Source organism: Bombyx mori, chromosome 5 (assembly GCF_030269925.1).
Source record: "Bombyx mori chromosome 5, ASM3026992v2".
In the NCBI taxonomy this organism is placed as follows: domain Eukaryota; kingdom Metazoa; phylum Arthropoda; class Insecta; order Lepidoptera; family Bombycidae; genus Bombyx; species Bombyx mori.
In genome coordinates this window covers 10,190,880-10,310,262 of record NC_085111.1, presented here as the reverse complement: position 1 = coordinate 10,310,262, position 119,383 = coordinate 10,190,880, and the positions used below count along the sequence as shown (strand labels likewise).

The following is a 119,383-nucleotide window of genomic DNA, read 5'->3' as shown; positions in this document are numbered from 1 at the left end:
GTAACCACTTAACACCAGGTGGGCTCGTACACCCATTTGAGCAATAAAATAAAATAAAAAAATATGGAAAACTTTTGAGACTGCGAAGTTGTCGTGAGTACTTGGCAATATTAGCTATTGCAAGTTTTTACGTCAACTGTTATGAAAGAATTGTTTTTGATTGTTATGTAATTATTCGTTTTTGTTTGTTTCAATAAGGTTTGATAAGTATTTTGTTGTTTTATTTTAATTTAAGAAATAATTAATTCACATATCAAACCGACTTACAGTAGCCAGAAGTCATTAACTTTTAGTTTTGGTTTATAAATAATATATAATTTTATATGACTACCGACTCTCACTTGTTTTAATTAATATACATATTAAGCAAATCCAAAACATTCAATTTTTCTCACTTAATAATGTATTAAGAAAAATATGGGCTAATCAACATAACCACTAACTAATTCCAACTAAAATGCCGTTTTCCCAAAATAATGAATATGTCACATAATGACTTCTTGCAATAAGCCGACGAAATTGTAAAATTTATTTCAATATCATATTTATATAGGTCATTTCTACTTAGTTATTAGAAGTAATTACTTACTATAAAGATCGCATATATAATAAAATATCAATTTGTGTTAATGTTAGAAGCTCGTTGAAATTCGTTAACCCTAAAGCTATTGCAAATATCGACCGTCTTGGAGGATGTTATTAGCTTTGTGCGTACCTCAAAACACAGCCTCCAAGTTTCCCAATATCGTAGATATTATTCGTTTCTGCGCCTTTTATGCAAATTGACTTAAAACTTGAACTTGTCAAGTCTTCATAAACAAACAAACTTTTGGAGAACGCCTCTGATATTATATTATATTCAGAGAAAATCTTTAAGAAAATAACCTTATATTACCTGGCATGTGCCTCTACTCTAGGCTACTTGCGCGAGCTGTGAGATATTTCATTACGTTCTGGTATATTGACATCGTTTTTTTATGATACTAAATTTTTGCTTTTACAATATTTTGATGTTATGTCGTTGTTCAGGTGTATTATATAAAAGATTTAGAATAGAAAATCTTCAGATATAAACTGGAACACAACTACATGTAATGTCCATTATAAAAGATATATTGTTTAAGTACCTATTTCAGAGCCAAAGCATAACTTGAATAGGGGTATTCAATGTTTTATTTCTCCGTCTTTTATAATTCGTAGTATCATATTGCAAAACTGCTATATACTGCAAAACATCATACTAAAATTTAAATACTATACATGCATTTATGTCTAGTATCTAAATGCCATTGCACTAGAATTACACAACTCCGAGTATAATAGAAAATATTGTATTGGAGTTCTAGTTTATACGTGAATATAAAAAAAACATCAAGAACGAGAGAAATATCCTTTCTTCAAGTTAGAATTTGTTTATTTCATTATGTTTGCTTACGCTCATGATATTTGAATTATTGAGAAGGAAAGTTCAATGATCCATATGTGAGTTTCACGAAAACATACTGCCTCACTAAAACATTGTAAGGGCACATACGAAACTCTTTTAGTTGAGGTAGATTGTAATAAATATTTTCCAACCGACAAACAAGCTCTGTGGCACGCTACATTAAATAATATCGACATCTCCAAGCCAATTTCGTACTTTCCGCTAAGCTCATTTCAGACTTCCAGCACGCAAACATTCCCCCATGCGAAAATAGATTCGATTTGCATTTTAGGGTTATAGACGGGCAATAACGCATTTCCCAATTTTTCCGGTATTGCTCTTTACGCTATTACGAAACTGGTTCAAATATAAATGACATTTTCGTCGCGTTGATAAACCCATTAGAAAATTCGATTTTTATTTAATGCTCGTCGTCTACCTGTTATTATTTTATGAAAGAGTTTTACCATTTTACATGTTTCGCAATGAACTATAACAATAAATATATTGCACATCATCAACATCATCATATACTTAGTTAAAAAAATCTAATTTTCAAATAATTTAAAAACACATTTCCTCCGGTCGGAATCGATATAAACAAATACGTGACATCATTGTAACGATTTCAGCACGCGAGGGTGACGAATGCGAGACCGTGATGGATGTCGCCCCCTACCCTCATCTACAGGGTAGGTGACGCTCATAAATTATACATTGAACGTACAATAGGTGGTAATAAGCATTGTAAGCTTTCTTTATTGTCTAACTTATGCCGCTAAATTTCAGGACGTTTGCTGCCGCAGTCCTATTTCAACTAATCACGGGTTGCTAATAAAATCTTACAGAAGTCCAACCTCATTAGTAGCAGCATTCTGTTTTTTTTTTGGTTGCGACTATGCATTTGTTACTGTTGGAACGGAATGATGGTTCTTATTCCAATGCAATAAAAACTTCAATTAATTCAAATTCAATTTCAAACAATTTATATAGGTACTCGAGGTAGATCATCAAGTAGGCAATGAACTCAGCAGTCTCTCTTATTAAGATACATATTCGGCCTTATTTTTTATTGCCTTGGTAGATAGAAGAGCATAGAGCATACTCAATGATGAGTGATCAGCATCGCACATGGACGTCATCAATACTAAGTACACAACCAATCTCTTGCTTATAGTTATTAGATAATCAGTATATGAATTGCTAGCTATATATTAATAAATGCATGGGAATGTCGCAGATCGATATAAAATGTGATTATTATGATCTTAAGCATTTTCATTATTTCCTTTTCAGGCCAGTTATCCATCGTTGACCCTAATAAATAATGATAAAGTAAATTAATAGTACTATAGCAGAAACAATTTCTGAATGGCAGACTATAACTAACCAAAGTTTTAGCTTTGTACACAACAAACGAATGAACACTAGACATTCATTTTAAATTGCAAACTCTTTTCTACTTCAAAACAGAAGTAGGCATTTTATACAACCTATTTCTTATTTTATTTAAATCTTCATCTTCATGTTTGTTGGTATTTTTTTGAATTTTATCTGTAAATATGTACGTTTTCATTCAATAAATATTCATCACCTTGAGGAATACAATTTGAAGCACACCCCATGATTAAAAAGGCATATTAGGTACTTTGTAATTTTAGATCCCAAAGGACAGAACTGAAAATGTATATTAAGGCTCTTGTTATATACATTACATTAGTATAATTATAGTCATTACCTATTGCGTGTTGGAGAAGCTACGGCATATGAAACTAACGGAGACAATTTAATTAATCAAGTTGGCTTTGTAACGCGCAAGCAGATTGTTTAGATCTAATTCCTAAATTCGTTTTCAGTTGTGTTCACATAATGGAATGCTATTTGAATTAACATGTTGAATTGAAAGTAAGTATAGGACGTCTTGTGAGTCCGCATGGGTAGGAACAACCACCCTGCCTATTTTTTTCATGAAGCAGTAAGTACAGTCTAGCTTGAAAGGTGAGACAGCCGACCGACCAGGTGGTTTAAATGAAAAATTGTAGTAAGAGTAAAGTTGGCTTAATATGTATGTGAATTAAACATACGGTAACATTTCGATAGGCAGCGGCTTGGCTCTGCCCCTGGCATTGCTGAAGTCCATGGGTGACGGTAACCACTCACCATCAGGTATGCAAGGGCAATAAAAAATAATCACGTCAACTCATTACGACGTCCGTAACCACAAAAACTGTAGAGATTTTCCAACCCTTTAACTATATACCAAACCAGTAACAAAACCTTGCTCGATGCGACTATACCAGACTTATACCTGGGCTACGGACACTGTTTTTTAAAGGGTGTTAATTAAATTTCAGTTCAAAAACGAACTAAGCAGGCTAACGCTGTTGAAGCTCTCTAAAGTCCAAAGGCAACTAGGCATTTCAGGATTATCTAAAAGTTAGAAGAAGACAAAAGAGACGTAGAGCTAAAATCAATATTAACGCACAAATCTCAGAGTTATGCTTTAATTTCAATATTGATACTGGATTTTGATGTCACGTCCTGAATTTCGAAGGTTTTATCGACATCCACTTTGTGATAAAGTATTGGAATTCGTCGGAAACTCAACACGTCGATTTGAATGAAAGCAAGCGTACGTGGTTTGAATGTTGACCTGTGACGGAACGTCTAGTACCTACGTTTCGTTAAGAATATTGTTTATAGTTAACCAATTTCTTCGTTATTTTAACATAATATAAAACTATACACAGCATCAGGAAGTAACTGCTACGTAGAGTTTAACAGTTTTACAGGAATATAGAGCGATGCTTAGTTCTAGTGCAAAATAATATTTGATAAAGCGAAATAGTAGCTAGGAGGTAGCGAGCTCGATAGACAGCGACGTCAATTTTAAACTGTAAAGGTGCTCGTATTTCCTTTGAGACTCTTTCACGCCACACTCTCAACCTGAATTATTCATATTCTCAGCAAATATCTATGAAATCGAACCCCTTAGTAGAAATAGGTGTGTCTAAAAGATAAAGGCACGGATAGTACAGGATTGATTAAAAGAAAACGATTATTAAAGTTTTTTTAGTACTCCTATCATCTTGGTAACAAATGACTAAGTTACATCATTGATTATAATTGAGTCGTCTATTATCAAAGGTGGCAATCTGTGCATTTGGACAATTTTTTTTTATTGATATGTCAATTCAGATTGTGTTGAATATAATCGTCTCCTTCAAAGAATACGGTTCAAAACCTGCATTAAATAAAGGTTAATAGTTAACCTGTTATTTATCTAAGATATCGTTCCGAAGAGTTTTGTGACTGCCAATGGAATACAAAGTCAATAATTCGTTTTTCTGATTTACCAATCATTGTCCAAAAGTCAGATCGCCGGCTTTGATAATAGTCGACTCAATTATCCTTAAAAAACCTAAAAATAAAAATTGAACATATTATAAATATATTTTATTTATACCTTTGTCAGACGGGTGTCCGATCTTCGCTCACGGACCTCAGCAATTTCAGGGATAAAACCAAGCCTACCTATATACGTATTAGTAAATATAAGTTTGTCAACAGGCAAAACAAAAAACAGTTTAGTACTTTTTTTCCTCCGCTCATCAACAGATAATATTTTTTAATAGTATTTTTTCCCATCTTTAAAAGAACAAAAATGAATTTGGATTTTGAGGTGTCAGTGATAATATTAGAATTTCAAACAATCGGCATACACTAGTATAAATAAGTTTATCTACATCTAATTTGTACGAAACGATTTGTATTTTAATTACATTCCTAATAATAACGTCACCTAGTTAGTTCGTTTAAGGAAGGAAGGGCACGCATCCCGAGCGACAAAGACCTTAATGAGAATAGTAAAACTGACAACAATAATGAAAACAAAGGGCGAACGAACGAGCACCCTGAACAACCAGTTGAGTTAGAGAGACCATCAATCTTTCGTCGGGACGACACAGGGGTCCACTCCTAAAACTCTTTCTGGAACTTTTGTTGAACCGCGTGATAAATAGTCGCCACTCTTAGAGGTGTGACGGTGTTTATGCGTGTGGCTTAATTACGTTAGTAAACAACGTAACCGCACATTTAACTACTTGTGAATTACCGACCGAACCCTGTACATAAATAACTATCAAATGAAACCTATTACCTAAGCAGATTAACCTTCATAAATAAGGTTAAGTCCATACATTTTGGTTGCGATTACGTAGGTATTTATTATTCCATAAGGGTTCGTCCTCGGCACAATTTAATGATATCGGGAATAGTTACTAAGGATTATTGTTTCAGTGGTATCTATTAATAAATTCAGAAGTTTAATTTCCTCTGCGGTTGATTGGGAGCCAAGGGGCTTTGCTCTGTCTCTGTTGCTTGTCGTACGGAAAATTGAAATGAGTCAATTCTAACTTTGAAATGTTATTCAAGTGATGATTTCTACAAATAGCTGTTCAAATCACATAATTATTGTAGTGGTCATGAATATGTAGTCAACCTCGTATATTGTTTATTGAAGTAAAATATTTTTTGTTATTTTTTATTATATTAGATGTGCTTATGACTTCGCCAGCGGTAAATTTAAATCTCAAAAAGAAGAAATAGATTGTCATCGTGGAAGTCGGTCGTGTACACCTGATAAGTTCCTATTTTCTTAGAAAAATTTGTACCAACCTGCGAGAAACAACGGTATTGTCGCATGACTTGATTACATTGGCCGTTCTGAAATTAACCACGATTAGTCAAAGTAAATCAAAATAAAATAAAAAAGTTATAAATGTGGTAGGTAAAAAAAAATTTTTCTCCACTATATCCCATTAGATGGGGTCGGCACAGCAAAATTTTCTCTTCGTTGTTTTCTATCAGCCGTCATCTCAATGCTTCTCTTTCTCTCTCATAACGTCATTCACACACCCTATCTATGTCTTCTTCGGTCGATTTCTTTCCCCTCTAAAATATATATAAAAAATAAAATATTACTATATATTTTTTACTTGATTATGTAACCATACGAGCACAAGGCCCACCTGATGATGAGTGGTCACCGTCGCTAACTTCGCACATTGAACACATTTAACTTCATTCATTAATTCCACAATTTGTATTTTTTTAGTGTAACTCGGCTGTTTTTCGTCATGCATTTAAATTACTGTTAAAGGTTAAAGGGCAACATTTTAAAAGGCTACATGCCGAGAAGAATTTGAGAAAAGTTTAATTAATGCTGGGAAGAGCTCTTGATCTGAATACAAGTTATTATATTATTATATTATAGTTATTATAAATTGTTTATTTAAGAAAACATAGTTTGAGCGTTTGTTTACCATTTCAAGAGAAGAGGGAATTCACTGATCGCAATGAAAGGCTACCTCTCTTTGTGTGTATTTTTAAATTAACCAAATCGTACGACACCATAGTTTTGTAGAAATTCTCATAGATATCAATTCGTAAACTAAATGTTCGACCTTCCAATTTGTATTGCTAGTTATCCCTAATGTTTTGCATTTTAAACAAACTATAATATATAGCGAAATATGTGGCCTAATTGCTCAAAGGTGTGGCATTAATATTCTAAAGTGATTAACCTACGAAAGAAAGAGAATGCGTTAATAGTGTTTTTTTTTTTTTTGTTAAGCACTTTTCATAGTACGGAAAATTGTGCGAATTATCTTGTTAATACAATTTTTATGTGCTATGGATCTGGCGATTTAATTTCACATTTGTCTGACGTTTGTCTGAGCCTGAGATTAAACGAGTAGTCGTAAGTCTTTGTAGACACATCCAAAATACATACAGTTGATACGTTTGGAACCTCTGGGTCTGCGGAGGGACTTCGGTTCCCTCTGTATTTTGTACCGTATGTTCCATGGGGAGTGCTCTGAGGAATTGTTCGAGATGATACCGACATCTCGTTTTTACCAACGCACCGCCCGCCACCGGAGTAGGGTTCATCCATACTACGGAGCCACTGCGGTCATCCACAGTGCCTTTCCAGAGATCTTTTTTGCCACGTACCATCCGGCTATGGAATGAGCTCCCCTCCACGGTGTTTCCCGAGCGCTATGACATATCCTTCTTTAAACGAGGCTTGTGGAGAGTATTAAGCAGTACGCAGCGGCTTGGCTCTGCCCCTGGCATTGCTGAAGTCCATGGGCGACGGTAACCACTCACCATCAGGTGGGCTGTACGCTCGTCTGCCTACAAGGGCAATAAAAAAAAATTTAACTTTAATTAATGAAGTAGGCAAATTGAGTAATTCCGTAAACAGTATTTTGTTGTTTTTTATTTCAATAATATAATTTATGTACATGAAATTTCTATTGTTCGATTCCTATGTTTTCATGCGTCGCGTATCTGATTAAATTAAAACTTAGTGCCTACTGTATCCATTGGCGCTTCGGAACACATTTCAATCAACTATGTACCTACATATGTATAGGTATATAATTGTTTGAAGGTTTTGCGGTAGCCTAAATTATAAACATTATTTTGTCCCGCTTTTACAACGATTTTTTGTTTTTGACAACATATACCCACGATCTTGTTAGAACACTGACATAATATCATTAAAACAAAAAATTGTTATAAGAGTCCGTTAAATAATAGTGTTAATAAATAATTTAATTCACTTTCTATACATAGCGTACGAGACGGTTCAACATACGAATTTATTTCATTTATTCAGAAAATGCCACAGCATATCGTAGCTTGTTTAACAAAGTAAATAAATCACTGGGTACTCTATTCGTGTTTACGAAAGTCGAGCACGTTCGTTTTTCAAGATCTTCCCGGAAAAAATTTAGTGTATTTTTAAGTATTGTTTATTTCATATTGTTATTGGCAATAAATTGCTACTATCAGACTTACAAAAATTTACTTGTGTACTTTACAAAAGAGCATGGAAGCCATGATTTCCAACTAATTAAAACATTCTCGTATTTCAGAAGGAATGCATTTTCGAAGCCGAAATATTTTGTGTAAAATTTAAAATAACATTGCTAGTGTAAGCGAACTTCAGACCAAAGGGATAACCTTCGTCGACGAAGGATTTGACCAGTTCATCCGTAATTAGCGAGTTCACTAATGACCGCCACCGGGCAGCTTTGCAATGCTCTGGTAACAAAAGTTGATGCTCGAAATCTGTTCAGACACCGATTCGTCAAAGGGCATTACGTAACCGCGTCAGTGCGTTTCGTTGAATACAATTACGAAATTTATAGTTATGTGCAGTCCGTATTGTAATTGCTGCTCCACACGGATTTCCTCCCGTATTAGGAGGAGGAATCTCACACCCCCGATTACTCTCTTTAGTCAATCCATACCCTGGGCCAGGAAGGTCAAGTACCTGGGCGTTACCCTGGATGCATCGATGACATTCCGCCCGCATATAAAATCAGTCCGTGACCGTGCCGCGTTTATTCTCGGTAGACTCTACCCCATGATCTGTAAGCGGAGTAAAATGTCCCTTCGGAACAAGGTGACACTTTACAAAACTTGCATAAGGCCCGTCATGACTTACGCGAGTGTGGTGTTCGCTCACGCGGCCCGCACACACATAGACACCCTCCAATCCCTACAATCCCGCTTTTGCAGGTTAGCTGTCGGGGCTCCGTGGTTCGTGAGGAACGTTGACCTACACGACGACCTGGGCCTCGAATCAATTCGGAAATACATGAAGTCAGCGTCGGAACGATACTTCGATAAGGCTATGCGTCATGATAATCGCCTTATCGTAGCCGCCGCTGACTACTCCCCGAATCCTGATCATGCAGGAGCCAGTCACCGTCGACGCCCTAGACACGTCCTTACGGATTCATCAGATCCAATAACCTTTGCACTAGACGCCTTCAGCTCTAGGAGCAGGCTTAGGGACCTCGGTAACCGTACTCGTCGAACTCGACAAAGAGTTCGCCGTGCAACCTAACCCATGAATCAGCTCGCTGAGTTTCTCGCCGGATCTTCTCAGCGGGTCGCGATTCCGATCCGGTAGTAGATTCATTCGTGAAGCAGCTACTCTTGAGTTGTTAGGTCTCCTTCGGAGGCGCTCGGGCAGCTGTTAGCAAATCCAACCCCTCCTGGCTGAGCCTTTGCTCGCCCACCTGTCCTGGTGAAACTGGAAAGGCCTCCGGGCCACCAGTAATCCTTCAATCACAAAAAAAAAAAAAATTGTAATTGCTGCTAAAAAGGGTTCGTAATTTTGAACGCAGCCATTATTATAAAAAATCGATGAGAACCACACGATAAGCTATTACAAAATTCGGATGCGAAAAATTTAAGTGCCTATTTCTAATTACAAATACATAATTTAAAGTGTTATGACCATTTTTGTAGCTTTATTTAGTGTCCTACCTTTCAGCGCACGCATGGATATTTCAATTGATTTTTCGACCAGTCTAATATTAAAATTTCAACCGGGGTGATTGATGGCTTCAAGTGAGTGCAATCAGGCATTAAAATAATGCCTCTACTAAGTCTCCAAGTTTCCCGGAAAACCCTTTAATACGTGAGAGTGTAATATCGGGGCGAGTCTCTTGACTTTAGCGGTAATATCCAAAACGACCCAGAAACAGGATAGTAAAATTTGTCTGCGCCTTACATTCTACCCACAGTCTTTAGTCTAACGGTGATCATAAGTGTTTACAATGAAGCTATATTATAGAGATCCCAATAAAATTGAAAATCGGTTTAGGAATATATTTTTTTATAATATAGATAGCTGCAAATTCCAAGAAATTTTATTTTACCTACTGCTTCGACTAATTCCTTTTTTTTAACAACTTTGTAACAACATAAACATTTTACTGGTGGTAGTACGTCTTGTGATGCCGCACGGGTAGGTACGTAATGCGTTTCGGTTTGAAGGGTGGGGTACCCGTTGTAACTATACTGAGACCTTAGAAGCTATATCTCAAGGTGGGTGGCGCATTTACGTTGTAGATGTCTATGGGCTCCAGTAACCACTTAACACCAGGTCGGCTGTGAGCTCGTCCACCCATCTAAGCAACAAAAAAAAAGAAAAAAAACATTATCCGATGCAGGAGTCCTCTGTTACGTGTGACACAAGAAACCGTCCGTCAACCTCTTACTATTTAGATTGTGGATTCACATAAAATGAGATTATTAGAACAAGTTTATAGCGAGTGAATATCGTTAACCATTTCAGTTGGGTTTTCTCTTTTCGGCTTTTATTGCATACATTGGTTAACGATCTCACGGGCCACGCGTTATGGCTGTCCCACCCCACAAGCCCGAACGCATGACTGCTTCGCGCAAAAATAGTCAGAATGGTGGAGACTTCGAAAAGGTTTTTGCCATACGGTTATAAAATTCCTCGGATGTAAAATGTGGCTGTTTAAAACATTTTTTTTAATATTTGGAGATATATCACCTGAATGTTTGCATGTAGTTTTAATAGAAGACAGAAACACAAAATTTTCATAAACAACAACAAAACTTAGCAACATGGCTACGACACAATAAATAAAGTTTACTTTATTTCAAATTTACCAAATACGATTTAGAGTTTACTGAAAATTGCATCCATCGTAGCAACTATAGACCACGACATGGATTGTGGGTGAGTTCATAAGGACTGTTGCACAAGTGTATCAAAAATAATATTTAAAAATCGATATTTCGGATTACGGATTGTTTAGAATTTACGTTGGCTCGTGTCAATATGATTTTCAGAAACAATAGTATTCCCACTAATTCATTTAAATTTAAATAAATTTACTGTTCTTAATTTAACTTTATAAGATTATTATTATTATTTCTATAATCTAGTATTAAATTTTATATATCACAAATATACTTGCACAAAAAATTGGTTCCTTCATAGTCCTCTTGATGATAGACTGAAGTACTCTAATCTTTAGGTCAAATGATAAGTAGACATAAAAACTGGAGAGTATTTCACGCTAGTCAAAATGAAAGTACATTTTCCTCTCGAGCTAAAATAAAAGTTCAGGTACGAGAGGACCGTAAAGCTATCGAGAGGCAGCAATATCTTTTATAACATATCACGACGGACGTAAGTCGAACGTGACACACATGCGCTCAGAATTATTATTCCGCACATAAAGTACGTGTGTATTAGGCTTAAGAGCGATTGTCCCGGAGAACACAATTTGCGTGATGCAGACACGTACGTCACCGTGCGCGAACAATACAGCGCGTCCCGCCTCGGCAGCTTGTCCTCTCTAATAAACACGTTCCGCTTATAAAAATAAAATGTAAAGCCTATTGTTTTATTTACATTCAGCTTTGGGCCTACAAATATTTTTAATCTCTTTTAAAACTGTTTTGCGGTGCTATAGAAATGAATTTATGTTTTTTCACTATAACACACACACAAAGCATAGTCATGTTTGAGTTTGAGTTAAGATTTCAATACGTTTTTTTTTTGGTTGTTGATGAAATTGTAAACTTTCCCTAATGCCAATGACCAATAACTAAGTCCTTACTCCTAAGCTTCTTATAAATGGTACGAAACGTTTTAAGGGTGGACGGTAACCGCAGTCAGCTTTTAAATAACTTTCAATAACCGACGCGGTTATATTCGGACAGCCATCGGCGGTTCTCGCTTTATTGAATTTTCTTAGCTTTACTACAGATTTTCCAATAACTGAAGTGCTTTCTTACCATGGCACAGAGGACTTTACTTATTCAATGTTAGCAAATAATTCCGTACGTTAATTGGCGAGCTGATCTCATTAGTGACCAGGATATAGCAATCACGGAAATAATTATGTTTATTTTGGAACTTTGTCGATTGATGTCCACTAGAAAAGCTTTGCAAATTATTAATTATTATCGCTTTTTTAACAGAGTTTCTCGTGTTTAATTTTACTATATGGTTTTAATATAGTTAAAAGTAGTTCATAACTTTTATTTTATCTTTAATTATTTTTTTCTAATTTTGTCTTTACCTGTCGATGATCTTTATGTAAAAAAGAATAATTACCATCTGTTATTTTTTGTGACTCACTGAGAAATAAATTTTTTCCAGAATACAACAGCGCTTTATATTTGAAATAAATCATTGCATAAAAATTCTCGCTTCCGTAATGTTGATGAATAGGGAAAAAAGGAGTAATAAATTGTCAAGGAGTAAAAACAAACGGAATGGGTCTTCGATCCGCCCTCACCACCACTGCCGCCGTAAATATTTTACACATGCCTCTGTGTCACACAAATTAAGTATGTATTACTTAGCTAGTATATGAGTTAGCTATGAAATATTTATTATGACTAGTGGTCCCGTAGTAGTCGAAATTCGACTATAATTGATTGAAATTAAAAGTTTGGATTATTATGATTCTATTGTCAAAGACTATAATAATTCTATAATCACATATTTTACCAAGACTACACTATAGACAAATAATATTAAAGATAAACAATATTACCTATTATATTATAATATTACATATTACCTATTATAAGCTATTTTCAATTTGACCACAGATTGTAAGCATTAACTAAAGTTTGACAATCAACAAAGAGTATATATACATATGTATGTGTGTCAAATACATGGCAGAGTGTGTAATGTTTTCTTTATTGATTTAATGTATCTTTTATGCATTATTTAAAAAAAATAGCATTGTGCACTCCTTCTCTATATTCTCTATAAGTGTGGGAAATTTCATACTCCTCCGTCCGCGCAATTTTCGTAAAAAGGGGTACAAAGTTTTTGCTTCATATATTAATATATAGATTACTTAGCTAATATATGTGTTAGCTATGAAATATTTATTATAATTATTACTGACACATGTTAAGAATAGAACAATTTCATTTCATTTCAAATCATTTCAATTTTGTATTTGCAGTGTCTTAAAATATGAGTTTTTTTTTGTCTTTATGACATTCGTTTATTATATATTATTATAATATTACTTCCCTATTATTGAAATTATTAATTATCTTTTATTACAGATAAAATAATCGTTTCAAAGATGCTATAAGTGTTTCGGCATAATCTTATCATTTATACCTTAATATTGCCCTGTTTTGCACGGAGCCTCCCCAGTCTGATCCGGAATTGAAACGGCGCCGTTTCCACCGCACCTGTCGTCTTACAAACTTTATTGCGTACCATCTTCATTAACTCGAGTTTCTTTGAAGTTTCAACACAACGCTTTTCACTATACACTCTGTCTGTTTGCAGTTGTGCACGAGTTTAGTTCGTTTATACAATTCAATTTCTTAGCTGTTTAACACTGCCTCGAAATATTAAGGTATTTCAGTGTTTCATATTTTGTTGAGATATTAAAATATGGTATTTTTGTTTGGATGAAATATCTTTTTCATTTTAGGCATCACTGAAAATGTCAATGTAAAATTTAGGAATGATCGGTCGAGTTAAACATATTTAATATTGAAATAAGCAAAATTTAGGCAATTTATAAATAGAAGAATATAGAGAAGACATTCCCGTTGAAGTTTATCTTGACATTTGTTTCCTAGGCAGTTGTTTTTTTAGGAGCCAGTAATAGAGTTAACTAGGATATTTAATACGAAAGCAAAATAAACGATTTTTTTTATTGTCAAAATACATAGACTTATAATCGTAATTTCATTCTCTTGAATGACTATCTTTAGAGGTTCATGTTTTAAGCATTGTTTTAGAACTTCTTACGCTAGAATCAATGATAGAAAAATAACATAAGACTAACATGAAACATCTAAAGTGGTCTGTGATGGCCCACGGGAAATCATGAGAGGAAAATCTCAGTGAATTCGCGAGTGATTCTAACGTGCCTCGTACTTAACCAACCGCTCACACGATTTTTATTTAAAGAACAAAAATATGTCTGCTATTTTATATTTCTGTCTTCATGTTCATTCCTAGTTTAAGTATATTGTGTTTAAAAAATGCATATACGTGTTGGTACATGAACTCTAAATTATGTAGTAGGACAACTGTATACCGTTGCGACTTCTCTTTTACCTTAAGGTTTCAGTTACGATTTTGGGTAGGTTAGTCCTTGGGTAGGGTAGATCATGTTAGTCCAGCGTACAAAGCTTATAAAAGGTAAGAGTTAAATGAATGTTAATTTTAAAAGTTTTTAGTATCTCATGATTGAAAAATTGTTTGTACCGTAACGTTCCTTTGTTTTCATACTATTTATGTATTTATACATAGTAAAGCAATGATTCAATTGGTAAATGGTACAATTGGCCGTCTTCACTAAAGTAATCGCTAAAAGCGAATATATATATCTTAAGCATTCAATATATCTTAAACAGTAGTGTCGAGTTTGTGTATGTACGTAATGCGAGCGATAGTCTTAGTTTCTGTTGTTGTAATATTGAATAGAACAGACAACAGAACAGTATAGAACAGCGATTGGTAGTAATAGTACCTATATTCAAGAGCCAAAACATAATCTTTAATCAAAATAATTAGGTTGAATCATCATAAATTTCTTGAAATCATTGTTATTATGACTGTTTTGAACGTAAATCCGTTTCATTATTGTTTCCGGGGTTCAATTATTTTTGTTTTACTTTTTATTTATAAGCGTCCATTAAATTCGGAAGACCATTTCGACGTCTTATCCGAAGTATAAACCTATTCTCTGATCCGCTTACCGACCTCCGTCACAAGCTTAGCTAATGGACTAGGATACTCAAGAATACACACTTATAACTCAATATTATTTACAACTGAGGAAACAGTACACAGATGTTTCTTTTGAGTATTTTGTGTATTCTGATAATTTTTGTAGGAAAAAACGACTGTAAAACATTTAATATAACTAAACTAAACTTTTAAAACATTTAACACTAAATGATGACTTATGTCAGAGCATAATCGTCCAAAAGAGATATCATATAGAAGTCGGTAGTTGACTTATACTGATCGTGTTTTTAGATTTAAAAGTTTTAGAATTAAGTCTCAGTAATGTTTAATGAAATACTACAACGTCTACAACATATGTATATGTATGTATGTACAAATGGAAACCAACGAACTAATAAAGCTTTGAGGTATAGCCATTTAAAACATTTTGGTGGGGATTTATTTAGAGAAGATACGTAGTTCAGAAGATCTGAATAACAATATTCTGTCCAGTTAATTATAAGAGTCCGTTCATAGTAACCTTAACCTGTTCTGTTTTTCAATCTTCTCTAGTTATTTTTATTCTATATTGTGTACTGGCAGCAATGCATGATTTCCAATACGCAGATTGATCGTCTGTTCGATCTATTCATATGCAAGTGATTTTGATTACTGCACCACGAATTAGTTCAATTGAAAGTGTCTCTACAATTTGGGGTTAGGGTTTATTTGTTCTTATCTTGCATGTATCCAGTCTTAGGTTAGAAAATTTATTCAAATGAATTACACTGATATATTACAAACGAATGGGAAATAAAGTGTTTCAATAAAAGCACATATACATAATATATATTCACGACGGAATCAATACTCCACAGATTCGGTTCACACGACAACAGCTAAATGATTTGTGTCGGAGTAATATTTTGTTAATAAAGGACACTGATAAATGATTTGCGATTGTGCGATAACGAATTTTAATTATCAGAAAATTCGGTATCGGCCAATGCATCTGTGATGCGGCTGCCATGAAACTTGTTGAAATATGCATCAAAGGAAGGAGTAAATTGAACGCATGGCGAACAAGCCGGCTAGCCGATGGACCGTGAATTCATAGCGCCGGTTGTTTATTTTGTCATTCGAAACGAAGGAAAACGTAGAATAAAATTCGACCTCTCTGATACGTCTATTTTTCCGAGATTTGATATTTAGATTTGATAGTACGTGAAACTAAGTTTGTTTCGATTAATTCTAAAAACACTTTTACTAAACCAATTCATATTTATTTCAAGAATTGTATGAAAAAAATGAAAGATTAAATCTATAATGTACCTAAACATCGAAGAAACAAGAAAATGTTCACGCAGCCATCGGTGTTATTATGAAAACGATCACGGTAAGCATGTTGTAAAGTCTTGGAATCGAGTGGGAGATAGCGTACTTCCGGTTCCGGCAGCGGAGAGGGCAACATTTTGCCTTCCTCGCGATACAGAGCATAACCCTCCCTCATTTCATCTTTTACGTTTCATTATTTTCACACTGGGAGTCCGCAATTATGTGATAAAAGGCGTATCGTAAAATTTCTTCCATTGTCTGAGATCCGAAATAAAGTCAAAGTTGATTCTCTCAAATAGTCACTACAATTTTTTTGGACTATTTTATTTGTACTATTCAACCTCTTAAATCGAATAGGTATTATAGGTATTTTGGAATTTTTATTTTATGATTTTGTGAAGAACTTTAAACAAGGAGGGAAAATTCTCAGAACATTTTCCGTACTCATTAATGGGCGCTCTTCAATGTTGCTCGAAGATAACGCAAAATTTGTCTTGGCTTAAAAACCGCTTAGACTTTATAGTGTATTTTATTCAAACAGTAGAGTTCTAAAAATTTACATAGTTGCTGGCGTATTGTGCCCGCATGAAGTTGCATTGAAGTCATCGTGGCCGATGCATTCGTATTAAGCCATCTAACGGTTTTCTAATCCCGCAGGCAGGTGTCAATTTTTCTTATCAAATACGTACTCAACAAATGCTTACCATTGACTTCCACGGTGAAGGAATAACATTGTGTACTAAATATCAAACCCGAAAAATTATAATTTATGTATGTAATTACTGATGGTAGAGCATTTTGCGAGTCCACACGGGTAGGTACCGCCACCGCCGCCGGTTTGAAATGTAAAAAAGGCGTCATATACTACAATTTCTCAATTACTTCGAGCTCAGATCTCATAGTGCGGTATTAACGTAATATCAATGTTCGTATTTACATAGAATTTTCGTTATTGCTTTGATAAGTAAGCGAGCTAACTGCTCATTCGTATTTGTTTGTGAAACATAGTAAATACTTATTATAGATTTTTTTATAAGGAACAATGAGATTATATTAGGTTATATAGATTAAAACTACATATTGCGATATACTATAATATCTCTATCAGGTAGAGTAAAAACTATCTGCGTATGACAGAGACAACATGTTTCACTTTCCATTCTAAACAGTCAAATCAACTACATAGAACCAAACATGAATTATAGATAAACAAATTATCTGTTACAGAGGGATAAGCTCGTAACTGGGCAGCATTCAATTTGCCGGCGCTATCTCTATGAGCCACTAAAAGATCACCCTAATCCAGAGATCTTTCTACTTGCCGACCGCTGCCACAGGAAGCCGATACTTATCTAACGCACCCTTTATGTTTATAACACATGACTTTTTGTATAATATTTTTTTCCAGATATCTGCGTTTTTGTAAGTAGTTGCAATATAAGTTTATTATAAATGTTGCATTTACAAACTACAGTTACTACTATTACTAACTATAATACTATTCCACAACTTTTAGACAGTTCGATTTGTATATTTAATAGAATAGGAAAATCTACTGAAATCCCACAAAGCACATAAAGTATCATTGAACATGAATCAAAATATGAGAAGCCCGAAAGGTATATTGTACGAAAAGGAATTACGAGGGCGATGGTTTTCCATAGTTTGATATTTATAGACGAGACCGTCAGTTATAAAGGGTGTTGTAAGAGATTGTCGAAGCCAAAATGGAAAAATTTACTACATAATACATATTATAATAAGCGAAAAACCGCAATGCCTTTGTGTTTGTTCAACTAGCCATACTACTGTTATTCGAGTGAATAAAACATTGTTATGAATGTGCTTTGATTAACACGTTCAATAGCTATATCTTTTAAATCAGGTCTACATACACATGTCACTAGTCATTTTACGTCTGTCAATCCTCTAGTGGGTTTACTGGAAAATTCTTCTAGAATTTCTTCTAGAAACAAGCGGTGTTTTTTTCATCGTGTACATTTTTTATTTTATTATAAATTATATTTTTCTGTATGAACATCAATGAATAAGTTTATTTTTTGTGGATCCGCAATGTAATGTGAATGGAGCTGGCGGAAAGCTCGCCTCACATCATGACCGCCCTGTTCATTTCAGAGACCAGTTGTCACACTATCAAAGAAATTTGTAATAATGTTTGCCGCAGAATGTAATACAGAAGAGGTCTTGTTTTTTTTATATTTAATGCATGTTCTTTAGAGTTTGATAATTTCATCATTTTTGATGTAATGTCACAGGTTAATATTGAAAATCACTGCTATTTTTTCAATCTAATGGCAGTTCCATGTATTTATATATCAAGCTTTATTACCCCTAAATAATTCACTCACATTTTCCATGTTTACATAATGACTATTTAAAAAACAAATCGAGTGTAGCGCTGAGTGAAGGAAAGCGCTATAACAAAATTCAATTTCTGTTACACATTCGATAGAATCGTACGGATAAAATACGATAATGATGAAATTTCGGAAATACATATAAACAAGTTTCTTAAATCTCAGCAATCCAGTCCCGTAGCATCATAACCGAAGCGATTCTATTTGGGTAATACGTAATAGAGAGAAGTTCGCCGCCAGGCAGGCGCTCACAAAACGAGAGTGCGTGCACATTCCGGCCTATTTGCTAGAATAACGCCGATATCCTGCCTGTGAATAGAGGACTGGACGATACGCGCGTGATCTCGCATTTCATTTAGAGCTTGATACGAAATATAGTACAATCGTAAAAACATTGCAACATAGATTCTGCTTTAAGTATTCTGTTCAATACATTTTCGTAAGTTTTGGGTTTAAAATTCATATAATAATCTCAATCTCTATATATAAAAATGAATTGCTGTTCGTTAGTCTCGCTAAAACTCGAGAACGGCTGAACCGATTCGGCTAATTTTGGTCTTGAATTATTTGTGGAAGTCCAGAGAAGGTTTAAAAGGTAGATAAATATGAAAATGCTCGGAATTAAATAAAAATAACAATTTTGTTTTTCCTTTGATGTGTCCCCCGTTGGACGGATTCCTTTTGTTTGTTTGTTTTAAGTTTATTTTATACAAAGGTTTAGGTTTAGGCATTACGAAGGCTACCGGGTCAGCTAGTATAAAATAATTATAGGATTGAATTTATTTTTGCGGCAAGCAACAGTTTCATTGTGCCATTGACATGTCCGATGTCCAAAAGCGACGACGACCATGTTTGATCAAACGGGGCCACAAACTGTTGGCTTTGACGACAGTTAAAAAAACTTGAGAAATGGGTGTTGGCGTTAAATTGGAAATAACAGAAAGTTAATAAAAGTGTTTTTATCTCGGTTTAGAGAAACTAGTACGTATGGAGAATATTGTATTTATTATTCTAATCGTAACGACAAAACGGTTTTTAAAAGATATGGCTTTGCGTCATCATGAAGTAACAATGGCAAATGCCTATGGTGTGAATGATCTTTCTCTGAGAAATACGACATTATCGCTTGAAGTTCTTGAAGTGAAACTTCTTTAGGCGCGTTGAGAGTAAAATTTAACTCGCGACAGATTCGTTACGGCTCGAGAGAAAATATACAATTTAGGAAGAGCGAGAGTGATTAAAAATAGAGAATTTTGCGAACCACTCGACTGTGGAGAGAGGGAAAAGACGAAGCGAGCTAGGTCGTTTATCTTATACATACTATTACAAGAGAAATTTTATTACAAAATGAAAAATGAAGAAAACCACAATACTACACATCACAAAAGAAGTTTCACTTCTTTTTTTTTTATGATTGAAGGATTACTGGTGGCCCGGAGGCCTTTCCAGTTTCACCAGGACAGGTGGGCGAGCAAAGGCTCAGCCAGGAGGGGTGGGATTTGCTAACAGCTACCCGAGCGCCTCCGAAGGAGACCTAACAGCTCAAGAGCAGCTGCTTCGCGAATGAATCTACTACCGGATCGAGTTTCACTTCTTTCACGTGCACCAAGTTACGCGCGAACCATTTTTTTTCTGAATTGGCGTCATCTGCTGCTATGGATGTCACAAATATCCAAAGTAAATTACTACAGGAATTAATCACCTATCTTAATAATGTCAATCTTTATATCTCAAGGTTGAAGGTATTCAAGTTGTTTGTGGGGTCTGGTAACCAGTTTTCCATCTGGTGGGCTATCGGCTCGTCCTTGATATTACTATTAAATTGTATCTTACATATCGGCGCAACGCTGCTATTTAGTCAACTAAGATTGGTTAGAGTTAACTCTTTCTTCAATGTTAAAATTGCTGGTTAACTATTATAAGTCAATACATGTAAACGATTGTTTAAGACGGTACTTAGGAAAATTAATGAACGAACTACCCCCGCTGTTCTACTATAAATACTAATGACTATTGTCGCTTATGTTACAAGCCAAAATTTTTACTGGATGTTATTTATTGTGAATCTTTTCTTTTTTATCTTGTAATGTGTATTGTGCGCATAATAAATAAATAAATGAATAAAAATATTCCGATTCCACAGTCTCTTGGCTGTTATTGTTGTACACTTGAAATTCAAAAAAGAAATTGTTTAGAAAATTAAGTTTTAATTACTGTTACTATGAAAGGCAATCATAATACTGAAGAGCCTCAGAGTGGCTGACGTCATCATTTTTAAAAACACCATGGCCCCAGTCACTTCGTCATGTATGATTTTCGTCTCCGATGCATGCACCTCTTATTACTAATATTAGTTAATAACACTACGATAAGATACCAACATCAATGTATTCTAATCCATTTCGTCGTCGAAGTCGTCGTGGCCTAACGGATAAGACGTCCGGTGCATTCGTGTTGAGCGATGCACTGGCGTTCGAATCCCGCAGGCGGATACCAATTTTTCTAATGAAATACGTACTCAACAAATGTTCACGATTGACTTCCACGGTGAAGGAATAACATCGTGTAATAAAAATGAAACCCGCAAAATTATAATTTGCGTAATTACTGGTGGTAGGACCTCTTGTGAGTCCGCGCGGGTGGGTACCACCACCCTGCCTATTTCTGCCGTGAAGCAGTAATGCGTTTCGGTTTGAAGGGTGGGGCAGCCGTTGTAACTATACTTGAGACCTTAGAACTTGTATCTCAAGGTGGGTGGCGCATTTACGTTGTGGATGTCTATGGGCTCCAGTAACCACTTAACACCAGGTGGGCTGTGAGCTCGTCCACCCATCTAAGCAATATAAAAAAAAAATATATATATACCAATATACCTACAATATAAATAAATAAAAACTCCTTTTTATCTTTTCGAAAATTTGTTACAGGAAATAAATTATACATTGTAAGGCAAGCTTTTAGATCATGTTGCTCGAATAATTTTACTTAGTTGCTCTTATATAGCTACACATTAAGTTATTTTACAACACATCGTAAAAACATTAAGACAATCTGCAACGTAGCGGTTTCATTAAAACCCAGCAATTTACCAGGGGCTAAATTGTTTTACAAAACGGTATAACTTAATATTGAAACGAAACAAACATTACTTTCAAAATTAAATTTTATTAGGTAAATATGTTAGTAGCAGAGGTTTATTGCCTTGGATGTAATGGTTTAAACAGCCTTTCAGCGCACCGTCGTCGTCTCCAGGGAGAGAGGAATTATGAAGGCTACACGGCACGAAGGTCTGCCTGCTTATTTGTACAACAAGCCGACAATGCCGCCGAGATCAAAGACCGGTACCGGAATTAATTTGTGCGCGCGCTATCTCTCGCCCCTCGCAACCCGGAAACTCCAAAACATGATAAGCTTCGAAAAAATATTTTCCGGTTTCCCTATTTTTGTATTCCATACGTTGTTTTCATAATTACGCGTCATCCTCAGTTGTTTTGACTGTGGCCATATATTGATACTTCGGGCATGTTAGTGGAATTCGGTAATTAGTCCTTGATGAATGATCTTCATTAGAAACAATTAATTATACGCCAACTGAGTATTAGTACGGCCATAATGGAATCTATCAAAGGTAATAGGACGACCGCGATTCAAGGTATTGAATATCTTCATTGTAAAATTACATACACCAATATTTAGTCAGTCTAGAATGAAAGTCAATTATTAAGTTTAGTCCTTAAAATCAATACGGGTAATGTAAATAAAACAAATTTATTTCAAAACTAATTCAAATCCACGCCGTTTGATGAAAGATAAATAAAACATGCAGTGCTGTTTGCTTAATTACGTGAACGTTAAAAATGAATGTATCGAAAAAAACATTCCCAAAATAAATCAAATTTTACATTTTGCAGCTGTACCAAGTAAATAGTGATCGATTTGGGATTTCATTTAAAGAAATCCTTAAAAATAGGACAACAGTATTTCGAACTAGACCTGAATATTAGACTGAACTAATAAGAATACCCAACTCAAATATTTGTGTTGGAAAGAATTTATGCTTATAAAATTCTACTACTTCTTATCTATAGGACGTAGCTTTTTAAGAATATAATTTGAATCGTAAAACATAGACGTAATCTAGAGCATGTAAATCTTCAATTGGTAACATTAATTATTTCGTTAGTTAACTGAACCGTATTTAATTAGCGTAAAACACGGTACAACGAACATTCTCATGAAAATAGGCTTATGTCAATAATGTGATTTCAGAAAGAAAGGGAATTGTTATCTTAAAACTTTGTATGATTAAAATGAACCATTTATTAATTTGCTTAAGGCTTCGAACCGTTTATTTTTGATACGAAAAGTTGTGAACTCTAGGAATATTTATTTTCTAGTTAGTTTTTAGACAAAGTATAGCTTTACATTGAAATAACAAAAGCTTTTTGTGCAAAAACCCTTACGGGTAAAAAGCTTTTATTGTTTCAACACAACTTCACAAAGTTTCACAAAATATTATCTTTATATTGTACTTACTGTTTGTTTTCCAAATAAATATATAAATAAATAAGCAGTTGGTTTTGTGATAGGCGAACAAAGTGGAGAACATTTTTATAAAAAATAGTTAGCATGTTGATTGAAATTTTACATTTACTTATTTTATTATATTTTATTTTGTTGTGAACAGAGTAATTTTTTTTTTTTGTGGACTACCAATCTAACCTAAGTTTTAATAGTGCGTCTATGTGACAGGTTTGTGAAACACTAACATTATGTAATAATATGTAATATAATTCTGCTGTACGATGAAAGCTAGACGTAAATCTGAAATTAATGGTTAGTGGAAGAGACCGTAGTCATGTTAGAGCGAGGGAGCTTCACGGAGCGGGGGCGTCTATGGAGGCAATATGTTAAGGTAATGGATTTCCCCTCGGAGTGCACTTGATTAAGTCGATTTCTAATAGCGTAGCGATGAGCCTATCAGCCACTTACTTGACCGCCGAGATGGCCGAACTATTGAACACACATTTCTTTGCTTTCTGCAATTATTATTTCAGATCTTACATTAATTTTTAGAATTGGTTTATTCACGTCGTTTTCTGTAGACATGGGAGTGGGACGTAATTTTTAGAAATAGCGCTGTGGTTTGAAAAAATAATATTTTGTATTTTCCTTTTTTGTATATTTGAATTTTTTTAACAAAATATTCACATTGTCCAATTTAAAAACAATAAATACAAATGTAGCCGATTTTTTCGTTCATAATGTTAATGTTAAAACAAGATAAAATTGATTAGATAAAATGAATATAAGTTTTGAGGTTCCAGTGAATATGGTTGAATTTCAATCATTGAGCAAACACTAGTGATAGGTTTTTATATAAAAAAATATTAAAATAATTTCTCAGTGTTATGGGGATAAAAATAAATCAAGACTAAGTAACGACTAAGTTTACCGACGAGCTGTTCTTCCAGAGAATAAAATATTTAAAAAGCGGGTGATATCCGTTTGCAACTTAATTAATAAAGTTCCAAGACTTGATAGACTTTTTAATGAAAAATTACGTCTTCGAGCATAATCCCAGGGGTTAATCTTCGTAAATAGCCCACCATCCCGTTAAATAGTCGAGGCACATCGCGTGATGGCGCGGAGAGTTCTTCATTAAGTCGATATCCGTTGAGCACACAACCTCGGAATGGCTCTTTAAAAGATTTACTTTGTACCATATTTAGCAAGTCAAAACTTTATTTCTCTATTTTGAATCTATGTGAGCATTCGTTGCCAACTTAAAGCAAATAAAATGTTACTTTTGACATGTCCTTCTTCAAACGAGGATGGGGGAGAGTATTAAACGGTAGGCAATGGCTTGGCTCTGCCCCTGGCATTGCTGAAGTCCATGGGCGACGGTAACCACTCACCATCAGGTGGACCGTATGCTCGTCTGCCTACAAGGGCAATAAAAAAAACTTTTGATCAACATTAAAACAAATTTAAATTTAAGTTTTAAGGTTTTTAAAGAAGTGAAGGCACGGCCATTGTCGATCGAGATAATAAAAATCGTGATAAAGGTATTGCGTTCAAAGCAAATCTCAGGTTAAATCACTCAACAGCCTGACCATTGCAAATACGAATTAGGCCAGTAAGGGAGGTATCTGCCATGAGATGTGGCTGATAGGGGCGAAACGAGATCCCTCTTCCTCAATGCGATTGATTTAGGTTTATTGCTAGTAATAAATTCACCCCTCACTTATCGTTACAGTGTTTACTCTCGTATTACTGTCATTCAAAGTTCTTGTATATTATTCCTTCGCAAATTTATCAACCGTTATGAGTATACACCTTTGATATGAACTCCAATCACACTAGAATGGTCTTTGTATGAGTGTCATAAATTTGTCAGTGTATTTCCTTTAGAAAACTTATCTTGATATGTTATTATTAACTTATTTTACTGCTGGTAGGACATCTTGTGAGTCAGCATGAGTAGGTACCGCCACCCTGCCTATTTCTGCCGTGAAGCAGTAATGCGTTTCGGTTTGAAGGCTGGGGCCGTTGTAACTATACTGAACCCATATCTCAAGGTGGGTGGCGGCATTTACGTTATAGATGTCTTTAGGCTTCGGTAACCATTTAACATCAGGTGGGCTATGAGCTCGTCCACCCATTTATGCCATAAAAAAAACGATCTGAACTAATTTAAGCCGTTACTATGATTTTGATGCAAATTGAGCTTTGTTGTAACATTCGCAAACCTTACTACTTTAGTTATTATTCGAATTCTAGCTTCCAAGATTAATTAATGTAAATTGTATTTATAGGGAGTAACCGTCTACAAAGTTTCTCCCGAACAAAGGGTGGGGAAGACGGTTCGGGTAAACAAGTTGCAATAAGTTTCACGGAGAGCTGACATCCACTCGCTCCGTACCTTCTAGGTCTTCGTCGTAATACTAAATGCTGTTATTAGCGTATTCTTCTCAAAGTTTCAAACGTTGTTTTAGTTTTGGCGTCTTATTAAAAAACGACTGCTCTGTCACTTTTGACGTCTGCTTCAAAGTATTCTCTCTTTTTTCGTTTTTAACACTTTTACGAAAGAAAACTTTGCTTAACTGACAGAAGTGTACTAACCTCCTAGTTAATGTCGCTTCACGATCTTAGCATAGTATTAAACTTAGAAAATGCTACTTCCCATTATCTGGCGAATTGGAAATGGCGGCATTTACTTTGTAGATGTCTATGGGCTCCGATAACCACTTTACACCAGGTGGGCCGTGAGTTCATCCCTACCTAAGCAATAAATAAATAAAAACTTTTTGTTTTTCGCACAGTCACAGTTAGCAATAGTCAAAATAAAGTCACTTGTATAAGTTGATCAGGTTTCACCAGTATTCAATTTAAGTTTAAATTTTTCAATAACAGATCAGTGAATTTTTTTTGGAGTAGGTTTCCGTGTCAAATCTAAGGCTTTGATCTTTAATAATGAATAACAAAGAAATAAGATGCAATTTAAGGGTTTGTTGTTGAGCATTCCGTATGTGTTTACGGGAGTTGCCATGTCCAGATAAGGAACGACGGTAGAGGTAACGATTCTATTTTCCGCGCGGACCGGCCGCGGTCTTTCGGGTTTTCGCTCCATAATGTTTCCCGGATCGTAATTTTATATGTATGGCAGGGATTACTCCTTTTGTTGGACATTGAACGTACTTATCAGCTTCGAGTCATGCTCAATAGATTGGCAAAGCTTAAAGATTTTCAGTTGAATAGAATTAGAAAAAAAAGCTCCCAAGCCGACAGTAAGCTGTATTTTCAAAGTTAGCTCTGTTGTTGTCTACATAACTCTATCCACTTATTATCCAGGTAGCTAGTTCACGGACCGAACAAATGAGATTAAAGGAACTAATAGAATCTGTTTCGAAAACAAAGCCTCTTTAATTTCAAGGTACCGTAATGTGGCGGTTAATCCTTGAAATAGTTTATTAACAGACAATTTAACTCTGTTACAAACAATTTATCTCATTTCGAACGAATTTACGCTTAAACGAGCATAATAATATGATCTAACAAAAGGAATTACAAATTGCATTATTTAATACCTACTTTTGGCTTTTGCCGAAAAATCGAATGGCTGTTTAGTTATGTTGCCTTTATTACTAAAATTTTATATAGGCTTCGCTTTATTTAGAATACCTGAATTGCCTTATCCGGTACACTTCAAGGGAACGTTCTGCTTCTGCCCACGCTCAATCACTAATGCCAGTCAAGCCACGCACGCAAGGACTTGCGTTTGACAAGGATAAGAGTTTGTTGGCTTCCGGACGCCTGAATTCTTTAAGAAGGGCATTGATAAATTACCACTACGTTGGAAAATATGCATCTTTACTATCTATGGGTGTATATTATTATATTGATTGATAGAAATTAAAATATTTATAAAAAATAACTTTAACTCTCTTTATACTAAACGTCAATTTCCTAGGTAAAAACTAATACATAAAATATTAATGCATCAAATATTAATTTTCAAATATCCACTAATTTTATTCCTTGCGACGAAAGTAAATATTAGTTGACATAAAAATCATTTACTCTACTATTAAGTAATATATTATAACCCTGAAGGCATTTTTACCTCTATTTCAAGTTAATTGAGAGTAACGTGTCAGTAATAAAATAATAATACTCGTAAAAACACGAAATTAAACCACAAAAGTAGTCATAATTATATTCTGTTTAAATTATGTCTAGTGAAACAACAAATACAACAATTACCAGCAATTTTAACACGTCGAGTGCCACATGAAAAATCAAGTATTTTAATTCATGCTCACCGGTGAGCCTTATCTTACTGAACCGTTCGGGCCACGAGGCTCACCCGTGGCCCGCGTGAGGGTTTCAACATAACCGCTTCTTATAAGCAGATTGCAGATATCAAACAAAACGCATATGGAAGTAAGCCCCGTGGCCCTTTAGCCGAACTGATCGCCTTGGTTTTCAAATCCAATAAAGTTGTGGTTTTTATCAAGATTTTTAAAATATCTTAAAAACTAGACGGTATAAGTCGCTAATTTTTATCTTCCGTGCATATTATCGCAGTTTATAAATTTTAAAATGAGCATCTCAAGTTGATAAAAATTACCGATTCCCTGATTTTGGCTTGGCCCGATTGGTATATATAGTACGCTAGGCCAACCGGTGGGCTGCATGGCGTTCAAAGTGTTAAATCTCCTAAATTATTATGTTTTTAAAATAGGCTTAAATTAGAATTTATTAAAAGGAAATTTAAAACTGTTTCAATTATAAAATTCCTTTTAAAATGTCAATAAATATAACTAAGAATATGGTATATACATGGTCGTCTGTACTTTAAATTGAATTCTTGGAACTCACAATAACCAAGTTATTAAGATCGAATAATTGTCCAAAAGCGGCACATCGCCAGAACAAAGGTTTGAAATTTCAAATTTTCGTGTTTCATTAATAGGACCGTCATGTAATTTGAAGCCTTTCCCCCGCTCTCGGCATTTATAAGGTTACAAGATAAAATAAATTTTAATTGAATTGATACAACGGGGAGCCAAAATTACTAAACCTCAGGTTTAATCACAATCTGTTGTGATTTTTGAAACATTTTTCATCAAGTGCTTTGACAACAAAACTGAAATGTTATTAGTTGCCTATAAGTAACTTTAAAATATCTGATTTTTTATAGTTTTTAAGTTAGTAAGTTAGTTTTTAATCCCATTCTCACGGATCGTTTGGAACCTCTGGATCTGCGGAGGGACTTCGGTTCCCTCTGTATTTTATACCGTATGTTCCATGGAGAGTGCTCTGAGGAATTGTTCGAGATGATACCGGCATCTCGTTTTTACCATCGCACCGCCTGCCACCGGAGTAGAGTTCATCCATACTACCTGGAGCCGCTGCGGTCATCCACAGTGTGTTTCCAGAGATCTTTTTTGTCACGTACCATCCGGCTATGGAATGAGCTCCCCTCCATGGTGTTTCCGGAGTGCTATGACATGTCCTTCTTCAAACGAAGCTTGTGGAGAGTATTAAGCGGTAGGCAGCGGCTTGACTCTGCCCCTGGCATTGCTGAAGTCCATGGGCGACGGTAACCACTTACCATCAGGTGGGCCGTGTGCTCGTCTGCCTACATGAGCAATAAAAAAAATAAAAAAATAAAGTTTCACTTTACTTTCTACTTCAAACTATAAGTATATTCCAAATTTCATCACAATCGATTCTGTGAATTTTGCGAGAAAACATAATGGATTTACTTTCGAATTATTAACATAATTTGAAATGCAAATTCTAACATTTAACAGTTTAATAGTAAATTCCAACAATATTTAAATGCCAAAACTTTTTAACATTATCCGATTTTAATCAATAATTTACATTCCATTCCAAATTAATCTCTGTGTACATATGAAAATGTAGCGGTCGTAAGTTTTTATTGCTTCATGTCTTCGGTAGTAGTAATAAGGGGTAACACGTCCGAGGGTGTCAGGCAAGCTTTGTGTTCTCCCTGACGACTAACTTGGGGAGATCCGAGTCCGCGGTTTGAGTAATGCTCTTTTAGTGCACCACCGACTGAGACTTGACAATCTTAACTAGTCGCCAATATGCCAGCCCAGAGAGGACGCGAGTCAATCTAAATAAATTTTCCACATTTACATTTAAATTCCATTCCAAATTAATCTATCTCTGTGTACCTATGAAAACTGGTGAACTGGTACCTATGAAAATATTTACTGGTGGTAGGACCGCTTGTGAGTCCACGCGGGTAGGCACCACCACCCTGCCTGTGTCTGCCGTGAAGCAGTAATGCGTTTCGGTTTGAAGGGCGGGGCAGCCGTTGTAACTATACTGAGATCTTAGAACTTATATCTCAAGGTGGGTGGCGCATTTACATTGTAGATGTCCATGGGCTCCAGTAACCACTTAACATCAGGTAGGCTGTGAGCTCGTCCATCCAGATAAGCTACAAAAAAAAAAAAAAAAACTATAATGCAAGAAAATATGTTCAGTAGTTCTCGAAACGTGCGCTTACAGAATATAATTCAAAGAATCAAATGTTTTATCGTGCTTGAAAATTTAAAATCTCCTATGTGACATTTTGGGCCAAAATTATGTTTTCATATATATTTTTTTGCTTAGATGGGTGGACGAGCTCACAGCCCACCTGGTGTTAAGTGGTTATTGGAGCCTATAGACATCAACAACGTAATTGCGCGACCCACCTTTAGATATAAGTTCTAAGGTCTCAAGTATAGTTACAACGGTTGCCTCACCCTTCAAACCGAAACGCATTACTGCTTCACGGCAGAAATAGGCATGCTGGTGGTACCTATCCACGCGGACTCATAAAAGTTCCTACCACCAGTAAAATCTATTACGGAAGTTATTTTGAATACCTATACCTACTCAGCAAAAACTCCCATGTGCATATCTCAATATTTCACTTTATGACGCGTCAATCTTAAAAATCCTAAGTGTCGGTTTGCATTTTATTGTAGATCAAAGTATGTGTGTAAGTGCTATCAAAATATGTGCATTTTTTTTCAGGAGGTAGTTTTATTAGATTTTCCTGAAAATTCTATTTATACACATAGGAGATTTCAAATTTGCAACGACGTTATGTTCTCTCGTCATTAGTTACCTCCTTTCTACTTGTTTTTTAAAAATATACCGATTTATACTGTTTTGTTATATGTATTGATGATTATTAATACTATAGAGTTGTATTCCTAAGTTTTCTACACATTAATAACTTAAATATTTTTGCTACTATTTTCGTTCTCCCTCGAAGACATTGTCAGTTAATAGCCACCGAATAAAGCATTTATTATTAGTTTTATTGGATTTTTTGAGGGCAAATAGACGATGATTACCGGAACTTTATACATAGAGCGTTACATTACGGTAATTTGGTCAAATATCCACGTTTATAGAGGCTACAACTCTTCAAAATCTACCTACGAATAGCCGTCTCACATTCATGATTTTTGTGTAATTCAAATTATATACAATAATATAGATTTGTTATGAAGATTAATGCTAAAATGTGTCTTACAGATCTTATTTGAAACTGCTATAGAGTAACGGATTAACATGATTTTTTCCAAAGAGATACAACGATTATGAGTTGAAGTATCATTTTCAATTTACAACTTCAACGTACATTCTAACGATCCGATTAGCTCCCCTCATAGCGATAGGCAAATTGTACGATCGTTTGATTCGTAAGTCCCCCTGAGACTTCGTCACCTCGTAAGGCATCTTGATCGACGAAGTTTGGATGCCGCGCAAAACACTAAAGAGACCTAGAAACGTCCCCTTTGAGCCCTCTTTGATATCGCGAAAGCTTTCGACCAAGTCTGGCACCATAGTTTAATTTACAAACCGTACACTAAGGGAGTGTCAGACAGCCTCGTGCTTGTTTATGAGACTTCTTGTTGAACTGTTCGTTTCGGTATCGAGTGGAGGGCGTCCGCTCTATGCTCTCTCCACGCTACTTTTCAGCTTATACATTAACGACATACTCCAGTCATCGGCCACCCAGTGAGCCCTCCTCGTCGATGATACGGCTATCTACTACTCGAGTTGGAAGATGTCGTTGATCTCCAGTAAGTAGGTAAACTTCAGACCACGGCACAAATTTAGGATAGGTGTTCTCTTTAAAAGGGTTTCGCGATTTCGCTCCGGTGGTAGATTCAGAAAAGCACTGCTCTTGCTAGGATCAGTGTTAGCAATTCATTCAGGTTGAGCTTGTGAACTCATCTACCGGTTTGTGAGTAGTTGGAATAGCCCCTTTGGCTGCCCACGTTTAGGTAGGGGGAAAAATTGGTTTAAAGTGCCATCTTGGCCTTCGAGCCGGAATGCGTAACTGCTTTTTCGACAAAGAGACAGAAAAATAGCATCTGACTAAGAAGATGCTTCAAATATCTACCATTTTCCCTCACTTGTAACGTCAAAAGGATTTAAGCCCACCTGTGCTTGGAATTTATTAATTAAGCCGGAACAAAACAAACAAGGTGATGGTACTGCATATCTAAATATAATATATGTTTATTCTCGGTCAAAATAATTGAAACCAGCAAAGCTTTGTCGCGGGTAGCTAATATGAAATTCCGGGGCTTGGAATAGTCGAGGCTCTAGAGCCTAGAGAAGTTAGGTGTAGGCCGGGAATTACCGCAATTTGCAATTATTTACTGCGCAGCAGTGACCACCCCCGCACCAGTCACCGGTTTCGTTTGTGAGTTCAACGACGCAGCTACGGAGCTGTGAATAATTTAAATGGAAAATGATATTATATTAACAAGTTAATGTTTACAAAGGTTGGATTTTGACTTGCACTGCTTTTTATATATTAGAGAATTGTAATTTTCGAGCAATTTATTGATATTATTTAAAGATTCCATAATTCAGTGTACGTAATGTAAACGTTAATATGACCCGTTTGATATATTTTAGCTAATATCATAGTGTTATGGCCTATATCATCTTACTATGGGGCAATAACAATGCTGACGATGTTGGCTCGATATTTACGTTGAAGAAGAGGGCTATTTGTGCGATTTATAATATGTGTCTGAGGAATTGTAATTCTAACTCTAGTTTCATTAAGCAAATTTTGGGAATATAATGTGTGTGTGAAAAATATTGCAAATTCCCCAGTTTCAAATTTGTAAATTAAATACAAAGAACAAACATAGCTTGCTTTTCCAACTGCTCGAATACCTAAAATCAATAAGTCTTCTAGAGTTCTTCTTGTGTGCGCTTTTGAAACAAGGCTCCCACAAAACATTCAAGTATCGCTTTATATGTTTTAGAATATTTTCAAAGTACATTTGTGCAGTAAAGCATATTATAAAGTATTTTTTTATCTAACAGACTGAGTTTTAATGAATTATAACAGATTGAAATAAATGATTTCAGTTTGAATTTAATGAACTTCTGAATAATTAATTAACGATAACCTAAGACAATAATGTTTAGTTCTGTTAGGCATGCGCTTATAAAACATTATATTTGTGTTATGAAAACATTTTTCCTGAAGTGTCAACCATTAAGATTAAGTTTGGTAAAATAATATTTTGTTTTGATAGAACGTCTTCGAAACATATTAAAAAAAGTTTTTAATTACATTTTATTTCTGGGTTTATTTTCGTAATAACTTTTTTCTATACGTTGTTTGTTTGATAGATGACCAACATTAGAACCCGACGTCAGTCTGTGAGCGCGCGTGTTGTAGACATGACATAATATAGGGTTCGTGGTGTCAATAGATATTTAACAATTCGCGGTTTTATATCTAGTGTCTACAAAACCGGCTAACGTGGCTATCCAAGTTATTCGACCGGGAAAGTCATTAGCAATTCAAATACCTAACCATCGCATGGCCATCCCCACTGAAGAGGGGATCGTCTTTCACATGACCGCTTTTGTAAATTATTTATTACTGTTTGGCCAAAGCCCGCTTTGTTTTGTGGGCTAATACAAATTCGAAAATATAAATAACCTCTTTTAATATTTTTAATACTAATATAAATAGAAATCTCCGAAAATTTCATTAAAATTATTAATATTAAATATTGGCTTTTTGTTATCTCAAATTTCACGGGCTTAAAAATACCCATCGAGATGCAAAGAGGGGATCCTTATGAAACGTGTTCATGTGACGTAATTTCGATCTCCCCAACAAGGAATGCGGAAGGGTCCTTTTCGAGATTTAATGGTGAAATATACCTGGCTGTTATCCGTTTTCGTGCAGTCACGTCACAGCGGAGCTGAAGGAGCGGCAAGAATTTCAATCACAAACGACAGAGACTACGAACAAATTGCAGACGACTCTGTTAGAAATGCTACGAGACAGTGCTTTCTACACATATCCTGAACGTGTACGAGTGAATTCCAAATTATTCTGTGATATTGTCTGTGTTCGTGTAGTAAGTGATACATTTCGTCGGACAACAATAATCTGAAGTCAACGTGAGTTCATATAGAAGTGTTACTGTGTTGTTACTTTTGGTGAAAGTTTTTATTCACGTGTTGGTCTATTTGTTTATTGCCTTCACAAGCCGACCAGTATAGGGCCACTATTACCGACACTTTTGGACATCACTAATTGATCAATCTAAATTTAAAGAGTTTGTATCTGCCATCTACGAAATTCTAGGTTTTGAATGATTATGAAGAAATTCCGTGGTGAATCGAATTTACCAACTTTTGGCAACTTCATTATAAGTTTGAAAGTTATTGTTGCGTACGTGCTTTTTAGTAAAAGGTCGATATTTTAATTTCAATGTTGATGATGTAAGATGTAAGATTGTAATATGTATAAGAAGAGAGAATAAATTAATTAGGTAATGTTCCTTCCCCTTTTTCCTTACACAAGCTATTTGTCTTTAGTTTCAGAACATGAATTTGTTTCTAATCCAATTTTATGTTATTTTGGTAATTTAATAATTGTCGTGGTTTTGTTGTGGTGTTGTATCAATTAAGGCGAACCGCTTTCGGGCTGATAGTTATGATTTACATCCAAAATCCTCCATACAGCCTACTACACCATTGCTTAAACGAGAACAACAAGTAAGCCTAAAATAAAAAATAAAAAATAAAACTATAAATATTAATTTTATTACAAGAATACAAACATAAGAAATATATTTTGTTAATTAGTTATTTTATAAACAATGAAAACATATTTATGTCTTATTAAAACAATAATCGTAAAATATTCATCATTACAATACAACTAAAATATCATCTTCACGTTTCATGGTCCGTAAGCACTATATAGATTAATTTAAAAATAGAAATTTTAGTGTGAGTGACATTAAGTCACGCTAAAAATTATCAGAGCGAGAGGAATAGAGATACACACTAATCAATAACACAATTTACACGTTATTGTCAAACCAATTTGTATTAATTTAGTTTACGTGATTGCAAACACAGAAATGCTTGTCGCTTATCGATGAGAGGGTGAATTCCCGACGATGTCATAATTGGAGATCCGTATAAGGGCATTAATAACAAAACAGATACCTATTAGAGGCGAGGGTTTTGGAGCCCGTTCGTTGTATCCGAAACAAGGAAATTGTAATAAAGTTAGGGGATACGCCCGTTGCCCGGTAATATTGTTAAGGAAAATCGTTACAGGTCGTGATTGAAAACGACCTCGAGCCGCGCTGTCTGATTCCACACGTCACGAGCCCCGGTAAGCGGACGATTGTCATCCTCTATTGTTGTCTGAAATAAAAAGACACCTAATTAAACTAATCCATTTTGATTTTTTGCTATAGTTGAGCAGACTGCCCGATGTTAAAGTCGAAGCTCGAAGTGGCATGACTAGGCCGGTCCAGGTCAGTTATTGTAGCCTTCATATGGTCGTCTGCTCGTATGCCCGTCTACAAAGACTATTCAAAACAATAGATCCAAATTACTTAGAGGATTGTTAGATTAGGAGGAAGTCTATGCGAGAAAGAGCCGCGTGAGCGAACATCACACACTTACATAGGTCATGATCGGACGAACACACACTATCATGAACTGAGGTCAGAAGGTCAAGTAACTATAAGACGTTAGTGTTTAGATTATTTCGGTTCCGGACCAACGCATGAGACATATTTCATTATTTCACTTGTTAGAATCATAAGAACATAAAGAATCTAACTCTCAATTTCTACTACTTTTTTATGTCATAAGCCGGTGACCGGGCTCAAGGACCACCGATTCTAAAGTGCTTAGCGAAGCTATAAGATATTACAACTTGACCCATCTTGAGACGTGAGGTCGATGTGTCAGTTATTTTATATAGCGGTCGCATATATAGACAGTAACTGGCTGAGTCGTGGAACTCACACGTGCGTGCTCACAATACGCCTTACTACAAATACCTTATTACTACATTTTTCATCATTTCAGGAAACGAAAAAAAACCTATAGTCCTTTTCTGTGTGATACAATTTTCTGTTCTGATTCTGTGTGACTGCAATTTTGATGATCATCAAATTTCAAATTATTAAAGCAAAGCTCCGCAAACACGTAATTCTAATTAAAATTTTCGATTCACGAAATCCCCATTATAACCAATGTCAAAATTATTAATAGGCACATTTCAATCGGTATAAAACCCAAACTCTTCCAATCAACGTGGATGACCAATACGATCCGTTAGAATTATGTGAAACGAACGATCGTTTATCGGGAAATATTCACGATTCTATTCCACAAAAGGAACGAGGCTTTTGACGCTTGTTTCCATTAAGAAGTAAATCAAAAATCGATATCGTCAGCCACAAGGAGTGTGAAAATTTCAATCCAATTAGCGCGAGCATCTTCCCCCAAATCAGTAAACAATTTTGTAGCTAAATATAAATATTTTCATTAAATCTCATTGGAACTCAACTATACGATATTAAACAATGAATATTTTTTTATTAAATTAACATCGGTTATTGTTTAATATCGATAAAACTAAGACGAAAGTTTTTATTGTTGATTTATGTGATATTAAAATAAAATAGTTATCAAAAACAAAACAATCGTTTTTAGATTACACACATATGATGCGTAATAACATAATTAAAAATCCACCGTAAGCCAGTAGCGATTACTTTAGATCAGTCTTTCTCAAAGTGGGCGATAACGCCCCCTTGGGGGCGTTTGAAACCTCGAGGGGGGCGTTAAGGGGCCCAGGAAAAAATGGGGGGCGTTGATGTGGGTTAGGGGGGCGCTGTAAAATTTGTAATTTCATTTATAGTATTTTAAATTTCACTAAAATTAAAACTCACCTACTACACAATAACGAATAATTAGTTTATATTTGTACCCTGTATGATGTTATAAAAACTTAAAATAATTAACATAGATTTCGTAGAATAGCCCACACACCGTACGCAATCAAGTTGTAACAAGTTTCTGCGGAGTATGATCGCTGATAGTTAAAAAATTAGAGCAATTTTACCTTAATTACATTGCACCAGAAATTATTTTAAACATTAGAAAAAAAACTACCATGCAGAGTTTTAAAATATTACAATTACGTAAACAAACACAAATTGAGGTTTTCTTTACTTTCTTTCTTGTTTTTAACATAAGAGCATTTTACAGCATTTTCCTAGCATTTTGAAATTACTGATGTAAGAATCATAATTTTTATATAAAATGGAAATGCGTATATAATTATTGTTCAAAAACTTGTCTTAGATTATTATTTTTTACAATTTACCCATTACCGTCCAATGTCAAATAGTATAGTAAGCCTAAACAGCTCACTTATTGTAAACATTGTTTACTATTTTATTTCTGTATAGTAATAGATTGGGGAAAAAGTTTCTTCGCATTTTTTAAGAAAATTCACAACATTTTTTAATATAGTTTATTCACATTTAACTAAAGTATGTCGGTACCATTTTGTTCGATAACTTTTTGCCATCTTGTAGGTAGGGACATGATCCCATTGCTATAGAAATTTTGGGGCTTCTGATCAAAATTCCGCGACAATTGGTTTTGGCAGTCCTCTCGTGATGTTAACCTGACACTGCCTAAGGAATTCTGAAGAGACCGAAACAGGTAGAAATCTGAAGGTGCAAGGTCAGGACTATAAGGTGGATACATTAAAACCTCCCAGCCAAGCTCTCTTAATTTTTGCTGAGTGGCTAAAGATGTGTGAGGTCTAGCGTTATCGTGATGAAAAATCACACCCCTTCTGTTGATTAATTCCGGCCGCTTTCTCTCAACTTCTTGCTTTAATCTCATCAGTTGTTCGCAGTAGAGTTCAGAATCGATGGTCCTGCCTGGTGGTAACAGCTCATAATGTATAATGAGCTCATAATGTATAATGCCCTTCCAATCCCACCACACACACAGCATCACCTTGTTGCGAGTTAACCCGGGTTTTGCCAGAGTCTGTGAAGCCTGACCGGCCTTTGACCACAACCTTTCTCGTACGTTCTTGTCGTACGTGATCCACTTTTCATCACCAGTTATCAGCTTCTTTAAAAATGGTTCGGTTTCATTACGTCGTAATAAAGAATCACAAATGAGTACACAGTTCATTAGGTTTCTTTCAATGAGCTTTTTTGTGTACCCAGTTTTTTTCAAATGTGCCATAACTATTTTGTGGTCAATTCCCAGTTCTTCAGTTACGTCGTAATTACTGATATGCCGATCTTGCCCCACTTTTTCAAAAATGGCATCGATTTTATCCGTAATAAGGGCGACCAGAGCGACGTGCATTTTTGACATTAACATTTCCGGATTGAAAACGCTTAAACCAAATTTGTGCTACTCTCACAGACACTGCACTAGGTCCATAAACATCGCAATTTTTTTTTTACTTTTTTTGTAGTAAAATTTTAAAATGTATCGAATATCTTCATTAGATTCACTCATCTTGACAGTACGAAAAATAAATGAAAATCACACATCTTCCTAATTTTAATTTGGAATTATCTTCTTTCGAATTTAAACTTTTAATGATACCAAAACCAGCCAGATACAAATAGTATAGCCAAAGAGATTTTATTACAAGTTCATACATTTTTAAGCTATTGCATAGCTTTTATCGCGGGCCTTGTGCGCGGCGACCGAATCATGAAATTCCGTAACGAAAAAAACCTAACATCCCTCACTCCGCCTACCATGTAGCTCGCGTTCAACACATTCACATGTTGCGCTGGTGTAGTGTTTGTGAATAAGCGCGTGGCGTGACGTCACACTGCATGCGCATCATGAAAAGTCTGCCCATCTCTCTCTCGCGCGGTTTAGCTTATGAGTGTGAAGGGGACAGTTAAGGTTTTGCCTTTATTAAGTTTTAATATAGCGTGGTCTTGTTTTATTCTTGTTTTAATATTAAATCATCATTGTCTAATTATATAGTCATATGTTGATAAAAAATGCTATGCAATAGCTTTAACGCCGCAGTTCCCGAGTGCCACAGGTTTTTTTTTGTCAGGAGGACTCGCCGGACTTCCGCCCTTCACTGGGGATGGAGGGCGGGGCATGTCGGAGTCGAACCGACTAAAACCTCCTGTCGCTCAACAACCAGCATCCAAACCTCGCATGAGACAGAGCTCATGAAAAGTCAAAGGGGGGAAAGTGAAGCGTTTAGTGCGGAGCACATCTCTCCAATCACCCTCCCCCTCGGGACGCCGGACCGGCGGTCGTCGACGCCACGACCACCAGCCCTCTCGGTCGGCAGGCTGTCCGAAGCCCGCCTAGATGGCGCCGGTTAGAATGGTCTATCCTACGGAATACCCCGCTGGGTCAGAACCAGCGTGGGTTGAGGATAGCCGGCCTTCCATCACCCGGATGCTCATGCGTAAAACATGTGCAGAGCAGCTTGCACGTCGTCTTCTTAGGCCCCCTTCGACGGTCCTACGGCTAGCCGAAGGATCGGCCAGCCGCCTGGACCATGACTCCAGCACGGACCGCCGAGATTGGGCCCTCCGCGCTCTGACCACACTGGGGCTGGGACGCGCCACGCCACACGGGTACCTCGTATAAGGCCATTGACCGCATCACCCCCGTATAGAGACGGCGCGTCACCTGGTCAGGCCCCCCGATGTTGGGAAGAAGTCGGCTTAACGCGCCGGCCACCACCCACAACAAACGAGGGACCAGGTTCTGAAAGTGAACACGGAAGGTCCAACGACTGTCCAGAATGAGGCCGAGGTACTTCAACTGCACCCCGACCCGATACGGACGCCTCCAACCACGATATGGGCATCGACAGGTGGCACTCTCCGGGGCCTGTGGAACCACATGGCCTCGGATTTACTAAGTGTCACGTCGAGGCCCAATCTCCTGATTTTGCCGACGACATGCGCCACCCCAGCGGTGGCAAGACGAGCAAACTCAGCAAAACCCCCGGGACACGACCAGCATGTCGTCTGCGTCGTAGCTTAGGCCCGGGTGGAGGGCACCTCTCAGTACCCAGTCATACCCGATATTCCACAAAAGGGGGCCGAGCACCGACCCCTGTGAAATACCGCGCACGACCGGGAACCTGTGCACGATCCCACCGTGTCCAGTACACGTGACCGATCTGTCCTCCAAGTAGGAAGCCACCAGTCGGCGAAGGTAGGAGGGCACTCCGTGTCTTACCAGGGGCATTTTTTTAAATAAAAGAACACGTATTGTGGCATAACTATAATAGTTAGACATATGCTGTCGCGACACTTTTTGTAAATAATAATAATTTTTACAAAGTCGTAGGACATTATTTTATTCTATCATCAATAGTTTTCGAAGGGCACGCGACGTAAAGAATATTTTAGGTAATTTTTTTTACACCTTGGGTTAAATTATGGGAGTTTTAGTAAGGATTCCTAATTTTTTTCAAAAAAGATCCTATGTCACTCGGGTGTCTGGGGACAGGCGAAGGGGGCCTAGGAAGACGACGTGCAAGCTGCTCTGCACGCGTTTTACGCAAGAGCATCCGGGTGATGGAAGGCCGGCTATCCTCGACCCACGCTGGTTCTGACCCAGCGGGGTATTCCGTAGGATAGACCATTCTAACCGGCGCCATCTAGGCGGGCTCCGGATAGCCTGCCGACCGAGAGGGCTGGTGGTCGTGGCGCCGACGACCGCCGGTCCGGCGTCCCGAGGGGGAGGGTGATGGGAGAGATGTGCTCCGCACTAAACGCTTCACTTTCCCCCCTTTGCCTTTGCATGGGTCCTGTCCCTTGCGAGGTTCGGACGCGGGTTGTTGAGCGACAGGAGGTTTTAGTCAGTTCGACTCCGACATGCCCCGCCTTCCATCCCCAGGGGAGGGCGGAAGTCCGGCGATTTCCTCCTGACCAAAAAAAAAAAAAAAAAAAAAAAAAAAAAAAAAAAAAAAAAAAAAAAAAAAAAAAAAAAAAAAAAAAATGTCACTCGGGTATAATGTATCTTCCAAAAAGTGAAAGAATTTTTCAAATCGGTTCAGTAGTTTCGGAGCCTATTCAATACAAACAAACAAACTAATCTTTCCTCTTTATAATATTATTAAGTATAGATATTAATTATTACAAATAATAAAAACGCTGACTTAGGCGGCGGTTTTTATTTGAACCAGTTCTAAATTATAAACTAAAATTCTATGAAAAATTACCCATATTTATCTATAATACGAAATGATATTAATTTATTTTTCGTAGTTTCCTTCCTTCTTGCGTCGAAAAACCTGTGCTGAGGGTCCTGGCCTCCTCTAATAACTTTCTCCTGCACCATCTTGCGCCATTCCTGCCTGTCCTCGGCTGTGTGGGTAGCAACGTGAACTGAGGTATTGAGAGTGGAGCGTATTTGGTCCGACCAGCGCATTGGAGTTCTGCCTCTGTGCCTTCTCCAGCATACCTTGCCTGTTACCAGCAGCTTTTCCAGATACCTCTATTTCTTTCCCTTTCTTATTTCTTTACCTCTATTTCTGGCGATATGTCCAAAGATCTCGAAACTCCTCCGCGCGCATGTAGTGCTGAGGCGCATTGGAATCTTGAGCTCGGTAAGAATGGATTCGTTGGTTCTGTGTTCTGTCCAACGAATCCCGAGCATTTTCCTCCAGCACCACATCTCAAACGCGTCGATGCGTTGGCGGTCGGCTTTCTTGTGGGTCGTAGTCTCTGCGCCGTAGAGAAAAATGGAAAAGACAAGGGAGGTGACGAGCTGCTTTTTGGTATTCCTCGAAATCTTTCTGTCCTCCCAAACACGGTCCATTTGGGACATAGCTCTCTTTGCCATTCTGATTCGCCTTCTGAGGTCAACAAGAGGACAACAAGAGAACAAAAATAGTTTCGTTCTAATAAATTAGCATAGTAATAGTACAGTGAACTAGCAATTTATTTTATTAATTCTCAATTTAAGCAAACATATTGATGAGAAGAATTCATTTTTACTTTGCAAATTTGTAAATATGTACACGGTCTGCAGCAATGTACGGACATATAATAATATGAAGAAACAATAATAGCATCTACAAATACATATGTACTACGTGGTACTACATTTACTAAAATTAATACAACATTTATTAATTAAACTAATGAAATTGGGGTTTTAAAGTTTTAGGGGTGTATAAAAAATGGGGGGCGCTGAAAAATAATTGATTTTCAAAGGGGGCGGTAAAAGAAATAAGTTTGATAATCACTGCTTTAGATTGAGAGTTTAGAAAAAACTTACTGCAACGCTCTTTGTTTGTGCTATGTTTAAAAAATGTTCTGTTTGACGTTTAAGAATTATATGTTAACCGGACTTGGACTGAATATACAGCTCTTATACCCTTCAGGTACGACAAAAACAAGAAAATACCTAAATGAACAAACTAAAATGATTCTACGTCCACAACAAACTTAGTTGACATTCGAGAGGGTTCCTCTCCTAATTAACAAGGCTTGTAACCAAAGGCTAAGTTCTCAGACAGGAAGCCTCTTACGGCCCCACAAAGCCCAGGACAAGCAGGTAAATTATTTTAGATTCATGTAAATTGTATAAATTATTATATAAGTTGCATTATGCAAAGTTGGACTTTGTAAAATTATATAAACTATTAAGCTATTCCAAGATATATAAAATTATAATATTTTTTAACAATTAAACGCGAGCAATGCTACACAAAATGAATTGTTCCAGTTCATCAAAAATACAATTTTCTTCATCCAATGGATAATTATATAGTATATAATATATAATAATTATATACTATAATAATTATCCATTATTCAATAATTATCATCCATTATTTTTATTAACCAAGTCTAAATTGTTTTTGAGAAAAGTAATTCAGTTTTCCTCGATTCCTTTATGTTCCGAAATAAAGTAATAATACATACATACATTTTCGTCCTAAATATTTTGATGGAAAATAACTTAATAATTTTCTATAAAACAAAAAAGCTGTCGGCGTTTTATTTAATTAAAAATCCGAAGCTCAGCGATTGAGTTGCAAATAAATTGCTTTTCTTTTCATTTCACAAATGTTTTTGTTCATTTGCGGCCAGTTGTAAAATTAAATTTTCAGGATTTAAGCAATTCATTGTATTTATTTAGGAAAGCTTTATTTAGATGTCATTAGTTCGCGTTATGCCAGGAATGCCAAAGCCTTGTGAAGCGCACCACCACACGGACTGATAATTCTTGGCAGAGTCGTGCTACTCTGCCAAGAGAGTGTTAACGACTAAGAAGTAAGAACTTAGTAAAGATTTTTTTTAATTATCAAACTGCAGTATTAAAAACGTAAAAAAGTTCTTTTAGGTAGCTACATTAAATCCCATTATAGTATATTTGAGAAAACACGATCTATTTATTGTTGTAATTCTGGATCTCTAATCACGAATTGACCAAACATACACGCAATTTACCCTTAAAATACGTATAAACATAGGTAGTTATATTATAGGTAAAGGAATTACGTTAACCTTTACAGGCTCTGCTTATCAAAGGCTTGTTGGGTGATTAAGGGCTTCAGTGGAAATGACGTTTGATTTAGCTTTGTGTCAAATTCGTAACAGTGAAATCTGAAACTGTGCTTAGTTCTCGATTCCATTCAAACGTGGCGGCTCACTACGTTATGTTTGCGAAGTCAAAGCCCGATCCTTAAGCAGAGCATTCTTAAGTTATCCTACGTAAACTTTGGGTCTTTTTTGTTGTGATCGGAAAAAGACAAGCACTAGACCCGTATGACGTAAAGTGGGTACTGGTTCTCGTTTACACAGACATTACCAGAGGCTCAGACAAGATACCTACGGTAAAAGTACTTCAAATCTCGCTTTTTATTATAGATCCCTTCCACCTTTAGATCAATAGTATTTAGTTTGACTCAGGATCCGCCCTAACGCAAGTATTTATTTACGCAAATTTAGAAATATTGCGGGCTTCATTTTTACGGCCCATTTTTATTTTTAGCTTGAGAATCACTAGTAAACATGTGGTGGGTGTATACGTATTTCTTAAGGAAAAATGGTACTCGCCTGCAGGATTGAATATTTAGACCTTCGCATCACTCAATATGAATATACATGTTAGGGCTGTATTTACTTATTGTAGCTGATACGTATCTGCCACAGAATTTCAATATAGTCCCAATCTCATCGTTCTATACAAATACGCTTAGTATGGCACCTATTGAGCCATGAATGTTTCAAACAATTTCAGTCAATACATGACATTACAATTGTACATTACAAAAAAAATCGATCATCAATAGATTTTAATAAGATGTCTATATTTTCAAGAAGTTAGTAGTATAAGAAGGACCAGTACATTTTTAAAGTTAGTCAGCCGATTCATGAAATCCCGGTCGAGTCGCCTTTAAGGTCAGGAAATGTCTCCATTGTGGAACTTTTCCACTTAATACCACTTCTATTTCACAATTCTTTGAACTGTGACATTGTGACTTGTATTCTACGAATCAATGCCACACTTTTATTATACAGACTCACCCGCCGCGCGTGTGGGGATCCGGCGATTTTCTCCTGTGGAAAAAAAAGGTCTTCAGGGTCCGTAGTAAAAGTTATGATAGCTTTGAATAAAAATAAATAATAAATTGAAACAACTATGCCCCTAGAAACCATGCACAATATTAGTGTATACAACAAGTAGACTAAATGTATTAGATCTATTCCGCGGTGACCGATACCTATAGCTCTAAAAAATCTAATTCTTCAACTTATTTTTTCAAATTTTATCACTGCTGTAGATGAGCATACGTGTTCATGGCTCGCCTGGTTGCAAAAAGTTACTGGAGGCGGTACACATCACGACGTGAATGCCGCCATCCACTTCGAGATAGGGGATCTAAGTCTCAAATATTCGCGTTCGACAATTTTAATATTATTACCCAATCAAAAATGGATAGTTTGGTTTTAATCAAGTATAAGTAATATTGTAGCTTAAAAGGCTTTTTAAATCACAGAGAAACGCTTCAATATTATTTACTTGTGAAGATTTATCACACATAATATAGTAATTGTTTCTAATTTCTGAAAACAATTTATTAATAAAGTTTCAAACCGTGTCTAAATAAAATTATGTCATGTTATTCAATTAAATCAAGTGTTAACATCGTAAAATATGTAAAATGTCTGGAACTCTGTGGTACCGAGCGTCTGTCCTGTTTGCGCACGTTTTGAATGTCATTGTCATAGTGCTAATTGCCTACTGCAAGAGCAACTACTATGCTATTCACTTCACATGAATAGGTACGTGTTATCAATATTTGTCACTCTATTTCGAATTTGCAATTTCAATTATGTACGTGGTTTATTCTAATTTTAGTTAAGGCCAAGACTCCTTATGTGACGATTGAGAAGTCGACCTCATGTCTCAAAGCCTAAAAATTCAATTGACAATTATTAACAACAAGTAAATATATAATCTGGCACAAATTATATACGGTCTTATATGCACTAACCCTGTAGAATCGGAGCCAGATACATATTACTATATCATATGTATATAATGATCATATGTATATAATGATCATATGTATATATTTTTATATGCGTCACTATTATATAAGTATTAAACGCGAGGTGTGAGAATAAAACTGAATAGTTTTCATTTAGCGTGCATGCAACTTCTGTAAGTAGATCATAATGATAACATAGCAAAAATATTAAGTCTAGCAGCTCTCTACTCACAAAAGAATTCAAGTATGATGTTTTAAGCCTGTTTATATCGTTTATGAAGAGCAGAAGCGATCGTGAAAAGCGAAGGCGGTACGCAGTCCGCTTGGAAGCTGGTAGAGGGCGCTCTTGTCGCTACCGCAGCTTCGAATTAATATTTCCAGGCAGTTGAGTTCGAATGCGTTTCCGGCTTCAGTTGCTTCAACTCGAAAGCAAACTTTTCGTGTTTACATTCCTTTAAAGTCTTTGAATTCTTAGCTTTGCGTTGCAATACTTTGTGTTTTTTTTTTTTTTTTTTGGTCAGGAGGAAATCGCCGGACTTCCGCCCTTTTCTGGGGATACTGGGCGGGGTATGTCAGAGTCGAACTGACTAAAACCTCCTGTCGCTCAACAACCAACGTCCAAACCTCGCATGAGACAGAACTCATGACAAGGCAAAGGGGGGAAAGTGAAGCGTTTAGTGCGGAGCACATCTCTCCCATCACCCTCCCCCTCGGGACGCCGGACTGGCGGTCGTCGGCGCCACGACCACCAGCCCTCTCGGTCGGCAGACTGTCCGAAGCCCGCCTAGATGGCGCCGGTTAGAGTGGGTTACCCTACGGAATACCCCGCTGGGCCAGAACCAGCGTGGGTCGAGGATAGCCGGCCTTCCATCACCCGGATGCTCTTGCGTAAAACGCGTGCAGAGCAGCTTGCACGTCGTCTTCTTAGGCCCCCCTCGCCGGTCCCCAGACCGACATGTGAGGGGGACCCGAAACACTTAGAGGGCCAGGGCTTGGGCGACATCCGCCTCCCTGGCCCCCGCTCGACGGCGGCGGGATTGTGCGTCTCTCACGCGCCCCGCCGCCTCCTTCTGCGAGATGGTGCACTCGCAGAAGTCGAGCATCGCCTTCCACGACTCGTCGTCGCCGAGCATCGATGCCACAACACTCGGCAACGACAAGTCGGTTCCTATTTTTGCGACGAGGACACGGCGCCACCCCTCCCATGCGGGGCAGGCGACGAGCGTATGCTCTGCCGTGTCCAAGTCGCAACCACAATGGTGGCACTCTGCCGTCGGCTCGGCTGTGATCCGGTGCAGGAACTCACCGAAACAACCATGCCCAGTGAGCACCTGCGTAAGCCGGAAAGTGAGGCGTCCTCTGTCACGATTCACCCAATCCACAAGGACCGGGCGAATCGCCTCGACGGTCCTACGACCAGCCGAAGGATCAGCCAGCCGTCTGGACCATGACTCCAGCACGGACCGCCGAGATTGGGCCCTCCGTGCTCTGACCACACTGGGGCTGGGACGCGCCACGCCCCGGGCACGAAGTTCAGCCCGCCACCTATAGTCAGCGGCGAGCGCCTCCGCTTCCAGAACCCAAGGCGGCGTCCCAGCCAGTACACACGCCGCCTCAAAGGAGATGGTGCGATAACCACGGATGACCCTGACCGCGATGGTGCGTTGCGGCCGTTGCAGCAGCTTCGCCACCCCCACGGCCAGGGACTGGCCCCACACGGGCGCCCCGTATAGGGCCATTGATCGCACCACCCCCGTATAGAGACGGCGCGTCACCTGGTCAGGCCCCCCGACGTTGGGCAGAAGCCGGCTTAGCGCGCCGGCCACCCCCAACAAACGAGGGACCAGGTTCTGAAAGTGAGCACGGAAGGTCCAACGACTGTCCAGAATGAGGCCGAGGTACTTCAACTGCACCCCGACCCCGATACGGACGCCTCCAACCACGATATGGGCATCGACAGGTGGCACTCTCCGGGGCCTGTGGAACCACATGGCCTCGGATTTACTGAGCGCCACGTCGAGGCCCAATCTCCTAATTTTGCCGACGACATGCGCCACCCCAGCCGTAGCAAGACGGGCAGACTCAGCAAAACTCCCCCCCCGGGCCACGACCAACGTGTCGTCCGCGTAACATATTACGCTCAGGCCCGGGAGGAGGGCACCTCTCAGCACCCAGTCATACCCGATATTCCACAAAAGGGGGCCGAGCACCGACCCCTGTGGAACACCGCGCACGACCGGGAACCGGTGCAGGATCCCACCATGTCCGGTACACGTGACCGATCTGTCCTCTAAGTAGGAACCCACCAGCCGGCGAAGGTAGGGGGGCACTCTATGTCGTTCCAGCGCCCCCCCTATCACGGACCAGGGCAGGGTGTTAAACGCATTGGCGATATCGAGCGACACCGCCAAAGCCACCCCACCCCTGGAGACGGCCTCCTCCGAGAGGGCCCGCACGCGAAGGATCGCGTCTACCGTTGAGCGGCCCTCTCGGAAGCCATACTGCTCCGCCGACAGATCGGGTCCCACCCCGACCAGATGCTGGATGATGCGGGCTGCCAGAATGCGTTCCAGCAGCTTGCCCACCTCATCCAGCAACACGATGGGACGGTACCCGGCGGCAGTATCCGCCGGGCGCCCCTCCTTTCTCAATAGCACGAGTCTGCCCGTCCTCCACGATGAAGGAAACCGTCCCGACTCGAGGCAGGAGTTGTAAAGTCTCAAGAGTCGGTCCCCTAGGGCACCAAGAGCCAAGGCCCAAACCCGGCCATGGACGCCATCCGGGCCGGGTGCAGTGTCCTTCGCGCACATTTTGCGAACGGCCACACGGAGCTCCGCCCCCGTTATATGGGGCACCTCAGCAGGGACTTCGCCGTCGTAGTCCGGCGGCGCGTCCATAGCGGGAGCGACAAATCCCTCCCGCTCCTGCGGGAAAAGCACCGAGACGATGTCCAGCAGCTGCTGAGGCTGGAGACGCTCCGTGATCGGGGGGGCCCATGGGCGCATTTTATTGCGCACCATATGATAGGGCCGCCCCCACGGATCCTCATCCAGCGTCTCCAAGAGACCCTCCATGTGTTGGTTCTTGGCTCTTCTGATGGCCAGCTGCAATGCCCTCTGCGCGACGCGGAATGCGCCGTGCAGCCGGGCCTCTGCTGCCGCGAACGCAATCGGATCGTTGCGCCGCGGCAGGCGGCGGCGGCGATGCCTGGCGCACTCGCGCCTCGCCCGAACGCACTCCACGCGGAGTTGCGCAATTTCGGGCGACCACCAGTACGCCTGGCGATTAGGAAGTCGAGGGCCGATCCGGGGCATCGACGCATCACAGATGCGACGCATCGTGTCCCGGAACCACCCTGCCTCTCCCTCGACCTCGACCGGGTGTGGACGCATGGGCGCCCACGCCGCCACCGTAGAGGCTTCCATCAGGAGCTCCTTATTCAGGCGCTTCAGTGCCCACTTGGGGAATGACCGGGACGCACCACGGGGGTGGTCCCCGTGGACGTCCGCGACTGTGGAGCGGGCGGAGAGATCAAACCGAATATATCGGTGATCTGACAGTGTCTCCGCCCCCTCCAAAACTCTCCAGTCGCGGATACGGCGTGCGATGGCCGGGCTTGCGAACGTAACGTCCACAATAGACTCGCCCTGCCACCGCACGCACGTCGCAACCGAACCTCTATTCAACAAACAGAGGCCGGCCGCGTTCGCCCACCTCTCCAGTAGCCTACCACGAGCGTCCGAGCGGGGGGAGCCCCATGCGACAGACTTCGCATTGAGATCCCCCGCGAGAATCACTGGACGGGGAGCGAGGCGGCGAGCAATCGCCCCGATCCCGCCCAGGAAATGCCCGAACTCGACAGTAGGCCTGTTCGGAGAGAAGTACGCCCCGATCACGACGGTCCCTTCCAACTGCACCGCGACGAACCCTTGGCCCCTGGTCACCATCGCCAGGGGGGGGCAATACTTTGCCTAGTATCTTTTTCACTTTAGTTTCTGTTTTTCACTTTGTTACGGTTGCTATATTTGTAGCTTCAAAAATTTCAAACAGTTCAAGTTTATCCAAAGAATTCAAAACGAAAAATGTGTTTGAGAACTCGATATGCTTCGTAGTAGCAGGCATTATTTTCTTATTCCAAAGTAATGAGCATTCCAGGCCTGTTTTCTCGTGAACATTTATTATGTATTTTTCCTAAATATGTTAGAGCATGGTTCTACGAACGGCTGAGTATGTTCATCGATCGCTTTCTGCGATAAGCATAACTCTTTCATCCGTGAATGTTTTATTCAAATGTCCATTATTTTTGCAGCGTTTCCTTTCCCATTATATAAAACTAACATTACCGGAGAATAACTGTAAATTTCGTACCGTTTCAGTCAAAAAGTAAATTTCAAATAATTTAAATGTTCCGACCTCTGAATTCTTAATTTTATATCGTTGTTAGCTGTTAAATATAATACTCAGGCACTTAGTACTATTTGTAATTATACTTTAATTATTAATATTTAAGTTTCATTATTATATTATTAGAATGAGTCTTTGTCGAAGCCGAAATCAGTTAGGGTTGCTACCAATAGCTATAAACACGAGTGTGTCTGCTTAAAATGGGATACCTCCTTAATATAATTTTTTATTCCGAAAAAGGTTATGAAAGAATTTGATTTTGTTGCTTGTGGCTTGGGGATGAGGTCTATTTTTTTATAATTGGTTCATAAGACTTAAACCCAAAAATTATCATTGATATCGGTTCTGTATTATTAAATATATTAATATCGGGTGTCCGCCGGGAAGGTATACTACTTTTTTTGTTTATAATTTTTGTTTAAATGAAAGAGAATGGATCTGATATTGATAAATGTTGAATGAAAATACAACAAAACCAATGGTCAAAACGAATTCAAATACGGATTCTTCAAGGTCCAAATATTCAATTTACCTAAACATCATAATGTAAATTTTACTTTGTATATATCATCAACGTTCTATATATCTAGTATGTATCTGTTTAGTCCTACTAGTAATACTACCAGTACAATATAGATGAAACCTAATTTTAGGGTGAGCAGGAAGCCAAAAGCTTCAAATAATGCTGCGTAAATCTCTACTCGGAAAGTAATGTATGGCGACAGCCACTCGCCGTAATTACACAACAAAGGATGTTTTACTACATCAGTATTCCGCAGCATAGCGACTGGCAAAAGTATTTTATTACCGAAATTTGGCTTCAAGTCTAGAAATTTTCAGGGCGATATATGCAGAAGGATTTAAAACATTAATCACGACAGTTTCCAATGGAGTTCAACAAATAAGGTGACTTTGTTTCAGCGCTTTGCAACCTTTCAATTAACTAGTAATCATACACGCCCCGGGAACCCTTTCATTAAACACTGGTGCCTAATGAGTTTTCACCCTTCGCCGAATAGTGGTCATCCGAGCTTTGATGGACTGGCTTGCACCGTATTTTCTTTTTACTTTTATGCAGACAAATTGGGCTTCACTGTAGCGTCCACTCAATTAAGTTTCCGGCTAATTGTGTGGATCGTTCATGGAAAAATTACCATTTTGTAATTTTCGAAGTAGGTTTTTTTTCGAAAGTATTTCTGAAATTTGAAGTAAATAAGTATTTGAATTACTAAGAAAATATTTAGGCCTTTAAGCGTTAAATCATTGTTCGGTAAATCGAAAATTTACAAATTTCAATCAAAAAACCTAGGCGAGGCGAGATTCATCCTCATTACATTTAATGGCGGTCGGGCGCAGGCGATATTTGAGACAGAACGCCTTAATTAATACTGAAGCCAGTCTTTGTCAGACAATCGATAAGTCCTTACATCTTACTATTGTTGTAAGTTCTTGAAGCTCAGAAAATTTATGTGAATCACTGACAATTTAAATGTCAACGTTTCTTAATTAAAATTTACCGTTCATATAAAAGAGATTTATTAGGTACATTTGGAAATGTAATTTTGTTGACTCATGTTTTGTCAGATAGTCCTAAAATATCATGATTTAAAATATAATGTATACGTGAATTTAATTACGAATTCTTTTAGGTATAAGCAATAAAATACAATTTCAAAGTAGATCCTTTAATGAAAATTTTGGAGAAGTTTTGTAAAAATACAGTATTAAGTTGACATTTTGGGGTGTTGAAACAGTAATGTTGAACTCAGTCTTGACGCAGTACAAATCGACTGATCTTCATTTAATTTAATTCAAATAAATTGCACGATATCTATTAATGTTTAACTATGCTTGTATGCGACAATTTGTCTTAAATCTAAAATTATATGTTTAAAAACGACATAAACAACTACACAATGTACATTTTATTGGTAAACAAATACTTATTTACAAATCGGGCCTTACAATATGAGCCGTGGTATATATATGTACAAAATACGATTATAAACTACAAATATATTTATGAAAGCACAAATATTGCGGGTAGTCAGCACGCGTGTGCCCAAAATGCTTCTTACATGAGATCCGATTTCAAAGAGATTAAGCGTGGGAATCGCACGTGTACGTTGTAAATCTCTCGCAAGCTTTTTATTCAATAGTTTTTTGTTTGGTATTTAAATATGTGTTTTCACTGAAGTTTTTATATGTAAATTCATTTTGATGGGTGGGATTGCTGTTATACAAAACTAAATTGAGAAATCGATCTCAAATCTCAAGGTGGGTGGTGATTATATTGTGAATCATCTATGGGCTCCGGTAGCCACTTAACGTCATTTGGACCGTGAATCTTCTTCATCAATCCATGCAATAAAACATTATTTAGATTAAAACATAAAAGTAATCTTAAATGAAAATTATTGCAGAATCCTAAATTTATAGTAACAATAACACTCTCCATATATTCGAAATAAATAAACAGCTGTTGTCATTAATGTTTTGTATTTGTTTTGATTATATATTGATGTACTGTAGAGCATAACTCTACTGTTACTGATCAAATTTACGACTCGTGTTAAACTAAGATAATTATACTATTTTATAGACAGTATTTGAAAACCCGCTCACAATTTAGAATAGATAATTGAAATGAGAAAGGTAACAAATGTAGAAATTGACCAACGTCTGAGCTACATAACAATGAAAATCATCGTGTCACCAACCACTGATGATAGCTTATCGAGAAGATACTCAGTCGCTTAGACTCGGCTCATTGCTTGCCAGCGACTTGAGGAGGGGAAGAGAATAGTTAGACTTAATCAAATTACATCATCATTTCAGCCTATCGCCGTCCACTGCTGAACATAGGCCTCTCCAATAGATTTACAGTGCGACCGGTCCATTGCCACCTGCATCCAACGAGACCCAGCGCTTTTTACTTTATCAAATTACAGCCGGACCCTTATTTCCCTTCAGTTACATATACAAAGGATGTCAAGGCATAGAGTACAATGCCGTGCAAAACTATGCCCTGAAGTGAATATGTGCTTTTACGTGGTAAATTTCATCTCTTGCGCTATTCAATTGACAATCAGTACGAATTTAAACGCATTAAACACATATTTAAATGACAACATCATTGATTAACTAAACTAATGTAAGACAAAAATACGTTAAAAAGTATTTCTTACGCTTAGAATTGGTTTTAGAATAATTTTAGTGTAGTTTCAAAATGCGTAAAATTTTCATTAATTGAATATTGTTTTGGGATTCTCATGAAAAGTGTTTCGATATATTGTTTTTTCGTAGTAAAGGGAATATATCAAAAAATCATTATTGTTTTGAATTATTACAAAGTCTTTGGTACGAGGTATAAACTGTTCAAACTTACATACCTAGTTTTATAAACACTAATCAACATTACAAATGCATATATGAAATATGTACAAAAAATTTTCAAGTCTCATTATGGTGATACTGAAAAATTTACTGTGAAAAAATACTTTGGAAGAAGGGTTACAATTTTATATTTCAGTAAACAGTCATTGTGCTTATGTTGTTTTCATTTAAAAAATCAAAAATAAATTATAGCTCCGTGCTCATTTCGGCAGGAACTGGCTTATTTCCGGAGAAGGATGGCGTAGGCGTTTCCGATGACTCTCCTGGTTCGTTCAGTTGCTCTGCAGTCTAATTGGAAAAATATCCTTCAGATTTATGACATGAAATTGTATTTAAGAAATTCTGTTTTTATTTGATATATTTTATATTATAATTACTGTATTTTATTATAATTACATCATATTTATTGTAGTAATAACAATTCGTTTAATTAATTATTTTTTACAAACCATATTGTTTGGTTACATAAGAGAATAAAATAAAAACAAATTTATAAAATATGATAAAACAAAAAAAGATTATCATTATTTACACAAATTAGATAGTTTTATAACACACAAAAAAACACACAAACACAATAGAAATCAAGTGTTAAAATGTTAGTTAAATGTGTTAATCTACCAGCACAATCTACCCGCATGCTACTGTACAACCACAACCGACATGCACAAACATAGAGCGGACTCCTTCGGAGATCAAAACCAATGATGCGTGCAGCATACAATCCATTCAATGCGGCACAAAGACGTTCGAGTCCCGGAGTGTTTGTTACTTACTGCGTGCTTTCAATGAGAGGTTTTAAGATAATGTCGAGAGTGTTGTCGTGTCGCGTGACGGGACGCGAGTGTGTGCGCGGCAGGTTCGCGTTGTGGTCGCGAGATTCGCGCGAGGGTCGCGCGTACCGCCGCGCCAGCGAACCGCTCTCGCCCACCAATATGTTGTTGTTGCTAGCATGTCTCTGTGTATCCCAACAATTGATAGCTAAACTACCAATGCCTTCAAGACTAACTCCACGGTTGTATGTTGTAACTGTTTTCGCACAACAATCTGCTACAGCAGTACAAGAACTGCATTATTTTTTCAATATGTGTGCTTTGACTATACTGTAGCATATTGTAGTGTTACCATCCCTTTAGCAAGAAGCTATAAAAACTCAAAATATAATCAGTAAGGGAAAGCTATAGAATCGAAATGACCTCTACTTCGAAGATGGTCAGTGAATTAGACTTAGCCTGAAAAAATTACTACACCTTTTTTTTAATATCAGAAAAAATCTAGAGTAATATGATTATTTGTCTTAAATCATAAATGTTCAGCAGCCTGTACACGGTTAGCTTTTCAGCGACCCTAAAACAGGAGCTGCAGTTTTGTTCGACGACCCTTGTTTGAAACATTGCATGTAAAAAGAAAATATTGAATAAATACCAAATTGTATATACAGGTATCCATGTCAACTGGATTTTCAAGACGCATATTTTTTAACATAAACTTAAATATAATGCTGTATTGATTGATATAATTATCGAAAACTAAGTAGTAAAAACAAATTTGATTTATATATTGAAGGAAGTAATATTTGAAGGGTCGCCGAAATGCAAAGTGTGTTAAGAAGCGAAGCGGCCACTCACGAAGAGAGAAATGCTTCCGTGAGCGGCGTGTGGGCAGCCGCGGGGTGCGAGTTCGCGCGGGCGGCGTGCGGCCGCGCTGTCGCTCGCCACCGACACCAACGAACGCTGTGAGCCAGACCCGCGCGGTGCAGCTGGCGGCCGCCGCCAACCCCGCGGCTCCGCTCCCGTCCCAGCACCCGCGCCAACACACTGCCTACTCACAGGGACTGTCGACCCGCCCGCACCACACTTAGCACTGTCGCTGGACCTGCTTTAAAGAAACAAATCTATACATATAAATAAAATTGGAGTGTCTGTTTGTAATATTGAAATAACCGCTTTTTACTACATGCGTATGAATATATATACGATACGTACACCAAAATAACATTTTTTACAATTTTTGTCTGTCTGGCTGTCTGTTTGTTCCGGCTAATCTCTGGAACGGCTGGACCGATTTTGGCGAGACTTTCACTGATAGGTAGCTGATGATATAAGAAGTAACTTAGGCTACTTTTTTAGACTAGCATCGCCCCGCGGCGTCACTCGCGGTACGACAATAACCGCGGGTAACGTCGCGAGACTCAGCTATTAATAATAAAATTTAATGTTTCCGAAGCGAAGCGAGGTCGGGTCGCTAGTAATTAATATAACGAAGAAAAAACGAATTAAACTTTTATTGTAATGCAATTTTTTTTTAAATTAAAGTCGGTCTTTGATTTCACGTGGTTTGTGGAACATATTTTTCTGAGATACTTAATCGTAAAATATCGACACTTAATAAAATTATTACCTCTCTGAAGAATATGCGTAATCTTGGTCGGCACCGAGACCAGAATCTGTATGTTCATGCGAAACACGCGCACTTCCTGATATCAGTTCACCGCTAGAGCTGTTGCTGTTACTGTTTGTGACCGGACTATACGGATTGTTATTGTTTGAGCTTGGAGTAACGTTTCCTCTATAACCAATGTTTGTCAAAAAATCATCTCCGGTATGCCCAACGGTATCATCGAACGTTGGATATACTCGCCTAAAAAATGATCACCTTCTTAGTACAAATAACTCCTTTCAACTATTATTTTTATTAAAAAACAGAATTTAAGAATGGCTTACCTTCCATGTTTTTCATTGCTTGTCCTATGAGAGCTTAAAGTACTGGAGATGGATCGAAGAGATCCTTGATTGAGAGTGTCGTTCGTGTTTTTATGAGACGAAGAGATTTTGTCTCGTCTTGCCAATGAGCCGTTTTCTACCCTGCATCATTAGGATAATTTGAGTAAAAACTTTCACAGAAATATAGATTTTAGAGATATGTGTTAAATTTAAAGATTAAGAAAGAAATAAAGAATAATAAATTTACGTATAGCATCTTAGAAATTATTTTATAAAAATGCTAAGTAAAACGTACTGCCGATGCTTAGAAGAGGTTCGTAGCTTTGTTTGACGAGCATGACTAGTCTGTACGACAGTATATGGTATTTCTTTAAGTTGCTCTTCCGTCATGCCAGTAGTGTCAATCAAAGAAAATTCCAAATGCTGTTTCACTTCACTTGGCAACCATTTTTTTTCACTAGGAGATCTGGAACGTGACCTGGTGAAACCGTTCAGTAAATAAATAATAAATAGTAATTAGTAGGCGAAATAGTTATATAAACAGTCATTTTAAAGTGTTAAAAGAGATCTCGTACCTATGTTTTTTATGCTTTCTGTGCCTATGTGAAGAACGGTGTGTTCCAATTTCTGGTTCCATCTGTGACCGACGAACACTAGCAACCTTATAAACACCAAAATTTCGTTAAAGTACATTAGTAGCATATTTTTCTTAATTAGTGTTTTATAAAAATGAAGATGCTATAACTCACTTGGACACCACTGCCTGCTGTGGTCTGTCGTAGGACTTCTTTCCATTGCAAATCCGAGTCAACTAACTCATATTCTCTGCAATTATTCGAAAGTATTGTTAGATTCCAGTATATTCAGCAAAATATCGTTTTGCGAATAATATTACATTATAAAGTTAATTTATTTTATAAATTTAATATAATATGATTAATTGAATTTAAGTATAATATGTAGGTTTAATTTAACTTTTCGGTTTTACTAACTTGGTATCAGGCTGAGAATCGTCTCTTTCGGAGCCGGACTCATGCTTATGCCGGGATCGATGGCGTCGATGTCGCCGCCCCGACCGGCCTGAACCACGAGACAATTCACTCTCGGCATCAGACTGTTGTCGACGAGACCGGTGTTTGTGTCTGTTTCAACAAAATTAATATGTATAATAAAAAAACATGTAGATAAATCCAAGGTCTCATAAATTTGTATTTTTACGAACCTTGAGTTTATAAGTTAGCATTTCTAATTTTTTTGGGGCGAAAAGTTGAAATTTAGCTTGAATTTATATTTATATATACATATATATAAATGCTTATCTATATATATAAAAATGAATTGCTGTTCGTTAGTCTCGCTAAAACTCGAGAACGGCTGGACCGATTTGGCTAATTTTGGTATTGAATTATTTGTGGAAGTCCAGAGAAGGTTTAAAAGGTAGATAAATATGAAAATGCTCGGAATTAAATAAAAATAAAAAATTTGTTTTTCCTTTGACGTGTCTCCCGTCGGAGGGATTCCGTTTAGGTCTTTTATTTATCGATTGAGACACTACGAAGTCTGCCGGGTCAGCTGGTTTATTATAAAGTATTTACTAACTTTCGATTGGATCTAGAATCGTTAGAGCTTTGCGAATCGACAGAAGCGGAGCGATGTCGCGGAGCGGGGGGCGGGCGCGTCGCTGCCGGTGACGCGGAGTAGAGGCCACGGCGAGCCGGCGCTGAACGCGTCGAGCGAGGCGAACCGCCCGCTGCTACTGGGACCTCACACCCTATCGCTGGCACCTCACCACTTATACTAAATCGAACCAAAAATAATACTCATAATTGTAATGTAACTCAATATCTATAATGTAACTCATAAATATACTTTTATGGTTTAATTCCGCGTTTTTATTCTCATTGTATTTTAAAAAAACTATTTCGATGATTGTAAAATAACAATAAAAAACGTGAGGTTTAACCTTAAAAGCAGTTCGAGTAAGTACGACGACTCTAAAACGATTACTAAAACTGTACTTAGTTCTTGAAATAATTAATTGTATTTTATTGATTGACTTTTCATCATAATCAAGAGTACAAAGTTATAAGCGAAATTTTCGATTTAGATAATAAATCTGAAAGTAATATCATTTAATGGAATTTCAATCAAGTTTCAGTGAAGATCGAGTAAATACCAAAATGTTTAAGAACTTTCTGTTTGAACGAAGATCGGTAGGTACATTGGGTTGGTATATTCTAAGCCATAACTTACGAACTGGGACGATGTACTGAGGTAGGTTGTTTAATTTCCGGTGGGCAGTCTTTCAATCTCAAATCTTCTAACTTTGGCACTGCAATATACCAAGATTTAATATATTTAGAGTTGTAGCATGCTTTTAATTAACATTCAAATACAGCAAAAAAATTAAATTATATCTATTCTGGTTTTGGATCAGCTGAATTGAATCTGTGTTCGATATAAGAATATATTTGAATTTTAATATTGATGTTTAACGAAAAATCTTTAAAAGTTAACTAAAATATGTTAGGTTTGAGGTCTATAATATTTTGAGGTCACATCACTAGATCTCAAAAAGAGATACGGACAATGTATACGATCAAAAATTTTATGACAAAAAAATTGCAATGAAATTTATGGTCGTCTTGCAATTATGTTGTTATTGTCAGTTCCAAATAACAAAAAGTCTGCATCAAAGTATGGGCATGAGAATGCGCCCTGAACTCTGTAGATTAAATGCTATGGTAACGTCTAAAATAACTATTTGTAGGTTTTTTTTCATCCTCACTCCAACATAAATGATTGCTCTCACTTTGCGAAACATCGTGCCACATGGCGTCGCATCGCGAGAGCATCGGTATCGCAGGATCCGACTGATGCATGACCACGACCGCTCTGTCAAGAGTGTACGAATAGGAAGAACGTTTTTTTTGGTCAGTAATTAATTGTAGTTGTACTACCGTCAATTAGAGATGAGTTCGAAGCGTATGAGGGGCGCGCGTTTCGTCGTGATGGCGTCCGCGTGAATGCGGGTGGCGGACGAGGGCGTGTCCCGCGAGCACTGAAGGACACAAACATTTACAAGAAAAGTAAAAATAACTGGTGGTAGGACCTCTTGTGAGTCCACGCGGGTAGGTACCACCGCCCCGCCTATTTCTGCCGTGAAGCAGTAATGCGTTTCGGTTTGAAGGGTGGGGAGGCCGTTGTAACTACATTGAGACCTTAGAACTTATGTCTCAAAGTGGTTGGCGCATTTACGTTATAGATGTCCATGGCTCCAGTAACCACTTAACACCAGGTGGGCTGTGAGTTCGTCCACCCAGCTAAGCAATAAAAAAAAAACAAATGTTTCTACTATCCGTAGCTTAAAATTTGTGACGGCTGGTTAATTCACGTCGAGTATTGCGACTATGCTCTGGTTAAAAACCTCAAAGAGCAACCAATTTTCTCCAGTAAATGCACCACGTGTTACCCAACACGTGATTACGACGACATTGATAACGAAAGAAGGAGAGTATAAAAATAAAAATAGCTTACAGTAAATTATATTATACATGTGGTAAAAGAAAGGTAAAAATACCTCTTATGGGCCTGTATTAAATGTATTCTGGTGTAAATCTGGTTTAAATGTATTCTGTAATTCTGGTGTAAAGTAGTCATGCCGTCCGATTTAGAGCTATGTGCCATGATAATAATCTAACATCAAGGGCAATGAATCCGCGTACTCATCCAGAGCTCAAAAAAACACATAAAATAGTTTTCGGATTGAAGATCCGTAATTATCTTGCATTTGTTACAAGGAACACACGTGTTAAAGAACTGCAGCATTAAGTCATTAAAGTTGTTTTTAAATCCGCTAGCCGCTTAATAGTAGGTGGGCCACGAGCTTTTTGATTAATTTCATGAGTGATTAAATTTTAAACGAACTGATTCTCGGTGCCATTACTAGAATTTAAACTCAAAAATACCAGCTAAGATGACCAAATCAACTTTAGGCTGTACCAAATTATTGGAAATAAACATCTCTTATCCACAATTTAGTATAATATTAAAAAAAGACTGCTCTAGCGGTATTATATTATCATATTGAAATCAACTCTGTTCAGGGATACCTACCTATTTCAGGTTTGTTAACATGACTTTCAGAGAAAAAAATTAAAATCACACACCTATATATTAACTGTACTGTATCTATGCGCCCATATTTAATACAAACTTATTATAATAATAGAGATTCAATATCGTCCTAGATGGAAACGCCAATAAAAACACACACATATCTTTATTATTATGATTTCTGCAAAAAATAAATCGATTTTTTATGCTCCAGATGTTTATCTACTCACTTAATAATATGAATTTTGAGATAGTAAAAACAATTATTTTGTGTCCAATATCAGGACGACAAACTGAGAGGCATACGTGATAGCGATAGAACACGTGCGCGATTCAAACATGTTTAAAATTGACTCTTATTGAATTTTTCTTCCATGTTTTTTGTTTTTTTTTTCCTACCTAAGCTGAGAGCCTTGAGAGGCTATTTCAACGTAACCTTAACTAGTAGTAGTAGACCACACGGTCACGGGGCTCAAACCTTGCTAACTACGTTGCTAACACGAACCCTAACAAGAGCCGTGCTTGGCAGAATCTACCACCGGATCGGAAACGCGACCCACTGAGAAGATCCGTCGAGAAACTCAGTGGGCTCTGTCTGTGGGTTCATTTACTCGTCGAGCCCTTCGTCGCAAGCGACGGGTTCGACGAGAACGATAACCGGTGCTTGAGGTACCTAAAAGCACCGTTAGTGGATCGGGAGGATCCGAAATGACGTGTTTTGGGCGACGTCGACTGCTTTCCATTCTGTCCACAGGATCGGGAATGCTTCCATTTACCACTGCTTCATCATATGACACACATATGGGTGATGGGTGGTGGTTACCGTCGCACAAATTTGGTAGCAGTCAGATACATAGCGAAGTTGCTGGCTGAGGACTTTACATACCTAGTTCTAAACCTAGAACCCAACGCGAGCATCTCAGCTGAAGCAGGTGATGATTGCTGTAATCTGAAGAAGGTGTGGTGATCGGAGCAGCAGCGCCACAGATGTCGACACGCCGATCTTGTAGGAGACTCAAACCCATACGTTGACGTCTCATTCTATATAGAAGATATTTTAAAAAAATTTAAAAATTTGTTGTTTTTGATTTTTAATATGACATTGTAAAATGTCATATTGCGAGCAGTAGTGAACTTTCAATTTTAGTTCAAAAAAATATTCGTTCACGAGTGCGAATATTGAATCTTCAGCTTACGGATATTACTACGCAAATTATTTATTATTATTCCTTGTATTTATATAATCTTTCATTATTGTTTGTCGATGTATTGTCGATTTGTTTATTTGTTTTATATTTTAAATTTTTAAATTGACAGCTGTAATTTTAACGAATATTGGTTTAGTTCAAAAACTTTAATGTTGAACTTGATTGCTACGATTTCAAATTCACACAAACATGAGGAAGAATAATATCTATCAACAATTTCTCAACAATGGATATTATACAATATTACATACCCATTTTGTACATTCTGTTGACTAATTATAATTGATTGAAATGGTATTCATAGACATTTTTATGTATTCACTTTCAACTCAAAACTTAAACACATTTAAAAGGTTGCTTAATGTTCATTACGCTCAGACAAACACATAATTTTATCTAAGCCCTTATGTTATTGCCATTATGTAAATATAATACATTCACAGAATGTTTTACTATCTGAAGATAAAATCTAGGAAATCAAATAGTTTCGCAAAAGGATATTAACATATTTTTTACGTTAAAGCCTGGTGAATAAGTAAAAAAGGAAGGCAGCTCCCCAGCGAAGGCTCGAGGTGGGGCGGCTCCCGTGACAGCCGCGCGCTGTAAATATTGCGCTTACTGTACACGACGCGACTTATCTGTAATTGCCTGCCCGCGAATGTCTTTCAAGGAAACGGCATAAGGTGGACTCCATCTTACAGCACTATTCAGCCGCGCCCACTATCGCACGAAACGATCCGAACCGGGTCAAGTGTTTTCATGTTTATTTATTTGTGGCGTTTTCCTGCTTTAATAGTTTTCGCTTTGGAGTGGGCGACTTACGTTTTTATCCGCTACGCGAAGCATGAAGTATCGTCCTTTGTAATAAAGTTTCGAAACTCGAGGCCAGTAATAATTGGCGACCGTGTGCTTGCCTCTTAAAAGTAGTAGACCGCTCGGCGCCAGTCCTAGGAAATATTCTACGCTGTCTTCGCCCTGTCAAAATAAATCGTTTTACAATAATATGTACAAGGTAATAAATTTTGTAATTTGTACGTTTGATAACTTACTAAGACGGGGTGCAAATCCACACCGTACATATCGAGCCATTTCACCTTATCTAAGTAACTTAATTCTGCCTGCGCCGGCGAAATACCTCTGTAACAAAATATTAATTAAGCATTCTCAGTTAAAAAGTTGACGGTGTAGAGTCAATTGTAGCGTTAATTAATGGAACGTATTACACTGGAAGAACTACAAAAGGCTAAACAACAATGAATAATTCCAATGTCGCCCCGAGGCGAGACTAAGCCTCGGCTCACTTTGTGTTAAGTGCCTAGGTACACATAATTTGCATGTAATTGCGGCTTTGTGAAGCGCCTGCGGCCATAGACTGCATCTTTGCTCACTTAAAAATTCATTTAATTAGGCGAGAAAGGCGACGAAGTTTAATTTCCTGGCGGACGGTGGAGCTTTCCGTGTGAAACTGCTCATTTTGAAATCTTAATTCGCTCCAAGTCGTTTTGTGCAGTAGTACTACTTAAAAACGTGACTAACTTCTATAATAGCCCACTTTGTTCACAGTCTACAAAGCGGTTTTAAAATATACGTACCCATTGCAATTTGATTTTGGAAATTGTAATGTTTAGAAAAACAATCAACTACAGTATAGAGTTACAGGTGCGCACATGATTTTCCAAAATTAAAACACCCTTAACCTCTAATGTGAGATGGCACCTAAGCTAAAAGCTTAATATCATCCTGGACTCAAGCCTGGAAGTTAATTTCAACTGCATTTGCGGAAAATTTTCACAAATTTTACGATATAACAAAACTTTACGAACCAGCCAAATAACCACCAGAATTACCGACCGAAATATATTATCGCATAAAGTCCATATTTTTGTTGATACCAGAGCAAAGATAAACCCTTGTAAAAAGGAATAAAAGCGGGGCCATAAAACAAGGTGCGCTCGTAAACTCACGCGAGAGTGCGATGTATCTCGGCAGCTCGTGTCTCCAGTTCTGGTGCTTGGTGTGCGAGGAGTCTAAACTCCGACACGTAGCCGGGCGCGTGACGCCTCGGGTCGTAGTCACCCAACTCCGCTGAAAATAATACTTGTTTACTACTTGACATAATATTATGGCTATTTGCATTATTACTTATACTAGTTGTCCCGCAGTAGTCGAAATTCGACTATAATTAATTGAAATTATAATTTTGAACATTCTTATTGGTTCTATTTTCAAAGACTAGTAGTATACTTCTATAATCACAGATTTCATCAAGACTACACTTTAGACAGATATTATTAAAGACAAACAGTATTCAATCTATTCTCAAATTGACCACAGACTTTAAATTATAACAAAAGTTTACGTTTAAAGTTAATTATACAATTAGCAATTTACAAAGAGTATATTTATACTTATGTGTTGTGTCAAACACAGGGCTATGTGTGTAATGTTTTCTTTATTGATTTAATGTATTTTTAATGCATAATTTTTAAAAAATATTAGCATTCTGCACTTCTTCTCTATATTCTACTTAGTCTGGCCATAAATACTGTTACAATTAAAAATAAACAAAATATTGCATTTGAATTTGGAATCTGTCATTTTTATATGATTGCTTGGCGCCAATACATTATACAATATTTTGCGATATTGTGTGATTGCATAACACAAGGTAGGTATGGCCCGAAAGCAAAAGATTTTATCTTGGGAGATGAAGATAGCACCTAGAACCATGTTGCGTATTTTAAAATATGACTTAGGACTTCCAGCCTATAAGAGACGTACTGGTCATTTCTTAACTGATAATTTAAAAGAGAATAGGGTGGTAAAATCGAAACAACTACTGAAGCGGTACGCAAAGGGAGGTCATAGAAAAATTTTGTTTACGGATGAGAAATTTTTTACAATTGAGTAACATTTTAACAAACAAAACGACCGTATTTATGCTCAAAGTTCTAAGGAAGCTTCCCAATAAGTCGACAGAGTGCAACGTGGGCAACATCCGACTTCAGTGATGGTTTGGTGGGGTATTAGCTATGAAGGAGTGACTGAGCCATACTTTTGTGAAAAAGGTATCAAAACATCGGCACAAGTGTATCATGATACCATTCTTGAGAAGGTAGTGAAGCCATGTTCAATAATCAAGAATGGTCCTTCCAGCAAGACTCGGCACCAGGTCATAAAGCTCGGTCTACGCAGTCTTGGTTGGAAAGGAACGTTTCGGACTTCATCAGAGCTGAAGACTGGCCGTCGTCTAGTCCCGATCTTAATCCGCTGGATTATGATTTATGGTCAGTTTTAGAGAGTACGGCTTGCTCTAAACGCCATGATAATTTGGAGTCCCTAAAAAAATCCGTACGATTGGCAGTGAAAAATTTTCCCATGGAAAGAGTGCGTGTTTCTATTGATAACTGGCCTCAACGTTTAAAGGACTGTATTGCAGCCAATGGAGACCACTTCGAATAAGCTTTTCATACTTTAAATTGTTTTATATTTATGTATTAAACTAACACACTGTAAAAGTAATAAACGTTATTTGCAATAGATTTATTTTTATTTTTAATTGTAACAGTATTTATGGCCAGACTAAATATGTAAGTGGGGAAAATGTCATACTCCACGTCCAGCCAATTTTGCGTAAAAAGGGATACAAAGTTTTTGCTTCACGTATTATAATATACCTAGTCAGGTCATAAGTATTGTCACACAGTAAAAACTTTTCTTTTAGAATGCTGGCCACAAAAAAGTTTTTTGAATTTGAATTTCGAATTATTCATGAAAATAAAAAATGTATACTTTTAGAATTTTACTCATTTTTAAATATGGAGTGGACGCTTAAAGAAGACCGTGTTGCAGTTATTGCGTTGCATCGTTGCGGTTACGCGCCAATTCAAATTTTTAACATACTGAAAAATTTGAATATAACCAAAAGATTCGTTTATCGTACCATCAAACGATACAATGAAGACTCTAGTGTAGATGACAGGTCAAGAAGTGGTCGCCCTCGGTCTGTTAGGACTCCAGCAGTGATAAAAGCTGTGAAGGCGCGAATTCAAAGAAATCCCAAACGTAAGCAGAAACTGTTGGCCCTTCAGATGGGGTTAAGCAGAACCACGGTGAAAAGGATATTAAATAAAGACTTAGGGCTTCGGGCATATCGAAGAAAAACAGGATATCGTTTGAATGCTCGTCTAATGGACCTGAGACTGAAGAGATGCCGCGCTTTGTTGAAGCGGTATGCGGGAAAAAAATATCGGGAAATTCTTTTTTCGGATGAAAAAATTTTTACCGTAGAAGAGAGCTACAACAAACAAAATGATAAGGTGTACGCACACAGTAGTGAAGAAGCGAGCAACCGTATTCCGCGTGTCCAACGAGGTCATTTTCCATCCTCGCTCATGGTATGGTTGGGAGGTTCTTATTGGGGCTTAACAGAGGTACATTTTTGTGAGAAAGGCGTAAAAACGAATCTAGTTGTGTATCAAAATACAGTCCTGACGAACCTTGTGGAACCTGTTTCTCATACCATGTTCAATAACAGGCACTGGGTATTCCAACAAGATTCGGCGCCAGCTCATAGAGCGAAGAGCACACAAGACTGGCTGGCGGCTCGTGAAATCGACTTCATCCGGCACGAAGACTGGCCCTCCTCCAGTCCAGATTTGAATCCATTAGATTACAAGATATGGCAACACTTGGAGGAAAAGGCGTGCTCAAAGCCTCATCCCAATTTGGAGTCACTCAAGACATCCTTGATTAAGGCAGCCGCCGATATTGACATGGACCTCGTTCGTGCTGCGATAGACGACTGGCCGCGCAGATTGAAGGCCTGTATTCAAAATCACGGAGGTCATTTTGAATAAACTTTAGTGTCATAAGAATCTATGTTTTGTTAAGTTCATTTTGGTATATGAATGGTTACATGATGAATAAACTTGTTTCAATTATTTTACATTAAACATGTGACAGAATTTATGACCTGACTAGGTAGATTAATTATTAAAAAAAAAAAACAGAGAATTGATAAAGAGGATTTTATTCGGTGTTTCATGTGTTAAGACCTCAGTACTCGTTATGTTTTTAATGTTTCTTCTAATTACTTTTTTTTTGGACGTGTGAATGAGCTGAAAGTGTATCTGGTGTAAAATGGTTGCTGAAGCCCATAGACATCACAATGTGAATACCATCATCTACCTTCAGACATGTGGTCGAAGTCTTAATTGTACAACTATCCCACCTTACAAAGAAGAACGGATGATTGCTTCGGGGCATGACAGGCATAATAACATAATTACTTAACAAAATTTATTTTCTTTATAAACATACTAAATAGCAGATCTAATATTACCTATAATTATTTTTTACTTTTAACTTAGCGCTTAAAATTAAATATTTTTTAAGGTCTCATGACGGTCTTATTATTTTCATTTTATAATTTCCATTCGTCCAAATAATTAACAGTACTAGAGGTCCCGCAGGAGTCGAAATTCGATTAGAATTAATTGGAATTGTAAGTTTGTAACCTGTTATGATTGTTGTGTATTTTATACTTCTATAATCACAAATTTCGCCAAGACTACACTATAAAAAATATTAACAAAGACAAACAATATTTAATCCATTCTCAATTTGACAACAGACGTTAAGAACAAAAGTTTGACAATAAGTAGTATGCATGCGTGTGAGCGTCAAATACATGGTATGTAGTGTGTGTGTAATGTTTTCTTTATTGATTTAATGTATCTTTTATTTATGCATTATTTAAAAAATATATTAGCATTGTGCACTTCTTCTCTATATTCTCTATAAGTGTGAGAAATTTCATACTCCTCCATCCGCGCAATATTCGTAAAAAGGGATACAAAGTTTTTGCTTCACGTATTAATATATAGACTCGCGGTCACGGATGACTAATATTTATATTCTAGTTCTTGTATAGTTTCTTCCGTTGTTATATATTTCACTAGTACATTAAAATGAATGTGGTTTAGTAAAAGATTTAGATTGCTCTCTTAGGCGTAGGCATTTTCGAAATGTTCAAGAAAATGATATCTAACGACACATCCCGCTCGCCGTGCTAGCGTGAACGTAACATACAAACGTCCGAGTTTCTTTGTGTATGTTCTCGCAAGCGAGCCAGATGTTACGATTTCCGACTGCAAAAAATATTATGTATATAGGATGAGAAATTACAGTCGGCTCTGTTCACTAGTGAATTTTTCAAAGCCCAAAATATTTAGATCGGCGAGAGTGTTCGATTCATTTCTTGTTAATGGCCGATCGCATATTTCATTGAGGCAGAATTAAAAACGCAGTAGTTGAAGCAGCAAAAAAAACATAGAGTAATTACGTATGATTAAAATTTAGGTCTGCAGATAAAATAACAATCGGAACGATTACTGTACAATAAAAACATTATTTACAATTGTGCCCTAACATATTTTATAAAATAAAATTAATTATTATTTTGTTAAAAAGGAAAGCATTAAAATTATTTTATTATTAAACGGTCCATTATATGAACAAATGCTTTTTCAGGTTACGAAATATTATAATAAAGTTTATTTACGGCAAACTGTGTCTGTGTCGTTACATTACGTGTGTTTGGTTAGGACCTGAACCTACGCATGCTTCAAATTAATTGCGATTGTAAAGGAATACGTATCGGTTAAATGAGAGTCTAATTGCTACCATGATGTTCTTCATAAATAAAAAGTACCTATTAGGAGTCGGACTTGTCGTGGCTTAAAGGATAAGGATGCACGGATCAACGGTAGGCAGCGGCTTGGCTCTGCCCCTGGCATTGCTGAAGTCCATGGGCGACGATAACCACTCACCATCAGTCGCAGGCCGTACGCTCGTCTGCCTAAAAGGGCAATAAAAAAAAAACTCGTATCTAGTGATGCGACGGTGCCTCTGTTCGAATTTCGCAAGCAGGTACCAATTTTTCTAATGAAATATGTACTTAACAAGTGTTCGCACAAACTACTGCGACAGTGAAGGAGTAACATCGTGTAATAATATGAAACCCGCAAAAAATATAATTTGCGTAATTATTGTTATTAGAGCGTTTTGTGAGTCCGCACGGGTAGACACCAGCATTCTGCCTATTTCTGGCATGAATCAGTAATTAGCTTTGGGTTTGATAGTTGAGGTCGCCGTTTTACTGTAAAACTGAGACTTGGAACTGACGTTACGTTACGTTGTTAATGTTTATGAGCTCCATTAACCAACCACTAAGCACCAGTAAGGCCGTGAGCTCATCCAAAAAATTAATCAATTTAAAAAAGTCAAAGATAAGTGTAATCCGAAATTAGAGATTAGTCGCACGACGCACCGCGTTTGTCTAAAAATAGTCACATTTATTTTCAGTTACACATAATTGCTGCTTTCTATTTTATCTGTTTTAAAATGGAGCATTATAAAATACATCTCTAAATATAGTCTAATGTATATTATTATTTAGTCTAAGTAATTTCAGCAGTATATTTATGTACGTACGTGTGATACTTTCATACAACTGTTCCACTTTAAGTTAAAATTTTCTATCATTCGCTCGCCCAAGTTCGCCTATTAGAAACAAACGACTCATTTATTTTTGTTTAACTGTATTTTATGTCTGTCGTTTAATTTCTGACCAAGTAGCTAGAGGCGGCCATAAATCAGATTATTTTTAAACTCCCTTGTAACAGTTCAGGGGCTCTTTGAAATTTTGTTCAAAAGTAAGCAGATATAGGGTAACGGAATTCGAAGTCGTTGAGAGAAATTAAGTTTTTTCTTTGTTCTTTTGATAATTTCTTGGTTTATTTTTGGCGCTTTATTAAGAAACAAAATATTAAATGCTGTTACAGCAAGATATTACATTATTTAGGTATCAAATTAAAATACATTTTTTTATTGTATTTTTCGTGAAATTTACTTTTCGAAAACACTGAGAAAACTGATGAAGTTTTTTTTAGTACGGACATATGTTTTGAAAGTATAATGTAAACAAATTATCTCAGATTTGTTTTTAGAGATCAAAGGCTTCTTTCGTTTGAAAGGTATAAATCAGACGTCCCAGTTCTGTTTCTTGTTAGTACATGTGAGTGATCCGTGAAGATAGCATCGATCATTTAGCAAACAGGAACGTCTAGCCCCTCCGTAATGTGTCGAAGCTTAGACATTAGACAAATGGCACAAACACTCGACTCACACATGGCTACCACATTTAGAAACGGCAAGTAATATCAATTCTCGACAAAGCACACATTATATATACATTACGCACACGACAAAAAAATGTAACAGTGGGTACTTTATTTGTATCGATTTGGCCTAAAAACTAAAAAGTTGTTTCACGCCTGAATCCTTTTCCAACAACACCCCTAAGCCTTCAAACTTTCGACAAAGCCGTCACTTTATCTAGATGAAAAAAAAAACAACACAAACTTGTTGTTGCAAAACTTACATTATTGATTGATATAAAGGCGTTATGAGCTTGTAGGCGGGTTGGCCTATTCTCTAGTGGTCACATCTCATTTGGCACGGTGCCTAGATCCTACACGATCGTCTATCTTCTTGATTAATTTTAGTCAAGTTACTCAAGCTCGTTCACTTGTTGCATAGGACAAGTTATCTAATAGCATTTCTCCCATAATGCAACTGCGATATAAAGTACACACAAATGAAATGAGGTCAACTTCAAAAAGATGTTTGACGTCTCTTTGAAGTTCGAAGTCTGTTCTGAAGTTGAGCGCTATTTTGTTGGGCCAAACTTAAAAAACTTGATTTATCGTAACGTTTTAGAGCAATGAATGTAACGATAACAGGAACTTCATTTAAAATAAATGTGATAGATGAAAAAGTTCGCTGTCTATTAGATAAGATAAACAGTGTGGAAAATGTGACTCGATCTTATTGGTAGGTAATTTTTTTTAATAACTACTACACTTAACACATCTAAGAAAAAAAAACATTCTGCTCCAATTTTTTTGTCGTCTTTATTTACTATTGTTACTTATTATAAAGAGATTTATGTACATGTTATGCACTGTTTTGATATAGTTTTCCAAGTGCTTTTTTTTTTTCAAAGCCATTATCAAGGATTTTCGCTCTTCGTATCTCCCTGGGGTTACCGGGTCCGTGATGTAAGACAAGATTAGATGGAAATGATGCTCGCCTGCTGATAGCTCGTTTACTTTTTGAATAATGTATTGATTTAACAGTCTATTTTGAAGAAATACTCAACTAGGTTTTTTATTTAAATATGATGAATCATGAATTGTTTGTTCAGAATAAGAATAAAGTACTTAATATATAATGTTAGGTACATAAATACCTACATCCGTCTACAAATGATATAAAGATGTATAAAAAATATATATAATTATTGTAAATATTCCCAAGAATGAACTATGTAATTAAAACATCAAAGAAGGTTTCAAACGTTAATTAGGACGTCAATTATAAATATAGACGCGAATACCAGCCTGGGCGAGTAGGTTATTAATTATGTAAGTCTTCAAAGGTAAGGACGACTTTAATTATCTCATGATGTTGACAAAAACGGCACAGTGAAATTGGACAGGTAAATATAGGAAAAAAATTAATGCATTTAATAAATAACTTGGTTTACAAACATCTAAAGTAGCGGAGTTTGCTCGATAATGTTAGAGCATTTGCGGCGAGATATCTCTAGACTTCAGCAGCGTTGGGAGCTTTAGAAACTGAGAGGAGAATAGCACTAACTATTACAGTAAAACGGAATTGTGTTCGTCCCGACACTATTTCTGAAAATATCAGCGAAATTTTCGAAACAGTCGATCGAGTTAGACTACTCCTATTCGAATTTTATATGTACTTGTATTTTACAGTCTGTTTCAATTGAGATTTAAAATTCGTGGATTATTGGTATAATTATATAGTGAGTGTTATTTATACGCTTGTGTTTCTATGCGGAACACAAAACCATTTGGTAAATGACTATCCGTAATGTTATGGTACTCATAATAAGGGTCGGCTTGGGATAGAAGTATAGTTATTTTCTGGGTTATATGCATAAGTGATGTATGGCTTAAAAACATATTATAATATAGAACTTGAAATTAGAGGTATAGCTTTTGAAATCCATGGTTCCCACGTTTTGAATGTAGTATTAGAAATTATAATACTATATAATTAATATGTACGTAATACGTAATTAATATGTATGCAAATACTAAATTAAATTAGAACCTACTAATATATTATCGATACTAGGGCGAGCGTTCATTTTTAGGATAACCTGAATTTTTTTGAAAATTTTCACTGAAAAGTTCTCCATCAAAAAACTATTACACAAAACCTACTTACACACAACCTTCCTACCCACGCCCTAACCTACACACAAACCCGCATACAAGAGATTTTTGTAAAGTAAAGATCAGACTTTAACCCTCTATGTCGGGATAATTATCAATGTTGAAACAGATAAATAGTGTATTACAATGTTAAAAAATGCAATGAAATATGCTGGCGGTATCGACCAACTAGATTTAAAAAAAATCCATATCATTGTGGATTCTATCCGTGAAGCGTTGGCTTTAAATTATCCGGTTTTGCGTAAATTTGAACAGAATATTGATTGTCAAATGCGCGTGAGAGTCGACCGAAATACCAATTTTGTTGCGAATTTTTTCGTTTGACCCATAAACCGGTAAAACCGAAATAAATTTGATTTTTTACATTTTAAAACAGTCGAGTATTAGATTTTGTATCCACGTTTGTTAAAGTCAATATAGCTTTTAAGATCTATCATTTATTTTTATATTTATAAGTGTTATTTTTGAAATTGAAATGTCTTAACGTACAAAGATCAGATTCAATTCCAAAATTTAAATCAAGATGTACTTTTATTTCGTTCTTCATTTACAATAAAAAAATTACTGAACAGTTTAAGTATTCTGTGTATCTTTGAACAGATATTTTTGACAGCTATGTGTAACTTCCCTTTCGTATTTACATTAAAATCTATACGATTATGCAAATGTAAGCCTTCCGGTTTTTAGGGTGGACCAAGTGATAAGCAGTACAAATCTCAAGTCTCAAAGTAGACAGCGATAGTAGACATCTCAATTGGCTTCGGAAAGCAGTAAACATCAGATGAGCTGTGAGCCCCTTCACCGATCAATACACATAAAAAAATATCCGAAAAATCAGTGATTCATCTAGTTGTCGCTAAATTTCATATTGATTTGCAAGATGTATTAATCAATGACAATATGCCTCAGGCAAATCTGCTAGAGAAACACGGGATGCAGTTGTCACCGGTGCCACACGTACTAACCGCAATGAGAAACTAATTCGTGTCGCTCTTGTTTACAAACACACTACAACTTCGGCATCCATCCAATTAAGGCCTTACCATAGCCAACTAATGGAATTGCAACTTTTAGCCCGTAGTTTATGTTTGCGGTAATACTGATTAAATGAAAAAGTACATTAACCTTGACCATTCTAATCAAATGGTATAATTGTAAAACTAACTAATAAAAATGTTGGGAAAAAGTTTATTAATAAATTGTCACTAAATCATATATAGTTTTTAATTTGTGAGGTGGTTATAACTAACTAAAAAACTGTAGATTTATGTGTTATTTCATTGTGTGCATATCATAACTTTAGACAAATAATTTTCGGGAATACATTTGGGGTGTAGTATAATACCTAATAGTTAGTAGTAGTAGCTATCGTATATTGTAGTGCCTGAATCACGCACTTTAACCTCTCGAGCTATCGATTAATTTCCAATCATGCGTTCATAGTATTAGCTTCCACACCTCATTTTTGCTACGTAACTTCATCTTTTCGTCCCTTTAATTTTATGTTTAAAACTTATTATTTTAGGGAATGTTGTGTAAATTTCGAGCTGAAAGGAGACATAATATCTCAAGATAGATGACGGTATTCATGTCGTATCTATCTACTGCTGTAGCCGTTAAACATCAAGTCGGCCGTGAACTCATATACCACAAAAACATTAACTAATTATTTATAAAAGATAAGTACGAATTTGTTTATGAAAGATAAGTACTAGATAAGTACTAGAAAGATAACTACTTACATTGAAGAACATATGCGGAGAGCTCGGCGGCTAGGTCGAAATTTACGGGCAACCGACCACGCAGAACGTCTTGCTTCAGCTGCAAGAATAACTGATACCTGCGTAGATCGAATATCATTAGCGCATACTTTATAACTATCTCAAACTGTACTCGACACAATACAAGCAAAGATCAAACACTGACTTAAAACTATCATGTAAAATACGCACTATGATTGAACGGGTTTTTACGCCATGATCGGGCTACCCGTGATTATGGGATTTGTAACAGCGCCGAAATATCGGTCATTCATAGCATGTGGAAATTGTAGTAAAAACCCGTTAAATAATAGCGTGTATAATTTAGATTAACGCGAGAGCTTAAAATAATTGCATCATACAAAAGTTATCGATCTTGTAAATTGTAATCTGAAATTTAAACTGTTAAAAACAATTGAAATGTTGTGTCGTGTAATAAGGGAAATGGTTTAGAGCCTTTAGAGGTAATTTATATGTCACTTTAATTTATAAATGTACTACTTAAGCTTCGTAGGAATTAGCTTGTACTGTGCATGTACTAAAATTGGAAGGATAAAGAGAAGATTTTAAAGATTATGATAGCCTAACGAATAAAGAGCTCGGAGTAGTTACTCGTATCGAGCAATATGCGACTATGACGGTGTTCAAATTTCCCAGGCGGGTGACAAGTTGTCCAATAAAATTTTATAAATACGTAACACATATTCACGACGACTTTCACGATAAAAGAATAACAAACAGCGTGTAGTAAGAATCATGCCCGCGAAAAGTGTAATTTGCATAATTACTGGCGGATGAGCGTCTTGTAAGCACGCATGGGTATGTACCGCCATCTTGCCCATTTCTCCCGAGAAACGGTATGCGTTTCGATTCGAAGAGTCAACCCTTATAAACTTTACAAACGTTATACCATACAATTAAAACTAAGACCTCATGTCTCAAGCTAGGTGACGGTATTCGTTTTATGATGGTCTTGGTAAGCACTTAATACCAGGTGGGCCTAGAACTCATTCATCCGAGGGAATTAAAAATATGGAAAGATATGATTGGAAGGTTCGGGTAAGTGCTTATTTGCTTAGTGTAAATTTGTTCGTCTAGTCCCTAAAATGAAGATAACACTAACTAACTAACTTGTCAAAGCCGAAAACAAAACAAAACAACAAAACAACACATTTTCATTTTACATCTACGACAATTTTCACCAAAAATCTACCCAATAGCATTTTCGTGTAGCACTTACATATCCCTCACAAACAATTTAATACCAGCAATAAAGTTGAATAACAACACTTATAAACACCATTAAAACAATTGAGTACTGGTTTCAATTTAATTTACGAGTAACAAACCGTATACAATTAAGAAAGACCCTTATTTTTAATACGGAGCCAGAAAACACATTAATCTACATAAGACCAAACACGCACCAGTAAAATATTTTACATAGTAATTAAAAAAAAATCTACTTAAAATACTTCAATCGCTGCCATTGTCGTAAACTTCAAAGGAGAGAGAGAGAGAGAGTGTGTAAAAGTTTTAACACGATTTTCACGACACCATTTCGGACTCAGAACCAGAATTATGTGTCCAAAAAATGAAAAATTAGCGGCGTCCCGTCTCCGACGTGAATGGAAATTTTAAAATCCTATCGTGCAAAAGGTGTCCAATTAAAAACTGCCCGCAGAATAAAACCCGGCGGCTGCTTTTATTACGGCAATGACAGTTTAGCGGTGCACGTAGTCTCTATTTATTCATTTCATCAGGGCTACGCGAGTTTACGAGCTTGGAAGAGCACTACACTTCTCCTTTTTTACTTAAACACTCATTATTTTGAATTCACGACTTTTAATAGATTGTGAATTTGTCGGTTTCCTCAATAAAAACCAGTGCGTCGCAATATTAAATTAGGCGATCTAAGCCGTAGACCTTTCTGAATATGAACATAACGCAGATTTTTTAAAAATAAATAATTGGATTCCATCTATGATTATGTCATCAATGTATCGAATATGTCATCATCACGAAGTACATACTTAATAGCATGGATAGTAGTCGTGTAATCACATAAGATGTGTGCCGTATCTGTCCCCTATCTCGTTATGTGTGAGAATTTAATAAAGCTGATGTTCATATGTCGGGTCTACTCTAGGGTAACGATTATAGTTTGAGTTGGCACCATTTTGAATTGTTTTGGATTGTGGTTTCCCGAAGTACCTACTCATCACGACTATATACTGTGTAATGTACGCGAACTTTGGTGGTTTCGAAGGGTTGACAAGCTCGGATGACTAATCATTTCATTTTGCCACAGCAACCTTTTTAATTAATATTTTCTTTAAATACCTTTTTATCTCTTAATTCTTAAATACACTTTAAGATAAAGGTAAGTATCATAGCAATTTAGAAATGCTCATACACATTAATATTTAAATCAAATATGGCGTACGTGTATGGAGAGCAAGAAACTAGATATGTAGGAGTGTCAGTGATAGGACTAGAAAATATAGGTCTGTCGTGAAAACCGGTAAGACGTTGAGTAGACGCGTTTCATACAAATACAGATGTGTTTTATTATCACTTCCCTTCTCGACCCGTTTCATTCTAAAGCAACATTATAATTCTGTGATACGAATGATGTTATGAAACCGTTGATCTCGCGTTGGCAGTTAACACGTGCACACATAACGCACGCGACGCTCTTTGATGGAAATCCACTTTGGTATACATACATCGGTGCGTACAATTTGTTAATGTGCAACCATTAATTAGATTTTCACATCCAGTTGGTGGTTTACTGGAAGCCATTATAATAACAAATTTCATAACATTCCAACGTGTATGAGTGTTCAGTTGAACGGTAGTGTCGGTCAATGTTGTAATAATGTTTATAAACATCGCACAAGTGTGCCGTTTAATCTTAACGGTAATAATGTATACGTAAGTGTTATCATGTAACGGGAATTCATTTATAGCTTAAAATAAATTTTGATTTTTTCAACCAAATACATTTAAGGCTGTTAACGAAAAATGCACGAAATTGCGGGTTAAACCCGATTAATTGAAATTTTTTGGGCCAACCTTTATTATCAACTAAACATAATGATTATGTTGGCGTAAAAATAATGTGACAATATTTACCGAGTGATTTCTTCCAGTAGCTTGCAAGGATCGGCTGCGTAGAACTTAACGCCGAAATAAAATGTATGGGTGTCTGACCCTCGTAGCTGCCGACGAAGTCTTTTCCCGGAATCTAACCAGTGCTGTAGAAAATATGGGAATGTTTATCTTCTTTTTGATTAAACTAAAAAAATACACCAAGATATTTACAACGCTTTTACAAATCAAAGCCAGATTAAAAATAAAGATACTACATACACTTTATTAATAGATTCTCAATTTGGCTTTAAATCACCAAGCCTACAACAAACAAATTTTAATGTCTATCTAATCTACTGCTTTAGCCAAGTAATAATTTCAGTGGGGCGATTAACAGAAGCCGACAGAAGCTTGTCTCTGAACAATTAATGATTCTATGAAGCCCATTATATGATCATCTGTTAAATCGAGTGTCGGTTCATGTCGGTTAATATCTGATGTACGACTGGATGAAATGAGTAATTAGACTTTCTGAGATGAATTCTTGGTAAATCATGTGACTGTTATTTGTTGGTGTCATATCAAAGCATTTTTAAGCAATTTTATTTCATAGTTGCTCCTTTGACGACTACCAAACTTAGATTTTCTCCTGTCTTATAGATAGTACAAATACATAATAAATAGAACATATACATATAAAAGAACTAGTACGTCCAGACACTGGATATATATTTATCAAGATTACTCTGGCCTGGAATCGACCCCGAACAACGTGGAATAATATTCAGGATTATCAACTGCTTGATAAACGAGGTGCTTAAAAATCTTTTTTTACGGTACATTTGGTTGTGAGTGCGTACCGTCGACCGGTAATCTAGTTAACTACTATATGTAATTGAAGTTATAAAATGTTGCTAAAACTTCTTTAGTACCGTAGTGATTTGAAGCTTGTTGAAAAGAAAAAAAACGACTCTAAAACAGAGAAACGTACGCATCCATAGGCCTTATTAGCCAGCGAAAGTATGAGATAGAATTCTTCTGAAGGTTAAACTTTTGCTGCGTGTGAATGCACACATGTTTTTTTCTAAAGTTGAAGTCTCACATAAAATGACATAATACTTAGTTTAGATATAATGACATTGATACAATTGCGTACCTATTTTGTTGATATGACCGTATTTAAAATACCAAAAATAGCTGTACAGTTTTAATTGAAGTGAATAAAATGACTTGCGGAGACTACGGTATTCTTAGATTGTAAATTGTTATAAAAAATATTTCTTTATATGTAGAGAAATATTTATAACATATTAGATGACTGAAATATAGTGTGAGAAATATGTGTTTTGTGTCATAGTTACATAGTGCGAATAATAAAATATATTGAACTTACAGTTTGATTTTCTTGATCGAGGTACCGAAGACCAAAATAAGCTGTTTCCAATAAATCCAAGTGTTTGAAGACAACATCAAGCAAGCCTTGTCCGGTGTTATTATCCTACAATAAAATAAAACATTTTATTAAATAGTTTCTTTAACATATAAAACAACATAATTTAAAATTACTTTTACCGTTTGATCTCGCATTTTCTCCCAGGCGACCGTGACCATAAAAACATTTGAAATATGTATATTATTTTAATTATTTAAATAAAATTATTATTTAAAATATACAGAATTTGAAACGTTTTAAATCTTATAACGACAATAGAAACCTCGAGATTAACACATTATTTGGGATTCTCCTGATCCACTCTCAGTGACTTAAAGCATTCCAAGCGCTGGTTAATGTCCTCACTGAATCTTGTCAGTAGGTGGCGATTCCAATCCGGTGGTAGATTTAGCGAAGCCCTGCTCTTCTTGCTAGGACAGATATTAGCAAAGTCTCTTAGGTTTAGCCCCGTGAGCTGGCCTTCATGTTTGGTGAAGCTAAAAGTATAAGCCCTTGAGGTTTCTAGGAGAAGGGGAAAAAAGGCGAGATTGACCGTAACGGCGAAAACCAAGGAAAATACTATAAAGCAACAGTTAATAGAATAAAATTAACCTAGTTGTTAAAGTATGTAGATCACCATAAAACCTACACAAAAGCATTAAGTAGCACTGTTATAAATATAGCATATAATTTCATGGCCATTGTTTCCTGAATCAATTCCTTTGGAGTTAAAAATTACCACATCCCGATATTCAGATTCTGCAATTAGGGAAACATGCACGCGATGGGCCGGTAACACCAGTAGTCAATAGTGATTTTGTATTGGCAACATAATTGCAGGGGTCGGCCTGGTCTCACGGTCGAGAAAGAAGCTTGAAGTTCGCGTGCGACTTCTCCGTGTGGTAACCGTCTCTCGTATAGTGAGGCGTGACTGTGATTCGTGTTGTCTCTAATTTACATTTTTTATCCAATAGCTCTAATTAAAGTTGCTTTTGAGAAATTAAAGAATTGATAATTTTTTTTGGACGGATAAATATATCGTTTTGAAAACGGCAGTTACAATCTGATTGCTCATTACTTACTGTTTTCATCAGGCGGATAACTTCACTGAATATTAATTCTTTCAATAGATTTTCCAGCGTAAAGTATATGTCACCATTATTGATACTATTCTAATTAAAGTTAATCAGTTTATTAAATATTTTTCATTGTATATTGTTACGTTATATACTAATTTAATATATCTCGGAGTATTCAACCGAAAAGCTCTTACCAAATTTAATAGTACCTAACTGTGTCACTTGTGGTTAATTAATCAGCTTGTAGCCGTAATAAAATTTACGGTAGTATGAAAATTACATTAATTGAGAATCCTTTTAAGTTATTTCGCACAAAACCATGATCTAGCCATAAGAATAGTATCCGATATTGTAAGCCAATAGGATTTGGCGAACACAATCTTAATATGCATCTCCGATAATGAACCAAACAACGAACTATTCAGCACTGAGTTCTATGTAATTACAAACACAACGTGCGTTTGAAACAAAGCTAAATACGGTTTACTTTGGGGCAACTTGTATTTGCTTGCAGGATCCACGACGGCCTGTGGGAAAATTGCGAAACAGTTCGTTGGTCTGAATAATAAATGATTTAATAACAGAGCGCGTTTGCTTCCAGTAGCGTATATGAAGCTCGAAAAATAACAAACGATTTCAAAGTCTGACGGTACTCGGGACGTATGCGATATTATTGGCAATGGCCGAACACGCGATCCCCGCTGCGGGCTGATGCAGCGCTCAAACCTTATTGTCATATTCAGTAGCAATTTTCATTTAAAGAATGACCAACATTCTTGTAATTTTTGCAAATGAAATACCGAGTGTAAAGAAACCGGTGTTAAAGTCGAAATGGGAATAAAGTTAAGTGATTTAATAATTACTTATCGTGAAGGCTAAACAAATACATATTCAGTATTTGTAGTTTTGGTTAGATTGTATATCTTGAATCCGTAATTTAACACAATGCAGCAGGTAAGCGTTATCCGCGCTCCTTCGTCAAAGACAATGCAAAAACAATATCTAAACACAACTTTTAAAACGTGAATTTTGTCTTACGTCCAAAATCGCTAGGTTCTTCATTTACTTTTGTTTTCGGCAACGGTTCCTTTTATACTATGTACAAATGACAATTTTTTTTAATGCCCATCTATAAAAAGAGAACGAACTACGTGAATGAAAATTCCCCAAAATAAATTTCATAATACGAACATGAATTACGATTGAGAATTGAAAACTAATATGATATTAATATAACGAGTAACTATTACGCAAATAAACGTTTAAACGAAAGAATGCAGAGAGCAGGACGGGCGGAAGGAAAGGAAAAAACAATCAAGACATCGAAAGCACTAAAGGTTGCATCAAGGCAGCAGACCGTGAAATGCTGTCGACTCAATTTAGCGCCGCGACAATACAGAATCACCTCCTCCAGTGCGATCCTGCGCTGACACTAGGCCCGACTCATAAATTGCACAGCAATTCCCTTTTCGTTCCCATTCCGTATAATACTCGAGAAAAGTAAAGCAGAATATTACTCAATCGAGTGAATTCAAGACTTTTGGTTGCATATTTTAGATAAATTTTTGGTCGTTTTGTTTTTATTTTCTGCGTATACAGCAAAGTATTCGGTACGTTTAATGGTTAGAGACCACAACTCCAAAATTCCCAAAAGTTTAAAATTATGTCGATTGATATTATAAAGTTTCATCGGCCATAAACATTTTTTTTTCTTAACTAAAGGGCTAAAAAATACATAAAGCTTCAAGGGCAAAGGTCATGTTTTTTTTTCTCTCTAATCTAATTATTTTAATGTAAGCTTAAACATATCATATGTAATATGTATTCAGTTCAAATATTTTCAGATCACATTTAATTTTGTGTTTGAAAACCATTTTACTTCGACTTTTAGCCTAGTGACCTATACTAGTGTAATACAAAAATCGAACATGTTATTGTAGTTATCGGAAAGGAAAAGTTCTTCCTAAGGCCTTTGAAGACAAATGTCCCTTTGTAGATAGGGAAACGCCACGAAAGGGCCGCGATTCATCTAAAATATCCATACAATTTAGCGAGAACCGTCGAAACCTCGTCTACCACTTTACCAAAATTGGACGATTTTCGTCCAATATATCTTCAGAATTTGTTTGACGAACAAGTTACGTGTCCTCGAAAGGGCGAACAATAGCACTTTGAGAATATATTTAGCCGTTATTTACAGTTATGCCTTCGAGCTATATGACAAACTGCCTGCATAAACTACCGGATTTATCTGAAGCTTATTACCTCTTATGGATTCTGAAGCACTAGTGTTTGGATTTTTATATTTTACTCTTAAAAGATCGGTTATGTTTGCATTAGCACTTAGCCTGGAAAAACACCTTCCCTGTATCAAAGTTCGTTACACCTATTGACTTAAGTAACCACCTTACGATTAAATAAAAACAAAAGGGAAGTTCTAAGTAAAACAAATAAAATAAAAACGTAAAGACACCTTTTAAATTCAGATGGAGCTCGTGCGAAATGACTGACGCACGTTTATGCTCGTAGTATGAACCGACGAAGGCCACTCATCGCTAGCAAACTATACTCGCACTCACTAGGCGACGACAATACCAGCCAAATAGAATTTAATATTCATAGAGTTGACATACGATTCAGTGAATTCATCGCCCACACCTTGGACCCGGGCTTCGCATATAAAAGACCTTCCTTGAGCCCCCGGGTGTGCTTCAAATAATTTGCTTCGAAATAGCTGCACTGCGTAAATAAGGTACGGAAAACCCTACACGCTGTTTCATACATACGGGAAATTGAAAGCTGCAATCAGACCCGAACGGGCGACCGTAGCGTCAGAGATCGGTTGTTTTTGTTTTTTATCAGCTGATTTCGTCATAAAATTTATACTAAACATTAAACGTTGACTAACCGACCAAGATTATAAAATGATTTTTGTCGTAGACTCGCAGCTTCAAATTTTATTATCTATATTCTATCTTTATAAGTATAAAAATGAATTGCTGTTCGTTAGTCTCGCTAAAACTCAAGAACGGCTGGACCGATTTGGCTAATTTTGGTCTTGAATTATTTGTGGAAGTCCAGAAAAGGTTCAAAAGGTAGATAAATATGAAAATGCCCGGAATTAAATAAAAATAACAATTTTGTTTTCCCTTTGATGTGTCCCCCATCGGACGGATTCTTTTTGGTTTGTTTTAAGTTTATTTTATACAAAAGTTTAGATCTTTTATTAATCGATTGAGGCACTACGAAGTCTACCGGGACAGCTAGTTAGGAATAAAAGAGTGCTGGCTGAGATTGGTTGCCTGCCTATTTTTGCCGCGATGTTATTATACGTCCCAATTTTGTGTGTACATAGAGGAGTAAATATAACAATGTAAATTAGTTTGACTTTTAGGTCTTAAGGTTGGCAGCGCTATTTATGTCGCAGAGTCACTTAATGTCAGATGGTCCAATCGTCGATCTTTCCTAAATTCTAAATAAATAACACGAATATAATAAGAAACTCAATTTATTAAGTTAATGTTGATTTAAATTTTCCAAATGTTTAGTTAATGGTTAATTAAGATTAGGTTCTTCATATGCTTGAATTCAAGAACAATGGTAAAAAAAATTGCAAACATATCACTATTTCATATAGTTTTTAATCGGACGATTTATGTCATTTTATGTAGTATAAGACCTGTATATATGTGTGTATTATTTTTTCAATGGCGTAAGTAACCCGTTTTGTTACATCTATTCTGAGGTAATTAAATCTAATTTAATTTAGATTACAATCACCTACACTTTTTTCTTCAGGGATGATTAGCATATCTTTAAGTATATCGATGCGGCATCGAGATCTTTCCGCTGATTTCGATCTCAACATAATATTCTTCTCCAAGAAACGAAAATTCGGATATGTATTTCTGGGTAAGTATTTAACTTATCGATCTTTAAGTCTCGTTATTCGACTGAATAGTTATATCATGCCTAAATAAAAGTACAAAGTACATAATTTCATTACTGGTGGTTGGACCTCTTGTGAGTCCGCGCGGGTAGGTACCACCGCCCTGCCTATTTCTGCCGTGAAGCAGTAATGCGTTTCGGTTTGAAGGGTGGGGCAACCGTTGTAACTGTACTGAGATCTTAGAACTTATATCTCAAGGTAGGTGGCGCATTTACGTTGTAGATGTCTATGGGCTCCAGTAACCACTTAACACCAGGTGGGCTGTGAGCTCGTCCACCCAGCTAAGCAATAAAGAAAAAAAGTGAAATGAGGATCAGAAGGAGAATTTGAGTTACCTGAATCTCATGAAACAATTCTCTTTCGTCGAGCAGTACGATGCGGCAGGCGAGCGTGCGTGGTGCGGGGCACAGACAGTCCATCATACTGCCACAGCGGCCCGTCACCGATGCGCTTCGTCGCCCTATCAGCAGAAAAAAATCTATATTAATAAACCTGGTAGGATCTCTTGTGACTCCGCACAGGTAGGTACCACCACCCCGCCTATTTCTGCCGTGAAGCAGTATTGAGTTTCGGTTTGAAGGGTAGGGCGGCCGTTGTAACTATATTGAGACCTTAGAACTTATATCTCAAGGTGGGTGGCGCATTTACGTTGTAGATGTCTATGGGCTCCAGTAACCACTTAACACCAGGTGGGCTGTGAGCGCGTCCACACATCTAAGCAATAAAAAAATAAAATAAAAGCCTCGTGTGCGTACTATCTATCGCAGCACAATTTGCCATTCCCTACACAAAACTAATTGTGAAGTTTATTTATATTATATATGTTTTAAAGTAAAAAAGTGAAACAATTATCTATTTGTTCTAATGTTTCATGAAGATTATTAAAATACCCATACTATTTTTAAAAAAAACTTCTATTAAATAATTCGATACCTAGTCAAACTACAATTACATTAGTATAAGTATTTAAAACTACAGTTAATAATTTCATATACTTTTACATGACTTATAGAGAAGTTAGTAAACAACATACTGAAAATTGTACTATGTAATTAATGGAAACCACTTCTTTAAAGAGTAACTAACTCTCCAATATGTAATAAATCAGACTATAAAATAATTTTGTTTCAAATTGAATGAAAATAAAATTTTATAAAGTCATTTTTTTTCTTTTGTTATTGATTGTATTTGTGGAAACACGTTATATTAAAAGTTGTTTGGAATAATTTGAGATGACATTTAAGTTAATCTAAACCTTTCTTCAAGTAAACACTCAGCAAATTGAAACAGAATGCTTACAAGGGATAAAAATTTCAACTTTTCCATTTTTGTAAAAAAATATCTCATAAATAAATATTTCGTAATTAAAAATGATTTAAAATGCTACGAATTATTTTATGCTTCATATTAGAATTATTATTTGAACTTTATGTTCTGTTTTGTTAATAATAATAATAATAATCATCGTTTATTTCAGACCATATTTTAGCCAATATATAAAAATAGAAATTGGAAATACATAATAATATATTTATTCCGCCACATGTAGGCGATTCCATGTTAAAAAGAATGGATTCTCCATTCTCTCTCTATCTCCATTCTGTTCGCAATGAGTTACAGGTAACCGTTGGAGCAGCCACGCACCCGCCACATCAGGGATGCTGCTCGTGTCTTAAGTATTGCGGCAAAGCCGTCAACATGGGCGTCCGCAAACATCCCCGACGCGCTACAGAAACACGGCATCAGTGATGGTATATTTCTAAATTTTAATATAGATTTTTAGAATATTACAATAAATTAATTTCTTTACACTCTAAACATTCGATAATTCTTTTATCGCTAATGTGATAATACATTGGATAAATAATTATTGCTTTTAATAAAACACAGTGAGCAAACGTGGATATCATCGGAATTCTCCCTACAAAGCTAAAAGTTGTTTGAAGTCAATTAAGGAGTTATTTGCAGTCAGACTCAATGCTAAAATCACCAAAGGGTTGTTCGAAACCAAATATATCCTCGTTAAAAGTTCGTCAGGTCTAGGGGAGAGCGCACGGGCAACACAGTCTCTGTTTTAACAATTTTATTTTAATTAGTAGCAGCGCCCTCTCTAATAGGCGGATTTTGTTCGACGGGTTTTATTTTAGGGAAAAAGGAAAATTCCCAGAGTAGCGTAGCTTACCTGATTGGCTACCTTAAATTTTTTTTTGTTCAAGCTATGTGTATGTACCGGCTTGACTATTTTTTCGAAAAGAAAATTCGTTTTAGTTGTAATTTTAAAGCTTGGTGTAATTTCAGTGGACTCTCATTGATTTGAGGCTGAAGAATAATTTCGTTGACTAGAGCAACTGAATAACAAGTTGCGTCATTTTGACAATGGTTTGTTCCGCATTGCCTTTCAAAGAGATTCATTATTTTCAAGGACCACTTGACTAGATATTAGGAGCAGAAAAATGAATAATTACTCGCTAACGACCCTCTGCGGGGAAAAGTCTTCAGTATCATTGTAGGATAAACTCCCGGTTCCCACGCCCTGTTCATTCCAAGTCGGTCAAGAGCGGCCCGACGCGCTCGATGGCTTTTCATTTTCATTGTTTTTCAATGTGCTCGGAGAACCACAAAGCTGGCGATTTGTAAATTAATCAGAATTGTTTAAGCAGTAAAGATTTGTTCGGGAGTTATGACTTATTTCTCTTGTGGGCGTAGATTAAATGCAGAATTTATTATGGTTCAATGCTTTCTCTATGATTATTTTTTCGTAAAGATACGACTTTTATATAGTTTCAACAAAAACACGTCGGCATGCAGTGCCATCTTGGCTGCTTCACGTATAATTCATACGTTTCAGCGTGAATCACGGAGTATCAAATGATACTTCAATTTTATATCTCGAGGTGGCAGTATTGGCGTCGTGGTGTCTCTTGGCTAAGATAGTTAAACTCACACCTGGTTTACTAGCATGTTTCAGATAAAATTCAAAACAATAGTTGTCTTAATGAGTTTAGTTCATTTCATTTATGGGATTTACAATATCAACGCGTAATGGTATTTTGATTCATTCGAGTAATAGTGAATTAGTGATTTGGTAAAGTGCAGCTATTTACGATTCTTTACTAAATTCAGTCAAAAAGCTAATTTTTGTGTATGACAAAATCTACATTTGTGTATAAACAATTGATGTAACTGATGCAAGGTTAGGAAATTTTTTATGAGAAACTTATTTTACATTAAAATCCAAATTTAATATAGGTGCATTACGGTAAGCAGCTACTTGGTTATATCCGAAATTGCTGACCATCTCGAGCAACGGAAACTGCTCACCAAATATAGAAACATTGAATTTTTTTCAAACATCTTATAGCTCTATATAGAGTTTATTCTCGTTATTATAGAAATTTACTGTGTCATTCACTTTAATTACTGGGATAAATGTGCAATCACGAGTTCGACAAACAAGAAAGACCGCTAATATCTTAACGCAGCGTGGAAACAACAAATAAACAAGATACATAAAACTAAAATACACCGTAACAACGGGTGTGGAGAGTCAAGAAACTTTTAACAAGTAGACAAGCCAGGACCCTCAAGGACTGTGGAAACAACAGGCAATACGAGCCATTAATCCGAACGATCCCGACAGAGATTAGTGTTCCCGCTCTGACCCCGTACCCCTCCGTCCCACACGTAGAAAACATTTTCCCGCCATTGTCTGCTGCAGAAAGCAAAAAAAGAAATCGCGATTGACATCGTAGCTTAAGGTCGGGTGCAAGTCAAAAGTGAATAGTGTATTTATTAAAAACACAAGTGTAAACGTTCAGATATTGTTGTCGACAACATTAATAGTCCAACAAAGTTAGTAAACAATACGTTCAACTATCAGGCGCTTAGAGAACGGTTTGAAACATTAATTTTACACAGACGACGAACCTGAACATGAAATGAAGAATAGTTTTCAATTTTGATTCAATCAAACTTGAATGGGTTAAACTCGCTTTTGTACAAATTATTCAGAAATTATTTGAAATTTGTTTTTTGTAATCGCTTTTTGAGTAAAATGATATAAGTATAAGACATTATATTCAACAAAAGTTTCACTTCTATAGATAATCACTCCTCTTCCTTGTGCTCCTCATATTTGAGGATCGTGACGTCCTCCATCCATGACTTTCGTCTTCACGATGCTGTGCCATATCATCGGGACTTTGGCTACTCGGAGAGCAATATAATTACTAGTATATAAGTGGGAAGATCGGAACTTTTTGGTTAATTCACACTGGCACACGAGTTTTATTTTTAAAAGAAGAAAATATAACTGACAGATATAAAAGATTGACATAATGATGTTACGAAGATGTATGTAGTATTTTTTTTGAAAGAATAAAAGATTTTGTTGTTAAACTAAATATCCACTAGATTTCGTCATACCATCCCACATCTTTTTGGGGGCTCGTCCGGGATCGACACCGTTCAGGATGTCGTTCGGTGATAAATTACAGTGGATTGACGAATTTCTACAGAGATAAGTTGAGTGCATTTTCGTTGTGCATCCAAGACTTCGAGACGTGTAAAAATAACGCTATTGATGAAGTTTTTTGTAACGTTATTTTATGCAAACTTATGAAGATTACTTAAGGTTATTTACTGAAGATTGTTTAAGAAGAAGACTTATTCTGAAAATTATAATAACGACTACGACGACTATTTTCGAGTTCAACGAGACGATTATTATTATTTTTTTGCATAAAAATCTATACACTATTTCTAAAGTAAAAAATGCCTCCTAAGAAGAATAATGATAATGACGAAAGAGAAGACGTTGAGGTGCATATCTCGTTTCGTGATTTGGAGCAGTCCATGACACCTTTCACCGGAGATGATACCTACCCGATTTTGGAGTTTTTTGATGAATTTGAAGATGTTGCTGATTTGATGAAGTGGACTAAAGTGGAAAGATTGATCTATGCAAAGAAACTTTTGGGTGGAACAGCAAAGCTATTTTTAAGATCTATTGGTAGAGTTAAAGACTATCCTACTTTGAAGGAAGCCCTTATTGAAGAATTTGGCCCTAAGGTTAATAGTGCTAAGATTCACAAGAAGCTTATTTCACGAAAGATAAAAAATGATGAAACTATACAACAATACTTTTTAGTTATGAAAGAAATAGCATTGCATGGAAGAGTAGATGATGCTGCTTTAATGGAATACGTCATAGATGGTATCAATGATCCTGAATCTAACAAAGCAATTTTATATGGAGCTACAGACTTGAAAGATTTTCGAAAGAAGCTAGACATCTACAGTGATTTTCGAAAGAAGCTGGACGATTACAGTGATATTCGGAAGAAAATGAGTACACAATCATATCACCAGGCAGTTCCGCGAGTAAATGCAGATGCAGGCACATCGCCATCAAGAAAACCGCATTTTAAAAGATGCTATAACTGTGGTGATTTAGACCATCAATCCTCCTGTTGTACAAAGGGCATTAAATGCTTTAAGTGTAATGAATTCGGTCACAAGGGAAACGAATGTAAGAATGATGATAAAAAGTCTTTAATTATTCAGAAGAAAAACGAAGAAGAAAAAATCCCTTACAAGAAAGTGTTATTGAATGGAACAGAGATGGTGGCTTTTATCGATACAGGTAGTGACGCGAACCTTATTATACAATCAGAATTTGAAAAAATTGAAAATAATATCCAACATTATGACAAGAATTCAGAAGTTCGTCTTACGGGTATTGCTAACAAAGAAGTACTTATCAAAGGTGTTTTTACTACTCAGCTACAGATTGATGATGCTGTTACGGATATCAAATTTTACATTGTGGAAGATGATATAATACCTGTAAAGCTGATCATTGGCAACCCCATACTGCGTGAATTCGAAGTTAAGTTTACAAGAAATGGTATTGTAATGGAGAAGATACCACTTTGTGCTATTGTTGTTGAGAAGGACGAGGTCAAAGAAGACTACAAGAAATTAAAAAAAGAAGATTACAAGAAGTTAGAGAAAGAAGATTACAAGAAGTTAGAGAAAGAAGACTGCAAGAAGTTGGTTAAAGTACCTTACCAGAATCATTTGACACAAAATAGAATACTGTACAAAGAGAAGAATGGAAGTAGTTTTATCGCTGTACCAAAGGAGATGGATAAAGAAATTAGAAGAGAGAGTTATCCAAGAGGACGACTAAAAGTTGAAGATTGGGAATGGAGGAGGTCCGATACATACGACTAGTCTAATTTTATTAAACTATGGACTGATTCGTCTGAGGCAGACGAATAGGTAGGAATGGCCGAGTGGGAAGATCGGAACTTTTTGGTTAATTCACACTGGCACACGAGTTTTATTTTTAAAAGAAGAAAATATAACTGACAGATATAAAAGATTGACATAATGATGTTACGAAGATGTATGTAGTATTTTTTTTGAAAGAATAAAAGATTTTGTTGTTAAACTAAATATCCACTAGATTTCGTCATACCATCCCACATATATACAAGTTAAACATATATACGAAACATCGGTATTCTGACTGTGAACACCATGAAATAGGTAGGTACTGGAAACCTATTACATTTTAAAAATTTTAAGCGATCATTTTTTTAAATAAATCTAATTAAAACCAAAAAATGCGACTCTAAATTTAATATATTTAGCCATTATAACCAAACTTTGATACGGCTTGTTCAATTTATATCATTAACTCCAAAATTAATTTCCTTTTGAGTACTGAACGCACTAAATGTGTCTTTGCGTACTAAAACGTACGTAAAAGAACGTACTAAAACTCCAAGCTAATCGACCGAAAGTGAATTTTTTAATTGCTTTAGATGACTGACTCTCCTACTGATAAGTGGTTACTTGAAGCCAATAGATATGGCAACGCAAATACTGTCACGCTGCTTTCCTACCCTTCGATCCGGAATACATGATTCAAAAAGGGGTAGAATGGTGATAGCTACCTGCAAACATTTACATTACATTATTTATATCAGTAAGAGCGGTTCAAGCAAGTTATTTTAAGACAGTTTTCTCAACCTGATACCATTCAAGAAGCAAATGGTTTTAATTTATTCGAACCTCGCACAAGGAAAGCAACGTCATGAGAAAAGTTAACTTAGTTCGAATTCATCTTCTCGACTTTTTGTAGATAGCGCCTACACTCGTTTCTTGTTTCATTAATTGTGAATCATTCTTACAACGTTTCAAATTACGTTTACGGTACAAAGATCAAACAGCATCAAAAGGGTGAACCGATTCAAGAAGAAAACTCCGCACTTTTCCTACACAGATTTAAATCTATGGCTACAAGTTAAAAGTTTTAGTTCTGCTCGGAGAACGCCTCAGCTGTTTGACTTTTGCTCGATGTTATAAACGCTTCACTCGGCTCTCATATTTCCTTCTTTATTAATAATTTCCCTAACTTATTTAACGTGTTTTTTTTGTTCGATTGTTTTTAAATGTTTGATCAGTCCTTCATTAATCACATATTTTATATCAATGAATATATCTTTTTTGCGTAGCTTAATAGACGCCTACATTCAGCAGTAAATGTTTGTTTGCAAATGATGAAGCTGATGTAAATAAATATAATACTATAACTAAATTATTTCCTGGTGGTAGGACCTCTTGTGAGTCTGCGCGGGTAGGTACCACCACCCTGCCTATTTCTGCCGTGAAGCAGCAATGCGTTTCGGTTTGAATGGTGGGACAGCCGTTGTAACTATACTTGAGGCCTTAGAACTTATGTCTCAAGATGGGTCGCGCATTTGCGTTGTAGATATCTATGGGCTCCAGTAACCACTTAACACCAGGTGGGCTATGGCTCGTCCACCCATCTAAGCAATAAAAATAAATAAATAAAGAAACAAAAAAGAACAACCCGATCCCGATAAGCTTAATAATTGTTATTACTTCACTTAAAAATAAATGGTTAATGTTTTTTCGTTCATCTTATGCATTCGAACATGTATATATATCATTGAAATCTGTAGCTATCATAGAATCATTAACTTTTTTGCTGTATGGCCGAGAAAAGTACCACCCCCATCTCTACCCGTCGATGTTATAAAAGACGACTAAGGGATTTATCGGAGTATTCGTAGCAGCGTTTTCTGATTATTATTATACTAGTGTATTCCAACTGCCAACAGGCATTTATTGGTGCTAGATTGTTTTGTGAACACTTATGACTATCAAGATTCTTTTTATTTCTGCCACAAATGAATCCTGTATCACCTTAATCATAACGTGATATTTATGGACTATCCGCTTAATACAAGATCATCCTTGAGATAGACTGCCAATTTTATTTAAATTATGCTAAAAACCATAAATTGGATAGTGTGGCACAGATACATATGTATATAAAGTTTGCCTATCGATTCATTTAAAAAACTGTGAAAAAATACACAGATTGACTACAGATAATTAGTTTTTTCCAATTAACTAGAAAGATTTTTTTATCTATACTAATATTATAAAGAGGAAAGATTTTTTTGTTTGTTTGTATTGAATAGGCTCCGAAACTACTGAACCGATTTCTTCACTTTCTATCACTGATTCTGAAAATTCTTTCACTGTTTGGAAACTATACTATTCCCGAGTGACATAGCCTATAATAATATTTGAAAAAAATTAAGGATCCTTACTAAGAATCCTTACTAAAACTTTAATAATGTAACCCTAGGTGTAAAAAATAAATAATACCTAAAATATTCTTTACATCGCGTGCCTTGCGAAAATTATTGACGATAGATTGATGGTAAAATGTCGTTGGAATTTTTATTAAAGACCCGAGCGGAGCCGGAGTGGGCCCCTACTTAAATATAAGTTTCTTAAATTCAGTTACAAGTACATATTCTGACTATAAATACTGTTAAAATAACAAAAACGATTACATCTCTGAATTTGGGACATTCTCATATAAATTTATTTATTGTGTTTTCTTATTTTATGCCTGAATTTTTGTATAATATTCATCCAATAAGGTTTAATTTTAGCTTTAATTTGAATTGGAATTTATAGCAAAATCAGTGATTTTATTCAAACAAGTTTTTATTTCCATAATGTTTATCGATTTAAAAAATTGAAATACGTAATTATAACGATAATGTATTTTTATTTATTTTATTTAGTTTTCTCGACTTGGGAGCCATAATTAAAACTAATCATATACTTTTTAGTGCTTACGGAAGCTGCGAAATATTCAAAATTTTAAAGTATTCAAAATATTAATAAAGTAATGCCAACAATAAGGCTCGTAAAAATAGTTTTATTATGTAGAACGAGAACATTTCGAGATATCGATCAAGTATGTAAAATTTACAAAAAATATACACGAGTATTGAGAACCTTCGAATTTTTTAAATAACGAACTTATTTTTTATAAAATTAAAAAAAAATGTAAGTACTAGTTTGGCTTTTTTTTGTTTTCCAAGCAGCTCCCAAGTTTTGATCGAACCTACCTAAATGTGTAAAAGTTACAATACCATTTTTAATTAGATTTTTTTTAATAAAAAAAACTCAGGAATTATAAATAAAAACATATTTATATAACCCAGTTTTTGTTATTAAAATGAAGTAGAATCATAAAAAAAAAACCGAATTGTTATCCGAATATGTTAATCGAATTCTTAACATCACATAGTGAAAGAATGGAGCCTACTGCAATTTGTGAAACTCTACATTGGCTTTCTAGTTGTTGCGGTGGAAGTATAAAACCTGATCGAGGCTTCCGAAGGTATATCCAATCGCGTCATTAAACTCCATCCCTCTTAACTCATCGTGATATTGGCATCTATTTTCAAAGCAGCTATGACCAACCATCTTTCCCGCGGTGTAGAAATAGACGTTATCGGCATACATAGGCCCCATATCAAACCGAAAGATCGCCCGATCGATCGTGTCCTCATGTCTCTAGGCAAACGATACGAGCGTCTGTTCTACAAGCGCTTCAGAGACTTCGTCTCATTCAAGAGCATTCCTATAGTTGACCAGTTTGGATTTCGCTCTCAACACTCTTGCGTACAACAAGTGGACCGCCAAAAGTAAACGAAGAACATTATCGTAGGAATTAACCAATCAAAACCACTGTACACGGGAGCAGAGGGCTCCGACATCGCAAAGGCGTTCGACAAAGTATGACACAACGGTTTGATTTTGAAACTGTACAACTTCGCCGTACCAGACAGTTTCATGCTCATCTTTCGAGACTACTCGTCAAAACCGTTCATTTCGGTACGGATTTGAAAGAACTTGGTCCTCCCCGTGACCTATTACAGCTGGAGTCTCTGTAAAACTCCGTTTTCTCCGCTCCTTTAGTTTATTTATAAATGAGATTCACTGGTTACCGCTGACCCACCGATAACACGGCTGCTTACAACTCGAATAGAAAAAAAATCCCTAATCGCAAATAAACTCTAGACCGCAGCCGTAGCCATCAGACAGCGTTTCCGGAAAAGGCGCATCAATATTAAGCCAGCGAAAAGCACAGACGTGCTTTTTGAAAGGCGTAACTCAACGCGAATCTCTTACACTCCCGACCGCCTTTTTTGGTCAATCAATACCCTGGGTCAGGAAGGTAATGTATATGGGAGTCATCCTGGATGCATCTATGACCGCACCGCGTTTATCCTCAGTATACTTTATCCTCATGGTCTGCAATCGGAGTAAAATGTCGCTTCGCAATAAAAGGACACTTTACAAAACAATCATACGGCCTGTGCGAGTGCGGTGTTCGCTCACGCGCCTTCATGAAGCAGCTGCCCTTGAGCAGTTAAGTCTCCTTTGGAAGCATTTGGGTAGCTGTTAGGGAATTCCACCACTCCTGGCTGAGCCCGTGCTCGCCCATCTGTCCTGGTGAAGCTGGAAAGGCCTTTAGACCACCAAAAAAAACTTATATGAGCTCGTATAAATAAATGAATGCAGTAATATTTTAAAGGAATTAATTAAAAAAAGTTTACCTTATAACAATTTTTGTCGGTTATTGTACATCATACCACAGTGTGAATGCCGTCGTCCAACTTAAACGTAATATTAAAAAAGCAAAGTAATAACGGCAAATATAACCTACAAACCTGAGAGCCTAATTGCTTCTACATAGGCCGGTATAGGCAGAACGATATCATAAACCTACAATGCTGAAATGGTCGGAGACGCAAACCCTTGTTCTTTTGATTACCCGGAGAGCCTACTATCTTATATGTTAAGTGGTAATAATCTACGAGTGAAGTATAGTTGAAATGTTTGAAGTTACGGAGATATAAACAAGGAGTAGCAGTAGGTGGCAGCGGACGCCGACGCATGCCGACACGCGCCCGCCTCGCGCATACTGATGTCGCCCGTGAGCTGTGTGACGAGACAATGTAAGGGCTATTTTCCACTAAGCGTTTTGGCCGCATGCGACAGTAATTATCTACATAAACTAGGTTAAAAAACGGTCGGTCGTGTAGTTTTACTACTACATTCAAAATTTACGAATGTAATTATTAGTCACGGAAGACTAGCTTCAAAAGGTTTAAAATTATTTTAAATTGAAAATGATAGAATGATAGTATTAAAATTTTCCACAACTTAAGAACTAAGATTTTGAATTTTTACCGAAATGACATTATCCATCGGATTCTAATAACTAGCACAGTTTAGATTTTGTATATGTGTATAATATGTTTCTTTTTATCAGACGTAAACCAACACTTAACATAAGAAGAGGCCCAACCTGTAATACACACACCAGAGCTGCAGTAAAACATCTATTGTATTGGAAAATTATACGTATTACGAGTATAAATAAGCAAATGATATTTTGTTTGAGATTCTTTTGTAAATCTATACTAATAAATCTAGTGGTTTTTACGAATGTTCCGTTATAACTACTGAACCATGCATCCGATTGACTTGAAACTTGGTATCTATGTAGAAAATACATGTACTTAATGGATAGGCTAATATTTATATGAGTGTTGGACTCCCTACACCAGTTGCGGGGGCGTTAATGATGAGAATCTTTGTGGGGGTGAGAAATAATAATGTTAATTTTAAATACCCAGCGAAGCGGACAGGTACAGCTAGTAATTTTATAATTCTAGTATATTCTACAGTTATTGGATAATGTTGTTTTACTTATATCAATTGGCTTTTAGTTGAAACATACAATAAAGTCTGCGGTCACGAGATGTCCAAGCACACTTTAATTATTTATTACAGTATTGGTTTGTTTGACTAACGGAACGTGAATATTTCGACTGGATTCACAGTATGAATGGGTGGCTTTGTTCGGTCATGCTACGTAATGACACGCTCAAAATACGTTATATGAATTTCAATTGAATGCGTTTCAAATAGCTAACAAGTAACATGAAAGTAATCATTTAGTATTTATCCTTTTTAGAAATTAGATATAAACATATAAAATTAACTAGTGTGATCCCGCCATGAACGGCAGTGACTATCGCGGAATAGGGCATGAAGCCTTCTGTCGCTCGGTGATGGTTTTATGCCAGAAAATACCAACGATTCTAAAGTACCAACAATAGTTATCCAAAATATCAAATCAAGTATACGACGTACGAATGAATAAAAACAAAGAAACAAACCGACAAACATCAAACCTTAGAGACCGAAGTTAACAGCTGATCTGTCTATTTTAATAAATCTAATTCAGTTTTCGAAAACGAATTTAATAAAAATCAAACATATATTGTGAATTTTAACGTATTTTCTCGCAACGTATTCTCAGTGTTGTTTATAATAACAATTCTGTACTTACAGATTCACATTTTAAAATTCGCCACACCTTTTCTAATTCAGTCAAATACTTGGGAATCCAATTTCACACGTTATTCTAATGATCGTTTTATTTACGGATCGCATGACCTAAGCCGCTTCGGAAACTACAAGAAAACGTTAATCAAGGACTATTATAAAATTACGTAGAGCTGATTTAATAAATTGTTTTGAATTTTTTAACTTAGCTAAAGTTACCGAATATATTTCATTTATCATTAAATTTATACTTTTTCTTTTACCATCTTCTTCAGTTTTGTTTGAGCGAGTGATTCGCTTGGAAAATTACTTTTCCATTTAATTTTTCTACATTTAGAATCAACATACCTACTTTAATATTAGTTCGTATTATTGTTTCATTCTTCATAATAAAATACTGTGAATGATTCGAAACTTCAGTAACGGTAATACTTCAATACTTCAAACAAATTTATTTGTTGTCTCTATTACTACTGAGTTATAACTTTTTTCATTTATTTTAATTTGTTTTATAAAATGAGAAGTTTATTTTGAATTGTACGAGACTTAATGTTCTCTTTAATATCTTCTAAATGTGTCCAGCAGAAATTTCGTCTTAAGAGGAAAATAATTTGCTTGATGATTTTTTGTATGATACATTGATTTAATGATACATTGTACTATACTATGATTTTAATTTAACGATTTTTTGTTTCACATATTGCATGTGGAATGTTTAACTATTGATATAAAAGGAAGAGAATAGTTTGAATAAGTTTAAAACAAGAACAAGGTAATTTTAAAATGAAATTATTATTTTTATTTTTTATTTTATGTGCATTGTCTTGGAACAAAGCTAACGGAGTTACAAAGTGATTTAGGTTAAAATTTATCGATAGCGCACTTAAGTATATTCAATGTTAATTTTTTTTAATTTACGATAAATGAATTTGATTTTTATGAAATTAATAACAACTATATTATTATTAAATGCTTATTATTCAAAGCTTGGTGTTAATAAAAAATGTAGTATAGTTGTCCCTAATTCCCAAAATTTACAACTATGTATATAATAATCTAAAGGTATCATATATAATATTAAACATAAGCAAATAAAATAACATAATTCAACAAGAAAAAACCACTCAGCCCTAATTTACTTCCTCTTCTTATTTCGATTTAAAATCGATAGATAATACTTACGCAGCGTATAAGATATTATATTAAGTAACAATTTTTGTTTTTTTATAACCATAATTTGCTGACACGCTCACACCCCTTTTTTTAATCTACTTCTTTTTTTTATCGAAAGATCGAGACCTTTATTGTCTTACCTTTGCTTATTTATAGAGCTTTAATAAATCAGCACCACAACAGCAGTGTATCACACTATCACACAATATCGAAACAATTGTATTTACGGGCATACGGGGTGAATATTTCAGATAGTGACTACTATACAGTTTAAGGTAGCTTACTACTATAGCCTTGATAAGTATGTATAAGATATTGTTGCAAATTTTCAGATATTTTGGTTGGATTTATCAAAATTGTACTTAAATGTTAAGTCAACCAGATAATAATGGACGGTTTTCACAACATTCAAAACAGGAACAATTAAAACAAAATTTATTTGTGTGTTTAATGTGTGTGCGGGTCAGAACTCTCTAGGAGACTAATCGTAGATGAAGCAATAGAAATTCAAGTAGAAACTGCAAAAGTACTGTCAAAGTATATTTTGTGGTACAGATAAAATATTTTTTCAATTAACATAAGTTTTAAGTTTTATATTTCATAATTTTTAGTGTAACTCAAGCAAATAAACTAACGGAGCGTGATAACGAAAACATGCATTACTCAGAAACTATTAATCTGTTGATCACTGAGAAGCATAATGATACTTGATTGTGTACATGAAACCATTTTAGATGAGTGTGAGTCACGGTTAATCCTCGTCTCGAATACCAAGGCGATACTACGAACAAATTTAAAGTGGTTTTGGTTTTTTTTCGAAAATTATTAGGTGCATTTATTATTATGAGTAATTTCTCGTTCCTAAAATTACGGCAGGTAGCCCGCGGCGGGCCAACTCCGATCGGCCATGAGAGCAGTAACCATGTGAAGGTTCACTCGAGGCTCGGCCCCGCCCACAGTTTAACATTTTTCAACTCCACTGAGGAGAATTAATGATTCGTTACATTTCTTATTATAGGCCTCATGTTGTAATTATATTGTCGTTATGCTCTTCAGCTAACACCCTAGTTCCTTAGACTAGTAAATGCGCTGCGAGAAACTTTTTAGTTGATCAACATTTAATGAAATAAATTACTATTGATGTAGTATGACTAAATATATAATAACTTGGCTAAGTTATCACGTTGCAATGAATTCGCAACTGCGGTGCTTCCCACAGCGCGAATCCATATTACAGCGGATGCTGAGGCTGCTATTTTTGATATTTTACAATCCAATTCAACGTAGAACCTGTTTCATTTTTAATTATAATTTTGAAGCATCCGCTGCACCTATAATCTCTTTAGAGCCTCTGCTAAAATAAATTTTACTAAATTCATACAAATGATGTAGTAGTTGCAAGTTGAAGAATAAAAATAGATGTTGAAAATAAAGCTATCTACAGCTATTTCTATGTCTATAAAGTTGAAAACTTGAAATATGCCGAAATTACCATATTCACTTCCGACGTCGCTACTCAGCTGAATGTTCGTTGTATAAGTGAGCAACTAACGAGGAACCCCTTTAAAACTTTGTTTTATGTTCACATTGCACGCTCTTTGTGAATTAAAAGCAATATTTCTCTCGTAATAAAATTCCCTTTGATGAGACGCGATCATAACAAATATGACTAAATTTCCGGAACAATGCGTAGACCAAGCGTCATTTTGCAGTGCTTCGCTTCGTAAGCCCGCATGACGAAAGGTTAAATTAAATAACAAATACAACTTTGACAATCTCTTTAACCGAACGCTCAAACAGGAATCGATGATCCTTCCATTTAATTCTCGAATGTAACTTATTAGCTTTCCACCCGCTGCTTCATCCGTGTGCTTTTCGTGTGTAACACACAATACCGCGCTAGTAAAGACCCGCACTCAGCAATGTAATGAAAGGTACCTCATATTCTTTGTCAGAGCTTAAGCTATTTAGTCTAATGTTTCGACCGATTCGAAAAATTGTAAACAAAAAGCAATAGCAGAGTACTCGATTATTTTGACGAGATAAAGGCTTGCTTTGACGTTACCAATTCAATCTGGTAATCGGAAATGGGCATTGCAACAAAGATCCTATTGTCCAATGGTTCGGACCACACCCGCTCCCGCCCCGCCCGCTGCCCACCCGCGAATATTCGTAGCGACATCATCAACTCGTATACGAGACGTGGCTAACACAATAAACAGAACCTATTTACAGACCCATCTAACGATACTGGGTCTGAATGCAAACAATTTCGAGACAGAACATCTATTTATAGTCTGGCATATGTGATAAATTAGTGGAATATGTGTTTGACTAAGAATTTAAAACAAAAGATTTACCTCATCTCTAAAAAGCTTTACTATAAACTTTATCGTATTTCTTAACTCCATACACTAGTGTAAATGGTATGCGATTGTAGAAATTTCTTTACATTTCTGTCTTTTCACACATTCACGCAGCCTACTAATATTAAACATTATCATTTTATGCGTCAATTGATCCAAATGAAAGAAAGTTTTATTACACTTAAGCCTTGTAAGTTGGTTATGGAAATCAGCGTGCAGAAAATAATAGCTGATATTGAGTTTAAGGTAACACATAAATAACTTATCAAACACACAGAAGAGTTCGAACAGCTTTGTAGGATGGTTCAGATTCCAACGAGCTGTTTGCTTCTACTCAGATTAATACCAACAATTTCCACGAATTAAGTAATTTAGGATATTTTATGGAAACGTTAATACTTACACTCTTGAAGTTGACGACTAATTCAGGTATATTATTTACTTGTTTATTCATTGCTACGCCTAAAAGCATACAAAATCTACTGAGGCTAAGGCTTTTAATTTTTTTTAGCACAAGTTTATTATGAAATGCGTAGGCAAAGATTCAGTCTTTGATCTGGTTCTTCTTGAGAAACTTTATGAGTTCCGCAATAACTAAGAATATCAGAGGGTATATTTGAAGTGGCCTGGAGAGTGGACCCTAATTTACAAATCTCTGCGGGGCCAAGAGAGTACTTGACCCTCTCAAGATATTACTCACCCACTACTCCTGAGATTGTTGTACCGATTTTTTCTTGTCGTACAATAATATTCTATTGGTCTACTTTTGTATGCTCTTACAATATTCTTATTATATTACATGACTTGACTTTCCTTAAATTATATGCGTTCTACTGTAATTCGAAAAAGCTTACTACGAGTATATGCTCTACTACGTTGGTATATCCAAGTCATTGCAAATAATAACTTTGATTGAATTAATCATAACTATTCCCAATGAAAAAGCCTCAGAACTTTAAACGTAGGAAAATCAATACTTCTATTGTATGTAGTGTATGTAGTCAAGTAGATGCTTAATCTTTTCTCAGTACTCCAGAAAAAACGTATCTCGAGAGACCTTCAGCCTAAAACCAATTTGTAGTAAGTCACTTTCGGTATCAATTTGGAAATCGATCTAGTAGATGTATTTATTGTGTAGGTATATAATATTTTAACTGGTTTGGGCGTGTTATAGGAGCTTAGAACAACTAAGATTTAAATTCTGAATATCTAGAAAATTTTACTTATGCATTTGGAAATGTATTTTGTTTTCAACTATGATCATAAATAAGATGCGTATTCGTAAATAAACCGTGGGTACATAAAATGAGTGAAGCTACAGAATAGCAATCAGTTCCGCTAAGAAACAAATGAGATTATTGCCAAGGTGAGGTAAGTACGATTGATGCACGGCGAGCGCGCTAGCGGCCATTCAACTCAACCACGGCCTCGCACACCAACCGCGCTGGTCGCCCCCATACATTTAGTAGTCTACATGATCTAATAGGATAATAACCCAACAAATTCACTAGTCTCTTCCAGCTATGAAACTGCGATTAGGTATAGCTCCGACATAACACCGAGATACAGCGGGAGAATACAGAATGATACGATGGTGCAATTATAATTTAAATTATAACGTTTCCAGAAAGTTTTTTTGAAAATGAACCTTATATGATTTGGTGCAGTATTCAATTTGATACAATATTGTTTATTTTGTTACGGACACGAGGAAGCATATCTATTTAATTATTTCGTAATATTAATATTATTGATATTGTAAAGCTATCAGATTGCAAACAGAAAAATGTACTCACTCCCGAATAAACCGTAAAAGCGCTCTTTGATCTAAATTCCCAGATTCACATCAAACTCAGTCCCAATGTGCTTGTGAGCATTTTTAGTGGAACTCAAGAAGATTTTGCACTTAAACCGTACTTGATGACATGACTGACGGAGCCGGTATTTCTTAGAACACTCACACGACACTGTTTCAAATTCTTAACATTATAAACAGTCAGAGAAGCTTCAGTTACACCGCTAAGTAATCGAGAACTATCACAGTTATGAGCAGGAAGGTAACAAACAATGTTTTCGCGGACGTAAGTTATTTGAGTCGCGGGGTTGCGTGCCACCTGCCACTGTAGCGAGCACAAGAATACTGCCGCCGCCGGCCGGTCCCGCGTACACAACTCCCACTCACCCAAATACCCAATCGGATACTCTTAAACCTTAATATTATTTTAATATCATCATACAGTATCACTAATATTTTCGGTACGCGCTGTCTACTGTATTTGAGAGAAGCAATGGATTAGGAAATTATAAAGTTCTCCTCTAGCGCCTGTAGAGCTCTACATTTGCGCTCGAAAGCTTTTTAGGGACTTTTAAAATCGAAATAACGCCATCTATACGTGTACCTCTTAACTTAAACAACATACGACATCTAGCGGTATTTAATGATTTTGCATTCAGATTTTGAGATTCAAAGAATGTGCTCAGGTTATGATGTGGAATGTTTGTAAGAGATGGCAGCGTTGGAAATTTGAATATTTATTTAATTTTCTATATCTATACTAATATTATAAAGAGGAAAGATTTGTTTATTTGTTTGTTTTGAATAGGCTCCGAAACTACTGGACCGATTTGAAAAATTCTTTTTCCATTAGAAGCCGACATTGTCCCTGATGAAAATAGGCTACTTTATTTAAAAAAAAAAAAATATTTTTTTGGTTTCATGTGTGTTTTATTGTTTCCGAAGCGAAGCGAGGGCGGGTCGCTATAGTTAATAAAAACGAATTTAGTAGTCACAAGTCTATATTTTGAAACGAAAAAAATCACTACACAATGCAATCATTTAAAACAAAAACAATTATTGGCTAATCTATTTTCCAACTTAGTATTACTTAACTAAAACCACACCATGAGTTACATGAATGAGTCACTATCGTAGCTCTATTATTTAACTCTTTAGTCACTGTAGTGATATTACGACGATTCAATTTATTAACATTCAATACAACGTACTACAGTCGCTTACTCACTTCAATAACCAATATTCGAACGTGATAAAATTTTACTGACACATCCCAATGAAAATATATGTCAGGTATTAAGTTATAGCGGTAGCTAGAATAAATATGACAACTGCGACCGACTGAAAGAAAAACCAACAGCTTAAACTGAGATGAATAGAAATTTGTAAGGGTGATCTTTGGCGATATAAATGATCCGCAACGGTTGATTTATTTTAATAAACATTCCATACTCTATAGCCTCAAGCTAAGATTCTCTACTGTGTACCAGAAAGGGTACTGAAAAAAACTCGTCGAAGCTCTGCCTTTAGAGCAAATAAGGATGAAGATGTGATGTTACTTTATCTATCAGTTTCTTCAGCTATACTTTTTGTGTACCTCAATTACTCTTTGATGTACCTATTAATGTCGCAAATAAACGAGGTAGGTCATATACTCGTATTCTTAATAAATCATTGAGGAAGTCTTCGAGAGGTTTTATTATACATGTTAGAGAAATTCCCGAAGGACTCTACATGTGGATTGCTCGCTTTTTGTATCGTCGTTATTGACTGGTGGTGCTACTTCTCAGAATACACATTGCTTATGATGCCCAAGTTCCAAAGCAAAGCTTTTATTCTAAATTGGGAATCTTGGAACCGAGATATAAAGTGCTTTAAATCTTGAAAAAAAATCGGTTTGACCTGATCAAATGTTTCCACTATATGAAGCGTAAGTCGAACCATTACAGTCTTTGAGTCATGATGGTGACCGTCGCTGAAGGAATGTCGCTGAAGGACGTCAATAATGTCAGGGGCAAAAACAAGCTGATGCATACTGCTAAAATGAAACTGCTGAAGAAATTAGTTGCAGTCAGCCTAACCATAGTTGGTTAGGTATATTACTACTACCTATTGTTGTATTTGCTACATATTGCTCTTTAAATACGCTTACGATTATTTTTCAAAATTAATAGGTATTGTAGCTATTAAAAGCTATTTTTTTGTCATCAAATCCAATCCACATTAGATGGTATTCGCTGTCAGCGGGTTTTATAATAAGTCGTAGCTGCGCGACTAGCTTCTGATGCCTATATCCAGTCATCAAAAACCTTGACTAAGATCTCGTACTCAATGTTCTTACGCTCAAACGTGTTGTTGTAACCTATGATTGTGTACGATGCAACACACGAAAGCGAAAGTTTGCGAGAACAATGAAGAAGCAATATTCATTATGGTCCAGAAATTGCGTCCGGCCTAGATGTGCGCGATCCAGATTATGAAAGTAAATTTCTGAAGGGTAACATGTCTTTGATAATTAAATTAACTTATCTAATAATTAATCCATATATTTATATGTATAAGTGGATGTGCCTATGTGTGTGTGTGACACATAGACTCCGAAACAGCTGGACAGATTTCGATAAAAATTTCAGAAAATGTTTAGAAACGTTGTAATTCAGTTTTCTGGCTGGCAAGTGAGCGTACAACCCACCTGAGGGTAATTAGTCACCGTTTCTAATGGACATCTTCATCGACAATGCCAGGGGCACATCCAAATCTCTGCCTACTGCTAGTGCAGATTGCTGCTAAAATTGGCCTAATGGGCGGTTCTGTTTAGTTTAGTAGCGATATGACCAAAGTTAAATGAAAAAATCTACCAGCAAAACTAGCTGGGTTTGACTAGTAGCAATATAAGCGACGAAAAACGCAATATGTTTTATTTAAATACACCAAAATAGAATGTAGAGCCATTGCCTACTACTGAGGACTTTTCTCAAATATAATTTTAAAAAGTACGTGGATTCAATCCAAAAAGCTTCCCGTTATATAATTCAAGAAATATCATGAGAGAATTCGTTTCAAAGGCGGTCTATTACTCACATTGTGTTCTTGAAATTAGACTTGAATTGCAGGATAAATATGAGTCATATTATTTTGATTTGCTTTAAACCATAATTAATTTATAGTGGCGGAAGTTACTCATACATTTGTACTAGCGGAAGGAAGGAAGGAAGATGTTATTATTAAAAATCACTGAGATAGAATAAGCCACATTTATGACCGCAAATACTCGTACAAACAAAAACCGTCATCGAGAATCAATAAGATACTCCCGGTCATCTGAAAAAATGTTTTAGAGCTATTAGTTGTAACTTACAGCCTACAACCGATCACCGTCCTCGTCGAACCCGTCGCTTGCGACGAAGGGCTCGACGAGCGAATTAACCCATAGACACAGCCCACTGAGTTTATCGCCGGATCTTCTCAGTGGGTCGCGTTTCCGATCCGGTGGTAGATTCTGCGAAGCACTGCTCTTGCTAGGGTCAGTGTTAGCAACTCTCCGGTTGAGCCCCGCGAACTCACTTACAAACGTTAGGGCGAAGCTGAAATAGCCTCTCAAGGCTATCAGCATAGGTAGGATCAAAAAAAAAACGGCCTACAATTAACATTTGTTAACTAGCTTTGCGAAATAAAAAAAAAAACACAACATACGCCAAGTAAATTTAAATTAGAAACTTATGATCGAATCGAAAATGTTCAAGAAACCCCCTAATTTGCTTCCTACAGAAATGTATTCAATATTTTATCCAATAACACTTGCATAGTAGAGCATTTGTCTAGCGGTCTACATAACGGTGATGCCATGTACATCTGTCGTTGTTCATAGATGCACTCGAGTGGAACCAACTGGCGTTGAGATCGCGGTCGGTTCTCAGGCTGAAACTTTATACTGTTGAGGACCGTTGCTACCGACACTCTTCACACAAACAACGCGTGTGATCATTTTAAATATTTACATAGTTTCATTTTCAACGCAATATTTACACTCCATTTGAAACTACATCAAGAATATTCTGGAAGCCAAAGTCACTACAAAACACGAACAATTTGTATGTTTTTCGTATACCCATACAGATGGTGAGTAACTAAAGGTGGTGATGAATACCAACAATGACAGCGATTTAACTACTTCTGCTATGAACTACCGAGAATGATAAAAATCTCGTTTGAAAAAGGATATGGCGGCGGCCATCATAGATTAAAAAAAAACAATATATACCTAAATCTCACTAAGACATTTTAAAAATAGGTTTGAATACATAAATATTTGAACCGCTTATCTACTGAGCAACACCCGCTCCGCGGAGGATATTTTTTTTGTCGTTTACTCTAAAAGATCATCATGTTAGGTCACATGCCCTCAGGATCATGGTAAGATGTTCATTCCAGAGCCAAACGGTTCGTGACAAAAATAATCTCCGGAAACGTATTGTGGATGAAGGCAATAGTTTAAAGTAACAGGGGTGGTTTTTGCTAAGATGTCGAGTGGTGTGAAGGTAAAAAGCACCTGATGATATCATGCCACATAGTTCCACAGAGTATTAAAACTCCCTAGACAATGTCCAGTTTTTATGCTCAAGTAAAAACAAAGACACAAGCTTTGGCTTTTTTATTGCCTTAGAAAGGATCACAAGGAATTCAAACGATGGGTGTATTGTTACTATAAACATTGCGACACAAAACAAAAGAAATAGATAGCTCACTCTATTCAGACAATTAACTTCAACAATATGCAGTTCAACAACCTCGCTCGTAATTGAAACCAATGATGCAATACAATTGAAGCTCCCAGCAAAATTATTTCGATCTTTAATATGCAAATAACTGATTGACTAAATCATTTTAAAGGGCTATTAGGTCCTAACGATATCGATTATGAAAACATACTGTATTTGAAGGAAATTCATGAACATGTGTCAAATACGTTTTTCATTAAACAAATTGGTACCTGCATGCCGGATTTGAACACCGGCTCAATAGCATCACTTAATACGATTATACCAAGCGTCTTATCTTTTAGGCCACGACAACTCACAAACATTATTGTAGTATAATCCTATATTTACTTGAAATACGAGGAATCAACAATTACGACCATAATTGCTACTGATCATATTATGTAATAACTATGTCAAAAGCAACAATTTTTTTATCAAGCCGCCTAAGCACCAGTGTGTAGAAAACTTAGTCAAATGTATTAACAATTATAATCATTAGTTGGTGGTAGAGCATGTTGGAAAGGTCTATAGTCTGCTATAAGCCTGGTAAACTATATAGAAAGAAATCATGTTGAAGTTTTAAAGTGTATGATCACGTTTATTGCAATTGAGTCTTTATAGGCCTTCAGAGCTTTAGCTTTCTTAGCCTTTATAAAGCTCCTGTAATGCTGAAACCTCAAGCTAGCTGTGGACTTTTCAATACCTTATTATGTATATGTGTCCAAGAAATAACTTAAAAATAATGGACGAAACAGTGACTACTCATGAGATGTCAAATGGCAGACACACCAGACCCGGCTTATTGGCAGTCACAGGGCGTCCGCCGCGACCCGCTGGTTTCTAGTCTGGCGTTAAACGTGTTAAATAGAAAACATAACTAACAATTAATTTCATTTTTTTATCGTGTTGATGCAGGTATTTTTTTATTTATTTTTTATTACTTAGTTGGGTGGAGGACTTCACAGCCCACCTGGTGTTAAGTGGTTACTTGAGCCCATAGACATCTACAACGTAAATGCGCCACCTATCTTGAGATATAAGTTCTAAGATCTCAGTATAGTTACAACGGCTGATATTAAAGTGAAATTAATGTATTGTTATCGATTTTTGATGCATTTGCAAATTCTCAAATTAATCGAAAATCTTGAAGTCGTTAAAATAACGTTCAAAGATTCTGTCCAGTAAAAGCGTGTTAAAAACACACACTCTAACATAATCTATGAACTAGTAACCAGAGATTCTTGTTAATTTTCCTTGTTTTTCTCACGGGACTATAGCACCTTTTTATGTATATGTATGCCATTTTACAAAGTCAATGACCGTGACGTCTCAAGCTCGTATCCGTAATGGAAAACTCAAGTTTGTTTATGCTAAATACATGTAACTAATGAAGAAAAATGTAACCTTATATTTTAGAACACTTCGATTTACAGCTATAATTTAAACCACCCACACCGCACACTCACATTATTATGAATTAAATTTAAGGTGGCTTAGCGTAAATATTTTATAAGACCAGCCTCACAACAATCGCGCCGTAATATGTCCATGGGCTTAATTGAAGCTAGCTAGTAAGCCCGCGAGCTCGTTTGGGCCTCTACACTAATTAAAAACAAAAAAAAGGATTTCTAACAACGAATTTCAGCTGTTTATAATTTGTGAATAGTATTAACATTACAATTTGACAATTTCTATTCTTCTTCTATATTGTTTCCTCACTACTGAGGATCCCGATCACATGCGACGTTCTTCCACTGTGTTCGATCATCGGGGCACGAACTGCATGGTACAGACTACCACCAAGAGCTTCTCTTACTAGATCTGACCATCTGGCTGGTGTTCTTGTTCTATAGGTCGTTAACAAATAATAACATAACTAGTAACCGATTGCAATGCGAAGTCGATAATGATTTCTATCATTGCTAACGAGTTTTAGCTGTCAAGGTGACCTGGATTATGAACCGTGATATCATTCAGATCAGCACCGATGCCTGTTTATCGTACTTGATCGCAACCGTGAGACCCATAGCGAGTTTCACACGCATCCAACAAGTAATTCGTCGTAATTACTTTCGACGCATTATCGCAGTAATTAACATAACGGCTTTGTAGGAATTTAATAATTTTCGTTTGGCAAAGCTTATAGTCTGTTTCATTGTCAGTCTGGTAATCAGTGGTTATCGAAGTCAAATATATATCTCAACAATGCTCAGCCACGCGCTTTGAGATACATTTCTAAAGTCTATCTTGTTTTTAATCGAGTGAGATTCATGAGTACAGCTTTCTTTACTCCCTTGCAAATTTGTCTTGAAGTGTTCGGGAGATACCAGGGAGGGATTCAATCTGAAGCCGAATGGTAGCTTCGTGACAAACGGTGACCGTTGAAAACGTATTACGGTTCTCAGTAGTACTACAAGTAGTTTAATTACTTTTTTTTATTCGATATTGATAACGGGTTTTGCGATCGCAGTGGGCGACTAAGCTATGTAAACTATTCTTCAGAGTACATGAACATGCACAGCAAAACACAAAGAGAACTAAGTATCAAACTTGGTAATAATACTAAATAACAAACACAAGTACTACAACTTAGTATCAAAATTACTATTGACGCTGTTAATAGTATGAGATACTTATTTATTGATAAGGATTAATACATCCCGAACCCGAAACACTTAGAGGGCCAGGGCTTGGGCGGTCCGCCTCCCTGGCCCCCGCTCGACGGCTGCGGGATTGTGCGTCTCTCACGCGCCCCGCCGCCTCCTTCTGCGAGATGGTGCACTCGCAGAAGTCGAGCATCGTCTTCCACGACTCGTCGTCACCGAGCATCGATGCCACAACACTCGGCAACGACAAGTCGTTTCCTATTTTTGCGACGAGGACACGGCGCCACTGCTCCCATGCGGGGCAGTTGTATCAGTACGCTAATTTATATTTAAGTTTACGTTCTTAAGAATCTATACATACCTCAATTTACTTTTGTACGTTACGATCATTTTTAATTCATCAAGGAAAACTATTTTTGGAATCAGTTTGAGGGTGAAATTAATGTCATTATTATTATTAATTAAGTACCAATTTTAATGTTTTCTGCCTAAAATAAAAAGTATTTTGAATTGAAAGTCACACACGCACACAATCATATTAGAAAATATAATTTTATTATTCGCTTTTACCACGCACGCGATATTACAACCGAATTAAAAATCAACGGAAGCACGCATAAGTTTGAGCAGGTATGAGGACTGCGATCTCATTGTGGTATTTATTTTTAGTGATGCCAGTGTGTATTGTAAGCTTCACTTGCTAAGAATTTTTGCTACGAAATAATCCTACGTTCAGGTTTGTATGGTGCGATAGCTGTTAAGAATTCATACATCAACTCCTGTCTCGGAGTGGGTCTCTGGATTGATGTTATGATATCTATAAATTCCAGAAATGGCTTCGGACTGTGGTTCGTGAACACATTCACCCAACTACGTAAAAATTATTAAGAAATATTTACTAAGAAAGTATTGCTTTCGGTTTTCATTAAGCTATACTTTTCTAGTTTCCTCTTCAGGAAAGTTTCATATTAAATTAAACATAATATTTCTCAGGTCGACAGACATGTTTTTCTTTGAACAAAGATTTTATTTATTTTTATTGCTTAAACGGGTGGACCAGCTCACAGCCCACCTAGTGGTTACTGGAGCCCATAGACATCTACAACGTAAATGCGCCACCTACCTTGAGATATAAGTTCTAAGGTCTCAGTATAGTTACAACGGCTGCCCAACCCTTCAAACCTAAACGCATTACTGCTTCACGGCAGAAATAGGCAGTGGTGGTACCTACCCGCTCGGACTCTCAAGAGGTCCTACCTAGTAAGAAAAAGCTTGAAGATTATCCTCAATGGGAAGAAAATTATCCGTTTAAATACCAACCTATTCATAAAATCAGTATTATCATGGAATCCTAAAATAGCAGTGGGTACTTTGAAGGACTTATTAAAAAATTGCGCAACCGAAATTTGTTAGTAACTCATTATTTATTCTACGATTGGGCTTTGTGGGTTCGATGCACAAAGTCAATAAGAAGACAGATCTATGAAATGAACTTTGTAAAGGTCACGCCACAATGATTAGCCTTGGCTTACGACGCGCTTCGTTTACCACATGTTAAATACACAGAGTCTACCTGCTCGTCTATTTGAGTTTTATGTTTTCGTATTTAATGTTTCCGCTTCGTGTATCTGGTAAGATATTTATGTGGAGGTGAACTTAAGCTAACGATCATGTTCATGATCTGAAGTCTACTTGTCTTTAACTTCTAAGCATTGATTTTTTATCATAAGATAAAAGTTTCCCATCCAATGAGAAGCCTCTTTGAATATTAAAATAAAGCAGACTGGGGACACCGTGAGTTACTCTTATTAACTACGTATCATAATTTCGTAGAATAAATGCGTCATCTTAGACAACTCCCCTATTCCGGGTCGCCTAGAATCATATTAAGTAATTGCGGTAAGGTACACTGTGATTGAGCAATTATTTATTTTAATTTAAAGAACATTTTTAATTGAAATTGGAGACATTGCTAGTGGATTTCCAGCTTCATCAGGGCTGCTAATGACAGAATGAGCGCCTCCGAGGGCTGCCTAATAACTCAAGGTCAGCTAAGCTCAGCGAGCTAAACATTACTTCGAACTCTTCAGCAAGGATATGATTCCGGTGACCTATTATTTAATTGCTGCTAACTTTAGCACTGATGCTATCTTTTAGATCCGGTATACACTTGATACTTTGCTACTTAGCATTTTGTTATTATTGCTTTAATAATTTGGATGTAACACTTAAGCCACACAATAAGCTACACTAACACTACTTTACTTAGAAAATATTAATTCAAATATCACTAAATTACTGTTAATAACCCTATAAATTATTTTGTAAAAACGGGCAGTACACAGTTTGTTTTTTAAAAGTATTTTTATAACGAGTAGATATCGCAATAAGTAATTCAGAAAAATGAAAGCATTGAATTGCGTCAAAATAGCAGACTTTATATAGCAGTGGTCGCATATTATACGACCTATTTTAACTCACTATCATTATTAAAATATATCTTATGACAGCTTTATTATGTTATAATTTCAAAATCAATTCAAACCGCTGAATGTACCAAAGAAATAGTTTTAATACACGCGTTGTACATAGAATGTATGCTTGCGTGCTAAATACGTGCCTATGAGATATTCATATTATGGACTCGAATATTGTTTCCCGCCTTTTTGAAAACCTCGTAAAAAATATTTTGATTGTTCTCTCATTAACTGGGATACCGCTTGACTATCTAGATTGATATAATTCCTCCTTCTAAGTTTGACATAATATTATGGAACAGGTTTGAAAAGCAGCCCGACCATTTTATGTACTGCAAATTGCAATTGCATACTTGAGTCGACTAGTATCAAAGCCGGCAATGTGACTTTTGGACAATTATTGGTAAATCAGAAAAACGAATTATTGACTTTGTATTCCATTGGCAACCACAAAACTCTTCTGAACGACATCTTAGATAAATAACAGGTTAAGTATTAACCTTTATTTAATGCAGGTTTTGAACCGTATTCTTTGAAGGAGACGATTATATTCAAATCAATCTGTATTGACATATCAATAACATTTTCTTGTTCAAATGCACAGATTGCCACCTTTGATAATAGACGACTCACTTAAGCTATTGGAACGCTAATTAAGATCCCTTTAGCTATTATATTTTAAGTCAAGTACGACTACTCACGAATGTTGATGTCGTATGTCATCTTCATCAATGTAAGAAGCATTTTATCATGCTTTATTTAATAGCCTAAGCACCAAATCTAGCCGAGACGCCTATTGTTTTCATGACCTGCATTTAAAATATAAATACATACAAAACGGTGGTTATATTTAGAAAGCTAAAAAAAAAGCTAAGCAATTTAATTTTAGTTAATACTTTTCTTAATCTTATTTGTAGTTTATGAACTATTTTAACACAAAAAGAAGTTTGTGTTTTTTTTTTTTCAGAAGTTAAAACATTTACGAGTCTTCGTTTCTTAAATAATTTTTTTTTCAGAAGTTAATGTAAACATTGTTTCTTAAATAAAACCTTATAGCTACCTATCTATGACGACGAATCTGGTTTATAGTAACGGCTTCGTGTGTTCCCCGACCCTGGTCGTGATTACTAACGACCTGGCTTCCGTACAACGCACCCGCCCGGAACAATAACACCGCCAGCAGAATTAAAACAAAGCTCACACTTCACATACCGACGTAAAAACGATTACGTTGACCTTAGATTTAATCACATTTTTTTAAAAATAATACGAACATTTCTGAACTCACTAATTAGGTACGACATATTTTATTTACTTCGGTATGTCAATGGCCACTGATTATGATTCGGTTTAAAATTAAAAAATACGTAAGATTATTTTAAAGGGTCTAGAACTCAGTTGAGCCAAAGATTTTTTTGGTAATAAATGGTAGGTAATATCCGTTAACACCGTAAAAAAATATTATGAATGCAAACACGAGGTCAATATCTCGAATATTTTCAAATAAATTATTCAGAAAAATTAATAACAATAGGAAAGCTATGCCAATAATTAATTCGATTTATAATATCATTAATCGGTATAATAAAAAATATAATATACACGTTTTATTATAATCATAAAAAATATAAAAACTTTCCACACTTAATGGCTCTAAGTTAGGATTTTTTTCCTGTATTTTGGCAGCTCTACTCTGCTGAATCTGGTCAAAAGTACTGATCACTAAAATTTGTGATTGTTGGATGAAAGTGTAGTCGAATATATATTAGAAGAATCTAAGCGGACTCTGTTGTAGAACAGCGTATTTATTAGATATTATTAGGTTAGTACTATATGACCAGTCTTCCCTTTTTCGTAATGGTTCCATTACACCCCGTATATATACGCACGGCACATGCTTCTAACAACAGACTACGCGCCCACACACACCTCGAAAGCGTCTGTAACAACGCCACAAACTATTTACAGTATGTGGTATTTAACCGCTTACATTGACCTCGTTTATTTGGATGCGCTGCACATCACTCAAGTTTAGTAACGTTCAACATGTGGTTTAATTGCTTTAAACTAAGGTATTAAGGTACAGTATCTATTAATCCCTTATTGATGTGGTATGATTGTCGTAAAACTGCAAAAAATAAATGTTTGCATTACGTAAACGTTTATGCAAATGCTGTGTGAGGTAAGTAGTAATGTTTAGGCTGAATTTTATAAGTTTCGGTAACTACTTATTGTAGGTTTTAGTAGCCCTGGTCAGGACAAGCCCTGGGTTGTCTCATCAACTCACTTAATGTAATGATAAATATCATAATATATTAAATATTAAGTGTCCCGTAGAAGACTGTGGACTATAGTCCATCTTCAGTTTGAAGTTCCAAAACAATGGAATATTGTTTAAATTTATTTCACGTATCCTTTCAAAAGTTTCCTTTAGCTTTTCTCACTTATTTACCGATGAATCTTCAATATATGTAACTGATAATTATTTGTTTTCTACAAGCGCCATAAATAAGTCTACCAACATTTTCAATGCGCTTTGCCTATTCGTCAGTCAGTTGCCGTTCTGAGTATGGCGAAATTTTCCAGAACAAAAAAACATCGTTTAATAATTTACTCAATACCATCAGCAGATGCAGTAAAGTACGTATGGTCCTTGACATTTGAATTAAAACTTACTGTATAAGGAGTTACTGAAATACCTATTATTTATATTACGCAGTGAGCATCGACGCTGTGAGCGTTCGCCCCTCTACTCTAGACAGGAAACACAACGCTAGGCCTAAGCATCTAGAAAATACTGTATATCGTTTTATTAAAATGTCATTACGAAGAAGAGATTATGAAGAAACTATTAAGTAGAAAAGGAACATGGCTTACAATATTTTAATATAAATTAATATTTACACCGACCACTATCTGACAGCATGTACATTAAAAATTAAATATAGGAGACGAAATAGCGTTTACGTGTTTATTTGCTTATTATTGGAATTAAGAACACATTTTATCATGTCTCAATGACGAAATGCAGAGATTTAATATTATAAAAACGTACCGTTGTGTATGTAGAAGTAATTTGATATCAAATTAGTATTGAACTAAAAGCACGTTAATTAAAGCACTTTGATAGTTTAACCTTGCATACTTAATAAGTTTTACAAAGAAAACGATTTCGAAAGATTGGAAAACGTAAAAGAGTTGTTTTTATAAATGATATCTAGGAATCAAAAGGACGTGTTTAGACCAAATAATCTAAGATAGCTTCCAGATCATGTGGTCAACTAGTGACATATGGGAAAATACTGGGAAATTTTTACTGGTGGTAGGACCTCTTGTGAGTCCGCGCGGGTGGGTACCACCACCCTGCCTATTTCTGCCGTGAAGCAGTAATGCGTTTCGGTTTGAAGGGTGGGGCAGCCGTTGTAACTATACTTGAGACCTTAGAACTTATATCTCAAGTGGGTGGCGCATTTACGTCGTAAATGTCTATGGGCTCCAGTAACCACTTAACACCAGGTGGGCTTGAGCTCGTCCACTCATCTAGCAATAAAAAAAAAGTGATATGTTATAGGAAAGCACTGATTGTGAAGTCAGGTGCGTTTGACCTCTTCAACACATTTGAATTAACTTCACGTACGCTGCGTTAGTCCAGCAGGAAACACAATGCTATAGCAACTTACTCGTGTGCTTAACCACACGATCAAGGTCTACTAAACTTAATAATACAAACCAAAAAACCTATTAAAATTAGCGACTCGAAACGAAAATAAAAATTTTAAGATTATTTTTTTTGCACTATAAAGTTATAAAATCGTGGTTTAATTACAACCAATATAAAATGATACGGGTGACTTTTCAGTTCATTATTTCGGTAGTAAAGTTTAAACAGAATTTTATTGAGGAGATAACGATAAAATGCTTACTTTAAATTGAAAGGTTTTATTTTTACTTGTATTCCAATTTTACAACGTACTGACATTACCAAAAATATTCTTTCATTCGGATACATTAAAATACTGCTAGTATAAAATTTTTAAAAGTATTCATAAAACCATTTAGAGTATTCTGTGTTTTAGAACGTTAATAGATCGATGATATCACTAATACCGGAGCCTATTTCTATATGGATTTTAAAACTACATATTTTCAGGCTGTTGACAAATAAATCCGTATTACCGGTCGCAGCGATACAATCATTTCAATTACATGATATATAACTCCTGAGTAAATTTGTGAATAAAACAGAAAGTACATAAGGTACTTCCTTACCTTGTCATCGCCAAACTTGTACCACAAGAACACGGTGTGTAGGCCTCCGCCTACTATCAATGGTTTTGTATTAAATTTTAATATTAACAGCACATATACTTTGAAAATGCCTTGCTGCACATTAAAACATAGGTACATGATTAGCATTATCTACTGTGGAATATAGCATATATCTTTAGTAGTGGGTTTCTTCCACTTTAAGCGTGGACAAATTTACATCTCTTCTAGAATTTAATGGCAGCCAGACCCGTTGTCACTACAAGGGGAATGCCACACACCCTAGAACATAAGGAACCTCAATTGTATAATGATTGGAAGTCGATCTAATTGAATTAAATATTAGTAATGAAGTTATTCGATTTAGTCGCACTACAGTGTTTTCATATGAATATTAAACCAATTTTTAGGAATAAATTATTAATATCTTCGATCTGCTTTGGTTTTAGCAATTCTCAAGTCAAAAACATATTAAATTATAATGTCTCTGGAATTTTATAAACGAAATATTATATTTAAGATTTTAAGATCCGTGTCAAGATGCACTTTTATTCGAGAGCACCACAAAAAAAACTTTCAAAACCTAATTATCACAAAAAATAAATAATTGAAGTAAACGCGTCAGGTCTTTTAACAGCTGGTTTAAATCATTCATTCTCTATGCTTCAATGGTTTCTCTGGGACAGCCAACAGGCACGGGTGACGCAGGTACAAAACCCTAACGATAAAACATTTTTTTCAATCAACCTGTTGACTTAGACAAGTACTTTGGTTTGAAGACGTCTAACCAAAAAATGTTTTTACGTTTTAAGATAACGAATGGACCACACCGGCTAGGCGGCTTGCCGTTTTATCAGAAAGTTAATATTTGAAGTTAGTTCAATTTATAAACTTAATTTGATGATTTATAAACGCCACGCCACATTCCAAGTTCTTAGTAAGCGATATTAATTCTTCCTTACAATATTTTCCTTATCATTTAAAGGTGCATCGATAACTGTTTCGATCGTAACGTACGTGTTTATTTACTGTTACAAAATGTTAGCACCTTGTAAATTTCAAGTTTCCGTTGTTTCACAACTGTCCATTTCATTACTTGCTGATTAAAGAGGGAATCTTTTAGTCTTTAATGGAATTTGTTGCAAAATATTATTAAATATTAAGATTAAAAATCCATATCCATTAAGATATCCAATAAAAAAATATTCCAATTTTTTTTGTTGCAACTACAACTGCTGTTAATTCACTATTGTCATCAGTCCCCCCTATAAAATACACCTTCGACAATCATTTCTTCTTTTTCCTTCTCACGGTCTTGCGTATTTCCTTTCTCATCACAACGGAACCCCATTTATTGCGTACAGATAGCATAACAATTCTTCAGGCGTCGCGCGTAAATTTGAGGTTATGTTAGTATTAAATCGACATTCGCCGGGAACGAACGCGTCGCGGCGACGGCGTCTGTACCGACCGATCATCTGTGCATACGTTACGTCACGATCGATATCTTGTACACTCAAGTGCATTGTTGCAGTGCGTTTATACATTCGTTTCATTAAAGTGTAAATCATATTTTATTAGAAACTATTCCGGCAGATATGACAGTGATTTTTAAATTAACGTTCCAGTGAGTTAGTTGGCTGTTCGAAAATTAGCTTTCGTGAATCAAGGTTTGTTTATTTTAAAATTTAACTGTATGTTTTTGCTACTATATTTCACTCGTTTTATGTTTAAATAATATTAAGTAACTAACTCCTTTGATATTTTATTGAAATTCTTAATTTTGATGTTATTTTATTGAAATCAGATACCTTGATACATTTTTTTTAATGTAGGTATGTGTGTAATTTAGAAGTACGGTTTAACATATAATAAAACTTAGCAATCTTTTGCCTCAATGAAATAGACAAAGCCCTTTAATAATTTCAACTAAACCCTCCGTCGGCGTCGTCATACTTGGGTAGACTAAAGAGCAAACCTTGTATTACAGACTCTACCACCCTAAAGCCAATTTGTATAAGGCCTACTTTTGTTTTTATTTGTAAAACCGTTTTGGTAAATGCACCGTCAGCGCGTGCATTCATCCCACACCCCTAGTTTATTACCTTACACCGTATGCACGTTGTGGTTCCAAATGTTATTCTCACTAAATCTATTAGACGATTAATCCTTTGTGTTGTTAGTTAAGGATTTGTTATGCAAATGAATTAGATCGTGATAACAAAACTTGTTTTGAACAATTCAATGTGCCAGTACTTAGGAGCTTACTGAAAAACACATAGTAGCATATGGACCAGTGTACGGTAGATATAACGGCCTTTAAGATTCTTCGTACGTCCAAAAATGGTAACTAGAGTCATTAAAGAAAACACAAACGAGATCCTTCAATTATGGGCATCTGGCGTGGGCCAAAAGTCATCATCTGCACGAGTGATATTTAAATTTAAATCAAGCGAACTCATTAAAAACTCAGTCTCGAAGTATTTTTATTTGAATTTAGACGTTAATTTGACCTTTGGATCTGCAATTTTTTGCTTATATCCGAGTCCTTGATCTATAACTGAATACAAAACATTTGTGCCTTTCCTAGTTTCAAAATCGTGGTTCAAAGCTCGCCATGAATAGAACTTAAGGTTAGCTGAACAAACAACGACGCCTAAATAATAGTATCATAAACCATAAACTTCTCTATACTGTTGTCCGCATAATGTTTACTTAATAATAATGAATCACGGAAGCTAGTTTTTGGGTGATATCGGAATTTAAAAAAAGAAAATCACATGGTTCCGCCGTTCACAGTCCGCCTACGTAATTGCAATATGTTCGTTTATATACCTACCTAATCTATTATATAATAGAATTATTTTTTCTCCATGTTCATTCGAACAAAACTAGTTTTCGTTTTATTGTTATCAACTTAGTATTACTTATTAATTTGTCAGTTACAAAAAACCCTGATTCAAAAAACAGGTAACGCCTTAAAATATTATAGGATCATTACAAATAAATACATAAATAGTTTTATGAATACGGCACGCATAGTTAGACGTTATGTAACCAAAAAGTTTACAAATATTTGTAGGTGTAATACCTAAAAATGTGTGTAATCATTGTCACGTAGTAACATATTACATAGTTAATAGTTATTACATAATTAGTATAATCTCGTTACCAATAACACTAAATACTGCGTAATATAATTTATTATGCAGTTATATTTTTTTAAATTCTATGTGAGTGTTCAAACATCTAGCAGGTGAAGATTGAATAAATACTCACCGCTTAACACAGTTCACCGCCGTCTAGCACAGGATAGTCCTAGTACAGGAACAGTTGATATATTGGTATAATATGGGTTTCAAAATATATTAATCTTCATTTTCCTGTCACCGAGGCTTAGGTATTAGTGTATGTTAATCCTAAATTTACGACACATGTTTCTAACGCAGTATTTAAATCTACTCCGCAAAATATTTGGCATTAGGGTCTGTGTGTAGATGTTTCTGTATCGTGAGTATGTTCCCGACACCCGTAACACTGGAGCGAACGTTTTTTTCCATCGAACGGTTGAATATACCGCACTCATATTTTCGCATAAACTTTTCTTATTCAAATAGTTTTCCCCCGCTTGCGTAGATAACGTTTTCTCATAAATTCGGTCAATCTTGTAAGCTAATGAAAAAAGTTTTTTTGATATAACACTATCAAAATATATACAAATTATATGTATACACAACTTTTTCTTGTTTATCGCTGTCATTTGTCAAAATTGCATCAAAATCGGATACGTGATCCACAAAAAATAAGTGGAGAAACAGAGACAGGCAGTGACTTTGTTTTAAATTACATAGAGATATTTAAACAAAACAACTTCGTTAATCAAGCGTTTTTTAGAAATATTTATTGGTTTTTATGTACATTGAAAACTAGAAGCACAACCAACGCTCTGCCCACATGTTGTACCGGAAAACCTCTTATGGAAATTCATTCATTAGTAATATATATATGTGCTGATCCGATCCATCCAGAGAGTGTTTATGTTTATAAAATACTTTTTGTTCGGTATTTACAAATAACAGTAATCATGTTGCACCACATTCTTCTACTTGATGCATCATTTACTTCGAGATGCCAGCTGTCATCAAAACTATTTTTATTTTAGATACTACTGCTTGAACAATCGATATTGCTCAAGAGTAAGACAAGTCTGGATTGTCTACTTCTCTTCCATTGTAGCCGAAGACGCTGTAGCAATTCGTATTTCTCATTTAAAACTAATGATTCTCGACCTTTCGTTCTTAGCCATATTACATCTGACCAAATTAAAACAAACTCAAGATTATATTAAAAGGAAAACGGGCATCAGAGCCGTCAATTCATCAATTACATTTACGTCATTCTATATTTACAAAATAAGGAAAATGTGTTTTGCTTAACCAAAATCGTAATACGCTTTAAAGAAGGAAACATTAACTATGTCGTGTAATACAAGTTCATTAGCTGTAGAAAGAGAACAAAACAGGACCTCTTCTTACAGGACCTCTTTGTTGTTGATATTGGTTTATGTCAAG

The 119,383-nt window shown here is 36.2% G+C and overlaps 2 protein-coding genes and 1 long non-coding RNA gene across 10 annotated transcripts in view; 2 read left to right on the top strand and 1 right to left on the bottom strand.

Annotated features, from left to right (window-relative positions):
- The first annotated feature begins 26,092 nt into the window (after positions 1 to 26,092).
- On the top strand, positions 26,093 to 53,322 carry LOC134198927 (uncharacterized). Of its 2 annotated transcripts, none has more exons than XR_009973212.1 (2): positions 26,093 to 26,289; positions 52,344 to 53,322. It is a non-coding gene; the product is annotated as an uncharacterized LOC134198927 (long non-coding RNA). The 2 variants fall into 2 exon arrangements; XR_009973213.1 differs by lacking the exon at positions 26,093 to 26,289 and adding an exon at positions 50,163 to 50,411.
- LOC101744715 (band 4.1-like protein 4) lies at positions 51,175 to 101,053 on the bottom strand. 7 transcript variants are annotated; one of them, XM_012693727.4, is made up of 21 exons: positions 100,705 to 101,053; positions 82,937 to 83,061; positions 77,535 to 77,639; positions 76,184 to 76,305; positions 73,028 to 73,125; positions 62,913 to 63,033; positions 61,998 to 62,085; positions 61,771 to 61,923; positions 60,627 to 60,781; positions 58,585 to 58,685; positions 57,878 to 57,956; positions 57,224 to 57,421; positions 56,617 to 56,766; positions 56,374 to 56,449; positions 56,200 to 56,285; positions 55,920 to 56,102; positions 55,625 to 55,765; positions 55,302 to 55,541; positions 54,530 to 54,779; positions 53,678 to 53,859; positions 51,175 to 53,189 (listed from the first exon to the last, which is right to left on the bottom strand). In XM_012693727.4, exons 2-21 carry the CDS (start codon positions 83,021 to 83,023, stop codon positions 53,174 to 53,176), a joined length of 2,631 nt encoding a protein of 876 aa, XP_012549181.1. In that variant the 5' UTR covers positions 83,024 to 83,061; positions 100,705 to 101,053; the 3' UTR covers positions 51,175 to 53,173. The 7 variants fall into 7 exon arrangements, with proteins under 7 accessions (XP_012549181.1, XP_021206358.1, XP_012549182.1 ...); XM_021350683.3 differs by having other exon boundaries at positions 54,731 to 54,779; positions 100,705 to 101,035; XM_012693728.4 differs by having other exon boundaries at positions 54,530 to 54,776; positions 100,705 to 101,035.
- Positions 101,054 to 116,218: 15,165 nt separating this feature from the next.
- The window catches only part of LOC101740199 (membrane-associated guanylate kinase, WW and PDZ domain-containing protein 2), a 25,265-nt gene continuing 22,100 nt past the window's right edge, over positions 116,219 to 119,383 (top strand). The window contains exon 1 of the mRNA XM_004930258.5: positions 116,219 to 116,482. The gene's annotated coding sequence lies outside the window, so the exon portion shown is untranslated. The remainder of the gene's footprint in view (positions 116,483 to 119,383) is intronic.

What these genes read in the sequence shown, in the direction of transcription:
- LOC101744715 (XM_012693727.4), bottom strand. Translation starts at nt 83,023, where the DNA reads ATGATGGACTGTCTGTGCCCCGCACCACGCACGCTCGCCTGCCGCATC. An exon ending in GAGATACATCGCACTCTCGC is followed by an intron (nt 62,086 to 62,912) that starts GTGAGTTTACGA and finishes ATTTTGTTACAG; the next exon opens with AGGTATTTCGCCGGCGCAGG. An exon ending in CAGCAGGCAGTGGTGTCCAA is followed by an intron (nt 56,286 to 56,373) that starts GTGAGTTATAGC and finishes GGTGTTTATAAG; the next exon opens with GTTGCTAGTGTTCGTCGGTC.